This window comes from Rhinoraja longicauda, chromosome 5, assembly GCF_053455715.1.
Source record: "Rhinoraja longicauda isolate Sanriku21f chromosome 5, sRhiLon1.1, whole genome shotgun sequence".
Classification (NCBI taxonomy): Eukaryota; Metazoa; Chordata; class Chondrichthyes; order Rajiformes; family Arhynchobatidae; genus Rhinoraja; species Rhinoraja longicauda.
In genome coordinates this window covers 13,332,470-13,476,648 of record NC_135957.1, presented here as the reverse complement: position 1 = coordinate 13,476,648, position 144,179 = coordinate 13,332,470, and the positions used below count along the sequence as shown (strand labels likewise).

At 42.7% G+C, this 144,179-nt stretch overlaps 4 protein-coding genes across 11 annotated transcripts in view; 2 read left to right on the top strand and 2 right to left on the bottom strand.

The window, feature by feature from the left end:
• The window catches only part of LOC144593874 (chorion-specific transcription factor GCMa-like), a 23,329-nt gene extending 1,316 nt beyond the window's left edge, over nucleotides 1-22,013 (top strand). Inside the window, exons 2-5 of the mRNA XM_078399998.1 lie at nucleotides 4,820-5,072; nucleotides 11,918-12,030; nucleotides 17,118-17,240; nucleotides 21,426-22,013. Coding sequence (XP_078256124.1) covers nucleotides 4,820-5,072; nucleotides 11,918-12,030; nucleotides 17,118-17,240; nucleotides 21,426-22,013 — 1,077 coding nt within the window. The remainder of the gene's footprint in view (nucleotides 1-4,819; nucleotides 5,073-11,917; nucleotides 12,031-17,117; nucleotides 17,241-21,425) is intronic.
• Nucleotides 22,014-23,196: 1,183 nt separating this feature from the next.
• fbxo9 (F-box protein 9) lies at nucleotides 23,197-86,576 on the bottom strand. Of its 4 annotated transcripts, none has more exons than XM_078398917.1 (13): nucleotides 86,360-86,576; nucleotides 74,878-74,955; nucleotides 68,105-68,263; nucleotides 66,299-66,356; nucleotides 59,106-59,205; nucleotides 54,797-54,927; nucleotides 45,750-45,864; nucleotides 41,987-42,105; nucleotides 39,117-39,207; nucleotides 34,388-34,483; nucleotides 31,991-32,087; nucleotides 31,127-31,284; nucleotides 23,197-27,537 (listed from the first exon to the last, which is right to left on the bottom strand). In XM_078398917.1, the coding sequence occupies exons 1-13, from the start codon at nucleotides 86,360-86,362 to the stop codon at nucleotides 27,429-27,431; spliced, it is 1,314 nt and encodes a 437-aa protein (XP_078255043.1). In that variant the 5' UTR covers nucleotides 86,363-86,576; the 3' UTR covers nucleotides 23,197-27,428. The 4 variants fall into 4 exon arrangements, with proteins under 4 accessions (XP_078255043.1, XP_078255044.1, XP_078255041.1 ...); XM_078398918.1 differs by having other exon boundaries at nucleotides 68,105-68,260; XM_078398915.1 differs by having other exon boundaries at nucleotides 23,198-27,537; nucleotides 74,878-74,958.
• bbip1 (BBSome interacting protein 1) lies at nucleotides 27,634-29,254 on the bottom strand. The gene has a single exon (XM_078399997.1). The coding sequence runs from the start codon at nucleotides 28,052-28,054 to the stop codon at nucleotides 27,929-27,931; it is 126 nt and encodes a 41-aa protein (XP_078256123.1). The 5' UTR covers nucleotides 28,055-29,254; the 3' UTR covers nucleotides 27,634-27,928.
• A 417-nt stretch (nucleotides 86,577-86,993) lies between the features above and the next one.
• LOC144593407 (serine/threonine-protein kinase ICK-like) lies at nucleotides 86,994-129,258 on the top strand. 5 transcript variants are annotated; one of them, XM_078398912.1, is made up of 14 exons: nucleotides 86,994-87,099; nucleotides 101,237-101,511; nucleotides 104,793-104,847; nucleotides 105,935-106,056; nucleotides 113,110-113,189; nucleotides 114,244-114,376; nucleotides 116,611-116,782; nucleotides 117,361-117,528; nucleotides 119,486-119,788; nucleotides 121,774-121,961; nucleotides 122,046-122,188; nucleotides 122,934-123,071; nucleotides 125,399-125,512; nucleotides 127,412-129,258. In XM_078398912.1, the coding sequence occupies exons 2-14, from the start codon at nucleotides 101,411-101,413 to the stop codon at nucleotides 127,552-127,554; spliced, it is 1,860 nt and encodes a 619-aa protein (XP_078255038.1). In that variant the 5' UTR covers nucleotides 86,994-87,099; nucleotides 101,237-101,410; the 3' UTR covers nucleotides 127,555-129,258. The 5 variants fall into 5 exon arrangements, with proteins under 5 accessions (XP_078255038.1, XP_078255037.1, XP_078255040.1 ...); XM_078398911.1 differs by lacking the exon at nucleotides 86,994-87,099 and adding an exon at nucleotides 88,989-89,035; XM_078398914.1 differs by lacking the exon at nucleotides 86,994-87,099 and adding an exon at nucleotides 89,007-89,216 and having other exon boundaries at nucleotides 119,486-119,779.
• The last annotated feature ends 14,921 nt before the right edge of the window (nucleotides 129,259-144,179 follow it).

Sequence of the window (144,179 nt, the reverse complement as noted above, 5' to 3'; positions counted from 1 at the left end):
CCAACCCCAATACAATACTTGTATTGTAATACAACCAAATTACACAGATTCACAACTCTCTGACTGAAAAGGTTTTTCCTCATCTCAGTGATAGCTTTAGAAAGACACAAAAAGCTGGAGTAAGTCAGCGGGTCAGGCAGCATCTCTGTAGAAAAGGAATAAGTGGTGTTTCGGGTCGAGACCCTTCTTCAGACCGTGAGTCAGGGGAGAGGGAAATGAGGGGGCTGCATTTAGTGACGGATTTCGTCAGATAAACTGTTTGCAACTTATGTCATCATCTGCACGTATTTGAGACATTTGTTCAATGAGAATCTCGCTTTATGGTCTTGCCGCGTTTTCCCGCTGGACCGAGCGACGGCGAGAGAAAAATGCATTTGTATCAAATGCACAGTCTGTTTGATTTCACGAGTCAGAAGTGTATAACTGTCAAATGGATCGGGAGCCGGAACAAATAAATCCTGCAGGCAAATTAACGCAATCGCACAACAAATACAATAATTTATCAGACACTCCTACGGCCACGGCCTTAGTGAAGCAGAGTGGCAATGAACTCGCTTCCAAAAGCTGCAATCCACTCAGGGTTAGTTTGGTTTTCGTTCCATTTTAGTTTAGAGACACAGTGCGGAAACAGGCCCTTCACACTAGCACTGTCCTACACACACTTGGTGACAAGTTTACATTTATGTCAAGCACATTAATCTACATACCTGTACGTCTTTGGAGTGTGGAAGGAAACCGAGGATGTCGGAGAAAACCCATGCAGGCAGGTCACAGGTACAACTCAAACTCCGTACAGACAGTACCTGTAGTCAGGATCAAACCCGGGTCTCTGGCGCTGCAAGGCAGCAACTCTACCGCTGATGCCCGGTCTTTTAGTTTATGTTTCGTTTTACTGTAGTTTAGTTTAGGTTTATATTTAGGTTCAGGTTTAGTTTTATTGTAGTTTAGGTTCATATTTAGGTTCAGGTTTAGTTTTATTGTAGTTTAGTTTCGTTAAGTTTACTTTAGTTTGGTAAGGAACTGCAGATACTGGTTTACACCAAAGATAGACACTGAGGAAGGGTTTCGACCCGAAACGTCGCCCATTCCTTCTCTCCAAAGACGCTGCCTGGCCCGCTGAGTTACTTCAGCTCTTGTGTCTAACGTTTAGTTTAGTTTCGTCTAGTTTAGAGATACTGCATAGAAACAAGCCCCTCGGCCCACCGAGTCCACGCCGCACATCTCTGGGGCGTGGGAGGAATCCAGCACCCAGAGAAAGCCCACGCTGGAAAGCCTGGGTCTGGCTTGTTTTACACAGCGGCTGCGGCACAGAGTTAACCCGCACAGATGACAGCCGAGGATGTGGTTGTGTGTCCGGCACTTTGGGCGGTAGGAATGAATAGCGAGGTATTCCACACCTGCCCGCACTGCAGGGCCATGCCAAGTGCAGCGGGCATCACTTGTTGGTGACACGCCTCAGGTAACATAGAAACATAGAAAATAGGTGCAGGAGGAGGCCATTCGGCCCTTCGAGCCAGCACCGCCATTCAATGTGATCATGGCTGATCATTCTCAATCATTACCCCGTTCCTGCCTTCTCCCCGTACCCCCAGACTCCGCTATCCTTAAGAGCTCTATCCAGCTCTCTCTTGAATGCATTCAGAGAATTGGCCTCCACTGCCTTCTGAGGCAGTGAATTCCACAGATTCACAATTCTCTGACTGAAAAAGTTTTTCCTCATCTCTGTTCTAAATGGCCTACCCCTTATTCTTAAACTGTGGCCCCTGGTTCTGGACTCCCCCAACATCGGGAACATGTTTCCTGCCTCTCGCGTGTCCAATTCCTTAATAATTTTATACGTTTCTATAAGATCCTCTCTCATCCTACTAAATTCCAGTGAATACAAGCCCAGTCGTTCCATTCTTTCATCACATGACAGTCCTGCCATCCTGGGAATTAACCTCGTGAACCTACGCTGCGTTCCCTCAACAGGAAGAATGTCCTTCCACAAATTAGACCGTTCAATCCGGCTGGAAAACAGCACCTATCCATATTCTGCAGGGATTCTGCCTGGCCCCTTGAGTTACGCCAGCGCTTCATATATCTTCTTTGCAATGTAAATCAGCACCTGTGGATAGTGAAAGGCCTGGATAGAGTGGAGAGGATGTTTCCACTAGTGGGAGAGTCTAGGACCAGAGGGCACAGACTCAGGATCAAAGGGCATACCTTTAGGAAGGAGATGAGAGCAATTTGTTTAGTTAGTGGGTGGTGAATCTGTGCAATTTTTTTGTCAGTAGATATTTTTAAGGCAGATTCATGATTAGTACGGGTGACATGGGTTATGGGAAGAAGGCAGGAGAATGGGGTTGTGAAAGATAGATCAGCCATGATTGAATGACGGAATAGACTCGATGGGCAGAATGGCTTAATTCTGCTGCTAGAACTAATGCTCATCTGCAGTTCGCTGTTCCTATGTCCAGAGGGTCGTTAGTTGCAATGCTCCCAGGTTGTGCAAGATCATGTTCAGAAACATCAATTTTAGTTTTCATGTCTGTACTATTGATGAGGAACAGGCACTGGTGATGTTTGGAATAGTGATACACCACCTATCCATGTTCTCCTGAGAGGCTGCCTGGCCCACTGAGTCACTCCAGCGCTTTGTGTTGTTTTTTAGAATGAATGTAAATAGCAGGGTGTGAAGGACCCGTTTCTCTGATGTATTTCTCTATACCTGTCTGACTCTGAAGACGCACTATTTCCCCAAAACATTTCCATTGATAGCTTGGTCCTAAAGAACAATAAAGGCAAACATAATAATACTGATTAGCTCTATCAGTTCCCTTTGATAAAGGCACTGCTGTGAACCACAGCATTTGTTCTCAAAGAAGGAAAGAGAACTGGGATACAAAATGGACACAAATCTCGTTGATAAGATATGAAGATAAAAGCCCAGTGTCTGTAATCATCAGATTAATTTTGTTTTGCAATGTAAAATAAAGTTATAGAGAGATAACTTCAATAAGGTGTTTAATAACATTAATGTGAAATCAAAAATATTTCCTCAAAATAAATATAATGACATTAAACACCTTATCAAAGCACCCTTTCTATAACTTTACAATAAGATTAGCATTCCTCATCCTTCTAATATAATAGCAAAAACAACACAACTTTGAGCCAGACATGTGGATTGGTAAATTAATTGGCCGGTGTGAATTGCCGCTGGTGTGTGGGCGAGGGGACAGTTGGCGGGATTGGCACCTGTATAGGATTAGTGTAGATACAGGAACTGCAGATGCTGGTTTACAAAAAAAGGACACAGAGCGCTGGTGTAACTCAGCGGGTCAGGCAGCATCTCTGGAGAACATGGATAGATGATGTTTCGAATCGTAATACATCACCTATCCATGTTCTCCAGAGACGCTGTCTGGCCCGCTGAGTTACTCCAGCGCTTTGTGTCTTTTTTTTTTAGAATTAGTGTAAATGGGTCGGCGTGAAGGACCTGTTTCCCCGATGTATATCTCTGCAACTCTGCCTCCAAGACACATTATTTCCCCTAAACATTTTCCATTGATAGCTTAACCGTAAAGAACAATAAAGGCAAATTATAATAATACTGATTAGCTCTATCAGTTCCCTTTCATAAGGACACTGCAATGAGCGGTTCTCAAATAAGGCAAGAGAACTGGGATACAAATGAACACGTATCTCATTGATAAGATATGAAGATAAAACCCCAGTGTCTGAAAACATAAGATTGATTTTGTATTGCAATGTGTAGTGAATACTTTAGAAAAGTATTTCCTCAAAACAAAATGTAATGATATTAAACACCTTAATGATCTTTGCCATATAACATTTTGTATCTTTTGACATATTATATTGTTAATAAGGTTCTTCAGCGTGAGATTATATAGTTTTTCCAGTCATGAGTTAATACACAGCGCCAGAGACATAGGTTCGATCCTGACCTCGAGTGCTGTCTGTGTGGAGTTTGTACGTTCTCCATGTGACTGCATAGGATTATTTCTAGTGCTCCAGTTTCCTCCCACATCCCAAAGACAATTGAGGGTTGCACAGAGGCACAGTGGTAGAGTTGCTGCCTCACAGCGCCAGAGACCCGGGTTCGATCTGACTACGGGTGCTGTCTGTACGGAGTTGGTATGTTCCCCCTGTGACCGCGTGGGTTTTCTCTGGGTGCTCCGGTTTCCTCCCACATTCCAAAGACGTACAGCTTTGTAGGTTAATTGGCTTCGGTAAAATTGTAAATTGTCCCTGGTGTGTGGAGTATAGTGTGCGGGGATCACTGCTCGGCATTGACTCAGTAGGGCCGAAGGGCCTCTTTGTGCACTGTAAACTAATCTAAACTAAAATAAATCATACTAAACTAAAATAAATGAGTGGATTTTTAGGTTAATTGGTCTCAGCAAATTGTCCCTCGTGTGTAGGGAGTGGACGAGAAAGTGGGATAACATAGAACCAATGTGAATGGGTGATTGATGGTCGACGTGGTGGACCGAAGGGCCTGTTTCCGTGCCGGATCGCTAAACTGAACATTATTAAAGTCAACATTAACAAAAGTGAATCCATCTGGTTGATTTTGGCAAAATGAACAACATTATTATGACAAATTCTTCAAAGGAAGTTGCTTCAAGCAGCTTGAATCACTCCAGATGGGCACACAGTGTTGGAGTAACTCAGCGGGCCAGGCAGCATCACTGGAGAACATGGATAGGTGACATGGCGAGTCGAGACCCTTCTTCAGACTCCAGACCGTGGGTGAAATTTCAAAGGTCGTTATTGTCTTTAAAAAAATGTATTTGTTAATTCCTCTTGGCAGGATGTGCTTCAATTGGATAGTTTCCAGGAATGGACGGATTCCTACGTGAAATTCGTTTACTGTGCGGATGATAAGAACGCGCAGAGGCATCAGAGTGGATGGGCGATGAGGAACACCAACAACCACAACTGCCACATCCTGAAGAAATCCTGCCTCGGAGTCATGGTTTGCATCAACGACTGCTCGCTGCCTGACGGCAAAAAGATTTATCAGAGACCCGCCATATGTGACAAGGCACGGCAGAAGCAGCAAAGTGAGTAAACATCCCATCTTCGCATCCAGGCACAAGGAACTGCAGGTGCTGGTTCACACGAAAACAAGATGCAAAGTGGGTGGAGTAACTCGCGGGTCAGGCAGCATCTCTGGAGAACACCGAGCAGTGAAAGGCCTGGATAGAGTGGAGAGGACATTTTCACTACTCTGAGAGAGGCTAGGACCAGAGGCCACAGCCTCAGAATAAAATAAAGTGCCTTTAGAAAGGAGACGAGGAGGAATTTGTTTAGCAGAGGCTGGTGAATGTGTGGATTCCATTGCCACAGACGGCGGTGGTGGTCAAATCATTGGGTATTTTTAAGGTGGCGATTGACAATTTTTTGATTAGTAAGGGTTATGTGGAGAAGGCAGGAGAATGGGGTGAAGAGGGAAAGATAGATCAGCCATGATTGAATGGCGGAGCAGAATCGATTACATTCCTTTGACATGAACTTATGAACATGAAAAGGTGACATTTCCTGACTTGAAACATCATCTATCCTTGTTCTCGAGAAATGCAACCTGACCCGCTGAGTTACTCCAACACTTTTGGGTGTGTCTTTTAAACATCTTGTCATCCGTTTCCTTATCCATGTACGGGAAAATATCCATTGAGAAAGTGGCGATAAACGTGTAATTCTGCAATTCACTCATTTCAAATCAGAGTCATAGATAGTCATACAATGTGGAAACAGGCCCCAACTTACCCACGCCAACCAACATGACCAATCTACACTAGTCCCACCTGCCTGCGTTTGGCCTATATCCCTAAACCTGTTCTATCCATGTATCGTTCTAATTGCTTCTTAAACATCCTTGCCTCAACTACCTTCTCCGGCAGCTCGATCCATACACCCACCACCCTTTGTGTGAAAAAGTTACCCCTCAGATTCCTATTTAAAAAAATTACTTTTACATTTTTTTTAATTATCTGCGAATTAAATTTATAAAATTGAGTTCTATCTATGTTTGGTGTATCAAAATATACCAGAGATACTAGAGTGGTGAGAACTTTCTATGGGAAGAAATAGGTGAGATTAATTATTTTAGTTTAGATACACAGCGCGGAAACAGGCCATTCGGCCCACCGGCACTCCCCATACACCAACATTAAACTTTAAAAACCTGAAGGCTTTTGTAAATTTTAGGATGGATGGGAGTTGATTTTGTATAAAATGTCAGGAGTGCCATAACCAAACAACATTGTGTTTAGTTTTGCGTTCCCTGTTGCGGAAAGAACATTTAACAGTCGTCGTGTACAGCAATGACTTCATCAGACGTCACCAGGAACTTGCCGTTTTAATTATTTGTGAATTCAAAAAAAATTGTTTTGTTGAATATTGAATGAATGTTTGATCTGAAGTCAAAGAAATTGTCCCATGATTATGAAAGGGAAATTAAATATATTTCTTTTGAGAATTAGATTTAATGGAAACAAGTTAGAGCGAGTTTAATGTGGAAACAAGGAACTTCAGGTGCTGGTTTACAAAAAAATGACACAAAGTGGTGGAGCAATTCAGCTGGTCAGGCAATTGCTTATTTTGATTTAGTTTACTGTATTATTGTCACAGGTGCATTTGAAAAAGCTTTTCTGTCGCGTGCTAACCAGTCAGTGAAAAGACTATCGAATCGAGCCGTCCACAGTGTGCAGATACAGGATAAAGGGAATAACGACTAGTGCAAGGTGAAGTCTAGTAAAGCCCGATTAAAAGTCCACCTCTGGAGAACATGGATTTGTGACGTTTTTCGACCAGAAACGGCACCGACCCACGTTCTCCAGAGATACTACCCGAACCGCTGAGTTACTCCAGCACTTGTGCGTGCTTTAAAAAAACATCTTATGGTGGAGCAACTCAGCTGGTCAAGCGTCATCTTAATTCAGTTTAGTTTAGTTTATTATTGTCACGTGTACTGAGCTATAGTGAAAAGCATTTCTACTGCATGCTAATCAGTCAGCGAAAAGACCATACATGAATGCAATCGAGCCGTCCAAGGATGAGAGGAGATCTTATCGAAACGTATAAGATTATTAAGGGGTTGGACACATTAGAGGCAGGAAACATGTTCCCAATGTTGGGGGAGTCCAGAACAAGGGGCCACAGTTTAAGAATAAGAGGTAGGCCATTTAGAACTGAGATGAGGAAGAACTTTTTCAGTCAGAGAGTTGTGAATCTGTGGAATTCTCTGCCTCAGAAGGCAGTGGAGGCCAATTCTCTGAATGCATTCAAGAGAGAGCTAGATAGAGCTCTTAAGGATAGTGGAGTCAGGGGATATGGGGAGAAGGCAGGAACGGGGTACTGATTGAGAATGATCAGCCATGAATGGCGGTGCTGCTCGAAGGGCCGAATGGCCACCTCCTGCATCTATTGTCTATTGTCTATTGTCTATTGTACAGATACAGGATCAAGGGAATAACGTTCAGTGCAAGATCAAGTCCAGTAAAGTCCAATTAAAAGTCCACCTCTGGAGAACATGGATTTGTGACGTTGCTAGATCAGAAACATCACCTATCCATGTTCTCCAGAGATGCTTCACGACCCGCTGAGTTACTCCAGTACTTTGTATGCTTTAAAAAAAACATGTTATCATCAATTTTCTTATCCATGTTTGGGGCAACATCCATTGAGAATGCTGCTAATATTGTGTTTCTATGCTTCATTAATTCAGCAGTGACTTCATCAGATGTTACCAGGATTGGAAAACTGCTATTTTAATTGTGAATTCAGAAATTTTATAAATTTGTGGAACATGAATGAATATCACCTTTTAAAAAAGAATGGTTGATCTGGAAGGCAAGGAAATTGTCCCAGGGTCATGAAGGAAAATGCAATTGCTTTCTTATCAGGACGGCACGGTGGCGCTGCGGTAGAGTTGATGCCGTTGATGCCTTACAGCGCTTGCAGCGTCGGTGACGTGGGTTCGATCCCAACTCCGGGTGCTGTCTGTACGGATTTTGTACGTTCTCCCCGAGACCTGCATGGGTTTTCTCCGAGATCTTTGGTTTCCTCCCATACTCCAAAGACATACAGGCTTGGAGGTTAATTGGCTTGGTCTAAGTGTAAATTGTCCCTAGTGTGTGTATCACTGTTCAGTGCGGTCTCGGTGGGCTGAAGGACCTGTTTCTACGCCGTATCTCTAGAGTAATCTAAACTAAAGAAGTAAAGGAGATTTAATGCAAACAAGCTATAGTAGATAGAAGGTGTGATACAAAAGGATTGATGAGTTGTGAATTGTGAAGCTGGAAGAAGGAATCTTCTTCACATATCAGCTTATAAAGAGTGTAAAATGTTATATGGACCAGGAACGGAACAATTAAATTCTTCACATACTCCAAAGGCATACATGCTTGGAGGTTAATTGGCTTGGTCTAAGTGTAAATTGTAAGTGCAAAGTGGTCTAAGAAAATAACTGCAGATGCTGGTACAAATCGAAGGTATTTATTCACAAAATGCTGGAGTAACTCAGCAGGTCAGGCAGCATCTCGGGAGAGAAGGAATGGGTGACGTTTTGGGTCTGAAGAAGGGTCTCGACCTGAAACGTCACCCATTCCTGCTCTCCCGAGATGCTGCCTGACCTGCTGAGTTACTCCAGCATTTTGTATGTATATATGTATATATATATATATATATATATATATATATATATATATATATATATGTGTGTGTGTACTATGTTTACCATATTCCATTGTGCTGCTCCAAGTAAGAATTTCATTGTTCTGTTTAGGACATATGACAATCAAACACTCTTGACTTGATCTTCAGCAAGTGGAGGGATATGGATCACATGCAAAGGAGATTAGTTTAACTTGGCATTATGTTTGGCACAGATATTTTGGGCTGAGGAGCCTGTTCCTGAGCTGTGCTGTTCTATGTTCTATGTTATCATCTCAGGCCTCAATGGTTAAAGCCTTACTTGAGAAATTACCTTTGGTTCGAGACACTCCTGCCAGGGGAAATGTCATCCCTGCATGTTCCCTTACGTAAGAACATAATGTAGATGTTCGTAGGTTCTAGGAGCAGACTTCGTTCACCAGCCATGATTGATTGGCGGAGTAGACTTGATGGGCTGAATGGCCTACTTCTGCTCCAATAACTTATGAAGTGGGGGACATGGGTGAAACCACCACAATGTGCACTGCAAACTGGATGCAAAGGGACTAAAATTCCTGTGTCCAGCGAGAGACTGGGTCTCTAACAGTGGATGTGTTGGTAAGAACTGCAAATGCTGGTTTAAATCGAAGATAGATACAAATTACTGGAGTAACTCAACGGGACAGGCTGTATCTCTGGAGAGAAGGAGTGGGCGACTTTTTGGGTAAAGACCCTTCTTCAGTCTGAAGAAGGGGCTCGACCCAAAACGTCGCCCATTCCTTCTCTCCAGAGATGCTGCCTGTCCTGCTGAGTTACTCCAGCATTTTGTGTCTATCTCTTACAGTGGAGGCAGTTTCTGTTGCCTTGACCAATAATCCATGGTCAGCATTGTTGATACAATTGTACTCTATTGTAACGCAAGGACGACACAGTGGCGCAGTGGTAGAGTTGCTGTGCAAGAGACTTGAGTTTGATCCTGACTATGGGAGCTGTCTGTACGGAGTTTGTACGTTCTCCCTGTGCTGCCTGGGTTTCCTCTGGGTGCTCTGGTTCCCTCCCACACCTCTGACATATAAGTTGGTTGGTTAATTGGTCTCTGTAAATTAATCGGTACGTAGAAGAATCTGGGGTGCGATGATGAGAATGTAGGGAGATAAAAAACATGTAGGATTAGTGAAAAGGTGGTTGATGGCTGGCGTGGACCCAATGGCCGAAGGGCCTGTTTCCATGCTGTTTGACTCTATGGTTCACATAGAAGTCACTTCCAAAGAAACTTGCACTTTGTTTTTTTGTAAACCTGTCAGTTTTGTTTTACTTTTGTACACCTACACCACTAAAGAGAGAACAATACGAGTTGAACACTGCCACAGTCAAGGATGAATGAAAATTTGAATATTAAACTTATGTGCAAAACGCATTTGCCTTGATAAAAAATGCTCAACATTTAATTGTATTACTTTAGCAAAAGGAGAGCTGATGGAGATAGGGTCAACATGGAATACATTTGAGTTTGAATTTAGTTTATTGACTAAGGTACAGTGTAAAGCATTCCTTGCATGCTAACCAGTCAGCAGAAGGACAAAACACGATTACAATCGAGCCATTCACAGTGTACAGATACAGAATAAAGGGAATAACGTGAGTAACGTTTAGTGCAAGATAAAGCCGGTAAAGTCCGATCACAGATAGTCTGAGGGTCTCCGATGAGGAAATAGTTCAGGATCACTCTCTAGTTGTCGGTGCGATTGTTCAGTTTACCTGCTAACAGCTGGGAAGAAATTGTCCCTGAATCTGGAGGTGTGCGTTTTCACACTTCTATACCTTTTTCCCGATGGGAGAGGGGCGAAGAGGGAGTGGCCAGGGTGCGACTCATTCCTGATTATGCTGCTGGTCTTGCTGAGGCAGCGTGAGGTGTAGATGGAGTCAATGGTAGGGAGGTTGGTTTGTGTGATGGTCTGGGCTGTGTACACAATTCTCTGCAATTTCTTGCGTTCTCCAGCATTTTGTGTCTATCTTCTATATAGAAATGTAGAAACATAGAAAGTAGGTGCAGGAGGAGGCCATTCGGCCCTTCGAGCCAGCACCGGCATTCATTGTGATCACATCTGATCATCCACAATCAATAACCCGTGCCTCCCTTCTCCCCATATCCCTTGGTTCCACTAGCCCCTCGAGCTCTACCTAACTCTCTCTTAAATCCATCCTGTGATTTGGTCTCCACTGCCTTCTGTGGCAAAGAATTCCACAAATTCACAACTCTCTGGGTGAAAAAGTTCCTTCTCACCTCAGTTTTAAATGGTCTCCCCTTTATTCTAAGACTGTGGCCCCTGGTTCTGGACTCCCCCAACATTGGGAATATTTTAGTAATATACAAGAACAGGGTGGCCGTTGGGCCCAAAGCTCTCCTGCATTGGTCTAGCATGCTCCCCTCCCCCACAAAATGCTGGAGTAACTCAGCGGGACAGGCAGCATCTCTGGAGAGAAGGAATGGGTGACGTTTCGGGTCTTGACAAATTATTATTTGCATCATTCCCACTCTCTGATTAACATCCTGTAACCTGGTCTCGACCGGAAATGTCACCCATTCAATTTCAAATTATTTTTTTCCAATTAAAAATACTTTATTGGCATGATAAGATACATAATTATGTTGCCAAAGTATAGAACATAACATACATATTTAAAATGCATGAATATAAAGACAAGTATACAATGCATGGGTCGATATGCCCCTGTGTATATATATATATATATATATATATATATATATATATATATTCACGCAATACATTTATAGCCTTTTATTGATTGCTACTCGTTCTTGCAGTTGTAAACAGTACAACAAGGTAGCACGTTTAGTAGGTCGATATTAATTTCCTCAGTCAATTTATGTATGAGTGTATGTGTACACGTTGGTCATTCACTGTCTCTCAGGTTGTGGCATGCTGTTACATATTGTGCGCCAAGATGTGCCGTATTTCCTTCGCCAAGAATTATCCTTAGTTCATTCCATTCCTTCTCTCCAAAGATGCTGCCTGTCCCACTGAGTTACTCCAGCTTTTTGTGTCTATCTTTGACTATTTAAACCAGCATCTGTAGTTCCTTCTTGCATATATATATATATATATATATAAATAATTCCTCATTTGAACTGGAATACAATATCTCAGCATATATGTAACTTTGTCCATGGGTAAGGCAAGAAAGTAAACTGAAGTCGACAAGTCCTTGAGAAGTGTTCTTGTCGTTACAGAGAAGTGCTGTCCACACTGCGGGGCTGCCTTGAACCTGTTGCCATGCCGAGGGCACGGGGGATACCCTGTCACCAACTTCTGGAGACACGAAGAAAAATGCATCTTTTTTCAGGTTGGTGTCACCCTCTTTACTAAAACACATATGTCAAATACACTTAATCGTGGATAAAAGTATTGTTCACTGCCTCCCCCTCCCCTCCAATATTCCTCTGAAATGTTCATCTTTAAACACTCTCTATATAAATTTTCTCCCTGGATTTCTCTAGTTAAAACCATGATTGACTGCGACTCTTGCATTTATGTTCCCAAGGGCTTAGCAGTATGGAATTATGCTTCATCCTCGAGAGGTCTTTCTGCTCTTGAGAACTGCAGTTTTAAAAAAAAACCTGCACCTCACCTGACATGACAAATTATTATTGGCATAATTCCCGCTCGTTGCTTAACATCCTGTGACCTGGTATGTGCAGGTAGGACACAAAATGCCAGAGTAACTCAGCGGGACATGCAGCATGTGTAGGAGACCCATGTGTAGGAAGGAGCTGCAGATGCTGGTTTATACTGAAGATAAACACAAAGTGCTGGAGTAACTCAGCAGGTCAGGCAGCATCTCTGAGGGAAAAGGATGGGTGATGTTTGAGGTCGAGACCCTTCATCAGACCCAACCTACACATCGGTTACCACAAGCATCCACACACTTACTGGAGGGATGCTTGGTCTGTTAACATTTTTGAGAAAACCAGACGACTGATGCAAATTGAGGCACTGAAAAGACCGAGTGGCTTTGTTTATTTGAATGTATTTGAAGGATTTTGAGAAATGTTTTTCATTGCAAAACATGCTACAACAAATGAAAAACACCAATGATCCAATGATACTTTATTGCCACATGTATTTAGGTGAGGTGAAACACTTTGTTTTGCATACAACCCGGTAAAATCATTTAACAGACCTCACCTGGTCCACAACTGTCGCCATGTTTTGGGGCCGACAAAGTTACAGCAGTTCGGTGAATAGTTCCATCTACTGCCTGCAGCCCGCACGTGGCCACACCTCAACCTCCCCTTCATTCTCGGCCGCCCTCCTCACTCGGCCCGACAACTACACCACAGTCCCAAGCCACCATCTACTTTCAATGGAGACCCTCATACGACCTTTGATTGGACTTTACTGGACTTTACTGGACTTTATCCAGCACTAAACGTTTATCCTGTATCTGTACACCATGGGCAGCTCGATTGCAATCACGTACAGTCTTTCCGCTGACTGGAGAGCACACAACAAAAAGGCTTTAATAGACAATAGGTGCAGGAGGAGGCCATTCGGCCCTTCGAGCCAGCACCGCCATTTAATGTCATCATGGCTGATCGTTCACAATCAGTACCCCGTTCCTGCCTTCTCCCCATACCCCCTGACTCCGCTATCTTTAAGAGTTCTATCTAGCTCTCTCTTGAAAGCATCCAGAGAATTGGTCTCAACTGCCTTCTGAGGCAAGAATTCCACAGATTTACAACTCTCTGAGTGAAAAAGTTTTTCCTCATCTCCGTTCTAAATGGCCTACCCCTTATTCTTAAAGCTTTTCACTGTACTTCGCTACACGTGACATTAAATTAAGTTCACCAAATTATAATCCCATAAACGAAAGAAAAAAAAATCTTTTGTGGACATTGGACTGGCAGCTGATAGAGACGTTGCCTCAAAGCACCAGTCAACCTGATTCAAACATGACCTGTGGTGCTGTCATGAGGAGTTGCACGTTGTCCCTGTGAACGTGTGGGTTTCCTACGGGTGATTTGATTTCTTTCTACATCCCAAAGTAGTGCAACTTTCTCCTGGTGTGTAGGTGAGTTGTAAGATATTACGGCAGCACATGTAAATAGAAAACAAGCACAGGTTTTCAGTACACGCTGTTGCCTGTGTGGTTCTTCTTTATTTTACAAAAGTAAGCTGTGCATACTCGCACGTATTCACGAGACTGATAAGATAATGAATATATCAAATGTCGCAAATCACACCATTCTGGTACTCAGTTTGGTTTAGTTTAGAGATACAGCATGGAAACAGGCCCTTCAGCCCACTGAGTCCGCACCAACCAGCGACCCCCACACATTAACGCTATACTACACACACTAGGGACAATCTACACTTATACCAAGCCAATTAACCTACAAACTTGTACGTCTTTGGAGTGTGGGAGGAAACCGAAGATCTTGGAGAAAAACCTACGCAGGTCACGGGGAGAACGTACAATAACCCACACAGACAGCACCAGTAGTTGGGATTGAACCCGGGTCTCCGGCGCTGCAAGCGCTGTGAGGCAGCAACTCTACCGCTGCACCACTGTGCCGCCCTTAAAGTTACATTTACCATTATATGTACAATCGTATACAATCAGTAATAATGGAGAAAATCAACAGAAACTTCTAAAATATGCAGTTGATGAAAATGGATGAAGAATAGGTTACAGAGAAACGTGGTGGGAACTCTATAAGCTTCACACACTGGGTTAGCTGGAATGGGCTCTTTCACCATATGAAACTACAATGCGGAGCATTTTGAGTTCTTTTACAAAGTTAGGATAATATGTAAATACCTTAAGTTTAGCTTGGTTTAGTTTAGTTTACTGATAACAGTGCGGAAACAGGCCCTTCAGCCCACCAAGTCCATGCCGACAAACGGTCCCCGTGAACTAACGCTGCCCTACACACATTAGGCCAATGTACAATTTTACCCAGCCAATTAACCTACAAACCTGTACGTGTTTGGAGTGTTGGAGGAAACCGGAGCACCCAGAGAAAACCCACACAGGTCACGGGGAGAACGTACAAACCCCGTACAGACAGCACCCATGGTCAGGTTCGAACCCTGGTCTCTGGCGCTGTAAGGCAGCAGCGCTACCACTGCACCACCGTGCCACACTTGTTCTTGCTACGCCACTAATTTCAGAAAACTGCATTGGAGAAAGGCATCAGAACACACTATGCAAGGAGCAGGCAATTGGCGACAATTTCCGAATTTCCATGTTGAACTGCATATTTTAGAAGTTTCTGTTGATTTTCTCCATTATTACTGAGACCATTGATAACTGATTATTTCCCATTGTAAATTCCAGTCATTTAGTTGAGGACCTGCATGCATAAGAGTCCTTCGTGTCATTTCTACGGTTGTGGTTTAAGTTCTTTAAAGATGTCAGTGTGCCTTGCGGAAACTAATAGATGCAAATCATTTTAGCACTAAAAAAATTGCACATTCTTTAGTTGAACATAGTGTGTCATAGAGTGATACAGTGTGGAAACAGGACTTTTGGCCTAACTTGCTCACACTGACCAACATGTTCCACCTACACTAGTCCCATCTGCCTGTGTTTGGCCCAACATCCCTCTAAACCTGTCCTATCCACGTACCTCTGCTTCTTAAACATTGCAATAGTCCCTGCCTCAATTACATCTTCAGGCAACTTGTTCCATACACCCACCACCCTTTATGTGAAAAAGTTACCCCTCAGACTCCTATTAAATCTGTCACCCCTCACCTATGTCGTCCGGTTCGCCATTCCCCCACTCTGGGCAAGATTTACTAACGTCTACCCGATCTATTCCTCTCATGATTTTATGCACCTCGACAAGATCACCCTTCATCCTCCTGCTTCCCAAGTAATAGAGTCCCAGCCCGCTCAACCTCTCTGTATAGCCCAGACCCTTGAGTCCTGGAAACATCCTCGTAAATCTTCTCTGTACCCTTTCCAGCTTGACAACATCCTTCCTATAACATGGTGCCCAGAACTGAATAAAATACTCCAAATAGAGCCTCACCAACATCTCATATAACTGCAACATGAAGTTCAACTCAATATTCTGACTGATGAAGGCCAATGTGTCAAAAGCCTATTTGACTACTCCATCTACCTGTGATGCCAACTTCAAGGAACTATGTAGTTGAACAAAGTGTGTTCTTGTACGTCAGTGAAGGGTCTTCCACTGTTTCTTGCATATGAGTAAAGGAACTTTGGATTTCTTTCTGGTACATCAGTGACTAGTCCAGTTTAGAGATACAGCACAGAAATAGGCCATTATTGCAACAATCTCGATTCCCCCCCAAAAGAAAACATTCTTGGCCTGGGAGAGGGATTTGGTGGTTTTATTCAGCCCTGAGATGGTGAGCCTCCAGATGAATGTTACATCTGCAAATTCTTTGACATTTAAAACTAGGAACACCATCCAGACTACAGCAGGTAGTTCAAACGTGACCCCGTCGTCCATTTCTGTGACGTATTCAAGAGAGTCAAGATTCAAGAGTGTTTTATTGTCGTCCCAGATAGAACAATAAAATTCTTACTTGCAGCAGCACAACAGAATATGTAAACATTGTACTCTGTAAACAATATAATAAACGAGAAAAAAAATCAGTGTATATATACACACACACACATTTTATATATATAAAATATATATAATTTACATATACACATACATACCTAAACACACACATACATACATACATACATACATGTAGGTTAATTGGCTGGGTAAATGTAAAAATTGTCCCTAGTTGGTGTAGGATAGTGTTAATGTGCGGGGATCGCTGGGCGGCACGGACTTGGAGGGCCGAAAAGGCCTGTTTCCGGCTGTATATATATATATATGATATGATACACATACATACTTATACACACACATACACCATACATACTTATACACACATACATACACCATACATACTTACACACATACATATACATCATACATACTTACACATACATACAAATACATACAAATACATACTTATACACACACGCACACACACATACATACTTATACACACACACATATACAATAATAGTGCAAAAAAATGTCTCCAAGTCTATGTAATTCAGAGTTTATTAGGAGGTTGTAGTGTTTCATAGCCTGATGGCTGTCGGGAAGCTGTTCCTGAACCTGGACATTACAGTTTTCAGGCTCCTGTAGCTTCTTCCCAATGGCAGTGGTGAAATGAAAGTGTGGCCAGGGTGGTGTGGGTCTCTGATGATGTTGGCTGCCTTTTTGAGGCAGTGACTCCTGCAAATCCCTTCGATGATGGGGAGGTCAGTACCCATGATGGACTGGGCAATGATCACCACTTCTTCCAGTCTTCTTCGCCCCTGGGCGTTCGAGTTGCTGAATCAGGCCGTGATGCACGTGCACTACATTTTGTTTTACTGGGCAGGCTAAAGGTGTGCATGATCATCCGAGACCAGAGACAAAGACAGAAGCTGAAGCAAGGAGGTCCATCAACAAAAAGAGACCATACACGGAAAATGGATGTTATAAAGACAAAAGGGAACTGCAGGTAAGTGTGCATTAATGGTGACTGCTTGGGAAAGGTGAAATGGATATGTGCAGACATAAGCAACCAGATCCACATAGACATTTTAGGGAAAAAATGATCAAGTCAGGCTTGGTTGAGGCAATGATTTCAAGTTTCTTTGAAGGAACAAACCTCTTGGCCTTCATATTCCACGTGTCCAAAAGCTTAAAGACCAAAGCATTTATTGTGTTGTGGAAAGTTAGTCCAATCTCATTGATCTGTACAGCAAATGCTAGTGCACAAAATAATTTAAAACTTTGGAGAATTTAATTTTTTGAAATATTCAGCATGCAATTACAATCTGTGGGCATTAAATCTTTTTCAGGCTCTGGACTTTCAGAAAGCATTTGATAAGGTCTCACACAGGGCAAAATTAGAGCACATAGTATTGGGGATAGGATATTGATATAGATAGAAATTTGGCTGACAGGAAACAAAGAGTAGGAATTAACGGGTTCCTTTCAGAAAGGCAGGTAGTGACTAGTGGGGTGCTGCAAGGCTCGGTGCTGGGATCGCAGCTGTTTACAATATATATTAATGATTTAGATGAAGGAATTAAAAAGCAAATTTGCAGAAGACACAAAGCTGGGTGGCAGTGTGAACTGTGAAGAAGATGCTATGAGGATGCAGGGTGACTTAGGTAGGTTGGGTGAATGGACAGATACATGGTAGATGCAGTATAATGTGGATAAATGTGAGGTTATTCACTTTGGTGGCAAGAACAAGGAGGCAGATTATTATCTGAATGGTGTCAAGTTAGGAAAAGGGGAAGTGCATCAAGGCCTGGGTGTCCTTGTACATTAGTCACTGAAAGTAAGCGTGCAGGTACAGCAGGCAGTGAAGAAAGCTAATGGCATGTTGGACTTCATAACGAGAGGATTTGAGTATAGGAGCAAAGAGGTCCTTCTGCAGTTGTATAGGGCCTTGGTGAGACCACTGCAGTTTTGGTCTCCTAATTTGTGGAAAGACATTCTTGCCATTGAGGGACTGCAGCGTAGGTTCACGAGGTTAATTCCCGGGATGGCGGGACTGTCATATGATGAAAGAATGGAACGACTGGGCTTGTATTCACTGGAATTTAGAAGGATGAGAGGGTATCTTATAGAAACATATAAAATTATTAAGGGATTGGACACTCCAGATGCGGGAAACATGTTCCCAATGTTGGGGGAGTCCAGAACCAGGGGCTACAGTTTAGGAATAAGGGGTAGGCCATTTAGAACAGATGCGGAAACACTTTTTCACCCAGAGAGTTGTGAATTTGTGGAATTCTCTGCCTCAGAAGGCAGTGGAGGCCGATTCACTGGATGCATTCAAAAGAAAGTTAGATAGAGCTCTGAGGGTTAGCAGAATCAAGGGATATGGGGAGAAGGCAGGAATGGGGTACTGATTGTGGATGATCAGCCATGATCACATTGAATGGCGCTGCTGGCTCGATGGGCCTGCTCCTGCACCTATTATCTATGCATCCATGCCAAACACTAATTATAACTTCCTGGCAATGTGTTCTGTAAATGGCTGCCATAATTCCCTTTCAACAAGTAATAGCCTAGGGCGGCACAGCGGTAGATTTGCTGCCCTACAGCGCCGGAGACCCAGGTTCGATCCTTTCTACAGGTGCTGTCTGTACGGAGTTTGTACATTCTCCCTGCGAGCGCAAGGGTTTTCTCCGGGTGCTCCGGTTTCCTCCCACACTCCAAAGACGTACAGGTTTGTAGGTTAATTGGCTTCTGTAAATTATCCCTTGTTTGTGCGTGTTGGATTGTGTAATGGGCCTGTCCCACTTAGGCAATTTTTTAGGTGACTGTCATAGTCCTAGCAGGTCGCCGAAAACTCCCCCTGTGACAATGTCTAAGGCAAGCTACAACAACCTACCACCTAGTCGACGTCAAGCTACTGACAACCGGCGACCCAATCGTCACGAGTAGGACGTCCACCTACGATAACCTATGACCACACAGGCGACAACGTACAACAACCGAAGTCAACCTATGTCCACCTGTGACAAGCTACGACCCTGTCCGCGACAAATGAAGACAATTCACGTCATTTTGGCCTCCGGTTTTGACGCCGGTACCTGTCGCTAGTTGACGTAGGTAGTCGCCAATGGAATTCACCGAAGTCAGCACTGGCGACAACCTACGTCACCTGGCAACAACCTATGACAGCATCTACATCAGGAGACGTCAAGCTACACTCATTGGCGTCAAACCCATTGTCGCTGAAAATCTTTCAACATTCTAAAAATCCAGTGGCGACCAGAAAGACACTACGACACTTTGGAGACAACTCACGACCATACAGGCGACACCCCGACGACCGTGTGGCGGCAGCCTAGTCGCCTGTAGTTGCCTAAAAAATTGCCTAAGTTGGACAGGGGTTTTAGTGTACAGGGATCCGCACTGTATCTCTAATCTAAACATTGAATGACATGCCAAATCTCTTTAAAATCTTGGAAAGTAGAAGTGTTTACACGCTTTCTTCAGGTCATCTGAGATATTAACACCCGAGTATTTTAATTTTCAAACACTCTCCACCCCTGAAAACTGTCTTGTGAACTCCTGACTTCATCTTCTGAAGTCAACAATTACTTGGTTTTGTTAACAATTGATTTAGTCAGAGGGTGGCGAATCTGTGGAATTCATTGCCACAGACGGCTGAGGAAGCCATCAATGGCTATTTTTAAGGTGGAGACTGATAGATTCTTGATTTGTAAGGGTGTCAGGGGTTATGGGGAGAAGGCAGGAGAATGTTTTTTAAGAGGGAAAGATAGACCAGCCACAGAGTACACTTGATGTACCAAATGGCCTAATTCTGCTCCTAGAACTTATGAACTTACAACGAATGAGACCAGTCAACCATGTGCTCCATCACTTTCCTGTATGCTGCCTCATCACCACACATGATATGGCTAACAACCAGGGAGTTGTGGGCAAATTTGTGGATGGCATTGGAACTATTTCCTCACAGTCATGGATGTAGGGAGTGGAGCAGGGCGGCTAAGCAAGCGACATTGAGGTGAACCTGATGGTCCATGACATGTTGATCCCCTTCCACACTGAGATCTGCCGATGAGGAATGTCACGGATCCAGTTGCAGAGGTGGGTACAGAGGTCCAGGTCAGGGGTTGGTGAGCATGTGCGTGGAATGTTGAGCTGTAGTCGATGAACAGCTACACGACCTGTGTATGTTCCAATTATACAGATGGGCTGGAGCACAGTGGAGAGCTAGTAACATGGCAACCGCTGTTGACCTGTTGAAACGGATCCCGATTATAGGAGCAGAATTAGGCCATTTCAGCCCATCGAGTCTACTCTGCCATTCAATCATGGCTGATCTAGCTTTCCCTCTCAACCCCATTCTCCTCCCTTCACCCCATAATCCCTGACATCCTTACTAATCAAGAATATGTCAACCTCCACCTTAAAAATATCCATTGACTTGGCATCCACAGCCGTCTGTGGCAATGAATTCCACAGATTCACCACCTAAGAGATTCCTCCTCATCTCCATTCTAAAGTTATGTCCTTTTATTCTATGGCCTCTGGTCCTAGACTCTCCCACTAGTGGAAACATCCTCTCCACATTCACTCTATCCAGCTCTTTCAATATTCAGTAAGTTTCAACGAGGTCTCCCCCTCATCCTTCTAAACTCTAACGAGTACAGGCCCAGTGACTTTAAACGCTCATCATATGTTAACCCAATAATTCATGGGATCATTCTCATAAATCTCCTCTGGACCGTCTCCAAGCCAGCACATCCTTCCTCAGATATGGGACCCCAAAACTGCTCACAATACTCCAAATATGGTCTGACCATCGTCTTATAGAGCCTCAGCATGACATTCCTGTTTTTGTATTCTAGTCCTCCCAAAATAAATGCTAGCATTGCATTCGCCTTCCTTACTGCCGATTCGACTTGCAAATTAACTTTTTGGGGAATCGTGCACCAGCACTTCCAAGTCCCTTTACACCACTGACTTCTGAATTCTCTCGCCATGTAGAAAATAGTCTCCACCTTTTATTTCCAAGGTCACTTCTGGTTCCAGGAGTTGAGTTGCGCCTTGGAGTTCTTTTACGTGAAAGGTAGCTTTTAAGTTGAAGTTGTCATTAAGATAAATTGCGTAGCAAATTATTAATTGTTACTTTTGTTTCTTTTCCCCCAAGTCATTAACAGGCATAACTGATTGTGAAGGAGCTCAGGCAACATTTACCTCCAACAACAGAAGCATTTTCTCCAGTCTCTATGTCAATGGAAACCTGGAAGATTGTTTTGCACTGGAGAACGTTCCCGGCAATCAGTGCCTGTCGTACACCAATGGCCATGACTTTGGAAAGTCGACCTACCTTTACGATCCTTGTGAAATGGATATTAGCAGATTTTACAGCAGGTGTGCACAATTTAGTGGGGGGTGTCAATATCCTGGGAACCACAGTAGCCCCGGAACAAACTGCAGTACAAATTTTGAGTGCGGAGAGTATCCCAACTGGAATAAAATTCCTTCAGGGAAGACTGCTTACAGCAATTCTTTTATCAGATACTCTCAGGGTCCGTCAGAGACTGGCAATGAAGCTGTTAGCCCCAAAAACCTACGCGATCCAGCGCAGCACGTACAATCTGCAGTAAGCAACGTGAACAAAATGGTCTACCAAACCTCAAAGCCCAATCTAGATGAATACGGAGATTATGTATATGACGCGATGTTCCTGCAAAATCAGAACGCCTACATACCTGCGACCATGTACCCTGTGTAGGGGTCTACCACCAAAAAGATTAACCGGACTAGGAAGCCTGGAAGAAAGGTGCCAATATCGCTCAACAACAAACTGCAACTCAAAGAGTTGATCCTTCACTCAAACATGAAAGAAGTGAAACTGAGAATTATTTAACTTTCCAGCCGTATGTTATTAAACACCTCTCCATCTTAAAATACAACTCATTTAAAGGAACTGCAATCAAATATGGGATTGACTTTTAGAAATTTTACACTAAATATTGGGTGACATTTTCAGCTTTATATAAAAGACCAAACAGGAACTTGACAGCTAAGGCAGTATATTTGAAGTATATCAACAAGGACCAACGTTCTGCAGGATGTTGTGATAAGCATTATTTTTGACAAATGATATCTGATCAAAGTTTTTTGAAATTTGGTACAGCAACAACAATATATCATGAGTTCTCCAGTGTAAATAAATGGCAGCAATATAGAGTCATAGAGTGATACTGTGTGCAAACTGGCCCTTTGGCCCAACTTGCCAACATGTCCCAGCTACACTAGTCCGCCTGCCTGCGTTTGACCATATCCCTCCAAACCTATCCTATTCATGTACCTATCGAACTGTTTCTTAAATGTTGAGATAGTCAACATTGTCTTAAATGTTGAGATACTCAACTACCTCCTCTGGCAACTCGTTCCATCCATCCACTACCCTTTGTGTGAAAAATATTCGCAATAGCTGAATGTAAAAGGGTCACACTTACTTAGGGTGCGATGAATTCATAAATTACATACCATTATAGACGTTGCCCTCGAATTAAACCTATTCCAACACTTTGTTTCACACGGAAAGCCTTGGCATGTTACATATTTAAAACCTCAGAGAGTCAAGAGTACATTTTCTATCCCTACTTTTCCCGCTTTCAGTATTATGCTCATGTGATAGGAGCAGCATTAGGCCATTTGGCCCATCAAGTCGACTCCGGCTTTCAATCATGGCTGATCTATTTTTCCCTCCTAACCCCATTCCCCTGCCTTCTCCCCATAACCCCTGATACCCTTACTTATCAAGAATCTACAGTGCCCTCCATAATGTTTGGGACAAAGACCCATCATTTATTTATTTGCCTCTGTACTCCACAATTTGAGATTTGTAATAGAAAAAAAATCACATGCGGTTAAAGTGCACGTTGTCAGACTTTAATAAAGGCCATTTTTATACATTTTGGTTTCACCATGTAGAAATTACAGCTGTGTTTATACATGGTCCCCCCAATTCAGAGCACCCTAATGTTTGGGACACATGGCTTCACAGGCGTTTGTAATTGCTCAGGTGTGTTTAATTGTCTCCTTAATGCAGGTATAAGAGAACTCTCAGCACCTAGTCTTTCCTCCAGTCTTTCCATCACCTTTGGAAACTTTTATTGCTGTTTATCAACATGAGGACCAAAGCTGTGCCAATAAAAGCCATTATGAGACTGAGAAACAAGAATAAAACTGTTAAGGGCCTGTCCCACTTATGCGGTTTTTTAGGCGACTAGGCTGTCACCATCTGGTCGCTGGGGTGTTGCCTGTTATGGTCGTGAGTCGTCTCCAAAGAGTCGTAGTGCCTTTCTGGTCGCCGCTGGATTTTCAGAATGTTGAAAAAATTTAGGCGACAATGGGTTTGACGCCAATGAGTGTAGCTCGAGTCTCCTGAAGTAGGTGCAGTCGTAGGTTGTTGCCAGGTGACGTAGGTTGTCGCCGGTGCTGACTTCGGTGAATTCCATTGGTGACTACCTACGTCAACCTACTTCAACCGGCGACAGGTACCGGCTGTCAAAACCGGAGGCCAAAATGACGTGAATTGTCTTCAGTTGTCGCCGACAGGGTCGTAGCTTGTCATAGCTTGTCGCGGGTGGACGTTGGTTGACTTCGGTTGTCGCCTGTGTGGTCATAGGTTGTCGTAGGTGGACGTTCTACTCGCGACGATTGGGTCGCCGGTTGTCGGTAGCTTGCCGTAGCTTGACATCGACTAGGTGGTAGGTTGTTGTAGCTTGTCGTAGACATTGTCGTGGGGGGTCCAGTCGCTGCTACGACCATGACAGTCACCTACATAATCGCCTAAGTGGGACAGGCCCTTTTGAGACATCAGCTAAACCTTAGGCTTACCAAAATCAGCTGTTGGAACATCATTAAGAAGAAAGAGAGCAATGGTGAGCTTACTAATCGCAAAGGAACTGGCAGGCCAAGAAAGACCTCCACAGCTGATGACAGAAGAATTTTCTCTATAATAAAGAAAAATCCTCAAACACCTGTTCGACAGATCAGAAACACTCTTCAGGAGTCAGGTGTGGATTTGTCAATGACCACTGTCCGCAGAAGAATTCATGAACAGAAATACAGAGGCTACAATGCAAGATACAAACCACTGGTTAGCAGCACAAATAGGATTGACCAGGTTACAGTTTGCCAAGAAGTACTTAACAGAGTTACCACAGTTCTGGAAAGAAGGTCTTGTGGACAGATGAGGTGAAGATTAACTTATATCAGAGTGATGGCAAGAGCAAAGTATAGAGGAGAGAATGAACTGCCCTAGATCCAAAGCATACCACTTGATCTGTGAAACACAGTGGTGGGGGTATTAATGGCCTGGGCATGTATGGCTGCTAAAGGTACAGGCTCACTTATCTTCATTAATGATTCAACTGCTGATGGTAGTAGCATAATGAATTCTGAAGTGTTTAGACATATCCTATCTGCTCAAGTTCAAACAAATGCCTCATAACTCATTGGCTGGCGGTTCATTCTACAGCAAGTCAATGATCTCAAACATACTGCTAAAGCAACAAAATAGTTTTTTCAAAGCTAAAAAATGGTCAATTCTTGAGTGGCCAAGTCAATCACCCGATCTGAACTCAATTGAGCAAAAATGAAGAGAAAACTGAAGGGTACTAGCCCCCAAAACAAGCATAAGCTAAAGATGGCTGTAATACAGGCCTGGCAGAGCATCACCAGAGAAGACACCCAGCAACTGGTGATGTCCATGAATCGCAGACTTCAAGCAGTCATTGCATGGAAAGGATGTGCAACAAAATATTAAACATGACTACTTTCATTTACATGACATTGCTGTGTCCCAAACATTATGGTGCCCTAAAATGGGGGGACGATGTATAAACACTGCTGTGATTTTTACATGGTGAAACTGAAATGTATAAAAATGGCCTTTATTAAAATCTGACAATGTGCACTTTAACCATATGTGGTTTTTTTCTATTACAAATCTCAAATTGTGGAGTACAGAGGCATATAAATAAATGATGGGTCTTTGTCCCAAACATTACGGAGGGCACTGTATCTATCTCTGCCTTAAAAATATCCATTGACTTGGTCTCCACCGTCCTCTGTGGCAGAATTCCAGATTCACCACCCATGACTAAAGAAATTCCTCATCTCCTTCTAAAGGAATGTTCTAAAATTCTGAGGCGATGACCTTTGGCCCTAGACTCTCCCACCAGTGGAACATCCTCCCTATATTCACAATATCTACGCTTTCACAATTCGGGAAGTTTCAGAGGTCCCCCCTCATCCTTCTAAACTCCAGCGAGTACAGGCCTTGCCTTGCCTGTACTCCAATCTAATAATAATGAATCCAATCTTGTGTTGGAAATATCTCAGAGAATGTCTGAAAGCAAGGTCTTTGGGTAATTCTTCACTCTGATCAAAAGTGCTCTAGTAGTCAGTCAAAGAGATACAGCAGCAAGGAAGCAGGCATCTCGGCCCAGAGTCCATGCCAACCATCAACTAACCATTTACACTCGACCTTGTTGAAGTTAATTCCACATGCCTGTCAATGTCCCTTAGATGCTACCACTCAGTGCAACTTACAGTAACCTTAGAAACCTACTGACCCTCAGTCTTTTGGGATGTGGGTAAAACTGGAGCCATCGTCCAGTGGTAGTAGTGACTCTCACAGCTGTGCCATCCACTTATCCTTAGATTTGCCTCAAGACGTGTTTGAAATCAGAACCGCCTTCGAATGCCAGACACTGCACAAATGTACCACTCAACTAAAACTTTCCACCCACACAGATATAGGGCAGCTTCTGGAAAACAAAAAGTTTGCTTTCGTGCCTTTACTTGATTGTAAGCACGTCATTGTGAGGTTTTATTATATTACTTACATTTGGAAAATTATAATGTATTATATCAAAATGTTATTAAATGTCACACAATTGTGTTTTCTTGAGGTTAGTGATTCCATTAAAAAACTCTACACGGCAAATGTTATACATTCTGACTTACAGCCGAACACCACGGTACGGTGACACAGCGATAGAGTTGCTGCCTTACAGCGCCAGAGACCTGGGTTCCATCCTGACTACGGGTGCTGTCTGCACGGAGTTTGTACTTTCTCCCCGTGACCTGTGTGAATTTTCTCCGGGAGCACTGGAAAATTGTCCCTAGTGTGTGCGGGATAGTGTTAGTGTGTAGGGATTGCTGGGCGGCGTGGACTCCATGCGCTGAAGGGCATGTTTTCGCATTGTATCTCTAAACTAAACTAATTAAAACAAAGCTTTAAAGATACATCCTAAAGTCCGAGATGAATTAAATTTTAGTAAGGACTATAGTCGAGTTGCTTTGATATTTAGCTAGTGCAATGTGCCAATTTGCCACCACTTATTCTAAATTAATAAAGATAGCTTGCTTGTTTTTACTCAAAATGGTAGGAGAAATGACTGGGACGAGAAAGGTCTTTGATTATGCTGGCTGTTTTCCCCACATGACGTATTAGTTAATATGTGGGCATTTAGCAAATGAAAGAATTTCGATGTTGAATTTGAACAAAACCAGCCTGAGGTTTAGTTTAAGACTTTGCCATATATTTAAAATGTCATGGACTGAGAAACAGAGGTTGAAAACACAAAAAAGATACAGTAAAACGATTTGGAAGAAAACATTTAGTTATCTCAATATCCAAACATAATTTCAATTTAAGTACATTATAAAAAAACTCTAAATCCATTAAAGCTTTGAAGTAAGAAGTCACAATAACATGAATTATTCAACCTGTAATAAAAATGAGACATTTCACTGAAGAATACATTCTGGCAACACAGTGTAAAAATTCTGCCAATATTGATATATGGGCAATAAAATTAAAACATTGTCACCAATGAGAACAGCATCAAAGTTTATTCTCTAATATTTATGCAGCCCAAGCCTAATTACAGATTTCTGAATGATATCATTCATATCAATGACATAGTGCATTTAAACTTTGATAGAGATTTCAGATCCAATTTTCTTGCAATATTCCTAGCACCTTTTTATAAAAAGTACTCACACGGCAATGTCCTATTAAAGCTCAGATTGCAATTCCTGAAGTAGAGTTAATATCATTCTACTCATGCAAAAGGAACTTTACAATGAATATATAAATTTAAACCAACAAGATTAGGTCAAGTTAAAGAGGTGTTTCAGCAAATGCTGTGAAGCTCTTCACACGAGCGAAGAACAAGGGTGTGTACATTTTATCGATATCAAACGTGGAAACGGCAGTCTCTCCCGTTGACCTAAAAAAGAAATGTATAAATTAGACACATTCTGCAAACCTTGCAGTAGAAGTAGAATTCCCTAATAATTTTCAATATCAATGTTTCCTCCCCCCCACCACTACAATCAGTTTCAATAAGGGTCTCGACCCGAAATCCATGTTCTCCACAGATGCTGCCTGACCCACTGAGTTTCTCCAGAACTTTCTGTCTTCTTTTATAAACCAGCAGCTGCAGTTCCCTGTTTCTACATACATTATTTACAACTTGAAGATTGGATGTTTAAATATCAGTAACTATATATATATATATATATGTTTTTTTTAAAGAAACATTACAATTTTATTACAGGTTTATTAGGAATGCCATTGTGGATGGTTTTACAGATATAACAGAGGTGTGTGAAGTCATCCTACTGCTGTTGTCTTTGTGCTAGCTCCTGTTGCCGTCTGGTCGCCTCTGCTTCCATTTGCATTTTCTCCATCTTCTCCGATGTTACTGATTTAAGTGGCAGCAGTTTTGGTTTGCAGAGTACCATAGTTGGGGTATCCTCGAAGGAGAGTTGACCTTGTTTCGGAAGGACTTCTCAAAATATGGACTTTACTTCAGGCATTGTTAATCCCGTTCACAATTAGCAATGTTTAATTTCCCGGAGCTGCCAAAGCGGCGCTGGCGTCTCCAACCGCCCCGTGCGCGGAGAGTGGCCGCACTGCCCCTGGATTTCTTTTGAAACTATTAGTTTAATTTAGTTTTAGTTTAGAGATACAGTGAGGAAACAGTCCCTTTGGCCCACCGGGTCCACACCAACCAGCGATTCCCGTTCACTAGCTTTATCCTACACACACTCGGGCCAATTTACAATTTTACCAAAGCCAATTAACGTACAAACTTGTCTGTCTTCGGAGTGTGACAGCACCCGTAGTCAGGATTGAACCCAGGTCTCTGGTGGTGTAAGGCAGCAACTCTACTGCTGCACCACCGTGCCGCACATTCCAATAGGAATTCTTCCACGATTATCTGCAGTCGAGAAAGGTAACCAACCTATTACAGGAAATTCTACCACCCTTTGCTGCCTGAACAGTTTTTCAGTGAACTAGCTCAGTACTTAAATCATCTGAAACTTTGAGTGAATACATTTTTTCTCAGAATAAAATGAATAAATTGAAAGCAAACAGCAAATAATGTAACAGGCACATTGCATAATTGAAGAATGGCCTGTTAGACGGTTTACTTTAAGAAAGGAAATCACTATGTTAATTATAAACAAAAGAGAGCAAAATAACAACATTATGCAAAGGCACTTCACGTCATTAAATTACCTCAAAACATATCAGAGGCATTCCAAAGATTAAGATATTGTCAGTTTAAATGTAGGAATAAGGAAGACACCAGCACTTTAGGATATGTTATCAGAGTGTAATTAGCACTAAAAGCTAAAGGCAAAGTTCCACCCAGCCCAGTTGACTTTCACGGGTATGTGGCAACAAGTCAAGTCAAGCAAAATAATAAAAACAGGAAGTGCTGGAAACAGCAGGCTCGACGACATACGTGGAAAGAGAAACAAAGATCACTGTTTGAGTATGAAGACTCCTTCCGTGAGAATAGCGAAAGGGAGAAATCTGCAGATGGGACTGAGAAGGGATGTGGACAAAGGGAGTACCGGTAACAATTTTTACCAGAGGATACGCTGCTTAACTTAGTTTAGTTGATAGATGCAGCAAGGAAACAGGCCCTTTGGCTCACCGAGTCCACGGCTAGTGTGTAGCACTATCCTACACACTAGGGACAATTTATAATTTTACCGATGCTAATTAACCTACAACCCTTTATGTCTTTAGAGCGTGGGAGGAAACCAAAGCACCCTGAGAAAACCAACGCGATCACAAAGAGAACGTATAAACTCTGCACAGACAGCTCCCGTAGTCAGGATCAAAGCCAGGTCTCCGGCGCTGTAAGGCAGCAACTCTACCGCTGCGCCACCGCGTGGTGCATGCTGACAAAGTTATCGGATGAGATGTGAATGAGGACAGTCTGAGAGATAGAAAGAGAGCGGGAGAAAACTGCAAAGAGAGCAAGAGAAAAAACAAGACGAGAGAAAAAATAGAGGAGGGGAGAGAGGAGTGGGATGGGGGAGGGTAATGCTGGGGGGGGGGAGGTGGAGGGGAAGAACAATCACACAAAGGAAGCTATAACATAAAATGAATATAAAAGCTCTGGAATGCAGAGCTGTAAGTGCTCAGTGTGCGCAGCGGAGAGAGCCAAACTGGACCAATGTTACAGATGAATGACCTAGAGCAGAAATGGCCACTTCTGATAGTGGAAGTGAGTTGGCTGAAGTTGGTGAATTGGGCAATGAGTGCAGAAGCATGCAATGTGCCCAGACCGAAGGCATTGTTCATCAAGCTTGCATTAGGCCCAGTTATATCAGTGCCAGGAAACCACAGACAAGTTCACAGTGAGAGTGGGATGGAGAGGCAAGAGTCAAGAGTGTTTTATTGTCATATGTCCCGAAATGGAACAATGAATTTCTTACTCGCAACAGCACAACATTTGGGTGGCATGTTGGCGCAGGGGCAGAGCTGCTACCTCACTGCACCAGAGACCCAGGTTCGATCCTGACTAAGGGTGCTGTCTGTACGGAGTTTGTACGTTCTTCCTGTGACTTGCATGGATTTTCTCTGGGTGCTCCGGTTTCCTCCCACACTCCAAAAACATGCAGGTTTGTAGGTTAATTGGCTTGGTATAATTGTAAAATTGTCCCTGGTGTGTGTAGGATAGTGCATCGCTGGTTGGCGTGGACTCGGTGGGCCAAAGGGCCTGTTTTATTCCCCCAGCTGTATTTCCAAACCAAACTAGAGCACAACAGTTAGAATATTAAAATTAAAATGGCTGGTGATCGGACGTTCACGGTACTCTTGGTATCACCGTCCCACCAGTGGTATATGGGTGATGGAGGATTGGCTTTGAGAATTATGAACACTGATTACAGACCCATGCAGGCAAGTAAAACTCAGGCAAGGAGGCCTCCTTCAGATCCCAACCTACTGTACTCTAACTACAGAATTAATGCTCCTCCATGTAGAACCACAAGTAGCAAGGAGATGGAACGCACTCTGGCCTCCGCACTTGAAGGTCCATCACCAAGCATGGCTGGTGGTTCTGCTCAACAAGGCCAGCAGCATAATTAAGAACCAGTCTCACCCCGATCACTCCCTCTTCCCCCAACAGGCAAGGGGTACAGAAGTGTGAAAACGCACACTTCCAGATTCAGGAACAGTTTCTTCCCTGATGTTATCAGGCAACTGAACCATCCTATCACCAACTAGAGAGCGGTCCTGAGCTACTATCTATCGAAAGGAGACCCTCGGACAACCTTTCATCCTATCCTACTGCGGGATAACATGGGATAACTGCGTGAATGGGTGATCGTTGGTCGGCGTGGATTCGGTGGGCCGAAGGGCCTGTTTCCATGCTGTATCTCAAAACTAAACAAGAAGTGCTGGTATATTCAAACGATGTGGAACTCTCACCCCCAGTGTCGGAGAGATAAATACATCCTCCTGAAGGAAGATTACAAAATGCCATCACAAGAGCACTTGCTGATACTCACTTATAGATAACCAGACATGAGTGATGAAGCCAGACCAGTTTGTTAAATCGCTGTCGACCACTGGAAGCAAGTTGTAACCCAATATGAAAATTATGCTCAATCTCGGCAGAAGCAGCAGCTCGACGGTAATATCGGTACTTCTGATATTCTGGCACCTTCTGTTTTAAAAGTAAATCATGATTTAAAAAAATGAACACTTCTTCCCAATACGAACATTAATTCCGAATTATATCTGCTGCTCGTCATTCTTGACTGCACATTTATATAGCAACTAGAATAAGTAGCTACTTTTTAAAATTATAATTTTACATAACTACAGTAAAGGAATACATAACGAAAAAAAAAAAATTGCACATGCTGGATTTCGGAAATAAGACCGGAAAATGCTGGGGAGACTCAGTAGATCAGGCAGCATCTGCAGAAAGAGAAACAATTAACGTTTCAAGTCCGGGACCCTATTAGGGCTGTTCCTAATTTCCACGCATGCTGCCTGACCTGCTGAATGTCTCCAGCATTTTCTGTTTTTAATAACACTAACATTTCGTATCTCTTCCTAGTCATAGAGCGAGGTAGCAGGCCTTTCGGCCCAACTTGTCCAAACCGACTCGTACACACTCATCCCACCTGCCTGCATTTGGCCTACATCCCTCCAAACCTGCCCTATCCATGTACCTGTCTAAATGTTTCTTAAACGTTGCAATAGTACCTGCCTAAACTACCTCCTCCAGTAGCCTTTTCCATTCACCCACGTGTGAAAAAAAGTTACCCCTCAGGTTCCTATTAAATCTCTGCCCCCTCACCATAAACCTATGCAGCAACTCTACCGCCATGGTGTCACCCCTAAACTTGTCATGTAACACCTACCTCCTCTTTCTTCTTCTTTGCCAGAACAACAAATACTTTGGTTTGATTATCAGTTTCCTGGGACAGACGGAAGTGACCAAAGAGGATAGCATCGATTCTATGAGACATAAAGAAGTCTTGAGCAATTCAGCCATAACGTTCCATAACATTAATGTAACAAACTATTTCAGGACAAATTAAAATAATATGATTAGGCTTTAAATGTACTTGCTTTATTTTAATGTAGAAACAAGGAACTGTAGATGATGGTTCACAAAAGAAGATATAAACTGCCGGAGTAACTCAGTGGATCAGGAGGCATCTCTGGAGAACATGGATGGGTGGCTTTTTGGGTCAGCACCCTTCTTGATTAGTACAGGTGTCAGTGGTCATGGGGAGAAGGCAGGAGAATGGGGTAGAAAGGGAAAGATGGATCACCCATGATTGAATGGCGGAATGGACTTGATGGGCCGAATGGCCTAAATCTGCTCCTAGAACTTGTGAACTTCCTGACCCGAAAAGTCACCCATCCATGTTCTCCAGAGATGCTGCCTGACCCACTGAGTTACTCTTGCACTTTGTGCCTTTTTAAAGTAATACATCTAATTTCCAATTTTTATTTTATGAGACGCCCACAATTTGGTTTCATCTTCTCAAAGTAACATGCAAGATTATCAAACCGCAAAATCAATCACAAAATAGCACGCAGTGTACACAATATAAATACACAATAAGTTATTATTTAAACTCTGGTGTTCACTCAAAATCCCATAGAATATTGGAACATTGAAGATAAACATAAAGAGCTGGAGCTGTATTTCTGGAGAGAAGAATGGGTGAGCCTTCATCAGACCTGGTCCACTGAGAACAGTGTCCTCAGGCCCGTTAAACACTGAAGTTGTCTTTTTGGGACAAGTTGTGACAACTGTTCAGAGGTATTCATGATTGTGAACCAGTTAATCTTCTTTGTGCAAGGACAACAATTTTCACATCCTTGGTCTTTTCACACAACTGATGCTTAAATCTATTTTGCACCCTCTTCAAGGTCTTTCCATTACACTTCATGAAGGATGTGTAGGATTGGTTGCAATACTCCAGCTGGAAGCCAAAATGCAATTTCAAAAATATTTAACTTTTTTATTTTGTACTCTGGACGTCTATAGAGTCATAGAGTCATACAGTGTGGAAACAGGCCTCTTGGTGCACCTTGCCCATACCGACCAACATGTACGTTCTACACTAGTCCCACCTCTCTGCGTTTGACCTATATCCATCCAAACCTACCCTATCCATGTACCTATCTAAATGTTTCTTAAATGTTGCGATAGCACACGCCTCAACCACCTCTTCTAGCAGTTCATTCTATATATCCACCACCCTTCATGCAAAAAATGTTCCCGTTAAATCTATCCCCCCTCACCTTAAACCTGTGTCCTCTGGTTCTCAATTCCCCTACTCTGGGCAAGAGACTCTGGGCATTTACCCGATCTATTCCTCTCATGATTTTGCACACTTCAGTAAGATCACCCCTCATCCTCCTGCGCTCCAAGGACTAAAGCCCTAGCCTACTCAACCTTTCCCTGGAACTCCTGTCAACATCCTGGTTCTCTGAACCCTTTCAAATTTGATATCTTTCCTATAAAATGGTGACTAAACACAAACGCTGAACACAATGCCATAAAAGTGGCTTCACCAATGTCTTATATAACTGTAACAAGATCTCCCAACTTCTATACTCTTGAAGGCCAATGTGCCGAAAGCCTTTTTGACCACCTTATTCACCTGTGACACCACTTTCAAGGAACTATGTACATGCAATCAGAGATCCCTTTGCTCCACAATACTCCCCAGAGCCATACCATCCACTGTGTCGGTCCTGCCATGTCAGACTTCCGAACATGCAACACCTCACATTTCCCTCTATAAAGTCAAGATCTGTGTGCTTTTCTTTGTAAAACACTCCATCAGTTAATTGTCACATTTGAACCATTAACAGGCAACTGCACGAAGATTGATTGTCATGCTTTTTGAGAAGTTCTTCATAGAACTGACAATCCAAATCAAAGACACAAAGTGCTGGAGTAACTCGGCGGGTCAGGTGGCATCTTTGAAGAACCTGGATAGGTGACGTTTCAGGTCGGGACCCTTCTTCAGATTGATTGTCTGCAAATCATCACTGAGGCAGGGTCCCGACCCAAAGAGATAATAACTGACCCGCCGAGTTACTCCAGCACTTTCCGTCTTTTCTTGTAAACCAACACCTGCAGTTTGTTGTTTCTACAACCAACAATCCAAAATGAACAGTACTTCTCCTGGATTACAGGCTGCAAACACTAGCATTCCTTTGTCATGCACGGCATGGATAATTTCTGAATTATTTAATATCTTGCAATCATAATATTATCTTGCGATCCTTACCTTGGAGTCCTGCAGCATAAGCGGGGGACAATGGACTGAGGATCTTCTGGTGTGGTCAGCATTATTGCCTGACCACCTGGGAAGAATCGCACATACCTGGTTATATAAGAGTTTTATACAATGATCAATAATTGTAAATCATGTATTCAAAAGAGGCTTTACACTGTAAATTGAAGTGACAGCATTCCTAAATGGAAATATTTGATTTGAAATTACAATTTGAGAGTTTGATGGCACTGGGCCTGCACTAGCTGGAGTTTAGCAAGATTGGGGGAGGGGGGGACCTCATTGAAGGGCATAGCCTCAGAATAAAAGGACACACCTTTAGAAAGGACATAAGGAGGAATTTCTTTAGTCAGAGGGTAGGTGCATCTGTGGAATTCATTGCCACAGAAGGCTGTGGAGGCCAAGTCAATGGATATTTTTATGTTGGAGTTTGACAGGGGCTTTGGGGAGAAGGCAGGAGAATGGGGCTGAGAGGGAAAGATAGATCAGCCATGAAAAGCACAGTAAACTTGATGGGCGGAATTCCCATCAATGGCTAAATGGTCTAATTCTGCTCCTATAACTTATGAACACGGACAATTTCCATTTTGAATGTTTATTTGGTTGCTAAATATTTTCTTGCTGATTGTGGAATGACTCAAACATTAATTGTGACACGAGGTATCCTTTACGCAAACCTTACTGGGAATCAAACTCAATAAAACAAAACAAGATTCAGCAAAATGCCAACATATTTCTTTGGTTAAGTGTTGAAAGAAATGATCACAAACACACTGAAATATAAACTAAGAATTCATGCATACAAAATGTACTTACTCATAGAATCACACACCAAAAAATGATTGCTGAACTAGAACAAAGCAGGGTTGCAGAGTGACTCAGCAGGTGGTGCCACTATGATAGATTCAGCTACCCAACTTGTCTGTGCTGTCCGTGGGGAGTTTGTACATTCTTCCTGTGACCTTATAGATTGCTCCCGGATGCACAAGTTTCCTCTCACACCCAAAGATGTTCCGATTAGTGGATTAATTGGCTGCTGTAAATTAACCGTGGCATGGCTCTGGGGGAGCTAATGGGCATGATGTGAGTGAGAATAGATTGCATGGAAATAAGTGAAGAAATGAGATTGATTTTTCCACAAGTGTGAGAGCCTCAGAATAAAAGGTGTACCTTTAGAAAGGTGATGAGGAGGAATTTCTTTAGTCAGAGGGTAGGCGAACCTGTGGAATTCATTGCCACTGACGGCTGTGGAGGCCAAGTCATTGAATATTTTTAGGGTGCAGATTGAAAGATTCTTGATCAGTACAGGTGTCTGGGGTTATGGGGAGAAGGCAGGTGAATGGAGTTGAGAGGGAAAGATAGATCAGTCAGGATTGAATGGTGGAGGAGAATTGATGGGCCAAATGGCCTAAGGTCATGTGATAAGAGCAGAATTAGGCCATTCAGCCCATCAAGTCTACTCCGCCATCTATTCATGGCTGATCTATCTCTCCCACTTAACTCCATTGTCATGCCTTCTCCCCATAACCCCTGACACCCGTACTAATTGTGCTCTATAATTTATGAACTGATGAGCTGGCAAAAGCTCAAAGGGCCACGACCTTGAGCTTACATCATGAGAATGTCAGAGTAAAACTGGCTGTGCCTGCTTGAAATCTGTTTGTCTACATTTCTTTCCTTTCTCAAAGCTCCAACCAATTTGCTTAATGTTCAGTTGTAAATTGACAACATTGTGGTCAATCAAAACTGAATCTTACCCAGTATCCATTCAATGTCAAATTGTGGGCTAAAAATGTATTTGAAGTATTTAACAATTCAACTGTTACTAAATCCAATGAAGTGACTTTCAGTGGTTTGATATTGCAATTCTTCAGCTTGCACATTGAAAGGATAAAATAATCAATGGTACATTAGCATCAAAACTGAATTAAACATGGACCCATACATTCTGATTGCCTCAATGATCTTTTCTTATCAGCTCGTTATTAACTGGAGACCAGTGCAGACATCTGATTACCCTTTTTTAAATTTAATTCGGTTAAATTCAATCTATTTAATTGCATTTAAAGATGTCAATGTGATTAAATGTTTTCAATATTTTTAAATAAAATTGCCTCAGCATCAAAGACATTCACTTATCCACCTGCACATAACTCATTACCCTCAATCTAGCCCCTAGATAGAGCTCGAGGGGCTAGTGGAATCAAGGGATATGGGGAGAAGGCAGACACGGGTTATTGATTGTGGATGATCAGCCATGATCACATTGAATGGGCTGGCTCAAAGGGCCAAACGGCCTCCCCCTGCACCTATTTTCGATGTTTCTATGTTTCAATTCCCTGCATATCCACGTTAGTACCCAAAGTCCCTTAAATGCTACTATTGTATCTGCCTCTGCCACCACCACCACCAGTGTGTTGCAGGCCCCCACCACCCTCTGTGTAAAAACCTGTCCTGCACATCTCCTTTACACTTTGCCCCTCTCACCTTAAAGCCATACCACCTAATATTTGATATTTTCATCCTGGGAAAAAGTTCTGACAGCCTACCCTATCTATGCCTCTCATAAGTGGTTGAAAATTACGATGGTTTTTAAATACAGTAAGTCATAGAGTCAGAGTCATACAGCGTGGAAACACCCCTTCGGCTCAACTTGCCCACACTGACCAACAGGTCCCATCTGCACCAGTCTCACCTGTATTTGGCCCATATCCCTCTAAACCTGTCCTATCCATGTACCTGTCTAATTGTTTCTAAAACATTGCAATAGTCCCTGCCTCAACTACCTCCTCTGACAGCTTGTTCCATACACCCACCACCCTTTGTGTGAAAAAATTACCCCTCAGATTGCTATTAAATCTTTTCCCCTTCACCTTAAACCTATGTCCTCTGGTTCTCGATTACCCAACACTGGGCAAGTGACCGTGCGTTTACCCGATCTATTTTACTCATGATTTTATACACCCCTATAAGATCCCCCCTCATCCTCCTGCACTCCAAGGATTAGAGTCCCAGCTCATGCCCTAGTCCTGGCAACATCCTCGTAAATGGTCTTTGCACCCTTTTGAGGTTGACATCTTTCCGACAATATGGTGCCCAGCACTGAACACAATACTCTAAATGTGGCCTTACCAATGTCATAGATAACTGCAACATGACCTTCCAACTCCTATGCCCATTACTCTGACTGATGAAGGCCAATGTGTTGAAAGCCTTTTTGACCACCCTATCTATATGTGATGCCACTTTCAAGGAACTGCGTACCTGCAAGTAAATAACCAAATACTATTCCCAACTGCAGCAAAGTTGATGACATAGTTGAGAAATCACTTTTATTATTTATATTAGGACTGAGGATTTTTTTTCCATGCACAATTATCTTCCGTGCAAAATCTGTTAAAGTGATGAAAGCTAATTCAACAGCAATTTTCAAAAAAGACCTGCATAAATGCCAAAAAAAATGTAGACCCAAGTGAAAAGAGATCTTTTGAAGAGACTGCACAAGCTAGATAGACCAAACAGCATCTTTCTGTACAATGCACATCTATCAACAAGGTTTATAATGGTTAAAAATGAAACAAGAGCCTCTTTTAAAAAAAAGCCAAACAGTACACAGACAATCACATCAGACACACAATCAGGTTAACAAGTAATGCTTTTCCCCCCAAATCGAAGGGAGAAATGGCAGCTGAAGCAGGAGTAAACTCAACGACCTGCATTAGTGTGCACCGAGATAAATGATGCTGCTTATAAAGTCGGTCCAATCCAATGGAGTTTACTGCATTTACACAGTTCTTTTTTGAAATTTGCTGTTGAAGTAGCTTTCATCACCATAACAGATTTGGCATTCGAGATAATTGTGCACGATAGGTTAATTGTTTTGGTATAATTGTAAATTGTCCCTGGTACATATAGGATAGCGTTAGTGTACAGGAATCACTGGCTGGCGCGTACTTGGTGGGCTGATGGGCCTATTTCCGCGTTGTATCTCTAAACTAAACTAGCTGATTCTACTGAGTCATTTGGTGACCGAGTCTTTATCTAGATCAAGTGTAATCTGTTCTAAGAAAATAACTGCAGATGCTGGTATAAATCGAAGGTATTTATTCACAAAATGCTGGAGCTACTCAGCAGGTCAGACAGCATCTCAGGAGACGCTGAGATGCTGACATGTTCTCCTGGTGATCGCGTGGGTTTTCCTCCCACATTCCAATGGTGCCGCCTGACCTGCTGAGTTACTCCAGCATTTTGTGAATAAGTGTAATCTGTTGGTACATAACCTTCATTGGACGGTCTGAGGGGCAGTAGGAATATCATTATTTATTATTTGAAGGATTTAAAAAGAATGCCTGGAATATCTAAAAGCACAAATCTATTTTAGAATTTACCTTAGAGATACAGCATGGAAACAGGCCCTTCGGCCCACTGAGTCCTCCCCGACCAGTGATCACTCTGTACACTAGCAATATCCTTCACACTAGCGACAATTTACAGAAGCCAATTAACCTAAAAATTGAGTGTGGGAGGATACCAGAGCACCTGGAGAAAACCCACGTGGTTCCATTTTCAATGGTAATTTAAGATTGAAATAAAAAAAGATTTAAATTACATCACTGCAGCAAGCAATAAATCCATGGTAAAAAAACACCTGCATATATATTATGTTATGTAAATACTATCCTCTTCAAATGTCCTGTTTTAGAATACAGAAAAGGTGATGTACCTGTAATATTCCACCTGATGCCAAGCCCTGTAAAAGCCATCCAGCGATTCCTCTCCTTGACGTACATAGGTCGTCTTACTTATATATACACCTAAACAAACATCAACACTGTTAGCAGGTACTCCAGAATTACAAAATACCTCTGACTAATATGTCCAAGAACAAGGGGCGGCAGGGTCGCACAGCTGTAGAGTTGCTGCCCCGCAGTGCCAGAGACCCTGGTTTGATCCAGACTACGAATGCTGCCTGTACATGTTCTCCTGGTGATCGTGTGGTTTTTTTTCCCAGGTGCTCTGTTTTCCTCCCACATTCCAAAGATGTGCAGGTTTGTAAGTTCATTGGCTTCAGTAAAAATGGTAAATGGTCCCTAGTGTGTAGGGAAGTGCGAGTGCAGGTGGGTGATGGCTGGTTGGCGCAGACTCGGTGGGCCGAAGGGCCTGTTTCCACGCTGTATCTCTAAAGTCTAAAACAATGTCCAAGAACAGTTAGAACTTGGTGAGGCATGGCAGCACTTGGCTATATGCCTCTCTGTGATCAACTGCCTAAGGACATTCACAATGTCTGTACCCAGCTGGGCAAGGACAGTTTCTGCTAACTCTTCAATCAGTCAAGGGCTTAATACATTCCAGGAAAATAAGCTGAAAAAGAGATATTTAAAACAAAACATAAAAATTCACTTTTGAACAGAATCTTCGGATAGTCGTGTTTCTTACAAATCAGCATTAACATTCCTGATTTTGTTGATGTTAGTAATGTGTCCGTGGATTGTTTGACCTGCATTTTTGTTAAACACTGGAACATTTGCGTTAAGATATGTAAAACCATTGTTGAACAGAAATGTCCGACTTTCACACCTGGAGCTTCCCCTTGTTATACAGGTCACCATCAGGCACTAACATTTCTAAACACTAAAAGGGGAGGCACGGTGGCGCAGCAGTAGAGTTGCTGCTTTACACTGCTTGCAGCGCTGGAGACCCGGGTTCGATCCCGACTACGGGGAGTTTGTACGTTCTCCCCGTGGGTTTTCTCTGAGATCTTCGGTTTCCTCCCACACTCCAAAGAGGTACAGGTTTGGTTAATTGGTTTGGTATAAATGTAAATTGTCCCTAGTGTGTGTAGGATAGTGTTAATGCGCGGGGACCGCTGGTCGGTGCGGACTCGATGGGCCGAAGGGCCTGCTTCTGCACTGCATCTCTAAACTAAACTTGGAAAAGGTTAATGGTATTTCACTTTATATTACAAATTTATTGTTTTGCAACACATTTGTCTTTTCCCCCCTTCATCCATTTTGGTCTTTCTTCACCACACAATAGGTTCTCAAATGTTCCAAGGTTTTGCCAATATCATTAGTTTATGAGGTTATGATAACACTAGATTGTCTCATTCCAAGATTGGAAAAGTGTTTGAGTTTCACTTGGAGAAAGAGGCAGCTTGTGGATTATAACATGCTGACTTATTGTAGATGGATGGAGTATTCTGAACATTTTGTAGTGGCTGTCACAATGAGCCACAATGCTTGTGTGAAAATGTATGTAATGTGGACATACATTAATAAATTATTTATTGCCATGACTGCTCATGCACTATGCGACAGACAGATCATATTTAGTCATGTAAAATCATCCAAATAAATGGGTTTGACAAAGACCTGTCGGATTGGGCAATTTTCCATAGCCCATCAAAGGAAAACAAAAAATAATTTCTAGATTTTTATTATTTCCAATTCTAAAATATGTTGATGCTCCTTAATGCTTGGGTCTTGATGAAAAGTTAAATATTTATTGCAGAAATGGTAATGTTGCCCTGCTGCACAAATACATTGCTACAAAACTTTCCACATGCTATTCCTTTGGAGCACAGGAGGATGAGGGGTGATCCTATAAAGGCATATAGGTTATGAGAGGAATAGATCGGGTAGATGCACAGAGTCTCTTGCCCAGAGTAGGTGAATCGAGGACCAGAGGACATAGGTTTAAGGTGAAGAGAAAAAGATTAAATAGGAATCTGGGGACCTTTTTCCACACAAAGGGTGGTGGGGGAATGGAACAAGCTGCCGGAAGAGGGAGTTGAGGCCGGGACTGTCCCAACATTTAAGAAAGAATTAGACAGGCACATGGATAGGACAGGTTTGGAGGCATATGGACCAAATACAGGCAGGTGGGACTAGTGTGGCTGGGACATTTTGGCTGGTGTAGGCAAGTTGGGGTGAAGGGCCTGTTTCCACACTGTATCACTTTATGACACGATGATAATTCCAGATGACAAGAAATCTAAAAATATATGGTTTCGTAAATTAGCTTTGACACCCTTCGCAGAAAATGTTATGTCACTACCATTAAAAAGTAAATATGCACTAAGGATAAATAATGAATTCTATGCAACTTAATCAATATGCAAAATTACTCTGGTCAAACAAATAATTTTGAGAAGATGTACCTCCAATGAAAGGTCTGTGGAGCTATAGGAATATAATTCTTTAAAAATTGAGGATTTCAGGTATTATTTATAGTTTTTAAAAATGCTTGGAATATCTAAAAGCACAAAGCTATTTTATACTTTACTTTTGAGATACAGCGTGGAAACAGGCCATTCGGCCCACTGAGTCCACGCCGACCAGTGATCACCCGTACATTAGCACTATCCTACACACTGGGAACAACTTACCGAAGTCTATTAACCTACAAACCTGTACCCTTAGAGTGTGGGAGAAAACCGGGTTTACAAATTGCTGAATGGAGTTCAAACTTGTTAAACATTGCAAACTTGGTGGAGAGGAGGATGGGTACCTGCATCAACTGAATCTAAGCCACCATTGCAAGGGAAGAATTTTTCTACCATCTACACGTAGTAATTTCCTATTACCAACTTACCATCGAATCGAACGCGAGGCCTTTCCAGAAACATCTGTCTCCAAGAACTGTACAACACCAAGTTGCTGTATGCTCTGCCCCAGACTTTCAGGCAAGCCAAACGCCATATTTCAGGATCTCTAGAAAAAAGAAGTCAAGAAAAATAAAATTGGGCAGGAACACAAACACTTCCATATTTAAAATAGCAACTGCAAAATACTCAACTACAAATAGGTAAACTGTGAATACCTATTATAAGAAGATAACTGCAGATGCTGGTACAAATCGAAGGTTTTTATTCACAAAATGCTGGAGTAACTCAGCAGGTCAGGCAGCATCTCGGGAGAGAAGGAATGGGTGACGTTTCGGGTCGAGACCCTTCTTCAGACTGATCTCAATAATGAATGTATCTGGAATGAATGTCGCCTAATGACAAACAAGCTTGATGTCATTTGGGACATATCATCCTGATGCCAAACACTCCTTTCACCACTGGCACTGCAGAGTACAACATATTTTCTCCATTCATTCAGGGGATGTGGGGTTTTGCAGGTTGAGCCAGCATTTAATTGTTCTTGAGGAGGAGGTGGTGAGCTGTTTTTGGTAATTGAATAAGGTTATCTACAAAGATCACCATCAACTAAAAAAAAATGCAACCACTTGCCAAAGTTTCAGGTTTAATACTCCTCAAACTGACAACTTCCAGCATCTTGTAGGATAGGGCCACACGAGAGGGAACGTCTTCACCTACACAGATCCCTCCAAATCACATACTGTCCTGATTTGGTAAAATATTGTTGTTCCTTCATTGCTGTTGGACTTAACTCTCAGAACTCCACAGCAACAGCAGTGGGATAACCTTCACTAGACTGAATGCAACAGTTTATGTAAGAGGGTCATCACTTTCTCGAGAGCAATTGAATAAATGGTCATCATTCAGCAACATTTGCACCCCATAAATCACCAAGGACATTCTAGTCAAGTTTATTCTGCTTTAGACCTGAGGTACAGTATGGAAACAGGCCCTTTGGCCCACCGAGTCTGTGCCGACCAGCGATCCCCGTACACTAGCACTATCCTACACTCTAGGAACAATTTACAAATTTACCAAAGCCATTTAACCTACAAACCTGTACATCTTTGGTGTGGGGAGGAAATTGGAACATCCGGAGAAAACTCACGCGGTCGCAGGGTGAATGTAGAAACACTGAACAGACAGCACCCTTAGTCAGGCTCGAACCCGGGTCTCTGGCACGGTAAGGCAGCAACTCTACAGCTGTGCCACTGTGCCACCCCAAGACCCCTTCTGAATCGCAGACAGAATTTGTTGTCCTGGTCTCTCCCATTGGGGAGCTTGCCTGGACTACCTCTTGCACCTTCCCTAGCTGCAGCCGAATCTTTCTTGGCAACTCATCCTCTGCAGACCTCTATGGTCTGCAGTGCCAGCATCTGAGCTGGTGTCCACAAGCGTTAGTTCATCTGACAAGATTGCATTCATTACTCAGCTGCCAGCTAGTCAGCTCGAACTCTGTGATTTCTGAAGAGAGGGGCACTAAGGTACGGTTACAATGAAGGCATGGGGGAGGGCAGTGAGGCGAACGCATTGCATGATTTTCAGCTGACGTGAATGGCAAAGTGGAATCTAAGCAGGAGAATTATGCGATATGCTCATACCTTACTCGGTTGCCAAATACACCAGAATAGCTGTTTCAACAAAGGTCAGGGATAGGCCACGTGAGGCAAGGCTGCATGCATGTCCCACCATTTCACAGCTGTTGATGAAATCTGGAGGGTGGCTAATGCTTTACGAAGGTGGGTGGTTAATAGTGAACTGTTATTTAAGAAGAGCAGCTAAGACAAGTCTGGGAATTGCAGGTCAGTGAATCCCAATGTTAGTGGTGGGTAAGTGGAAGGGGATTCTGAGGGACAGGATCTACTGGCATTTGGATAGGATGGGCATCTGGGGAATGGGCACGGACCGACTGGGGGTGGGAGATGGGCCGACTGGGGGTGGGGATGGGCACAGACCGACTGGGGGGTGGGGATGGGCACGGACCGACGGGGATGGGTTGGGCACGGACCCACTGGGGGTGGGGATGCGCACGGACCGACTGGGGAATGGGATGGGCACAGACCGACTGGGGGTGGGGATGGGCAAGGACCGACGGGGATAGGTTGGGCACGGACCCACTGGGGGTGGAGATGGGCACGGACCAACTGGGGGTGGGCGTAAGGCACAGACCCACTGGGGGATGGGGTGGGCACAGACCGACTGGGGGTGGGGATGGGCAAGGACCGACTGGGGAATGGGATGGGCACAGACCAACTGGGGGTGGGCTCCGAGCCGTTGGGAATAACCACTATAGCATTGCGGTTGGGAAATTGTTTCTCACAAATCTGATAGAATTTTTTGAGGTGGTCACTAAGAGGATTGACAAAGGCGAGGCAGTGAACGTTGTCTGTATGGACTTTAGCAAGGACTTTGACAACGGCCAGCATGGTAGCTTGTCTACAAGGTTATCTATCTATACACTAAAATCTCATTTGTTTGTTTGTTTGTTCCTGAACTACAGCCAAAACGGTACGCGATAGCATGACAATTTTAGGCCATCTTTCTCACCGTCGTCCCTTTGGTGCTAATGGAAGAAGTTCATTGAAATCGGTGCTATATTTTTAAAGTTATTCACATTTTAAAGTTTAAATCTATATCCTAGGGAGGGAGGATAAGGGGGTTGAGGGGGATGGAGTAGGGGGAGGGGAGGGGTGAAGGGGGGTAGGAGAGGGTGGTGCACCAATGCGGAGAGGTTTGGGCCCAACGGGTCCACTTGGTCTAGTAATCTCATAGAATCCAAGTGAGGAAGAAGTCAAAGGCATGGTGGCTCAGCAGTAGTTGCTACCTTCCAGCGTCAGAGATCTCCCTGTGACCGTGTGGATTTCCCCCGGGTGCTCTTCTGGTTTTCTCCCACACTTCAAAGACGTACAGGTTTGTACGTTGTGTACACTGGACTTGATATAATTTCTCCTTGCAGTTTCCTCCCACTTCCTTATGTCTGAATGAGCTTTTTGATTTCTGCGGGTACAGGACCTTTCCCTTTCTCTCCCAACCACCAAGACAAATGGTGCTGAAAGTCAGGGTGGTCGATCTTGTTCATGTTCTGCCATGGACTGAACTAAGTTCCTCACGTCATGAAATAATCTTGACCAACCATTTTAGTCAAAAGAGCCTTCCCTTTAATAAGGTTCAGACTAGCTAAAAGCGCTGCTAGTTAGTTTGAATTAATGCTACCCACTCGCAAAATCTGGGCTCCAAAGCGATATGCTTATGACAATTACCAGCATGCTAGGCACTGGGTGGACTCTTGAAACCAGGAAACGAGGATGCAACATGAATTTAGGGCACATCTTACAGCAGACCAGCAGATGCAGGTTAATCATGCCGCATCTCAACATTCGCTTTTTAGTCCCCAAAACCTTTTCACCGCTTTTCTAACCAAATCGATCAACAACAAACCTTCACATACTAAGAAACAAGGAACTGCAGGCGCTGGTTTACACACAAGGACACCAAGTGCTGGAGTAACTCAGCGGGTCAGGCAGCATCTCTGGAGAACATGGATAGGTGACGTTTCCGGTAGGCACCCTTCTCCAGACGGATTCGGAATGAGTATGAAGGGAACCGACTCGAAACGTCACCTATCCATGTTCTCCAGAGACGCTGCCTGACATGCCGAGTTACTCCAGCACTTTGAAACCTTCATATACATTGCTCATCCATAAACAGTACCTTGCACAAACGTAGAATGCTCTGCAGACCATGGATAATTGCTCCAATGATCGTAGGTCCAAGTCACTCGACACAACCCATCGAAATATATACACAAGGATTTCAAAAGGGATATCTGCAAAACAAAGAAGCATTAAAACTAACAAGTGACAAACTCAATGTGATGACTGGTTACCCTTTTGCTACAGCAGAATTATCTTACAAACTACGGGCGTGCATGCGTGATCCAAATGCTGACTTAAGAAAGGACTGAACAGCTAGATGTCACTCCAGAGCAGAAAGTCTTGACTCAGCCGATAAGGTCACATCTCTGGACATAGATAGGTGGCGATTCAGGGCAAGACCTTTCTTCAGATCCATGGATCAATTATCTCTGGACCTACGTCCTCCAGTGATGCTGCCTGACCCACTGAATTCCTCCAGCACTTTGTGTTCTACACACGATTTCAGCATTCTCAGCATTTCAGCGTTCTCTCTTGTCTCTTTAGACGTTATTCCATATGGTCATCGCAAGATTTGATCTTCATTCCGAGGCTGCTTTACTTTCCCATGACAATTATTTTGTTTTGTAAGAAAGCTTGTTCCTATTTTATCAAGATTTAATTAACAATTTGTTAGGCAAATAAGGCAAATGCTGAATCCTGAGGATTACTGAAATGAATGAGCAGGAGCTGCTCCCAGGTTCCTGGGCCTAGAGTGGGGAACATGTCTTAGGCTTGTACTCCCAATCTAACCATGGAAGCTCACCCTAGGTACTTCAGTTTATTGATAACAATACGTGTACCCAATGTGTCATCTTGGATTTTTTGCCCAAATCTCCCACTTATTTTAGGTGTGGCTACAGATATGTTACCTAACACAACATCTGCCCCAATCTCCTGTGCAACACCAACCATGCAAAATCCTATCTACCCCTCCTGACTTTACAATGGACCCCTGTTCCCCAGCGTGCCTGAACCCAGTTATCTCATCTCTTTCACAAAGTGGGAGTGCAAATTAGAGATCTTGGAGAGGACCATGCCTTCCGTCAAGTCAAGAGTGTTTTATTGTCAATACATGTCCCAAATAGAACAAGGACATTCTTATTTGCACCAGCACAATTTCAGGGTTATTTTGCTGAAAATGATTTTTTTTTTAAAAGCCTGCCAAGCAGAATACATTTAATTGCCATCCAAATGATCGGAGTATCTGTCATAGAGTCATACAGCGTGGAAACACGCTCTTTGACCCAACTTGCCCACACCGACCAACATGCCCCATCTACACCAGTCCCATTTGCCCACATTTGCCCCATATCCCTCTAAAAACTATCCTATCCATGCACCTATCTAAATGCTCCTTAAACGTCGCAATAGTACTTGCCTCAACTACTTCCTCTGGCAGCTCGTTCCATGCACCAACCAAAAAGCTACCCCTCTGGTTTCTATTAAATCTTTATCCATTCACTTTAAATCAATGCCCTCTGGTTTACTGTCCTCTGGTATACCCACACACACACACACATATATATATATATATATATACACCTACACACACACACACATATATACCCACAAACATAAATACCCACACACATATAAACCCTCACACATATAAACCCATACACACACGTGTACACACACATATATAAATATATATATATACACCTACACACACACATATATACCCACAAACATATATACCCACACACATATAAACCCACACATATATACCCATACACACACATATATACCCACAAACATATATACCCACACACATAAACCCCACACACATATAAACCCACACACACACATATAAACCCACACACATATATACCCATACACACACACATGTGTACACACACACAGGCTCACAAGCTACTGAATTCTGCAGCAACACACACTGGTGTACATCGTTCACACTGCCCTGTTCACTGCCCCGTTTATGCACATTTTACAAGTACAGCTTGACTTTGAGGCACGAGTACTTATTTATTTGTAGTCAAATTGCAGACCATAATGATCATGTATATTGCCCATCCAAGAGATATTTCTTGATCTGCTTAAATTTTTGTCGCTGTGTTCTCACGCTGACATAGGTTGGAAATTGCAGGATCATGATCCAGTAACAGTGAAACTTGGTTAGGTCACTATACATGCCATAGAAACAGTGGCATTGCCACAGACTCAGCACAAAGAAACACGTGTTCCCAGTGGAATGATGACCAGCTATGAGTTAGGGCATGAAAAAAATTATTGTGCAGAATTTTAAAATAGCGTGTACTGTATATTAACTATGCATTCTTATGGCTAAACATATGGCGCAGAGGTAGAGTTGCTGCCTTACAGCGCCATGGGCCCAAGCTCAATCTGTCTGTACGGAGTTGTATGATCACATGGGTTTTTTCTGGGTGCTCCAGTTTCATCCCACATTCCAAAGACGTGCAGGTTTGTAGGTTAATTGGCTTCCGTAAAATGATAAATTGTCCCTAGTGTGTAGGATAGTGCTAGTGTACGGGGTGATCGCTGGTTGGCGTGAATCCGGTGGGCCGAAGAGCCTGTTTCCGTGCTGTATCTCTAAACTAAACTAAGAATATCAAGTTGTTAGGAAGGAGGTCCTTTCAGTCAATGAATGTTCATAATACATCATTTAAAAATAATCCAACTATGGTGAAAATTTGAAATCTGGGAAGCATAGATGAGGTAGTTAAAAATGAAACTGGTAGTAGATAGGACTAGGCAGCATTATTTGATGGGTGTAGAGGTCTAGTTTAAGGTATATTTCTGGAGTAGGGTGGGCACAGTGACAGAGTCCAGACTGGAAACTATGCCACTGTTCAATGCACCAACTCCGAGCATTATTGCAAGCTGGGAGACCAGATTGCCCCTGTTCATCCATAAATGCTTCCGTTACAGCAACAACTTTTAAGCATTTCTTGTGGGTACTGATGACCTGAGGACAAGGCAAGACACAAAGACGAGATGTATCTTTTTACTGGAACCGTGAGTCAAATCAAAAACCTGTGATAAAAGGTTCCAAAATAAATTTCCTATGGTTTCAACATGCTCTTGCAAAAGGTAGTAAGGGAACCACACAGCCGTTTCCAGTTAAATACCACTAATGATTGTTTGTTCATAGTGAAGGCTCTCAAAAATGTTATCTAGCCAAAACTATAGCAGAAGATGGCACCAGTTGTTATTCTATATAGCTAGTCACACCACACGCTTGATTGAACCTGTCAAGGTAATCTTGTCAAGGATCTAAATGTCGTCATGATATTCAGGTTAGTCTAGTTTTCTAAATAATTTCAAGTCCAATGTTGATAAAGTAAACAACGATGTTATCACATTAATCTGAGCAGTCGGTACTTCTAAATCTCCTATTACTGAAAATATCAGGTTCCTATCTGTAAAGTTATGTTTGAATTATGGCAAAAACTCTAAACAATAATGTCGCAATGCACTAAGGACAAAGAAGGTTAAGGCCAGTTTAAAAGGTCAATGTGAATTCTACAACAAATGTCAGTCTTTCTTTCTGCATTTTTAATATTTAATATTATTTACTAAAATCATTAATTACTGAGATATGAACAGAAGGAAGCTTTCCTTTGAAGTCATCTTTATTCTTCAACTGAAGTCATCCATCGCTCCTGTTGAAAACAACACAGTTCGCTGGGGAAAATCAAAGCAGAGGTCACCTGACTTCTTTACCTTCTCTTGAAGCTTGGGAGTAAAGAACAGTTTGCTTTTAACTCTTCCAAGATGCATGCAGGTTCACATTAGTTTAAAAGGAGGTAAGATTTAAAGGAAGCAAAGTTTAAAGGCGATGTGCAGTGCAAGTTTTTTCTTTAAACACTAAGGGCGGTGAGGGCCTGGATCTCACTGCCAGGGGTGGTGGATGAGGCAGATAAGATAGTGGCGTTTAAGAGACTTCTGGATAGGCACGTGGATATGCAGAGAATGGAGGGATACATTTAGGTGAGCAAGACAAGACTTGGCCTTTGCATCATGCTCGGCAGGTATACTATCGTGGGCCAAAAGGCTTGCTCTTGTGCTGTAGTTTTCCATGCTCTACAACAGGGATTGACAGGATTAAAATGAAATGCCTACTGACCAGTTGTGCGGTGAATGCAAAGTGGTAGCTCTATGGTGTAGGTATATTTTACTGGAAAAATACATGAAATTGCCTCTTGCCGGGAATCACCCACAGCCAGTAACAAGCACAAAGGATAAGGAAGGAGTGAGATTTGGAAGAGTTGGATTCTGTGCAGGGAAGAAGGAACTTTAGTAACCAAGATGAATCTACTGAAATTCAAAAGAACAGAAATATTTGTAGAAAGTACTGGTGCCTCCAGCACTTTGTGTCTTTTTCTTGTGAACGGGCTGAGTAGATACAGTGGAGAAACAGGCCCTTCGGCCAACTGAGTCCGCACCAACCAGCAGTCACACCATACACTAGCACTATCCTAGAAACTAGGGGCAATTTCCAATTTTACCAAAGCCAATTAACCTACAAACTGTATGTCTTTGAAGTGTGGTAAGAAACCGGAGCACCCGGAGAAAACCCACGTGGTCGCAGGATGAACGTACAAACTCCGTACAGACGGCACCCATAGTCTTAATTTCAAGTGAATCACAACTAATTTCCATCCTGCACTCAAATTCACTTGGACCATCTCCGACATCTCCCTACCGTTTCTAGATCTCACCGTCTCCATCACAGGAGACAGACTACTGACCGACATCTATGACAAACCCACTGACTCCCATAGCTAACTAGACTACATTTCTTCTCACCCTGCTTCCTGTAAAGACTCTATCCCCTACCAATTCCTCCGTCTACGCCACATCTGCACCCAGGATGAGGTTTTTCATACCAGGTTATAGGAGATGTCCTCATTCTTTAGGAAACGGGGGTTCCCTTCTTCAATTATAGATGAGGCTCTCACTAGGGTCTCCTCGATATTCTGCAGATCCGCTCTTGCTCCCCCTCCCCTTATTCATAACAAGGACAGAGCCCTCCCCCCCGTCCTCACCTTCCACCCCATCTGCCGTCGCATACAACATATAACCCTCCAACACTTTTGCCACCTCCAAACGGATCCTACTACTGGCTACATCTTCCCATCTCCACCCCTTTCTGCTTTCCGCAGAGACCATTCCCTCCACAACTCCCTGGTTAACGAATCCCTTCCCACCCAAACCACCACCTCCCCAGGTACTTTCCCCTGCAACCGCAAGAGATGCAACACCTGTCCCTTTACCTCCCCCCTTGACTCCATCCAAGGACCCCGACAGACTTTCCAGGTGAGGCAAAGGTTCACTTGCACCTCCTCCAACCTCATCTACTGTATCCGCTGTTCCAGGTGTCAACTCCTGCACATCAGCGAGACCAAGTGCAGGTTCGGCTATCGTTTCGCTGAACACCTCCGTTCAGTCCACCTTAACTTACCTGGTCTCCCAGTTGCTCAGCACTTTAACTCCCCCTCCCATTCTCAATCTGACCTTTCTGTCCTGGGCCTCCTCCAATGTCAGAGTGAGGCCCAGTGCAAATTGGAGGAACAGAACCTCATTTTGCTTGGGTAAGGTTACACCTCAGCTGTATGAACATTGACTTCTCTAACTTCAAATAGCCCTTACTTTCCCTCTCTCTACATTCCCTACCCATCCCAGTTCTCGTACCAGTCTCACTGTCTCTGACTACATTCTATCTCTGTCCCGCCCACTCCCGACATCAGTCTGAAGAAGGGTCTCGTCCCGAAACGTCATCCATTCCTTCTCTCCAGAGATGTTGCTTGTCCCACTGAGTTACTCCAGCATTTTGTGTCTACCTTAGGTTTGTAGGATAATTGGCTTGGTAAAATTGTAAATAGCCCCTAATGAGGAGGAGATAAGACTTTGCCTTCCATCACAGTGAGGGTGTGCCTAGAGCAATCACTGTGATGGCTGTTTTGTGTAAAAAATTATATCTGTGTGTCTTGTGCTTTTTAATGTCTACTGCCGGACCCTGACGTGAGAGGACGCTGGCGTTGAGTATTCGCCGCTTTTCCGTCAGGATAGTTTGTCTGTTTGTTTCTATGTTAATTGTTTTTGTAAAGCGCTTTGAGCATGTGATAAGGCGCTATATAAAATAAATGGATTATTATTATTATTATTAATGTGTATAGGACAGTGTTAGTGTGTGGGGATCGCTGGTCGGCAGGGTCTCGGTGGGCCGAAGGGCCAGTTTCCCCGCTGTATCTCTAACACTGAAAAAAGGTTGAATTACCTTCTTAGGAAGAGATGGCTGAAGGTAGATTTAATCAGTGTGTAAAATTATGCAGAGTCTTGATATGGTGAATATGTTCATTTAAAAAGAGAAGCAAAAAAGCTAGGGTTATATATTTCTGATAATTTGTGGAACGATTAGAGTTAAGGAATATTTTTTCAGCCAAAGAATGATGGGGATCTGGAACTGACAAGATAAAAAACCCGCACCATATTTTTGGAGAACTACAATGATCATTTGATGTTAGATTATCATCATAAAGAAGAATATTCTCTTTCATGATTACCCCAGAGAGAGGTATGGTTCTCTATCTATGGTGCAGGGACGTCAGAATGAAAAATTACAGTTCGGCCTAAAGTGATAAGGAATTTAAGTGCCACTGGGTACTTCTTTATTGAAATAGTAAACTAGCAAGTAGACATTACGGCATTATTTGTACTTTCTTATTAATTAACTGGTTTGAAGTCTGCATCAATTGACATTTGAACTCAATTTTCTCCATACAGGAGAGCTATCTGCCGAGGTGCATAAAACAAAGCTGATCGTTTGAAAATTTACTGTAAACATTCGTTAAACAATATCAGGTAGCAGTACTTGCATTATCCTGTTGTAACATGTTGAAAAACTACTGAATGGGAGGGCAGGGAAAGGGATGTCAGTGAAACGCAGTTATCAATGAAATGTTACAGTAATACATAGTAATTGAAAATCTGTCTCATCGATTTGAGATGTTTCTAATTATACATTGTAAAATTAAACAATTACTCTTTATGGTTGAATAAATGTCTCTTTACAAATCATAATGCTTCATATGCCCTAACCCTAGAAAAGTTTAGTTTAGTTTTGAGATACAGAGCAAAAACAGGCCCTCTGGCTCACCGAGTCCATGCTATCCAGTGATCCCCATACACTAGCACTATCCTACACACTAGAGACAAATTACAATCTTTACTGAAGCCAATTCACTTACAAACCTGCACGTCTGTGGAGTGTGAGAGGAAATCTTAAGGCAGCAACTCTACCGCTGCGCCACAACCGCTCCAGGAGTATACAGGAGAAATAAGGAACTGCAGATGCTGGTTTACCAAAAAGACACACAGTGCTGGAATAACTCAGCGGGTCAGGCAGCATCTCTGGAAAACATGGACAGGTGATGTTTCGGGTTGGGACCCTTATTCAGACTAAAAAAAAAGGGTCTTGACTCGAATCATCACCTATCTACATTCTTCAGAAAAGTATATCGGACTGTATTGGAATACCAACTCCTACTGGACTGTCCCAATGAGCTGATACATATCACATACTGCTAAGAATAATTTTTCACAAGATCTTTAAAATTAGCAAACAAAAGATTTTCAGTCAACAGATCTGCCTGAATTTATGCACATCTTTCAATGGAATAAAAATCAATCCATTTTGGCGGTTAGAAAAAGCCATTCAATGAATTAATAACTCGTATCCACGTTGAAGTCCTTTAATATGCAACATTCCAACTTTAAATGTATTAGCCAAAAGACAATTTTATTATTTGATTTGTTAATATTCAGCATGTACAAAAGGCAAAAATGACAGTATGTAAACAAGCTACAGTTGACTTTTGCTGGAATTGCATAAAATGTTGGAATGACCCAGTAGAAGCATGTGGAGTGAATATTTCAGATTGATGACCTTTCATCAGAACACATTACAAAATTATTGATCTGAGATATTCACTTCTTTTCTCTCTGCTACATGAAAATGGTGAGTATTTCCAGCATTGTTCAGATCAGCTAAATTGAAAGCAGGTTATAAAATTGTTATGCTCTTTGAATCATATCTAGTGCCTTTTCTAGAGTACTCAAATCATTAGTGATAAAGTAGAACATTCTAGGTATACATTAATTTTAGTTTAGTCTAGAGGTACAGCATGGAAACAGGCCCTTCGGTACACTGAGTCTGTGTCGACCAGCGATCCCCGCACACTAACACTGTCCTACAGACAGGGACAACTTACGATTTTACCAATCCAATTATCCGACAAACCTGTATGTCTTTGGAGTGTGGGAGGAAACCGGAGAAAATCAATGCAGGTCACGGGGAGAATGTGCAAACCCCGTACAGACAAGCATCCACAGTCAGGATCGAACCCAGGTCTCTGGTACTGTAAGGCAACAACCTTACCACTGCGCCACCATCTCATCTATCTGGTGCCTTTTCTAGAGTACTCTTAAATCATTAGTGACAAAGTGGGACATTTTTGATAAAATATACATGAATATACTTCACATGAATGTTTAAATGTTGCTTCTTCCCAACTACTCATGTAGTGCCCCACAAATTAAATGACTTGTATACTCTCCGATTGGAAGTGAATTACGAGTAGTGGGAACTACACTCATCCCCCTGCAGGACCTATACATCAGGAGGTGCAGATCCAGAGCAAGCAAGATCATGAGGGACCCCTGCCACCCCAGTAACGGACTGTTCCAGATGCTACGATCAGGCAAACGCCTCCGCTGTCACGCTGTGAAAACGGAGAGGATGAGACGGAGTTTCTTCCCACAGGCCATCAGGACTGTCAACTTTTATAACTCCAGAGACTAAATTTTTGTCTACACTATAGTAACTTATTAACTTTATTTATATGCTGTAACTAATTCTTTTTTGTGCACAATCCGCAGGCATTGCCACTTTCATTTCACTGCACATCGTGTATGTGTATGTGACAAATAAATTTGACTTGACTTGAAGTATACACCAATTTTTCATAGGCAATTCACTCAAAGGAATCAGCTGCAGAAGGTGGCAAGAAGGTGGTGTACCTGATATGTGTGTCTGGTTCACTCCAAACTCGGGTTGACATCGTTTGTGCAGTGAGTCCTGTAAGCTGAGCTGCTGTTGAAAGTACGGCAATAGATCAGTTACTTCATTGGCCTTCCCCTTATCGTCCTTGCTGTAAAATATATTTTACTTTCAATTAGCATTTTAGCAAGATGTTGCTTTTAATCTGTAAACAATTGCATGAAATCTGTAAACAATTGCATGAAATCTGTAAACAATTGTATGAAAGGCTGGAGTAACTTGACAAATGCTGGATACACAAGTGCTGGAGTAACTTGACGGCTCAGGCAACATCTCTGGAGAAAAGGAAAAGGGATATTCGTACTGCTGGGTTGCAAACTCTTGGACCGAGCACAATGCAGATTCACCGAATGACACAGCGGCAATACTGCATAAATCTGGCATGTACTGCAGAAGAACACAAGTTTGAGGGTTTATTCAATCATGGTATATAAAACGATAAAGTAATCTGATTGGAAAAATGTAAATAAAATAATTCCAGTAGGAAGAGAATCAAAAAGCAGGCATAACCTTGCATAGACCCGTATAGGACACAAGTCAGCCCTCAATGGCTCACATGCCAAATTAAACTAATCTCCTCTTTCTGCTTGTGATCCACGTACCTCCATTCTCTGCATATTCATGTGCCTATCTAAAAGCCTCTAAAATGTCAATATTGTATTTGACTTGTTACCACCACTGCTGGCAGTGCACTCCAGGCTCCCACCACTCTGTGCAAAAAAATAAATTGCCCCACACATCTCCTTAAAATTTCAGCCCGCTCACCTTAAAGCTATGCCCTCTAATCTCTGACATTTTCACCTTGGAAAAAAGGTTCTGATTGCCTACCCTATCTGTGCCTGTCATAATTTTGTACATTTTTAATCACTTCTCCCCTCAGCCTTCGATGCTGCAGAGAAATTAATTCAAGTTTGTCCAACTCTCTTTACAGCTAATACTCTCTAATCCACTTTGGAAAACCCCTTTAGCAAGCTTCCCTTTACAGCCTTCTTATAAAGGGGTGACCAGAAATGCACACAATACTCCAAATTTAGCTAAGCGAAGATCTATGAAGGTGCAAAATAATACTTTAAAAAGTAGAAATGAGGAAAAAAGGGAGTGAAAACATCAGGCAAGGAGGAAGAGAAACAAATTAAATGCTCTGCTGTCACCTTATGGTAGGGTTGTGTACTGCACGTGTGAACATGCATTTCTCAGTTGGATATAGGACATCAACTGGCAATATAATATGGACTGAAGAAGGGGACTGAAGAAGGGTCTCGACCGAAACGTCACCCATTCCTTCTCTCCAGTATGGTTAACAGCACCATCTACTGGTGAGATTGTTTTAGACCATTGACACATTAATGGATACAAGCTAGGTTTACTTAATTTCATATTGTAAACCAGAGTGGCTGCTTCAGACACCATCAATAGACAATAGGTGCAGGAGGAGGCCATTCGGCCCTTCGAGCCAGCACCCCCATTCAATGTGATCATGGATGATCATTCTCAATCAGTACCCCGTTCCTGCCTTCTCCCCATACCCCCTGACTCCGCTATCCTTAAGAGCTCTAGCTAGCTCTCTCTTGAATGCATTCAGAGAATTGGCCTCCACTGCCTTCTGAGGCAGAGAATTCCACAGATTCACAACTCTCTGACTGAAAAAGCTTTTCCTCATCTCAGTTCTAAATGGTCTACCCCTTATTCTTAAACTGTGGCCCCTTGTTCTGGACTCCCCCAACATTGGGAACATGTTTCCTGCCTCTAACGTGTCCAACCCTTTAATAATCTTATACGTTTCGATAAGATCTCCTCTCATCCTTCTAAATTCCAGTGTATACAAGCCTAGTCGCTCCAGTCTTTCAACATATGATAGTCCCGCCATTCCGGGAATTAACCTAGTAAACCTACGCTGCACGCCCTCAATAGCAAGAATATCCTTCCTCAAATTTGGAGACCAAACCTGTACACAGTACTCCAGGTGCGGTCTCACTAGGGCCCTGTACGGTCTCACTAGGGCCCTGTACAACTGCAGAAGGACCTCTTTGCTCCTATACTCAACTCCTCTTGTTATGAAGGCCAACATTCCATTGGCTTTCTTCACTGCCTGCTGTACCTGCATGCTTCCTTTCAGTGACTGACGCACTAGGACACCCAGATCTCATTGTACGTACCCTGTTCCTAACTTGACACCATTCAGATAATACTCTGCCTTCCTAATCTTACCACCAAAGTGGATAACCTCACACTTATCCACATTAAACCGCATCTGCCATGCATCCGCCCACTCACACAACCTGTCCAAGTCACCCTGTAACCTCATAGCATCTTCCTCACAGTTCACACTACCACCCAGCTTTGTATCATCTGCAAACATGATGCCATGAAAGACGAGAAAATGTTATTGGAGATGATCGGAAAATACCACAATCTATTAACATACCCGTTTGTGTGTTAACGGCAGAAAAAGAGAGTTAAGGACAATGGTACGATTGATTATGATCTTTTTAGATGGGACGCAAGCTTGAAGGGCCATATGGCCGACTCTTGTTCCATGATCTTAAACATGCAGCTTTGTAATTTTCCACTCTCATCTAAGCAATGCTCTCTTGTGTGACACGTGAAAGTTCTCAGGAGTAATTGGTCAAAATTGGACCACCCATATTGAAGCAATGACCAAGAAAGCACACCAATTCCTCTACTCCCTCTACTCCCCAACAACTCTCACCAACTTCTACAGATGCGCCGTAGGAAGCATTTTATCGGGATGCATCACAGCATGGTTTGAGAACAGCTCCATCCAAGACCGCAAGAAATTGCAGCGAATTGTGGACGCAGCCAAGACCATCACACAAACCAACCTCCCTTCCATTGACTCCATTCACTCTGCCTCAGCAAGGCCACCAGCATAATCAAGGACGTGCAAAAGGTATAGCAGTGTGAAAATGCACACCTCCAGATTCAGGGACAGTTTCTACCCAGCTGTTATCAGTCAACTGAACCATCCTACCGCAACCACAGAGCAGTCCTGAACTACTATCTATCTCATTGGGGACCCTCAGACTATCTTTGATGGGACTTTAACCTTATATTAAACGTCATTCCCTTATCATGTATCTGTACACTGCGGATGGCTCGATTATAATTATGTATTTTCTTTCCGCTGACTGGTTAGTACGCAACAATAGCTTTTCACTGTACCTCAGTACATGGGACAATAAAGTAAACTACAAATTGCATTGGTCAGAAACTCGTAACATCACATATTCATTTAGTTTACTAGAAGAAATGAAAATCATATTCTCTCTTTCCTCCTGTATCACAACTGGCCATTTCTATTTGTCATTAGGTAGACACAAAATGCTGGAGAAACTCATCAGGTCAGGCAGCATCTCGGGAGAGAAGGAATGGGTGACGTTTTGGGAAGTCTGAAGAAGGGTCTCGATCCAAAACATTACCCATGAGTCTGAAGAAGGGTCTCGACCCAAAACGTCACCCATGAGTCCGAAGAAGGGTCTCAACCCAAAATGTCACCCATGAGTCTGAAGAAAGGTCTCAACCTGAAACGTCACCCATTCCTTCTCTTGCGAGATGCTGCCTGACCCGCTGAGTTACTCCAGCATTTTGTGTCTACCTTCGATTTGAACCAGCATCTGCAGTTTTTTTTTCTTACTCTGTCATTACTTTGGTCTAACTATTCTTATTCTGTTTGTATAGACTAAACTGCTGGGTCTCTCCATGAACCAACACATTATACAGAAACCCAACTTGTCTTCTCTCTTAGACACAAAATGCTGGAGTAACCCAGCTGTAGTAGCCTCAGAATTAAAGGATGCTCCTTTAGGAAGGTGTTGAGGAGGAATGTCTTTAGTCAGAGGGTGGTGAATCTGTGGAATTCTTTGCCACAGAAGGCTGTGGACGCCATCAATGGATATTTTAAAGGCAGAGATAGAGTCTTGATTAGTAAGGGTGTCAGGGGTTATGGGGAGAAGGCAGGAGAATGGGGTTAGGAGGGAGAGATAGATCCGCCATGACTAAATGGCGGAGTAGACTTGATGGGCCGAATGGCCAAATTCTTCTATCACTTATGACCTAACAGGTGACGTTCCGGGTTGAGAAAAAGGGTCTTGACTGAAACGTCACCTATTCCTTTTCTCCAGAGATGCTGCCTGACTGACTGAGTTACTCCAGCTTTTTGTGTCTATCTTCAGTGTAAACCAGCATCTGCACTTCCTTCCTATACACTACGCACTACGAAGAGAGAATGATCACTAAATATATACGTACTAAGCTTTGTAACTTCCATCACTTTCAGGCGAATGGGCATAGTTGATCTTGAATTCAATATCAGGTACCAGCTGCATGGCCCGCCGATAATATTTGATAGCTGAAATAAAATGGATAGAGTATAAGTGTCTAGACCACAAGCAGAGCATCTTGTTCCCACATTGACAGTGTGATTTATGCCATCATGTCATTCTTTACAACAAATATCACAACTGACAGAATGTTACTGAATAACATGTTCTACCTCTTGCCCAATATTGAGAGATACCAATGTGGGGCGTGTGATTATGAAACATCAATGAGTTGGATGTTTGAGCAGCCCAAAATTAAAATCACAGAAAGCTCTGCCACATTTAGGGGTGGCATAGCGGCTGCCTTTCAGCGCCAGAGACCCGGGTTCAATCCATGGGTGCTGTCTGTATGCGAGTTTGTATGTTCTCCCCTTGACCTACGTGGGTTTTCTCCGGGAGCTTTGGTTTCTTCCCACACTCCAAAAACGTTACAGGTTTGGTTTGGTAAAATTGACGCCATTGGCTTGGTAAAATTGTAAATTGTCCCTCGTGTGTGCAGGATAGTATTAATGTGCGGGGATCACTGGTCGGCACGGACTCGGTGGGCTATAGTGACAAACGCCACACAGACAACAACCGAGGTGAGGATCGAGCCTGGGTCTCTGGCGCTGTGAGGCAGTGGTTCTACCAGCTATGCCACTGTGCCAAGAATAATTGTTCAATCGAGCAAATTATGATAAATTGAGTTGCAGAAATGATAAAAGACCCAATTTAAATATCTTGCCGAGTTAATTACCAGGCCAATCATTCAAGGATGAAAGAGGGTAAGGAAACAATCATTTAGGGACCTTCTAATCACCATCTGGATTACCAAGTAATTAAGCTAGTGGTCCAATGTACCTCTGAAGGATTCCTGTTGGAAGGATGCTTGCTCACAGCTATTGAGTTGGATTGCAGCTACTTCAGTGACTGGGAAAAGAAAACTACACTCGACAAAATCCTCAATGTTTATGATGATGTTGCCAGGACTCGAGGGTCCAAGCTATATGGAGAGGTTGAGCAGGTTGGGACTCTATTTCTTGGAGTTCAGGAGGATGAGGGGTGCTCTTAAAGGTGTATAAAATCATGAGAGGAATAGATCGAGTAAACACACACTGTCTCTTGTCCAGATTAGGGGAATCGAGAACCAGAGGATATGGTTTAAGGAGAAAGAGAAAAGATTTAATAGGAAGCTGAGGGAGTAGCTTTTTCACACAAAGGGTGGCGGGTGTATGGACGAGCTGCCGGAGGAGGTAGTTGAGGCAGGTACTATCGCAAGGTTTAGGAAACAATTAGACATGGATATGGATAGGACAGGTTTAGAGGGATATGGGCCAAATGGAGGCAGGTGGAGCTATGTTTATTAAATAGTTGAAAAGAGAGACTGCAAAAAGTAATTTCAAAAATTGAGATAGACGAATTTTGCTCGATATAGGCACTGAGATGGAGAAACTGGTCAAAAGAGAGTGGACATATAATGGATTACAGAATACCGGTTTTGCTATCATCTAACAAAACTATGGAGGTGGGTTGAGTGCCTTTTGGGAAGTATATAAAATTATGAGAGGCATAGATAGGGTAGACAGTCAGAACTTTTTCCCCCAGGGTTGAAATGCCCAACACTAGAGAGCAGAGCTACAAGGTGAGAGGGGAAAGTTTAATGGAGATGTGTGGGGCAAGTTTTTCTCTAAACAGAGGGTGGTGGGGGCCTGGAATGGACTGCCAGGGGTGGTGGTGGAGGAGATACGATAGTGCTGTTTAAGAGGCTTTTGGATAGGCACGTGGAAGTGTAAGGAATAGAGGGAAATGGATCATGTACAGGCAGATGAGATCGGTTCAGCCAGGCATCATGTTCGGCTCAAAACCTGTGCGCCAAAGGATCCATTCCTATGCTGTACTATCAGGTATCCAGTGCTGGCTCCAGGTCCATGTATCGCAAAGTCAACCTTCATTGCCTCTATTTAAATAATACATCATTAATAAATCCCAAGCCATAGTTACATTTGCAATTCACCTACATCAACAACTGTCATTAACTGAGAAATGGCTACTATTAATTACTAATTATTTATTTTACACACATTTCTAAAGGTGGGGGTTTGGAATAAATTACAGAAAGTCGCCAATGTCACTTCAGTATTTAAGAAGGGCAAGCGAGATTAACTGAAAAACCAAAAGCCTATTGGTCTAACATCTGTTGTGGGCAAGAAAGCAGAATCTATTAATAGAAATGGAATGACTGAACACTTGCAAAGAATATGAACTAATCTCAGAGAACCAGAAAGAATTTTAAAAGGATAAGTTGCTTGAATCCTGTTGTTTTTGAAGCAATTAACTTGCAAGGTTTGGGAGTGTTTTTTACGGATTGCAGAAAACGGCATGGGGCGGCACAGTGGCGCAGCGGTAGAGTTGCTGCCTCAGTGCCAAGACCCGGATTCAATCCTGACAACGGGTACTGCCTGTACGGAGTTTGTACGTTCTCCCCATGACCTGAGTGGGTTTTCTCTGGATGCCCTGGTTTCCTCCCACACACCAAAGATGTGGTTAATTGGCTTTGGCAAATTGTAAATTGTCCCGTGTGTAGGATAGTGCTCATTTATGGGGTGATCAATGGTCAGCATGGACTCAGTGGGTTGAAGTGACTGTTTTCGCGTTGTCTCCCTAAAGTCTAAATTTGCAGGATAGACAACAGGTGCAGGAGTAGGCCATTTGGCCCTTCGAGCCAGCACCGCCATTCAATGTGATCATGGCTGATCATTTACAATCTGCCCACGTTCCTGCCTTGTCCTGATACCCCCTGACTCCGCTATCCTTAAGAGCTCCATCTAGCACTCTCTTGAATGCATCCAGAGAATTGGCTTCCACTGCCTTCTGAGGCAGAGAATTCCACAGATTTATAACTCACTGACTGAAAAAGTTTTTCCTCATCTCCGTTCTAAATGGCCTACCCCTTATTCTTAAACTGTGGCCCCTGGTTCTAGACTCCCCCAACATTGGAAACATGTTTCCTGCCTCTAACCTGTCCTCTTCCTGCCTCTTTCCTGTCAAATCCCTTAATAATCTTATATGTTTCAATAAGATCCCCTCTCATCCTTCTAAATTCCAGTGTATACAAGCCTAGTCGCTCCAGTCTTTCAACATACGAATGTCCCGCCATTCCGGGAATTAACCTAGTGAACCTACGCTGCACGCCCTCAATAGCAAGAATGTCCTTCCTCAAATTTGGAGACCAAAACTGCACACAGTACTCCAGGTGTGATCTCCCTAGGGCCCTGTACAACTGCAGAAGGACCTCTTTGCTCCTATACTCAACTCCTCTTATCATAAAGGCCAACATGCCACTAGCTTTCTTCACTGCCTGCTGTACCTGCATGCTAACTTTAAGTGACTGATGCACTAGGACACCCAGATCTCTTTGCACTTCCCTATTTCCTAACTTGACACCATTCAGATAATAATCTGCCTTCCTGTTCTTACCATCAAAGTGGATAACCTCACATTTATCCACATTAAACGGCATCTGCCATGTATCTGCCCACTCACACAACCTGTCCAAGTCACCTGCATCCTCATCGCATCCTCCTCACAGTTCACACTGCCACCCAGCTTTGTGTCATCCGCAAATTTGCTAATGTTACTTTTAATCCCTTCATCTAAGTCATTAATGTATATTGTGAATAGCTGCGGTCCCAGCACCGAGCCTTGCGGTACCCCACAAGTCACTGCCTGCCATTCTGAAAGGGACCCGTCAACACCTATTCTTTGTTTCCTGTCTGCCAACCAATTTTCTATCCATGTCAGCACCCTACCCCCAATACCATGTGCTCTAATCTTGCCCACTAATCTCCTACGTGGGACCTTATCAAGGGCTTTCTGAAAGTCCAGGTATACTACATCCACTGGCTCTCCCTTGTCCATTTTCCGAGTTACATCCTCAAAAACTTCCAGAAAATTAGTCAAGCATGATTTCCCCTTCGTAAATCCATGCTGACTCGGAACCATCGTGTTACTGCTATCCAAATGCTCCACAATTTCTTCTTTTATAATTGATTTCAGTATCTTCCCCACCACCGATGTCAGGCTAACTGGTCTTATAATTTCCTGTTTTCTCTCTCCCTCCTTTCTTAAAAAGTGGGATAACATTAGCAATCCACAGGAACTGATCCTGAATCTATAGAACATTGGAAAATGATCACCAAAGCATCCACGATTTCTAGAGCCACTTCCTTAAGTACGCTGGGATGCAGACCATCAGGCCCTGGGGATTTATTCGCCTTCAGTCCCATCAGTCCATCCAACACCATTTCCTGCCTAATGTGAATTTCCTTCAGTTCCTCTGTCACCCAAGGACCTCTGTCCACTCGTACATATGGGAGATTGTTGGTGTCTTCCTTAGTGAAGACAGATCCAAAGTACCTGTTCAACTCATCTGCCATTTCCTTGTTCCCCACAATATATTCACCTGCTTCTGTCTTCAAGGGACCCACATTTGTCTTCACCATTTTTTTCCTCTTCACGTACCTAAAGAAGCTTTTACTATCCTCCTTTATATTCTTGGCTAGCTTACCTTTGTACCTCATCTTTTCTCCCCGTATTGCCTTTTTAGTTATCTTCTGTTGCTCTTTAAAAGAGTCCCAATCCTCTGGCTTCCCGCTCATCTTTGCTATGTTATACTTCTTCTCCTTAATTTTTATACTGTCCTTGACTTCCCTTGTCAGCCACGGTCGCCTCTTCCTCCCCTTAGAATCTTTCTTCCTCTTTGGAATGAACTACATGTGCTACTTTGATGTGCTACATCAAAGAATCTGTAGAGCAGCCTCAGTTTTTCAACTATAATTATGAACAATATAAACAGACAAATGTTTGTCCGTTTTCTAATCAGCAGTATTGTTCTTCTTATGGAATCCACATCACAAGATTAGATATTGTTTAGCCAGAGCTGAACACACTTCTCGACATCTTCATTGTAGGCAGCGAGATCGGCAGCTGTGCATTGGTTTTCCAGTAGAGGGCATTGCAGCGGGTGTTCCATTGTTTGTGGTTCAATACCACATTCGCACGTGACATCACTGGAGTTATATCCCCACTTGTTTAGAGACACCTTGGCTCTGCCAACACCAGTTCTCAATCGATTGAGGCATTTCCATCTGGCCCAACTTATGTCTGCACCAGGAGGGAGTTGCTCACTGGCCATTAGTCTCATGGTAGTAGAGGGAGGTAGAGTGGATATTCTATCATCCCATATGGAGACTCATGCTTCACTTGTTGTAATGCCTTCCTCAAGTGGAGTCACATAGTTAAGAAAACTTTTCCTCGACTTTGGTCAATATTAAGCAGTATTGTTAATAGAGCAGTTTACGGACAGATACCTTGATAGATTAGGTGAGTCAGTCACAGGTGCTGAAGGTCCTAATGTTAATCAGATATATCTGAGGACACTGTGGGATGCTATATAGGAAATTGCAGGAGCCCTGGCTTGATTGGTTGGCAAGATGGGCTGAGGAATGGTTGATGGGATTTAATACAGAGAATTGCGAGGTGTTGCATTTTGGGAAGTCTAACCAGGGCAGGATCTACACAGTGATTGGCAGGGTTCTGATGAGTGTTGTAGAGCAGAGAGATCTAGGAGTGCAGATACATAGTTCCTTGAAAGTTGCATCACGAGTAGATTGGGTGGTCAAGAACACTTTTGGCACATTGGCCTTCATCAGTCAGAGTAAAGAGTATAGAAGTTGGGAGGTCATGTTACAGTTGTACATGACATTGGTGAAGCCACTTTAGAGTAATGCGTTCAGTTTTGATCACGCTGTTATAGGAAAGATGTTAAGCTGGAAAGGGTGCAGAGAAGATTTACGAGGATGTTGCCAGGATTCGAGAGCCTGAGCTATAGAGAAAGGTTGAGCTGGCTGGGACTTTATTCCTTGGAGTGCAGGGGGTGAGGGATGATCTTAGAGATGTATAAGATCATGAGAGAATTAGATAGGATAAATACATGGAGTCCTTTACCCCGAGTAGGGGCGTCATGAATCAGAGCACATCAACTTAAGATGAGGTAGGAAAGATTTAATAGCAACCCAATGGGTAACATTTTTCACACAAAGGGCGGTGGGTGTGTGAAATGAGCTGCCAGAGAAGATAGTTGAGGCAGGTACTATCACAATGTTTAAAAAACATTTGGACGGGTACATGGATAGGATAGGTTTGGAGGGATATGGGCCAAATGCAGGCAGCTGGGACTAATGTCAATCGGGCAAATTGGTCGGCGTGGGCAAGTTGGGCTGAAGGAACCCGTTTCCATGCTATGAACATATGACCTGGAGGAAATGGAGTTCAATTTAGAAAATGTGAAGTCAGTGTTGAGAAATATTTTCTAAATGCCAAAGAAACTAGAAAATGTGGATAAGCAGAGAGATTTTGTGAACCAAGTATAGAAATGACTAAAAGCCAGTTAGGAAAGTAGAAAGCTGGCCTTTGTTTCAGGGCTGGAACGTGCATTGGAATTACGTTAAGTTCTGGTCGGACTTTTTATGGAGTATTTAGCTTGGCTCTGGGCCCAAGTCTTAGGAGAAAGCAACAGCTTTGGAAGGGGCGCAGTACAGAACCACCAGTGAAAAGTGGTTAAACTATGGCAACAGGTAGTGTCAGACTTTATTTCTCTGAGTTTAGACAAAGATGAATCAATTCAATTTCAAGGCAAGAGTACATTTCCAAGGTGAACAGGTAATGGAATACAAATTATTCATGCTGTAAGACTCTATAAATCTTCCATGAACTAACTGAATATTGGAACTGACTCCCTGGCCTGTTCCAAGTTAAATGTTTCATACTCAGGGAGTGAGACCATCGCTTCGATGTCAGATCAAGGCAAGCTTGTATCATGAGACCATTTCCTTAAGGAAATGAATGGAAATTGCCCGAATATGGAAGAAAAAAAATTGCAACTGAAGATGTTGAGCTCATTAGTTGGGCTCAATTGAAACCTCAATGAAACACTGTTTGCACGAGCATGCTGAAATCGTTGCTTTTTTCTACAGTCCCAATAAAGATTACGATATCTTTTAAAAATAGTTGCAAACTTTCTGACATGAACGCCATTGGTAACTTTAAGACTGGAACCACTTCCTAAAACACTCAGTCACGTACCTTCATAAACTGCTCCATTCTGTTCTTGCTCCACAGCTTTCAGGAACAATTCTTTGGCCTGAAAAAAAAATAGGCAAACTCTTACAAGTACAAAAAACATTAAAGTATAGGCTTTAAGGTAAGAAGTTACAGCAGAATACAAATTATAGCTACTCTATTTGTCTGCGATGTGAGGCCTAATGACAATTGCCATCAAATTTCCACATCCAGCCAAACTGTTATTTCTCAAACGGCAGATGTTGTGAAAAAGTCATTGCAAATAACTCTTTACAGTAATACTGAAAGCTGACTCAATCGGGACAGCGGAAAGAAAACACGCTCTGTAGCATTTAATAAATGATCATTTTTAAGGTGAGAGGGATAATATTTAATGGAGATGTGCAGGGCAAGTATTATCTTTACACAAAGAGTGTTGGGTCTGGAACACATTGCCAAAGGTGGCGGTGGAGGAAGATACAATGGTGGGGTTTTAGATAGGCACGTGGAAGTGCAAAGGATAGAGGGATATGGATCATATACATGCACATGAGATCAGTTAAAACTTGGCATCATGTTGGACACAAACATTGTGGGCCGATGTTCCTGTGCTGTTCTCTGTAAAAGTTCTCTGCCTTTTGGTCTGACCTCCTAAAAACACTAAAAATAATCATTCTTGTGGCTGTGAACGCCATCGGCTTCTCCTGTTCTTGATTATTCATTAACTCCAGAGTTTGGTGGGAACATTTTCTAACCCACCTATTATTTGATCACTCAGACCTCATCACTTGTTTGGAGATTCTTTTCGTCAGAATACTAAGAGTTTGTACACGCTCATCTCCCGAAGTCAACAATACGCATCGCTCTGTAACCTGCTTTGCTTCTGCAAATCTGATTTTATTAATAAGCATCTTTTATTCAGGTACTGGCCTTCTCCATTTTACAATTACCTTTACTATACCCTTCTTAAAAAGCCCAGCCATAATTAAGTATCACCTTCAATTAATCCCTTTTTATTATATCATCATATCTATACAGCCGGAAACAGGCCTTTTCGGCCCTCCAAGTCCGTGCCGCCCAGTGATCCCCGTACATTAACACTATCCTACACCCACTAGGGACAATTTTTTACATTTACCCAGCCAATTAACCTACATACCTATACGTCTTTGGAGTGTGGGAGGAAACCGAAGATCTCGGAGAAAACCCACGCAGGTCACGGGGAGAACGTAGAAACTCCTTACAGTGCAGCACCCGTAGTCAGGATCGAACCTGAGTCTCCGGCGCTGCATTCGCTGTAAAGCAGCAACTCTACCGCTGCGCTACCGTGCTTCCTTTTTAGTTTAGTTTGGTTTCGGCCCACTGACTCCGTGCCAACCAGCAAACCCCACACACTAACACTATTCTACATACCAGGGACAATTTACAATTATACCAAGCCAGTATGTCTTTGGATTGTGCAAGGAAACCAGAGCTCCCGGAGAAAACCCACACAGGTTACGGGGAGAACGTACAAACTCCACACAGACAGCACCCGTAGTCAGGATCGAACCCGGGTCTCTGGTGCTGTAAGGCACTGCTGTGCTACCTTCTCAAAAAGTCCCTGTTTAAGTATCATCTGCAATTGCTCCCTTTTGTATCCCCTTTATTTCCCCCCTGAGTATATTGTGATCCAGGGGGTGCATATCCTCTCTGCACATTTCTTCCAGAGATTAAGGTACATAGATTAATCATTATGCACAACGCTTATCGTTCTTATGATGACAACTAAGCTTTCCAGACTTAAAGCAATTAGCTACAATATATTCCTCAATTCATTGCAAATGTTACCTTTTCTTCACGAGCAAGTTCCTGTTTCCCTTTGGTACCCGAAGATTTGAAAGAAAGCCCCTGGCCGAAGATTTTGCAATGTTCCATTTCCGATCTGTTAGGGCTTCCATTTGGATTCAGCTCAGACATCCATTGTGCTCGAAACACATTAAGTTCCTCCTCAAAAAAAAAGAGCAAATATTTCAAATCAATTCACCAAGATTTAAAATAAATTCTGTTTAATTTAGTTTTAGAGTTAGTTATCTAGCCCCAGCTATGCCTGCCTCTGTAGGGTACGGCGAACATTCCCTGTTCCAGGCGTACACTGGCCCCATCCCCGAACTCTACCTCTGCTACATTTACGACTGCATTGGTGCTACCTCTTGTACCCATGCAGAACTCACTGACCATAAATTTCACCACTAATTTCCATCCTGCTCTTAAATATACTTGGACCATCTCCGACATCTCCCAACCGTTTCTGGATCTCACCATCTCCATCACAGGAGATAGACTAGTGACCAACATCCACTACAAACCCACTGACTCCCACAGCTATCTTGACTACACTTCTTCCACCCTGTTTCCTGTAAAAACTCTATCCCCCTACTCCCAATTCCTCAGTCTATGCCGCATCTGCGCCCAGGATGAGGTGTTACATACTGGGGCATCAGAGATGTCCTCATTCTTTAGGAAACGGGGCTTCTCCTCTTCCATTATAGATGAGGTTCCCACTAGGGTCTCCTTCATATCCCGCAGTTCCGCTCTTGCTCCTCCTCTCCCCATTCGTAACAAGGATAGAGTCTCCCTTGCCCTCACCTTCCACCCCATCAGCCGTCGTATACAACAAATTATCCTCCAACATTTCCACCACCTCCAACAGGATCCCACTACTGGCCACATTTTCCCATCTCCACCCCTTTCCGCAGAGACCGTTCCATCCGTAACTCCCAGGTCCACTCGTCCTTTCCCACCCAAACCACCCACTCCCCAGGTACTTTCCCCAGCAACCCTAGGAGATGCAACACCTGTCCCTTTACCTCCCCCCTCGACTCCATCCAAGGACCCAAACAGTCTTTCCAGGTGAGGCAGAGGTTCACCTGCACCGCCTCCAACCTCATCTATTGTATCCGCTGTTCCAGATGTCAACTTCTCTACATCGGCGAGACCAAGCGCAGGCTCGGCGATCGTTCCGCTCAACACCTATGCTCAGTCTGCCTTAACCAACCTGATGTCCCGGTGGCACAGCACTTCAACTCCCCCTCGTATTCCCAATCTGACCTTTCTGTCATGGGCCTCCTCCATTGTCATAGTGAGGCCCAGCGCATATTGGAGGAACGGCATCTCATATTTCGCTTGGGCAGTTTTACATCCCAGCAGTATGAACATTGACTTCTCTAACTTCAGATAGTTCCGCTGTCCCTCTTTCCCCTCCCCCTTCCCAGTTCTCCCACTAGTCTTCCTGTCTCCCACCACATCCTATCTTTGTCCCGCCCCCTCCCCTGACATCAGTCTGAAGAAGGGTCTCTACCCAAAACGTCACCCATTCCTTCTCTCCCGAGATGCTCCCTGACCCGCTGAGTTACTCCAGCATTTTGTGTCTACCTTCGATTTAAACTAGCATCTGCAGTTTTTTTCCTACACACCCATAGACAGGATCGAACCCGGTTCGCTTGTGCTGTAAGGCAGCAACTGTACTGCTGCACCACCATGCCGCCCTTAATAATTCACTGTAAACAATTAAATAATGCGAATTACATCCTGATAATTGTCTGCTCACTCATCCTATATAACATTGAATCCCCTAACACGGTCTGTATGTTGCCCACGTTTGTAAGTCTGGATTTTGTTCAAAGCTATTACTTGCTTACACTCTTTGTCAAACACCATTATACAGTGCTTACAATGTGCATATTTTAAAGAACCACTTGCAGGACGAGGTCCTGTGAGGAATCAGCACCTTGTACGATGTTTTGTCCTGTATGGAGTTTGTAATATTCTCCCCATGAGTGGGGTTTTTTTCCGGGTTCTCCGGTTTCCTCCTCCACTCCAAAGACATACAGGTTTGTAGGTTTAATTGGCTACAGTAAAATTGTAAATTGTCCCTAGTGTGTAGGATAGTGTTAGTGTGCAGAGAATGCAGGTCAGCGTGGACTTGGTGGGCCAAAGGGCCTGTTTCCACGCTGTATCTCCACGCAGTCAGGATGCGCAGGTGAGACAGAACAAACTCCAGTGAGGAAAGGGCAAAAAGCTTTGACAGCAAAGGCAAAGTGCCTACTTCTTCATTTCTCAAAACTGTAATTTCCTCAAAACTTCCGCTCCCTGGTGTACTTTCATGGTTCAGAACAAAAAATAACCCCAACAAACTTGCAATTATAATATACATTAATTCAATAAAATGCTCCAAAACACTTCAAGGAAACAAACCAAAATTCCATGAAGGCGCATTAGATAAGTTGGGGCTGATGGTTGACAGCAGAGTCAAGCAGATGATGTTATGGATTGTTGCAGAGGAGAGAAGATGAAGGGGTGTGGGGACTCCTCCACACCTTGACTTTCTGAATATTCTGCCAATAACATAAGTGCAATTAACTTAAAAGTGTGTTACCATAAGCAACTTTAATTCCCCCGGCTGATGAGCAGGATTAAATTTCATTTTTTTCGCTGATTAAGAGGACAAAAAACTCAGCATGTGAGCAAGAAACATAATTAAGCAGATGAAAAAGGGAGTAGACTTGCTCACACCATCCCACTGGAGTCTGAAGAAAGGTCCCGACCCAAAATGTCACCTGTCCATGTCCTCCAAGGATGCTGCCTGACTCGCCGAGTTACTTTGTTTTTTTTATCCTCCACATCGATTTTGTTTTCAATGACATTTCTTTGATACTCTGAACACCTACACTATTGATTGATGTGGTAGCAACAATGCATTTTGCTAAACCTTCAGATTGCAAGTATTTGGACATCAGAGCACCTATTCTCAGCCACAATTGGCCCCTCAACGCCAATCTCAACAAGAACCTGGACCCACTACAATTGTCTACTGCCACCAACTGGTCAAAAGAGAATGCAATCTTGCTGGATCTCCACTTTGCACTGGACAACTTGGACAATAAGAACACATGGGTCAGGATGCCGTTCACACACTACAGCTCAGCGTTCAACACCAATATCCCCTCCAAACTGGTTACCAAGCTCATGGAACAGGGTCTCTGCGCATCTCTCTGCAACTGGATCCTCGACTTCCTCATCAACAGAACATAATCAGTACGAATTGGCAGCAACACCTCCTCCTCAATACCTATCAGCACAGGGGAACCTCAAGGCTGCATAGAGTGAGTAGCGTCCTCTGCTGTACTCATGATTGCGTGGCCGGACACAGTTCCAACTCCACCTTCAAATTCGCCGACGACACTACTGTTGTTGGATGAAGTACAGATGACGCCGAGTCACCGAGTATAGGAGGGAGATCAATCATCTGATTGAATGGTGCCAGAACAATAAACTTTAGAAGAGGAAAGCCGCAGAGCCACAAACCTGTCTTCATTGGCGGGACAGTGATGGAGAGAGTCAAAAACTTCCTGGACATGCATCTCTGAAGATTTGTCCTGGATCCAGCACATTGATGCAATCATGAAGAAAACCCATCAATGCCTCTACTTCCTTAGAAGGCCGAGGAGATTTGGTATATCGACAAATAATTTCTTGAACTTTTGCAGGCGTGTAATAGAGAACATATTGACTGTTTGCCTGGTTCGCAACTCGAATGCCCAGGAATGAAGAAGATTGCACACAGTGGTGAACACTGCCCAGTCCATCACGGGTACTGACCTCCTCACCATCGAAGGGATCTACAGGAGTAGTCACCACAAAATGGCAGCCAGCATCATCAGAGAACCACATCATCCTGGCCATGATTTCATTTCACTCCTGCCATCGGGAAGAAGGTACAGGAGCCTGAAAACTGTAACGTCCATGTTCAGGAGCAGCTTCTTCTCAACAACCATGAAGCTATTAAACACTACAAATTCCAACTAAGCTCCAAACTACATAGTTTGGGGGCATTGTTTTTGTCTTTGCCTTATTATTGTTAGTTTTTACTCAGATATATTGAACTTATTTTTTGTTGTTTATTATAGTGTTTACAGGGTACTATGTCTACATATCTGTTGTGCTGTTGCAAGTAAGAATTTCATTGTTTCTTTTTGGGACATATGATAATAAACCACTCTTGATTTTTATCCAACACAATACTGGTACTGTCTCCTTTTACACTTTAATTCTGGCAGAATCCATAGTGAAGACCAATGCAAAGTATTCAGTTGGTACCTTAATGATACTCTCAGTAGTTCCTTAACCACCCTCATACTCCCTACTTGTTTACATCGAACCTTTAGGGTATGCGAGTTGCAAATCCTCTTCAAGTCCCTTTTATCATCTTCACTGCGGGTTTACAGGTTAATTGGCCTCTGTAAATTGCCCCAGTGTGCAGGGAGTGGATGAGACAGAATAACATGGAACTAGCGTGAACGGTGATAGATGGTTGGCTTGGACTTGGTGGGCTAAAGGGTCTGTTTCCATGTTTTGTTCCCTAAACTAAACCAAAGTAGAAAAACAGTATTTTTATTAGGTGCGATCATTGTGAAGTCAGAGGCAACATGAAACACAAGCATCTTTTGTTAACTACTCGTCAATATGCAAAGAATAATTTGTTTTTGAAATATTACGGTATGTCAAAGCAATTAACACCGTGTTTAAGCTAAAATAACAAATTTGGAGTAATTTGATGCAATTATGGCTCAGTGGTATTACTCTTAATTCCTAGTCAGAAGACCACCCTATTCTTTATACTTCAGCACCAAGCCTAGCAATACACCCAGTCAGTTGTGAATGATTGCTACATCCTGCAAATGCAACAGCGCAATTTTAAATGGGAAGCCCGTTTGCTCTTATAGCAATTCCCCAAAAAAAAGCACTTTCCATTTAACTGCTAGTTTCTTTTAGAAACATAGAAAATAGGTGCAGGAGGAGGCCATTTGGCCCTTTGAGCCAGCACCACCATTCATTGTGATCATGGCTGATCATCTAGTCAGTAACCTGTGCTTGCCTTCTCCCCATATCCCTTGATTCCACTAGCCCCTAGAGCTCAGCTCTATCTAACTTTCTTTTAAATGCATCCAGTGAATTGGCCTCCACTGAATTCTATGGCAGAGAATTCCACAAATTCACAACTCTCTGGTTGAAAAAGTTTATTCTCACCTGTTTTAAATGGCCTCCCCATTATTTTTAGACTGTGTCCCCTGGTTCTGGACTCCCCCAACATTGGGAACATTTTTCCTGCATCCAGATTGTCTAGTGCTTTTATAATTCTCTATAAGATCCCCTCTCGTCCTTCTAAACTCCAGTGAACAAGCCCAGTCTTTCTAATCTTTCCTCATATGAGTCCCTCCATCCCAGGGATTAACCTTGTGAACCTACGCTGCACTGCCTCAATAGCAAGGACATCCTTCGTCCAATTAGGAGACCAAAACTGCACACAATACTCCAGATGTGGTCTCACCAGGGCTCTATACAACTGTAGAAGGACCTCTTTGCTCCTATACTCAAATCCTCTCGTTATGAAGGCTAACATGCCATTAGCTTTCTTCATTGCCTACTGTACATGCACTCTTACTTTCAGTGACTGGTGTGCTAATCTGACACCATTGAGATAATTATCTGCCTCCTTGTTTTTGCCGCCAGAATGGATAACCTCACATTTATCTACATTATACTGCATCTGCCATGCATCTGCCCACTCACTCAACCTGTCCAAGTCACCCTGCAACCTCCTCACATCCTCTTCGCAGTTCACACTGCCACCGAGCTTTGTGTCATCCGCAACTTGCTAGTGTTACTTCTAATTCCATCATCCAAATTATTAATACATATTTTAAATAGTTGCGGCCACAACTATTTGTTCCTTTATATCCAAGTAAAGATGAATCCCAATCCTAATAAGTCTTACTTGATCTAAGTTAATCTAAGGTGAAATGTCATTAAAAGATGAGGGCATTACAATGACAATAGCAGACAATTCCATTCTTGGTCAGCATTCTTGTTAGCAGAAAAAAAAGCAACATAAAGTGCTGGGGTAACTCAGCAGGTCAGGCAACATCTCGAAAAGATATGGGTTTCATGTTGGATCCTTCTTCAGACCCGAAATGTCATCTATCTATGTCTTCCAGAGATCCTGCTGAGTTACTCCACCACTTTGCTTTTTTAATTGCAAACCAGCATTTACAGTTTCTGGTGTCAACCCTTCTTAGCCAATTGACCACTTGATGTGATTAATGATGACTATCAATTGCTCCAGTAGCCAAACATATTGAGTGGGATACGATAGAACTTTATTTCTCCCAGGAGGAAATACGTGGGCTTAATTGAAGTGTTTACATTTGTTCAATTGTGAATTAAATACTGCAGGTTTTTTGTGTGTCTCTTTCTGTGGGTTTGCCATTCCAATTAACCTTAAATTCAAAAAATGATTTAACGTTATTCCATAGATTTGCTAAATACTCATGCACTTTATAATTCTGGCAGAAGTCAACAGTCTACAATTACAAATCTGTAAACAAATTAATTTAATTTAAAATCGTTGAAAACATCAGCGATGCATTGGTGCTGGTTTCCGACGGGCACGGTGACAGACGCACCACACATCTCTGTCCTCCATGCATCTGGCAAGCTCCTCTTTTGTCTCTACATATGCGTCTTCCATCAACGTAAACAAATAATAAGATGAAGGTTACTACCTGAAGGTTTGCTTCTTCAGGTCTATCATTTTCATCAACATCAATGACACCAGTGTAATCATCTTTTTCACTGTCTACCTGCTGATTGAAGAAACATTTTTTTAGGTACATGTAGCAAATCAACTAGTCAGTAAAACATATTCAATTCTATGATTTACCAAAGGAATCTTATTTTTCTAATAGTGTTCACAATACATTTGCCAATAAATATTTTTGAACACTTGACATTTAGCAATACCCCAAAGAATATCCCAAAGAATAGTATTATGCAGTATCACCATGAACACATACTAATATTATACACATTAATTATGTACAAGCCACATCGAGTCAGAATAAGCAAGGATTTCTCATATGATAATAAATGCATATTTAGCATGAAAAAGAATGAATTTAACTTGTAAATACCTCAACATAAAAAAATACATTGACATATACTGATCATTTACTCAAAAATAAATACATTATTATTCATAGAGTGTCATAGTCATACAGCGTTGAAACAAGCCCATCGGCCCAACTTGCCCACACGGACAAACATGTCCCACCTGCCTGCGTTTGGACCATGTCCCTCTAAACTTGTCCTATCCATTCCTTATGACCTATTTAATTGAAATGGAAAGACTGACTCAGTAAAATCTTCAAATGTTACTTTCTTGAAATGAGTCCCTTAGCTTATGCGTTGTTTGTTGACAAATAGCGAACTGACATGACAACTGAGTGAACTGTCTAATTCATGAGAGATGAATGTATGGGCATGATACTTGCACTAACTGGCCCTCACATGTTGAGTAACTGTTGAACTATCAGCAAGAAGATGAAACAAATTGTAACCTCAGAAATTATTGGCGAAGTAGGACAAATTCAATAGGTTGACAAAAAGTAAAAAAATAGAACTTCAGTTTATGTCAGCCATTGTGCACAGTGGTGGTATAGATTTTTGTCATAGTCAAATTATAAAGACCCTTCAGCCCAAATTATCAATGCTGACCATGGTGCCTTCCTGAGTTAGCCCCATTTGCCTGCATTTGGCCCATATCCCTCGAAACCTATCCTATGTATATGCCTAAACGTGCTTTATACTTAGTAATTGTACCTGTCTCTACCATTTTCTGTGGCAGCTCGTTCCATTTATCTGTTGCTCACTTGTTCTGTTATTCTACTTCAAATTTGTTTTCCACTCCTTCAGATTGCACTAAAATCAAGCACAATTCTAATGTTTGACCACTCTCATTGTTGTATTTTTCAGTATCGTATGTCTGTTTATTTTGTGAGTTTCATGTGAGCAAGAAATTTCATTGCACCCTGGTGTATATGAAAGTATACCAATCTAAATCTGAAATACCTTAGTTTGCATGCACACTGTTCCATTATACATAAACATGCTTGATACAACATGTAAACCATTAGACTTTTTAATCTGAACTGAATGTTCCGTACTTTGCAAGCATTGCCAGCCTTTCCAAAGATGATTTGAAACTAGTGATGTGAGGCACAGCCAAACAAATAACTTCATACACTTCACCTCCAATTTCCATCCTGCCCTTAAATATACCTGGACTATCTCTGACATCTCCCTCCTGTTTCTGGACCTCACCATCTCCATCACAGGAGACAGACTAGTGACGGACATTTACTACAAGCCCACCGACTCGCACAGCTATCTGGACTACACTTCTTCCCACCCGGTCCCCTGCAAAAAGTCTATCCCCTACTCCCAATTCCTCCGTCTACGCCGCATCTGCGCCTGGGATGAGGTGTTTCAGACTAGGGCTTCCGAGATGTCCTCGTTCTTCAGAAAACGGGGCTTCCCCTCCTCCATCATAGATGAGGCTCTCACTAGGGTCTCTTCTACATCCCGCAGCTCCGCTCTTGCTCCCCTTCTCCCCACTCGCAACAAGGACGGGATCCCCCTCGTTCTCACCTTCCACCCCACCAGCCAGCGGATCCAACATATCATCCACCAACATTTCCTTCACCTACAACGGGACCCCACCACTGGCCATATCTTCCCATCCCCTCCCCTCTCTGCGTTCCGCAGAGACCGTTCCCTCCGTAACTCCCTGGTCCACTCGTCCCTTCCTACCCAAACCACCCCAACCCCGGGCACTTTCCCTTGCAACCGCACGAGATGCAACACCTGTCCCTTTACCTCCCCCCTCAACTCCATCAAAGGACCCAAACAGTCTTTCCAGGTGAGACAGAGGTTCACCTGCACCTCCTCCAACCTCATCTATTGCATCCGCTGCTCTAGATGTCAACTTATTTATATCGGCGAAACCAAGCGCAGGCTCGGCGATCGCTTCGCTGAACACCTGCGCTCGGTCCGCATTAACAAAACTGATCTCCCGGTGGCCCAGCACTTTAACTCCCCTTCCCATTCCCAGTCTGACCTCTCTGTCATGGGCCTCCTCCAGTGCCATAGTGAGGCCCGCCGGAAATTGGAGGAGCAGCACCTCATATTTCGCCTGGGCAGTTTGCAGCCCGGTGGTATGAACGTCGACTTCTCCAACTTCAGATAGCTCCTCTGTCCCTCCCTTCCCCTCCTCCTTCCCAGATCTCCCTCTATCTTCCTGTCTCCACCTATATCCTTCCTTTGTCCCACCCCCGACATCAGTCTGAAGAAGGGTCTCGACCCAAAACGTCACCCACTCCTTCTCTCCCGAGATGCTGCCTGACCTGCTGAGTTACTCCAGCTTTTTGTGAATAAATCGATTTGTACCAGCATCTGCAGTTATTTTCTTAAATAACTTTATATATTATTACACATAGGAAACAAAGTACCAGCCAAAGTAGATTCCACAACTTTAATATGATCTTGCTTCCCTCCTCGAAATGAGAAAAAAAAAAGATAAAATGTTTCCTTGACAAACTTAGGTGGACCTATCATTTAAACTTTGGATAATCTATAAAAATGATGTCCTGTATAATTGCTTTCCAATTCGCTGTTTATATTTATGAATTTTAATTTTGAAATCTGGTCAGGTAATAGTGTGTGTGTTGTGACTTCACCAGCAAGATGGACACGATACTAAGCTATTCCCAGATTTGTAAATTAAATCATTCTCCGCCTCTTTTGGAAGGGTATTGAATTAAAAGAATCATCCCCCCACCATTTCTAAAAATTTGAAACCCCTAATGATTGATCCTCACTTCAAAAATATGAAATAAAGGGTGAGGTATTGTATGAAACTTGCCCGCTTAACTTTAATAAACATCAGTGGCTCTTTGAAAATCACATTGAAAACACAAAATTCCTGCCATAAAAACGACAGATTGATTGAAAGATACAGCATGGAAACAAGCCCATCGGCCTTCCAAGTTCACGGCAACCATTGCTCACCCGTTCACACAGGTGAACTCTATTGCAACCACCAGGGGCAATTTCCAGAGGCAAATCATTGCACATTTGGGTATTAATGAGAGAGAATTCAAAGCACAATGGTAAGGACAAAGAGGGCAGCTAGCTTTTTGAACATTCCATTTTTACTAACTTTGGTAAATAAGCTCTACTGAGAATACTTTATTGACACTCAAATTCTGCCTCATTTGTTCTGGAAAAAAGTTTGAGCTATATCATTACAATTGCAATTTGGGTGAGAGTAAGATGTAAAGTTAATAAAGGGGCAGCCATTTTGTGCCGTTAAAAGTACAACAGGTAAAGAAAAGCTGGCATTTATCAAAAGACTAGCTACCTCTGAATGTGATCAAGTGCTTTAAAATCATTGAAGTTAAGTAAAACAGTTGATTGTAAAATGGAAAGCATATAAGCAGTTTCTTTTGATTTAAGCACCATTTAAAAACACACATCCATAACAGTTCGGGCATAAAACCACTAATTCCCTCGAAGAGAGACACAAAATGCTGGAGTAGCTCAGTGGGTCAGGAAGCATCTCTGGAGAGAAGAAATGGGTGATGTTTCAGGTCGAGACCCTTCCTCAGACCTTAATTTCCTCCCTCCTCTTTCTCCTTGCTAACATTTCCTTATTGATTTTATAAACAATATAGACAATACTCTTTGGAAAAACCTACAAGCCTTTTCAGAAGGTGTATTCCGGATGACAATAACTAGGCGCATTAAAAACCTTCTCATCTTTCAAGTTTCCTTTCTTTCTGGCTATGACCCACTTATAAAGGATAAAGTTTCTCAAGCTTTTCAAACGAACGAGTCGAGGAGCCCTGGAGTGACAGTGATGGCATGGAATTCAGGGAGGTTTTCCCCCCGAAATAAACTCTATTCAGAATTAAAAAAACAAGAACAGTGCAAAACTCTTCCTACATTCTCAGCATCTATACATCAATTAGTGTTATTTCAGTAGTGTTCACAAACTATCCTTATACCAAGTGCCTTGCCACTCATGTAGTTCCCTGGGGTGATATCCCTTGCCATGTTTTGGGGGTGTCTCCACCAGACCCTGCCTCCCAATGTCCTGTCTGTGGAAGGAACGTAGACTGTGATCCTCCCCCACACAGCCTTGGCTGCACCCAGCTTCAGCAAGTCCTTCAGCTCGTACTCCTGCAGTCTGGAATGGGCCAGTCGACAACACTCCCTGATACTGGAAAACCACGAGAAGGGTAGGGGATTGAAGTGAAAGGGTTTGGGAGAGGGAGGGCGAATGGTTCAATTATAAAACAAACCAATTTGATTCAATGTTACTTTAATGCTAATTATTCGAGTGGTGAATGTAGGTGTGGTCTCTAGAGAAAATAATTATTTCTGAAGTAAAGCGTAACAAAAAAGTGTGGCATTGCTGCTTTGTAATTGAGCCATTCCCCCTCCTCCTCCCAAACCATTTGCCTTCATTCCCCCACTCTTCTCGTGCCTTTCTCACACCCTGCCATCACTGCCACACCAGTCCTTCATTTGAAAGGCTTGACAAACTTTATACTGCCAATAAAACCCATTAAACCTGCACTTACCTTTCTCTACACTAAAGAAAGAAATTCTAGCTTCCCTGACCACGCAACTGAAATCCCTTATTCCTGGTATTGCTCCAGTAATTTGCCTCTGCTTTCTCTCCAGGGCTTTGGCACCCTTCATACCCTTGTGAAGGGCTAACCTCTGAAGTGAGGCTTAACAGAGGTAGAGAAAATTAAAAACCCTGCAGTTCTCAACAGCTTTACAAGTGTGTGCAAACAGAACCTCAAATCACTTTAATCTTACATCCCTTCTAAAATTAATTGCAATATTTAAGAAACATTTGGACAGGTACATTGATAGAATAGGTTTAGAGGGATATGGGCCAAACGCAGTCAGGTGGGACCAAGTTGGGCGGAAGAGCTTGTTTCCACACCAAATTACACTAATTCATTCATATATTTTACATTCATAGATTATATTGCCTCTCCTCAAAAGAGAAAATACATTAGTTCACTCATATTAAATCTCACTAAGTTTATAACGACACAGAAAATGGCCATTATGCTCATCAATTCCATGTCACCTCAGGGAAGCAATTCCACTAATCCCCATTCCCTTCTCCTTATTTCCTCTAATCTTGCTATTCCTTGCACATGCCTCACTTATCCAAACCTCTTCCAATTCTGCCTGCACTAAACCTACACCATGGTGTAGTTTTACGGTAGACAATAAACCTACCTGCACAACTCTCGGATGTGGAAGAAATGGGAGCATGCAACAGAAACCCACACATTCACATGCAAACTCCCCATTAACAGACACAAAGTGCTGAACTAAAGCAGCAGGTCAGGCTGCATCTCTGGAGATGCTGCTCGACCCACTGTTACTTAAGCACTTGTGTGTCTTTTTTTTGTAAACACAGTTCCTTGTGTTTCTATATCAACAGAACCCGAAGTCAGGACCAGACCTAGTTGGTTGAAGTTACAAGGCAGCTGTGTAACTATTGTTATGCACCACAGTGCTATGACTGACGACTGTATCAACCATCTACTAAATCAGTCTAAAGAAGGGTCTCGACCCAAAACGTCACCCATTCCTTCTCTCCCGAGATGCTGCCTGACCCGATGAGTTACTTCAGCATTTTGTGTCTACCTTCGATTTAAACCAGCATCTGCAGTTTTTTTCCTACACATCTACTAAATGCACTGAAGTAATGTGCCTAGGCTAATCCAACAGCACCTCCTAAACCCACATGTTTGCCACTAAGGAAGGCAAGCACTTCACGGGCATGGACTCACCATGACCTACAAGCCTTCCTTAAAGTTGCACACCATCCTGACCTGGAAATATATCACCACTATCAGTGTCTAAATAAGGCACAAGACACTGTAGTTACTGGGAGTGTAAAAGCACTATTTTTCTTCACCATCTAAACGTTGGAACTCTATGCCAAACAGCATTATAAGGAAGTTGCCACCACAAAAATAGCACTCACTGTTTGTATCACACTGCCTGACCCTTGTGGTTAGCATTTGCATGGAAACTGATAATTTACTGTGATATTCAAATATTCTGTGTGCATAGATTGCTTCGATAAATTTCACACTGACTTTAACAGTCAGACTGCAAATTCTATTGATATTCAGTTCTCAGGATGACCGAATGGAGGTAACGGCTGTAACGGGCCTTTGTGGCCAGCTATATCTGGGGCTGACAGAATTACTATGCTCTGGCTAAACAGAAATCACTTGAGATACAAAGTTCACCTCATGAAAAAGGATGATCATCATAAAAATTAGGATCATGGTGGAAGTGGGACTGAAGAAATCATTGGAGATAAAGACTAACAAGTCTCGAGGTCCTGATGGACTTCCTTCTAGGAATCTGAAAAAAAAGCAGCTACTGAGATGGTTTTATCTCCCCAAATTCCTTCCATTCTGGAAACATTTCATTAGATCGGTAAAGAGCAAATGTGACCACAAAAGTAGGAGACAGATTGCAGGGAACAACAGGCCAGTTGGCTTCACATCTGTCATAGAAAGTGTTAGAAGTTGGTATTAAGTCGTCACAGCTGGGCACCTAATAAAATTCAAAGTCGTTGGGAGAGTTTTTAATAATAAGAAATTTTGACTGACCAGTTTATTGCAGTGTTTAAAGTACTCTGTGAATAAAGGGAGCTGATGGATGTACTATACAGTAAAATTTGGTTAATTTGACATTTGAGATTTGGCAGATACCAGATTACTAGATGCTAATCAAGATGTCCAGATGTAATTAACATTAGATATTAATTTCAGCACAATCCCAATGTACATTTAAGACATTAACCAGCAGTATCATAAACCTACCAGGGAACCCAATGCATGGTAGAAAATGCTCCAGTGAATTCCAAGGGAACACTGCAAACAACAAACATCAGACACCGAGCTACATGCTGAACCATCGGGATAACAAAATAATAGAATAATGGATTATTGGAAATAGACAAAATGCTGGAGTAACTCAGCGGGACAGGCAGCATCCCTGGAGAAAAGGAATGAGTGATATTTCGGGTCAAGACTCTTCATACTGAGAGTCAAGGGAAACTAGAGATATGGAAGGGTAAGGTGTGAAAACAACAGATCAAAGCAGACAATGTTCAAAGAATGGCTCGTTGCTGGCTATGGGGAAGGTGACCACGAGGCATTCAAACAGTTAAATTAATCAGGAGGACAGTGAAACTAGTTGGAGAACTACGGTGGGGGAGGGACGGAGAGAGAGGGAAAGCAAGGGTTACTTGAAGTTGGAGAAATCAATATTCATACCACTGGGTTGTAAGCTGCAAGCGAAATATGAGGTGCTGTTCCTCCAATTTGCGTTTGACCTCATTCTGACAGTGGAGGAAGCCCAGGACAGAAAGGTCAGTGTGAGAATGGGAAGAGGAGTTAAAGTGTTTCACATCTGGGAGATCACTTGGGCCTAGGCGGAACGAGCAAAGGTCTTCTGCGAAATGATGGGTTTCACTGCACTTAGATTTCTATGAAGTATCAATGGTCCAAATAGACAAGAAAGGTCCAACTTCCACAGGGAAACAGTATATTAAATTAATTGATCAGCCGTGGTACATGAATGCAATTTTATTTAATTGATGTGCTTGGCAATCAAGCTAGTAAGACACATTGCAGATAAAGTGTTGCAAGTTTGTGCAGTTTCACTGAAATCACAGCGATTGATTTCATGGACCTTGGATTCATGGAGTCATGGAAACTGCTCCTTCTGCCGGACTTGTCCATGCCAACCAAGATGCCCATCTAAGTTGGTCACATTTTCTCACGTTTGACCCATATATGTTTCTAAATCTTTGCTATCCATGTACCTGTCCAAATGTATTATAAATTTTGCTATTGAATTTATTATTGACTGCCTTTAGCATTTTAAAAAAACATGTTGGTTTGCTTTGCATGTCTATCCTAACTTATGGTGGATCTTGTCACAAGGATCAAGATCTTTCCAGACCCACACTGGTGCATACGTCCCATGACATGGAACCCCCCTCATTTTCACTTAATTTCTGCTGCTCACCTTCACTTCCCTAAACAGCTTATCCTTACACCAGAGTCATAGTGATACAGTGTGGAAACTGGCCCTCCAGCCCAACTCGCCAACGATGTCCCAGCTACACTAGTGCCACTTGCCTGCGCTTGGTCCCTATCCCTCCAAACCTGTCCTATCCATGTACCTGTTTCTGAAACAATGGCATAGTCCCAGCCTCAACTACCTTCTCTGGCAGCTTGTTCCATACACCCACCACCCTTTGTGTGAAAAAGTCACCCCTCGGATTCCTATTAAATCTTTTCCTCTTCACCTTGAACCTATGTCCTCTGGTCCTCGATTCCCCTACTCTGGGCAAAAGACATCTATCCGATCTATTCCTCTCATGATTTTGTATACCTCTATAAGATCTCCCTCATCCTCCTGCGCTCCATGGAATAGAGACCTTACTCAACCTCTCCCTATAGCTCAAGCTTGACAATGTCTTTCCTACAATATGGTGCCCAGAACTGAACACAATATTCTAAATGCGGTCTCACCAACGTCTTATACAACTGCAACATGACCTCCCAACTTCTATAAGCAATACTCTGACTAGTGCCAAAAGCCTTTTTGACCACCTTAACTACCTGCAACTCGACCTTCAAGGAACATGCACCTGTACTCCTAGATCCCTCTGCTCTACAACACTACCCAGAGGCCTACCATTTACTGTGTAGGTCCTGCCCTTGTTCGACGTCCCAAAATGCAACACCTCACACTTCTCTGTATTAAATTCCATCAACCATTCCTCCGCCAATTTACACTTTGCTCAGATATTAATCTTTTAAACTAGAATCCTTTCCAACTCTCATACTTTTCAAAGTTTCTGGGGTACACAACAGATAGTAAATCACATTGCAAATTGTTTTTAATTGTTTTGCAAATCATTTTGAATTTTTAGACTTTCATGAGGTAAGGAATCAGCAATTCTGTTGTGGTAAATACAATTATCACAGACACACGCAGAATTGCAGCAAGCAAGCTAGTATGTTTCGCAATGATCAGCACGCAGGTTAATCATAAACAGCACCCATAAAGGAGGCATGTTATTGACACGTCACCTACACACATATTTCACAACGCCACCAAACATCAACTGAAGTGGGCATAAATCCAACTTCCAAAACTCAAGTCTGACTGATGCTATGCTGCATGTAATTTGAGACAACGCAGATTAAGTGAACATATAAACACACATACATAAACGCCACACACAGCCACACCCCCACACACATACCTACAGACAACCATACCAAACATTGGTTGAAGTGGATTAGAAACACTGTTTCCAAAACTCAGGTCACGACTGCCGTTCTCCTACATGCTTTTGCAACTTGACAAGATACATGGATCGTGTAGATGTGTACACACTCACAATACAAGTAAATACATTTTCCACAGATGAACACACAGTCAGGCTACCACTTTCCCAAAAGCTTTTGTAACTTTGCATAGCGTACGGATCGTGTAGACATACAAATAACCCACCGCCACACACCAACCACAGCAACAAACACATGCACGCAATGCCTGATCAGCCGAGTTACTTCAGCATTTTGTGTCTCGCAAACAGTAGCTAAAGTGGGACAAAAAACAGTTTCTAAAACTCATGTCAAGACTGCCAGGCTCCTAGATTTTCATATCTTGAAAAAAGTAGATGGATCGTATAGAAATACAAACACACACATCCAAATGCATGTACACATAACCACACCTTACACACAAAAAAATTCACACACAGGTCAACACTGCCGCCCTCTTAGGGAATCTCCTCACGGTATGGCTTTGCTCCACTGCCACATGTTTTTTTGTAACTTAGCAAAGTGCATGGATCGTGTAAATATGTCAACATACATACCCTCGTGTATAAACCCATGCACACCACATATAAACATATGCGCACCTCCACATATAAACACACACGCACCAATAAACACACAGTATATAAACACACCATACAGTGCCCTCCATAATGTTTGGGACAAAGACCCATTGTTTATTTATTTGCCTCTGTACTCCACAATTCGAGATTTGTAATAGAAAAAAAATCACATGTGGTTAAAGTGCACATTGTCAGATTTTAATAAAGGCCATTTTTATACATTTTGGTTTCACCACGTAGAAATGACAGCTGTATTTATACATAGTCCTCCCATTTCAGAGCACTAGAATGTTTGGGACACATAGCTTCATAGGTGTTTGTAATTGCTTAGGTGCATTTAAATGCCTCCTTAATGCAGGTATAAGAGCGCTCTCAGCACTTTAACCACATGTGATTTTTTCCATTACAAATCTCAAATTGTGGAGTCAAGAGGCAATTAAATGATGCGTCTTTGTCCCAAACATTAAGGAGGGCACTGTATATACTCATACACACCATATATACATATGCACACCATATATAAGCAACATGTCTAAACACACACACACCATGTATACACACCTTGTACACACATGTACCCCATATACACTCGGGTATATACACACACACCATGTATATACACACACACCATGTATATACACACACACCATGTATGCACATTGTACCACATATATACACATACTAGGTATAACCACGCACACACCATGCAAACACACCATATATACACACACTATATATACACACACACACACATGTACATGTACCCCATGTGTACACACATGACACCATACATTCCATATACACACCAGATATACACACATATACACCAGATATAAACATACATCCCATATAAACACATAGACCATAGGTAAACACACATATTTCTAAATACATAGACACCCATATATAAACACACCGTACACAAACGCCTGCATCAATATATAAATACACGCACACCATATATAAATACATACACGCTGATATGTAAATACGCAAACACCTATATGTATATCTATCTATCTAAGCACAACCAGTTGCAGTGGGCCAGTAACCTTGCCTCCCAACGCTGCTGAAATGTCAACCCTGTGTCAATGCACCTTGCCGTTTAAAGGCAGCACCGGCCGAGCGGACAGTGACATTTAGAGGGGCCGAGGCCGTGGCCTTACCATGCCGCCTAGCAGCGCGGAGTCGCCAGGCCAGGCCGGGCCACACGATACCGGATTACTGCAGTTCTCGGTCGGAGAAGCGAACGACGCAATCCAGAAAGTTGCGGGCTCTCCACACGGCCGCCATTGTCGATCGCTGAGGGAGAGAGGAGAAGGCACGAGACGGGGCCGGAGCACTGAGTCAGCGCTCGGCGCTTCCACCTCCACCTCCACCACCAGCCGCCGCCCCCACCCCACTGCGCACGCGCCGCCTCCACCCTCCCCCTGGTCCGGCACGGCCCCCATCCCACTGCTCACGCGCCGCCTCCACCCTCCCCCTGGTCCGGCACGGCCCCCATCCCACTGCGCACGCGCCGCCTCCACCCTCCCCCTGGTCCGGCACGGCCCCCACTGCGCACGCGCCGCCTCCACCCCCTGGTCCGGCACGGCCCCCACTGCGCACGCGCCACCTTCATCCTCCCCCTGGTCCGGCACGGCCCCCACCCCACTGCGCACGCGCTTGCCGACCCCCTCCACAGCCGGCAGCGTGGCCATCAAGGGCCATCAAGGGCTCAACGCAAAAAAGGGCTCCCAGATAATCGACGTGTGGGAAGGAACTGCAGATGCTGGTTTACACCGTGGACAGAAACAACATTCTGGAGTGACACAACGGGACAGGCAGCATCTCTGGAGAGAAAGGATGGGTGACGTTCCGGGTCGAGACCCTTCAGACTCCTAGAGAGGAGGAGAGCTTCTTTAAAGTAGGCACAAAATGCTGGAGTAAATCAGCGGGACAGGCAGCATCTCTGCCGGATAGAATGAATGATGGGCATCTCTGGATCTTCTATCCAGAGATGCTGCCTGTTCCGCTGAGTTACGCCCAGACAGTCAAGTTGAGTTTAGGCACAAAATGCTGGAGTAAACATATAAAATTCTTAAGGGGTTGGAGAGGCTAGATGCGGGAAGATTGTTCCCGATGTTGGGGGAGTCCAGAACCAGGGGTCACAGCTTAAGGATAAGGGGGAAGTCTTTTAGGACCGAGATGAGAAAACATTTCTTCACACAGAGAGTGGTGAGTCTGTGGAATTCTCTGCCACAGAAGGTAGTTGAGGCCAGTTCATTGGCTATATTTAAGAGGGAGTTAGATGTGGCCCTTTTTGCTAAAGGGATCAGGGGGTATGGAGAGAAGGCAGGTACAGGCTACTGAGCTGGATGATCAGCCATGATCATATTGAATGGCGGTGCAGGCTCGAAGGGCCGAATGGCCTACTCCTGCACCTATTTTCTATGTTTCTACGTTTCTATGTAACTCAGTGGGACAGGCAGCATCTCTGGAGAAAAGCACGTTTTGGCATGAATCAAAACTAAGAATGTGTGAAGAATTTTTGCATAGCTTTTGTTTTAAATATAGTGTTTGTTCTGAATAAAGTTTATTTTGGGGGGAAAAAACAACTGATGGGCTGGTGTGGGGAGGAGACGATTCCCCACCTCTTCACCGAATGTGGATTTGCGAAGAGGATTTAGAGAAGGATGCAAGAGTCCTTGGCATATTTAATCCCCAAAACCTCCATACATAGAACTATCTGTTAAAGAGTGAGAGAGAGAACTCTGATTTACAGACTGTTCCTAGGGCACGGACAACAGATGGATTGACTTCAGGAAGTGTAGCAGTACACCTGCCCCAGTTTGCATTGACGATGCTGAAGTAGAGATGATTGAAAACTTCAAATTCTTATGAGTCAATATCACCAACAACTTCTCCTGGACCACCCATATTGAAGCAATGACCAAGAAAGTACACCAACACCTCTACCTCCTTAGAAGGCTTAGGAGGTTTGGCATGTCCCCTACAACGCTCACCAACTTTTACAGGTGCACCATAGATAGCATTTTATCACAATGTATCACAGCTTAGTTTGGGAACAGTTCCATCCAAGACCGCAAGAAATTGCAGCGAGTTGTGCACGCAGCCCATCCTCCCTTCTATAGACTCCAATAATACCTCCCACTGCCTCGGTAAAGCCAGCAGCATAATCAAGGACTAGTCGTACCCTGGCCACTCCCTGTTCTCTCCTCTCCCATCAGACAAAAGGTATAGAAGCGTGAAAATGCACACCTCGAGATTCTTGGACTGTTTCTTCCCAGCTGTTATCAGGCAACTGAAACATCCTACCACAACCAGGGAGCAGTGCTGAACTATTAACTATCTCTTTGATGACCATCGGACTATCCTTGACCAGACTTTGCCGACTGTACTTTGCACTAAACATTATTCCTTTATCATATATCTTGTATACTGTGGTTGGCTCGATTGTAACCATGTATTGTAATTCTTTCTGCTGACTGGTTAGCATGCAGCAAAAGCTTTTCACTGTACCTCGGAGCATGTGAGAATAAATTGAACAGAACAGTTCCTGAACTGTTGGAATTACACAGTGGCTGAGTGACAAGGGGCGGCACGATCACGTGACTATCGGGCCGAGTGGGCGGGACAGGCGGGAGGGGGGCGGGACTACCAGACCGAGGGACGTGATGGGCGGGGCTACTGGCCCACGTGATCAGAGGGTCGGGGCGGGGCTGTTGTTTGAGTGACAGGCGGGGGCGGGGCTCCGAGCTCCTCCCCGCGGTGAGGACAACATTGCCGCCGCCGCTCACTGCTGCCGCCGTCGCCGCCATGTTGGCTTGCAGCGAGGTGAGGTGAGGGCAGAGGGCACCGGCCCGTCACTCCGCTCCTATTACCGCCCTCGGAAAGGAGATTTATTTCAAAGAAAGAGAGAGAGAGAGAGAGAGAGAAAAAAACCCATTTCTTCTGCGTCTTCCCCATCTCCTGGGAGCCGGTGGTGCGACCGACGACGGAGCGAGGGGATTCCAGACAGTGGTGAGCAGAGCGGGTGGAGAAAGCCGGTGGTCCGGGCCTGCGGGAGGAGGAGGAGGAGGAGGTTTCTCTCTGGTGGCGGTGGGGTACGGAGAGGAGGGGTGAAGGGAGAGGAAAGGAGGGAGCTAGTGCCGGGTGAAGTTTTGGGAACAAACTAACTTCAGGGCGTCCCCGAGTGTTTACAGCAGAAGTGTGGGAGGTTTGGCAGCCACCGTCCCGCGGGGAGAGTCGGTGAAATGATTCATTCCTGGAGGTTTATTAAGAGTTGAATGTTCACCCTTTGTGAATTAGCCAGCTGTTCGTCTCCTTCCTCTTCGTTTTTTTCATTCACCTGATCTACATTTGTTTACAGTGAGTGCTGCGTTTACAAACCTGTTCTGTATATTGCCTGCCTCTGCAAATTCACTTATGACAAACACTCTTGATTAGAAGATGGGTGGGTGGGTCAACACATCCACTCAAGCCAACACATCCATCAAACACAAATGCTGGAGTAACTCAACGGGTCAGGCATTATCTCTGGATCTGGCAGTTTCTTCCAATACATCCATCAAACAGTTCTGTTGAAGGGTCTCGACCCGAAATGTCACCTATTCCTGTTCTGGTTCTGGTAGATTACTGCACAAACAACTCATAAGTGGTTATCTCGCGCAGGTCGGAGTGAGTAGAGTAGTGATTCAATTTTGAAGTGGGCCTTTTTGACCAAGTTGAGATCTAGTTGCTCAATCTCCTTTTTAAATCACTGAACATCGTGTGTTGGGTGGTAACATAATCCATTCCCTTATCGTCCTTGGGTAAAGGGAATATTGGTAGTAAAGTTTGTTGAAATTTAGCGAGTTGATGATGTAGGGACTGGTATTTTGTCTTGTTTCATTGCGGTTGGTGCTCTGGGATGATGGAAGATTTGAAGGCGTGATTTTGTGAATCTCCTTGTAAATTGCAATAAGTCTTAGCCTGATTCTGCGGAGCTCTAGGGTATCCCATCCGAGAGAAGTCAGCATATTATTCATGCTTGATTTGCGCTTGTAGTCATTACATAAAGCGAGCTGCTCGGTGTTGTACTTTCTTCAGGGTGATGTTGTTGTTGTTGAAAGGATCCCATACAGCTCCACAATACTCCAATTTGGGCCTGACCAAGGACTTGTAGGCGTTCTCTTAGACGGATGTACTACATGCCTGAAAATTTCTTTTAAGAAGGCCGAGAGTTCTATTTGCTTTGTTAGACACTTTACTAATATGCATTGCCCAACTTAAATCTTTGCTTTAATTCGACTCCTAGATATGGGTGATGGTCGACAGCAAGCAATGTATGGCTACCCATGTTGTATACCCAGAGATGCCCGTCCCGCTGATTTACTCCAGCATTTTGTGTCTTAAATTATGTTTAAACCAGCATCTGCAGTTCCTTCCTGCACAAGCAGTTCTTTTTGTGTTCTCTTCTGCGCTGTCTTGCATACTTGCCATCTTGTTCCAGCGCTTGTATTCAGAATTAACGTTAAGCCTCTTTGCTCGCCTCGACCTATTTTCCTCTTGTTATTTCCTCCAGAGATCGTTCATTCTCAGGCTCTCTGTTGATTTACTTTGTTATCAATCACCCACCGTCTTCCTGCCTTTCAAACTACACACCTGCCGATGTCAATGTACTTTATTCCTCTGTTGTGACAAATAAAGTATTTGTCTTATCATAATGTAGTTTTGAATAGTTGGATCCTTTGAGTCTTGTTTATTTGAGTCTTAATTTTATTTGCCCACGACTTGAGTAAATTTTGTGATGGAAATGTTGAGGGAAAACGTTCCCACATATTTAAATTTTGTATCTAATACATTTTTCATTAGTTGAGCAGCATGAAAACAGCCCTTCGGCCTGACTCATCTATGCTGACCAAGATGCGCTGTTAACCTAATCTTATTTGCCCGCATTTGGTTTGGATCCCTCCAAACTTTTTTTAACAATGTACCTGTCTGTCTAAATGTCTTAAATGCCATTATAGTACCTGCCTCAACTACCTCCTCTGGCAGTTAGTTTCATTTGCCATGGTGAAAAATGTTGCCCCTGGCTTCCCATTAAATGTTGCCCATCTCACTTTGTGTAGATACATACATTTTTAAAATTATATTTTAAAGCAATTATCACCTAACATAGAAAAATAGGTGCAGGAGTGGGCCACTCAGCCCTTCAAGCCAGCGGCGCCATTCAATATGATCATGGCTGATCATCCAAAATCAGTGCCCCGTTCCCGCTTTCTCCCCATATCCCTTGAAACATGTACAGTCCATTTGAGCCAGATATCATAGTTCAAATTTAATTCATTTTTGTTACCAGACACATAGAAAAATTAATTATACTTCCTAATAAATGCAGTTGTTTAGTTATGACAACTTAAAGGCAAGACTAATCTATTTTGCTTGCTTGCCATCTGGCCCATTTGGTATCTGTAAATGCTATCGCAGTTTTATGTAAAAGTAAACATCAATATTTCCAACAAACTGGTTACCTAGCAGCCAGTTGTTTGACCTTTCTTTCACTTTGGCACTATTTTTCCATTACCAAACCTGTAAAACATTTTACCATGAAAACTAGCACTTAATTTGTTCAAATAAACCACTTGTTAAAACAATTTTGATGTCTGCAGTGAAATGTGAAATGTATTAATTTTAGAGTCATAGATATTTTATATAATCCGGTACATATTTTGGAAAACAATGGTTTAAGTAAAATTTTACTTATGTTCTACTTAAACAGAACCTGATTTTGCATGTTTTATGTGTTGGTATCTCATACAAAGTTGTGTAAGCTAATGTACTTCATTATTGCATCATATCCTTGTGTGATGCTGAGACCGACACCAATGACAACTGCACTGGAATTGGACAAGTCAATGCTCTTAGATTCTTTCAAGCTCGGGAGAGCTTCATATACATATGCAAAGTACCATTTAGATGGATGCTAAAATCTTTGTGCCAACTACAGTGTATTATTGGTTTCCCTGCATTTAATTACTCTTGCACTGGAATCACATTCAATCTCATTTTGTTTACTAATGGTAGGTTTTGGCAAGTAGGGTAAGTATTTTTATGTATAAGTCCTGGCATCGGGGATCATTGCTTTGCCAAGGCCAGTGGGTGACGGTGTTTGGGGAAAGATCCATCTCTAACTGCAAATAATGTTATTGGGGTTTCTTCCGAGGCATGTCTAAGAGACACTTATTACCTGTCAGGCTTCTTCCTGCTTCCAGCTTCCGCCCCCCACCCACCCATCTCTGTCGCTGTTGCAACCCCCCCTCCCCCAATGTCACCTGTCCATGTTCCCCTGAGATGCTGCTTGACCCGCTGAGTTATTCCAGCACCTTTGTGTCTGTCATTTGTAAACCAGCATCAGCAGTTCCTTGTTTCTACTTAAATATTCTAGTTCGGAAGAGAAACCAGAAAAACATTAACATGAGTTGAATAGATAAGTTTAGAGAAGTTTACTTCTCTAAACTTTAAAGAAGTAAATTTAAAAATACTTCTAAAATTAAAGATAAGTTTAGAAGTACAGACACTAAATACATCAGCAAGGAATTATCTTCATTTTAATCATAAAGTAGCAGGAAGCCTGAGAATTGGCAATTGTGATAAAATAGTGGCTAAACATAAAACATTCAATTTGCCCTAGTTATTGCCTTCAAGACAAGTACTAATGACGTCCAATGCAAGCAGTGATTAATTATCCAAGTAGTATTAATGGCCGTGACATGAAGATCCTAAACATGCTTAAAGGTTTCAAGTCTCGAGTAATAGATGCATGTAGCTTAGTGAACAATGGATGTATTTGTGTTGGAGAACGCAGATTGTAGGAGACATTTCATTTTCTGCGCTGAATGTGAAAATAAGCTACAGTTCTCGGGATCAGTGGAATCTTGGATGTATGCTGAGAAAGGTGTGCAATTATTTCGGCAAGGTAACTGATGTTTTGAAGTAAGGCTGAGAGCCGTTGTTTGTTCTTGTATTGTTATTTTGCAGTCAAATCCAGGAGTTTGACAAAGGTTCCAATGGAGCCTTGTAAATCATAGAATATCTTGGAGTATTTGCTGTGCGAAATCAGGGACATGGAATAAAAAAATAAAGCAGCAAATCATGAAAAGATCAGATTTACAAGGAACAGGCTCAATATCAAACAAGACTTTGAAAACTTGTAACTTAAATTATGGTACCATTTGGAAAAATACTAATTAGTATTATACACTTCAACATTAACTGTTTTATAAGGGATAGAAACAAAGAACTGCAGGTGCTGGTTAATGCATGAGGAGACTGGATGCTGAAATAACTCAGTGGTTCAGGCAGCATCTCTGGAGAACATGGATCGGTGATGTTTCTGGTTGACACCCTTCTTCAGACTTGGTTGGGGAAGAGAGGAGGGGAAGGACAAAGCCCAGCAGGTATCAGACCCGAAATGTCACTGATCCATGTACTCCAGAGATACTGCCTGACCTGCTGAGTAATTCCAGCAATTTGTGTCCTATGTATTTGAAAGGGTAGTACACTCTCGCGAGTGGTGAACATTGACGCTGAGGTCAACAACAGGATTGCCAAGGCCAGCACTGCCTTTGGGCGACTCCGTGAGAATGTTTGGGAGCGGAGAGGACTCAGCCTTACCACCAAGCTGAAGGTCTACCGTGCAGTGGTACTCACCACTCTTCTCTATGCCAGTGAGACCTGGACTGTCTACAGCAGACATGCCAAACAGCTCAACCACTTTCACTTGAGCTGCCTACGCAGACTCCTTCACATCAGGTGGCAGGACAAAATTCCCGACAGAGGTCTTGGAACGGGCCGGAATCCCCAGCGTCCACACTCTGCTACGGAAAGCCCAAGCCAAATGGGCAGGCCATGTTGTCAGAATGCCCGAGAGTCGACTGCCAAAACAGCTTCTGTATGGAGAACTGTGTCAGGGCAAGCGCTCAGTAGGAGGACAGAAGAAACGGTTTAAGGACTGCCTCAAAGTGTCCCTCAAAGACTTGAACATCAACCTCAGCACTTGGGAGTCTCTTGCTCTGGACCGTCCAACCTGACGTAGCAAGCTCACCATAGGAGCCCGTGCAGCAGAGAACAGAAGCACTGCAGAGGCCCAGAGGAAACGCACCGCGCGCAAGGCCCGGGCTACCTCCACTTCCACTGCAGCACCCATCCACTTGTGTCCTACGTGTAGGCGTGCCTTCCGGGCCCGGATTGGCCTCATCAGTCACTTCCGGACCCACAGTCACCAATCCTCCAACTGAAAGTGAAGTCATGGTCATCTTCGAACCCGAAGGACAAACAAGAACAACAACATTTGAAAGGGGTTAAGCTTGATTAATTAACAATTATAAACAGCTGCTCACATGATTTTTAATAGGAAAGGTCCTGTCTGATAAACTTTTCATTTTATTTGAGTAATTGATATCCAAAGTAGAACATTGAACGATTGACACATTGGTTCAAAGTGGCGTTGCATGCAGCCCAATAAACAAGTAGTTCAGATTCTCTTTTAATATTGACGGCAGAATATTGAGGTGATAATAAAGGGTGGCATGTTGGCACAGCGGTAGAGTTGCTGCCTTGCATGCCAGAGATTTGGGTTCGGGTTCCATCCTGACGACAGGTGCTGTCTGTATGGAGTTTGTACGTTCTCCCTGTGACCTGCGTAGGTTTTCTCCGTGTGCTCCGGTTTAGCTCCCACACTCCAAAGACATACACGTTTGTAGACCAATTGGCTTAGATAAAATTGTAAATTGTCCCTAGTGTGTGTAGGATAGTGTTAGTGTGACTCGGATAGTCGCTGGTCAGCATGGACTTGGTGGGCCGAAGGGCCTGTTTCCGCACTGCATTTCCAAACTAAACTTGACAATATTTTGTCCTTTAATGGTGCATTGCCATCTCGCGTCCCAGATCTGAGGGAAGAAGGCAAGCAATAATACTTTACCTTAATCAGATTAAAGGATTGTAATCTAATCATTAAAGACTGAATAAATAAAATGAAAAACTATTCATTTGTTGCCAAATCAATTGCAGAAAGATCAGCGAAGGGTTGGATAGGAAAAAAGAGACCAAGTTTATAGAAGTCGTTATTAAATCCCTAACAATTAATTTCTGAAAGAGTACATCTTCAGATTTGTGGTACAGTTGATAATTTTTTATGGTAGTTGTTAGCTGCCAGTAATTAAGACCTATTTGAAACTATTTGAGAACTATGGTAAACCTACTGTGAAAGTGAAGAAACTTAATGAATTCACAAGAGTGCTGATGCTGGGAGTAAACTGGTCGAGGAACTCAGTAGGTCTATCTGCTTCTGGAAGGAATGGACAGACACCATTTCTGATCAGGAATCTTCTTCAGACAGGCTTAATGCTGTCACTTAACGCCAGCATTTGAAAAGGGAGTTGCCCTTTCTGTGAATGTAATGGAGTGTTGCATCTCCAGATGTTACTTTGTCATTAGTGCATTTGAGTTCCAATGCTGTATGCCTCAGAAGGCAGTGGAGGCCAATTCTCTGAATGCATTCAAGAGAGAGCTAGATAGAGCTCTTAAGGATAGTGGAGTCAGGGGGTATGGGGAGAAGGCAGGAAGGGCCGAGTGGCCTACTCCTGCACCTATTGTCTATTGCCAAGTTATTTCCAACAGCAGTTTTGAGGAATTGAATGGAGACACGGGACTGCGGATGCTGGAATCTGGATCAAAAGCAAACTGCTGGGAGATTTCAGCAGGCCCTGAAGCATTTGAGGAGTACGGTATTGTTGACATTTGAGTCGAAACCCTGCATTAGGACTTGGAGACAGATGCTGCTCCACCCGGCTGAGTTCCTCCAGCAATTAGTTTCGTGCTTGAAATTAAATATTTGTTGGCATTCGGTTTAAAAGTTATAGAACGATACAGCTGGCGACTAAAGTTTGGCTTGTGAACATGATGTTGGAAAATGTAAATAATAAAATCTGATGCCGAGGTGGGGAAATTTTTGGAGAGAAAATGAGTTAAAGTTTAGGCTGTCAATCAAGGAATTATTGAGCAACGTCTTCAAATGGTGCAACAGATGAAGCATATAAGTACAGGGAATGCTGTGATTGAGCATAAGAATCTGCTCAGGTGAAGCAGATGATGCTAAGGCAGGCAAGGCTATGTTTATACAATTTAAAAAAATAGACCCACAAGGTCAGTCCCATCATGGGTGCCAAATACCTAAAAGATACCTCATGTTTTTTGACTGATCTTGTGAAGAAACTTAATGGATTCATTAAGTGCTGATGCTGGAAGTAAACTGCTCGTGGAACTCAGTATGTCTGTCTGTGGAGGGAATGGACAGACCATTTCTGATCGGGATTCTTCTTCAGACAGAATGCTGTCACTTAACACTAGCATTTGAAAAGGGAGTTGTCCTTTCTGTGAATGTAATGGAGTGTTGCGTCTCCAGATGTTACTTTGTCATTAGTGCATTTGAGTTCCAATACATGCGCTTGACCAGACTTGGCACTCAAATCTCATGTAATTAATCTTTAGTTGGTGCTGTCTCGATGTAATCAAGGAGAAAACCTACGAAGTTCTTATAGTTGGAGCGATGATCATGGTTTTGGGAAATTACAGCACTTCCTAAGAATTTGGAAGGGGATGTTGAATTTTGGACAGTAGTTCACTGCAGCCTGGAAATTAAAAATGCACTTTTGAGACAGCATTGATGACTCTTTCAAATGGACTGGGACAGAACGTAAATCCATTTGTAATGATGTTTAACATAGTGGCTTTGAAGTGAAACTGGTGGTCTCTCATTTTGTGATAGTTAAAATGGTAATGTGGCGCGTCGGTAGAGGCCCGAAATAAAGGCAAGGAGCCAGGTATTTTGGGGGCGTTATGGTTTTAATACTCGGTTATCAGACGGGTCGAGTCTGCCGGAATGGCTTCGCGCCCAAAACATTGTCCTTATATCTGTAGTACCGGACCGCCCCCCTGGACTGGTCCATTCCAGTGCCGAGGGGTCGGTAGTGGTATGGCCCGACCCTTGGGAGCCGCCACAGGACCCCCCCCCCCCAGAACCGGAGGCACAAAGCGCACCGGTGGTCGCACAACCCGACCGGACCGCGTACGGTAATCGGTCGACAGAGGGGCCGGCGGAGGCACAGGTGGTGGGTCCCGGAAGGGTGGGCGACCTCGTGGCCGAGGCTGGGCAACCCGCACCGGTTGGTCAATGTCTAAGTGGGCCGGCTTCAGGCGGTCAATTGACACGGCCTCCGGCCGGCCCCCCATGTCCAAGATCAAGGTTGTCTGTCCGTGCTCCAGCACCCGGTACGGGCCCTCATACGGCCTCTGGAGTGGCGTCCGGTGGGCGTCACGGCGCAGGAACACTGTGCCCACCTCCGGCAGCTCTTTCAGCAGCTCAGCGAGCACGGGTTGGCTATAAACCTCGCCAAGTGCCGCTTTGGCGTGGCCACAATCGACTTTCTCAGCCATCGTGTGTCCTCGCAAGGCGCGGTTCCCCTGTCGGACAAAGTAGACGCCATCCGCCGGTTTAGAATTTCTTCATTTTTTTTTCACTTTACAGACAAAGGCAGCACTTGCATGGAATTTTACTTAAGAGAATCAACATACCATTTCCTACCCCTTTGAGTCCATTGTTGCTAAGTTTTGAATTTTTGATTGGAATTGTCGAGACTAATAAGCTGGTCAAAGTGTATTAAAGGGTAGGCAGAAATGTGAGGTGGTGAAGTTGTTACGGGAGTTTTACAACAGAACCAGAGTTAGTATTCTCACCTTCCTGGTCACTCTGTATAATTTTCTTTTGTTATGTTTCAAAAGTTGTCGTAATCACATGCTCTTTTTGTAAGTAATGTATTTTTTTCATTATTAATGAGGCTAATGGTTAACGAATCTGCTTTCATATATGATTCAATGGCCTATTATTGTTATTCCTTTTAATGCACAAGGTCCGACCTCTTTACCAATTGAGTGGATGTGATTTTAAAGCTAAATGTACTGTTATATTTCATCAACAATGCAGCCTCTTTATTAAGAGCAAGTAATTTAAACTGCGGTGATTTAATCATACTTGAAGAAATCTTCGTGGCAAGTTAATGAAACTTGAATTATTATTCCCTATTTTTTGTTTTAGTTCTTAAACCATGATCAGATGAGGGTCCTTTAAAATAATTCTTAGATTTAAAGAGAAAATCAAACTCTTTCCCGTGGGAAAATCTAGAATAAGACGGGGAGTAGTGTGTGTAATACTTTTTAAAACGAGCGAAGTCATGTAGGAATTAAATTGGTGAGATCCTTTCTATAAAGATTATGAGCGATTTAGAGCCTATGTTCCTCATTTTCTTACCACGGAACATTATTAATTCTTGGTGTACAACATGTCTAAAGAAGGGTCTTGACCTGAAACGTCACCCATTCCTTCTCTGCGGATAGAGTGGGCATTGACAAATTTCAGTATGGGAGCTGCTGTGTGGATTAAAAACGTATCTGATTTCTCAAAGAATAAAGCAGAACTGCAACAATCATTGAAAAATTAAAAGTGAATTTGAAGTGCTCAAGCCATTGTATTTTGGAAGCAGGCAATGATTGTTTTGCAATTTGAATCCATAATTAGCACTATTCAACCAGGATCGCCATCATTTAATGTGTATGAAGGAACTGCAGATGCTGATTTTTACCGAGGGTAGACACAAATTGCTGGAGTATCTCAGTGGGTCAGGCAGCATCTCCGGAGAAAAAGGATGGGTGACTTTTCGGGTTGGAACCCTTCTCAGACTGCAGATTGTTGTAATTGAAATTGAATCGAGCTTCCGATATGGTTTTTTATTTATTCGTGTCATCACAAAACTGTTTGCCAATAGCGAGCAAATTTTAGTGCCATGTCGTTGGCCTCTGCAAGATCCTTTACAGTGCATGTGTCATGCAGCATGTCACAGCCCAGGAGATGTTCCATAATCTGGAGGCCACGTCTGCACTTGCAGTCGGCCGCATCTTCAGTATATCCCCACTTCAGCATGTTTGATTTGTTCCTCCCCATGCCTGTCCGCAGTCTGTTGAGACTGCGCCAGGTTATCCACGGTTGGTCGGAACCTGGTGAGAGTTTCTCAGAGGGATCGATTGCCATGTGAGTGTCTTCCAATATGGTGTTTGGTACCATTTGATGTTAGTTTGTGTAATATTTTCTCTTGCCAGAGGAAAGATGTGATCGTGCTGGAGAGGTTGTAAAGTTGATTCACTCAGATGAGTATAGAAGTTGGGGGGTCATGTTACAGTTGTATAGACGTTGATGAAGCCACATTTAGAGTATTGTGTTCAGTTCTGAGCACCATGTTATAGGAAAGATAATAAGTTGGAAACGGTGCAGAGAAGATTTACAAGGATGTTGCCATGACTCACAGGTCTGAGCTATAGGGAGAGGTTGAGCAGGCTGGGATGCTATTAACTGGAGTACAGGAGGATGAGGAGTGATTTTGTAGAGATGTACAAAATCATGAGGGGAATAGATCGGGTAGACACAGTCTCTTGCCTAGACTAGGGGAATCGAGAACTAGAGGGCATAGGTTTAAGGTGAAGGGGGAAAGATTTTATAGAAATCCAAGGGGTAACTTTTTCATGCAAAGGGTGGTGGGTGTATGGAACGAGCTGCCGGAGGATGTAGTTTAGACAGGGATTATTGCAACGTTTAAGATACATTTAGACAGGTACATGGATAGGACATGTTTAGAGGGATATGGGCCAAATGTAGCCAAGTGGGACGAGTGTAAATGGGACATGTTGGACTGTATGGGCAAGTTGGGGGCCTATTTTCTCACTGTGTGGCTCTATCACTGTTGCCCAAGATGAAGTGTTTCAATTATGAAGAGTCTGGAGAGGCAAGGTCCATTTTCCCTGGAGTGGAAGAGGTCGCAGGCAGACATGATTGAGATTTCATGTTATGAAGGGTATCAATTTTGTTGGACTGTTGGATTTTTTTGCTCTTATCATCGATGAATAAAAGTAAACAACATAGGTTTAGAATAGGGGGCAGGAGGTTGGTGGGATCTGAGGCGGGGGAGGGGCCTTCGACAGCGGCGAATACCTACAGTACACTGCTGGGAAGAGTGGTTGGAGCAAAGTCACTGACAGCATTGAAGAGATGTCTAGACAAGCACTTGAGGCACCTCTGCATTGAAGGCAACAGGCCAAGAGCTGGAAGATGGGATTAATACTGACAGATACCCACTTGTAAACATGGACTAAGTTGCCTGTGTCCATGCTGAATTATTCTGTGACTCTTATAATATCATAGAATTTTGTATAGTGAATAAAGTTTTGCATATATTCATTCTCACTGTCAAATATCAGACACTTAATGTGTAATTGCTGAAATGAAATTGTATGTAGTGGCTGTTTTGGCCACTGAAGGTTGCAACAAATGCCAGTGAGGGAAGTGACTGGTTCAATGTGATGTTGACCAGAGCTTTTGACTTTCTAAATATAGTGGCAAAGACACAAAGAATGCTTGAATATGCAAGCAGTTAATGTTGCATCTGAAGAACATGGGCAGCATGGTGGTGCAGCGTAGAGTTGCCGTCTTGCAGCTCCAGAAACCGGACTCGATCCTGACTATGGGTGCTGTGTGTGCAATGTATGCATGTTTTCCCTGAGACGGCGTGGCTTTTCTCTGTGATCTCTGGTTTCTTCCCACGCTCAAGGCATGTAGGTTTGTAGGTTAATTGGCCTGTAAATTGTAAATTATCCCCAGCGTGTAGGATAGTGCTAGTGTATGGGATGATCGTTGGTCAGCGTGGACTCGGTAGGGCTGAAGGGACTGTTTCCACGCTGTATCTCTAAAGTTGAAACATTGCATCTGAAGAAGCACTATCTTTCATCTTTATTTTTCATCTTCAAACAACTACATCACTTTTATCTGTTTTTTTCCAAATAACGTCATTGGATGTAACTTAATAACCTGTCTTTCTACAGAGGAATTTTCTGAATGCCAATGGAATTTCTTTGTTTAAATCTCTACTTTTCATTTGTTTTTTAAAATCCATGTGCAGGTGATACTATCTCCAAAATATGCCTGTCGTAACTGGTCTAGACCTCGATGCGAATGGCTACATCAATTGTTGCTGCAGTAACAGAAGATTCTGGGTGAACAGTTGCTTGCCTCTGCGGAAGGAACCTTGGGTATATTTCAGTGTCAGCTGCAAGTATTTAGTTTGCGCATTGGCATGAATCGTTACACTACTATGAAACAACTTGGCGATGGAACATATGGCTCTGTTCTCATGGGAAGATGTGTTGATTCGGGAGAACTGGTGGCCATTAAAAAGTAAGTGATGAATCTATGCCCTTACTGTTTTCAAACTTCAATTTTCCTTCAATACTGATATGTTCTAATAAAGATGTGCATTCCATGCAAAGTGGTTCACATTTTGAGTGTAAAGCTGAATATGATTCCAGAGCAGAATGAGACCCTTACTTCAAAGTTAGGTTGTAACTTTATTTGCACTATCAATACTATAGTTTTCATCAAAACTGCTTTGGACCTCTGCTCATAAGTTCATAAGTCATGGGAGCTGAATTAGGCCATTTGGACCATTGAGTCTATTCCACCATTCAATCATCTCTTTCTTTTCCCCCTCAGCTCCATTCTGCTGCCTTCTCCCCATAACCCATGGCACCCATACTAATCAAAAATCTATCAGCCTTAAAAATACCTAATGACTTGGCCTTCATAGCCATCCGTGGCAGTGGAATCACCCAGGATCACTGTAACATTGCTTTCCTTTAAGCCGGTTATATCTCCTGATGTAATTTGTATCCTGGCTACTGTACCGAGGCCTGTAAATAACTCCCATCAGGGTCTTTTTACCCTTGCAGTTTCTTAACGCTACCCGCAAGGATTCTACATCTTCTGATCCTATGACACCTCTTGCTAAGAACTGAATTTCATTCCTTACTGGCAGAGCTACCCCACCCCCTCTGCCCATCTGTCTGTCTTTTTGATAGGATTTGTAACCTTGGATACTCAGCTCCCAGATCTGATCCTCTAGCCCTTATCTTGTGACACATCACTTTACCAGCCTCTGATGCCCACAAAGTTGTACCTACCAATTTCTAACTGCACTACAAATTCATCCACTTGTGTATACTGAGTGCATTCAAATATAACTCCTTTAGTTTGGTATTCACCACCCCTCTACTCACTGGTTCCAATTTTGCCTGACCTTAGACTATTATACCTTTCTTAAGCTTTCTGTCCAATAACTTCTGCATTCTCCCTCCCTTTAACTTCACCCATACATTTTCAATTTGTTAACTATTATTTTGTTAATTGTTATTATCTGTTAAACTAAACCCACTATTTAGTTTAAAACCCTGCAACAAAGATTATAGGGAACATTATTCCTTTTCCTTTCCATTGGGTGTCACCTTTGCCTCACGACCACAACGAATTTAAAAAAAACTAGTGAAAAGGGCAATGGCTTGTGAATAGCAGTTGGGTGTAGAACATGGAGCTGAACATTTTCTATCTCTCCATAAATACGAGCGGCACGGTGACAGCAGCGGTAGAGTTGCTGCCATACAGCGCCAGAGACCCGAGCTCGATCCTTACCACGGGTGCTGTCTGTACAGAATTTGTACACCCCTTGACCGCGTGGGTTTTCTCCGGGAGCCCTGGTCTGTGGATCAATAGTCGGTCAAGGAGAATGTGCAAACTCCGCACAGACACCACCAAAGTCGGGACCGAACTTGGGTCTCTGGCGCTGTAAGGCTTATTCTTGCATCCAACCCAAAGTATTGGTGGAAGCATTTCTTGTATTCTACCAAAGTGGCTTACTTAATTCTGATCGTGATACGACAAATGAACGTTGCAACTTTTGGTACACAACTTGCGTTTTAAAAAAAACACGTGGGTGTATTTAGTTTAGAAATCACCATATGCCACATGCCCTAATCTTTCGTGGAAATGAAAAATAATGTATTGCAGCATTTGGTATATGCTAGCCATACAGTTTCTCGGGAATCTGCCACACCCATTCTTGTGTTAAAGGTTTTATCATGCAAATAAGTTTTGTGATCATAATATTTAAATGCCTTAATACCTTTTAGGGGTGGCATGGTGGCGCAGTGGTAGGGTTGCTGCCTTACAAAGCCACAGACCCAGGTTCGATCCTGACCTTGGATGCTGTCTGTACGGAGTTTGTACATTCTCCTCGTGACCTGCATGGGTTTTCTCCGGGTGCTCCGTTTTCCTCCCACACTCCAAAGGCGTAGAGGTTTTTGTAGGATAATTGGCTTCGGTAAAATTGTAAATTGTCTCCAGTGTATATCGCATAGTGTTGGTGTGCAGGGTTTGCTGGTTGGCGCGGACTCGGTGGGCCGGAGGGCCTGTTTCTACCCTGTATCTCTAAACTAAACTAACCCTACAGTGAAGAAAGCCAATGGAATGTTGGCCTTCGTAACAAGAGGAGTTGAGTATAGGAGCAAAGAGGTCCTTCTACAGTTGTACCGGGCCCTGGTGAGACCGCACCTGGAGTACTGTGTGCAGTTTTGGTCTCCAAATTTGAGGAAGGATATTCTTGCTATGGAGGGCGTGCAGCGTAGGTTCACTAGATTAATTCCCGGAATGGCGGGACTGTCGTATGTTGAAAGGCTGGAGCGATTGGGCTTGTATACACTGGAATTTAGAAGGATGAGGGGGGATCTTATTGAAACATATAAGATAATTAGGGGATTGGACACATTAGAGGCAGATAACATGTTCCCTATGTTGGGGGAGTCCAGAACAAGGGGCCACAGTTTGAGAATAAGGGGTAGGCCATTTAGAACGGAGATGAGGAAGAACTTTTTCAGTCAGAGGGTGGTGAAGGTGTGGAATTCTCTGCCTCAGAAGGCAGTGGAGGCCAGTTCGTTGGATGCTTTCAAGAGAGAGCTGGATAGAGCTCTTAAGGATAGCGGAGTGAGGGGGTATGGGGAGAAGGCAGGAACGGGGTACTGATTGATAGTGATCAGCCATGATCGCATTGAATGGTGGTGCTGGCTCGAAGGGCTGAATGGCCTACTCCTGCACCTATTGTCTATTGTCTATTGTTTTAAGTGGTGATTAATTACTGTGCATTCAAGTCCTTGTTATTTTTTGTCCTGATGTTACCTGCAGTATAGGAAAAGTTGTTATCTTTATTTGTTTGTATATTACGCAAGTTTATGATATATAATGCATTATTTTTGTCAAACTTTGTCTCTGTTAACATTGAACGTGCTTCTGTTGACTCAAGGGTCACAAGTCCCACCTCTGTAGGCGTGATGTGAATTGTACTACTTGTCCAGACTTGTGGGTTGTATTCACACCACGACAGTTTCCCCAAGAGTGTGCATGTGTTATGTGTAACAAGTTAAACCTAGTTGTTATCATCTTTTTTAAAATGTTCTATGCTTATATTTAACGTGTCCCTTTTGGATTGGTGGGAGGAAACTATTTTATTGTCTATAATAAACCAAGACCATACTTGTAGGTAATTTGAAGTAAACAGATGTGTTTCCTTTTTCCTAAATAAAACAATACAACACCTTTTTGACTTCCGTTCAATTTGTGCTTTTCTTCAATAGAATGAAGAGGAAGTTCTATTCTTGGGATGAGTGTATGAATCTCAGAGAAGTCAAGGTGGGTTTTAATTTTGTGCCATGCTTTTATTATTTTGGAATAAATTGTTCTTTATCATGGAACTCAAAAGGCTTTCATAAAGATGCCTTGCACTGAGATGGGAAAATAATCATTTTATATTTCAGTGCGTTATCCTACTATGAACATTAAGATGAGAGTTTTGTGACCCCTGTGTCGTCATAGTGGCGCAGCTGATAGAGATACTGCCTCACCGCACCAGCGACCCGGGTTCACTCCTGACTGCGGGTGCTGTTTGTGCGGAGTTTGCAAATTCTCCCTGTGACCGTGTGGGTTTCTCTGGGTGCTCCGGGTTCCTTCTACATTTCAAATGCGTGTGTGTAGGTCAATTGGCTTCTGTGAATTGTCCTTGGTGTGTTGGATCCGAAAGTGGGATAATATGGTGGGTGATTGATGGTCCGTATTGGCCGGAGACCCTGTTTCCTCGCTATAACTCTAACTAAAACTAAAAAAACTTTATCCTTTGAAGATTTGTCTATTCCCTCCCCTTCGATAGGTTTTAAATAACAAAATACATTTGGGGGATACCAGGAGTTTAATTTTGGGTAGATTGTAGATCAGCTGCAACCTCGTTGAATGGTGGAACGTGGGTGATCCATTAAGTTCTGTTATATTCAGTTGTTCCTGTTTTGCAATTCTTTGTTCATTCTAATTTTCATGCTGTCATATATTCATCCTGTCAATTCTCTTAGGAGTGATTGAATGCAATTACATGTTCTGAAAATGGATTCCTGATACAACGAGAATACATACTCCCCACTATGTTTCAATGTCACAGTCATGACACTTCAAACAAAATAAGTTTGGCTCAGATTGGAGATCAATTAAAATTGGGTCTCCAAATTATATGTCATTAATACCCACGAGTCAATCATCAAGTGGAGTCTGCAAGATTATTTTAATAGGGCTTTACCATTTAACTTGGTAGAGCTTCATTCCTAGCCATGCCAGATTGTTAATCTACTATTTGTTTCCCTTTACTGCCATACCATTTCCTCAGTAAGATGCTTTATTAAGTTATATAGAAATTGAACTTTTCTGTAATACAAATCTTATTGCTTCATTCCAGTCACTGAAGAAATTAAACCATGCAAATGTAATCAAGCTGAAAGAAGTTGTAAGAGAAAATGATCACCTCTATTTCGTGTTTGAATATATGAAGGAAAATCTTTATCAACTGATGAGGGACAGGTAATACAGGGCTTAATCTTCTTATGTTTAGTCACGTGCATCTGAAATGAGCTTGTAAATCTGCTAACGGGCTGTATGTAATTGAACATGCTGGGTGTAGTGAATGATAATATTTTCACTGAAGAACGGTACTGAAAAAGCTGAATGGTAATTCCAATAATATTTTAACTGGTCAAATAGATTTTGCAGTGCATTCCTTGCTTCCATTATAATATGTGTATCAAGGTGTAGAAGTCAAATTTACTTCTATTTTTAAATGAAGTACAGTTTCATTCTTGATTCTTCTTTAACTCCATTAGTAAGCATTTTTAGGAAAAATAAATCCTCAATCTGGACTTAAGCATTTAGTTTATTTATACATGTCAAGCGTTATATTTATTTGTACATGTCATTCAGCGTTATAAAAGCTCAGAATTATTCGCTCAAGGTCTTTCAGCATATTGACCTTCATCAGTCAGAGTATGGAGTGTAGAAGTTGGGAAGTCATGTTACAGTTGTACAAGATATTGGTGAGGCCACATTTAGAGCATTGCGTTCAGGTTTGGTCACCATGTTATAGGAAGGATGTTGTCAAGCTTGAAATTGTTCAGAGAAGATTTACTTGTATGTTGCCAGGACTCTACGGACTGAGCTGTAGGAAGAAGATGAACAGGCTCAGGCTTTATTCTTTAGTGCACTGGAGGGTGATCTTATCAAGGTATACAAAATCATGAGGGGAATAAATCGGGTAAACTCAATCTTTTGCCCAAAGCACTGGAACTGAGAACCAGAGGACATAGGTTTAGTGGGAGGGGGGAAATTTAATGGGAACCTAAGAGGTACTTTTTTTTGCACAAATGGTGGTGGGTGTATGGAACGAGCTGCCGAAGGAATTGTTGAGGCAGTGTACTATTGGTTTAGAGGGATATGATCTAAAAGCGGGGACGAGTGTAGATGGGGCATGTTGGTTGGTGTGGGCAAGTTGAGCTCAAGGCCTGTTTCCATGCTATGTGACTATTCTATTGACTTCTGTCGGTGTTAATTGTGATTAACAACCAAGAATGTTTATCTGTAGTTCCTTCTGTCTTGCTGGACAAAACAGCCCAAGTTTAAAATTTGATGTGATTAGCAAATTTAAGCTATAGTTGTATGCATTTGCAGATAGTTTAGTTGCATACTCAATTAACCTTTCATCAGGTTTATCAAAACATAACTGACCCAGATAACTGTTTGGATAAACTTGGAATTCCACCGCTTCGTGTGGGGCTGTTTGCAATTCATTTTTGGCACTTGTACTTGTGTAGCACATGGGTTTTGTCCATTGATTGTCCTCCTCCTGAATAAAGTTAGGAGGGGGGTGGGGTGGTGGATGGAAAGTTTGCAACCTTGGCCACCTTGTTCACATCAGTGAGGACAGAGGTTAATAACTGGAGCTCATAGATTTAAGTTAACGGTTGGGAGTGTTGGAGCATAGTTAGAGAAAAAAATCTTGCCTGAGGTATAGTGGGGATCTGGAACTCTGCCTGGGAGGCTGATGGAAGCAGAATCAAACATCATATTTTAAAGGTACCTACAGTATCTGTAACTTTGAGTGTGCCAAAGGCGACAATCCCAAGTGCTCTGAAACCATGTATGAACCAAGAACTCCACGCTCTGAAGTCTAAATGTGTGATGATCAAGTCAGGTGATTCTAACCTGACCAAAGCTATATATGACCTTTGCAAAACCAATAAGAATGCCGTGAAAAGTCCAGACCCAGCTGGTCCCAGAATAACCACCGAGACACGGCAACGGCATGGCAATGTGATGTCGGGCAGTATTGATAGCGACAATGCATCCCTCCCCTAACTAGCTTAGAGCATTCCATGCTCTCTTTGAACAGAAGGTTAGTGGAATGAAGACACCTACCCCAACAGTCATTGGAGCATCAGTACCCGTGGTCGAAGTTGCAGCCATTGGATCAGTCCTCATTGGACTGAACCTGTGGCAAGCAACTGGCCCGGCCCTTAACCTCTCCTTTGTCCATTCTGAGGTTTCCACACATTTGACAGCCATAATCATCCCAGTGCTTAAACAAAATGTCAGACTACCATCCAGTGGCTCTAAGTTGAGCATCATGATGTGCTTTGAGAAGCTAGTCATGGCACAAGCAGCCCTGATCCACTGCGATTTGCCAAATGCTGCAACAGGCCCACAGCAGATGTAATTTCCCTGGCCCGATACTCATCCCTGAAACATCTGGATAACAAGGTTCGCTACATCAGTCTCTTATTTATTGACTATGGGTCTGCATTCAGCACCAAATTCCAACCATAGTCATGGCCAATTTTCTGGACCGCAGATTCAGCATCCCTCTCTGCAACTGGATTCTCAACTTCCTGATCCATAGACTATCATAAAGGATAGGTGTTATAACATCCTCCATGATAACTCTGAACACTGATAAAAGGAGCATAGTGTATAAATTCCACTCTTACTCCATTTACAAGTTTGCAGATGATACCAGCTCCGTGGGCTGGAACTCTAGCAATGGCAAAACAAAGTATAGGAAGGAGACAGAGAGAACGTAGTGACATGGTGTTAAGATAACCTTTCCCTCAATGTGGGTAGAGTTGCCACCTTACAGTGGCAGAGACCCAGGTTTGATCCTGACTATGGGTGATGCCTGTACGGAGTTTGCACGTTCTCCCTGTGACCTGTGTGATTTTCCCTGGGAGCTCCGGTTTCCTCCCACACTTCAAAGACGTACAGGTTTGTGGGCTAATTTGACTTTGGTAAAAATTCTAAATTGTTCCCAATGTGTAGGATAGTGTTAGTGTGCTGGGATCGCTGGTCGGCTCTAACTCAGTGGGCTGATGGGCCTGTGTCTGCACTGTATCTCTAAGCTACAACTGAGCAATGTCAGCAAAGGAGCGAGTAGGGGATTGATATATGCTTTATGCTGACTTTTTATTTTGTTTCTCTGTCGGGGCTTTTACAATTTGTCTTCATATCTGATTTTTAACTGTCACTTCCTCATCAATTTCTAGACCGACCTGTTCCAATGTATAAAATGTTACTAATGTGATAATCTCAACGCTGAATCACGCTGTCTGTCATCGACCACAGTTCAACTATTTTTCCCCATGGGGCTTCCATCCTACAATTCCGAATATTCCATTTTCATTTGGCAATTATGAATAGTATCTAAACACTTATAAATCTACTGGCATACACAATTATTTGCAAATAGTTTTATCATTATTTGAATTACAACATATTCAGACAATTCTCAGCTGACTAATCTTTACATTTTTACCTTTACTAATTCATTGTTTCAATCTACCTAAAACGATGAGGTCTACACACATAGTTTGCTTTGTTAGCTTTTAATACCAATTTTGAATTTGGCAAAAGTACTCGAATATTTTTTATCAATTGCTCGTGTATCTCCTGAAGCTCTTTTACAATATGGTTAATAATTAATAACCTGTTCTGATGTGATGTAAAGATTACAGAACAATGCAGTATTAATTACTAATCTCGTTTTTTTTTAAATGGCAAAATGACACTGAACTTTCTAGTTATGATCCATTCTTTGGTTTACAATGTAACTTGGATCTTAATATTCCTAAATTGCTATTCCTAAATCATGCTATTTCAGCAGAAAGCTTGGTGGCTAGGCTTTTGAAACAATTTCTACAGTCCATTTAAAAAAAATCTTTATTTCAGTTCCTTTAATGCATGATTACAAGCAAATCACTATAAAATGCCATGATGTACATCGAGCTGAGTGTGTTCTGAATGCTATGATCACTGGAAAGAGTATTTGCAAGTAATTGCATGTATAACAAGGAAAGTTTTATAAACAATACCACTTAATTATTATAATTTGTGCAGTGACATTGATCATTATGTTAAATATGTTTAAAATTGCTTTGCTGTAAACAAACTGATTTTTTGCATGCCACCGTAATTATTTGGTAATATGGGTCACAAAATACAAGGTTGTTATTTCACCCATTGCCTGTGTTCATGCTCTAATAAAATAGTCAAATTAATATCACACTATAATTTTTCTTTTTTTGCCAAAAATACTTTTTCAAGTATTTATCTCATTCAGTTATGAGTATCACTGAATCTGTTTTGAAGACTTTTTAAAACCAGATTGTAGCAACGTCGCGTGTAACATTTTCTTATTGTCAGTTTCTTTGCCAATTGCCATTATTCTAACATTTCTAGTTATTGTTTGGAGAAACCATTTTTACTACCAGCAAAATCCTATGTTTTCAATGAACATATTTAATCATTGAAATTTCTCCTTAAAAGGAGAACTTTTTAATCTATGTATATAACTGAAATAATAAGTTCTGGGAGAAGAATTTGGCCTATCAAGTCTATCTTTCCCTCAACCTCATTCTCTTGCCTTCTCCCCATAATCCCTGACACCTGTACTAATCAAGAATCTTAACAATCTCCACCTTAAAAATATCCTTTCTCATCCTCGCAACTTTATAACTGTAACCGTCTTCCCTAAGTGTGAATTGGGAACTCTTATTTTTAAAACAATGCCTTAAAAAGTCAAGACCTTGCATCACTTAAAAAGTGAAGGATCTCAAATGCTGTTTTATCAGCCTTTTTGTCTTTTTCTACCACCTTCCAAGGGTTTCTGGGGCAGTCAGATCACCTGTCCATATTCTTAACTCCAGCATACACCCCACTCAGGAAGAAAACTCCAGTCACCATAAAGACTGTTAAGACATGGCCTGAAGGAGCTTCCTCGCAGCTGCAGGATTGCTTCGAAAGGACCAACTGGGATATTTTTGAGGATCAGGACTTGGAGGAGTATACATCAACTGTACTCTGCTACATCCAAAACTGTGTTGACAATGTCACCGTCGACAAACGTATCCGGTTGTATCCCAATCAGAAGCCCTGGATGACAAAGGATGTCAGGTCACTCCTCAAGGACCGTAACACCGCCTTCAGGTCTAGTGATAGAGCTCTATACAGTGCTGCTAGAACCAACCTGAAGAGAGGCATCAAAAATGCCAAAGCGTCCTACAAGAGGAAAATTGAGGACCACTTTGCCAACAATGACCCACGGCGGGTATGGCAAGGCATCCAGCACATCACCAACTACAAGACCAGCAACTGCCGACAGCGACGCCTCGCTGGCAGAGGAACTTAACTGTTTCTTTGCTCGTTTCGAGGTGAAAGCTGCAGTGGCAGACTTAACACCCTCTCCAGCACCTGACAGCAACACCTTCACTGTGCAGGAGTATGATGTTAAGCGCGTGCTCAGAGCAGTGAATCCCAGGAAAGCTGCAGGCCCCGATGGTGTGACGGGCAGAGTGCTGAGGGAATGTGCAGACCAATTATCTGAGGTCTTCACAAAAATCTTCAACCTGTCCCTTTTAAAATCCACCATCCCTCCCTGCCTGAAGTCCGCCACAATCATCCCACTGCCGAAAAAGTCTGTCATCAGCGGCCTTAACGACTACCATCCGGTAGCACTCACACCGGTCATCACAAAGTGCTTCGAGAGACTGGTCCTGCAGCACATGAAGCCAGCCTCCCACCCACCTTCGACCCATACCAGTTTGCCTACAGAGCAAATAGGTCTACAGGGGATGCCATCGACACTGCTCTTCACACTGCACTGACCCACCTTGAACACCAGGGGAGCTATGTGAGGATGCTCTTCCTCGACTTCAGCTCTGCCTTTAACACGGTCATCCCGAGCAGACTGGTCACCAAACTTTCTGACCTTGGATTTTCCCAAACCATCTGCCAATGGATCAAGGACTTCCTGACCAACCGCCCCCAGACCGTCAAAATAGGCCCTCACCTCTCCTCCACCATTACACTGAGCACCGGCTCACCACAGGGCTGTGTGTTGAGCCCCATCCTTTACTCCCTCTACACTCACGACTGCGCCCCCACCCATCCCACCAGCACCATCATCAAGTTCGCGGATGACACGACTGGTTGGACTCATCTCAGGAGGAGATGAGACAGCCTACAGGGATGAAATCCAAAGGCTGGCAGCATGGTGTTCAGTGAACAATCTTGTCCTGAACTCCTCCAAAACAAAGGAACTTATAATAGACTTCAGGAAAACCAGTGCAGAATACGACCCACTCTACATCAATGGGGTCTGTGTGGAAAGGGTACCCGCTTTCAGGTTCCTGGGTACGCACATCGCAGAGGATCTTACCTGGTGTACCAACACCATCACCACAGTGAAGAAGGCACAGCAGAGACTCCACTTCCTGAGGATCCTCAGGAAGACCAACCTGCAGGAGAAGCTCATGATGTCCTTCTATCGCTGCTCCATCGAGAGTGTGCTGGCATACTGTATAACCACATGGTATGCCAGCTGCTCAGAAAAGGACAGGAAGGCCCTTCAGAGGGTCATCACGACGGCCCAGAAGATCATCGGCTGCTCACTGCCCTCCCTGGAGCACCTGTTCAGCCTACGCTGCCTCAGTAGAGCAGGCAAAATAATAAAAGATCCATCCCACCCCGGCCACCTTCTGTTTGTTCATCTGCCCTCTGGTCGACGTTTCAGGTCGATCAAATCCCGAACAAACAGACTTAAGAACAGTTTTTACCCCAGGGCCATACGAGAACTGAACACTACCTTCTGCACTAGGCAACACTGTTAAAACTTTTGTACTTAATATAATTGTATTTATTTGTTTTTGCATTTATTGCATATATGTTTTTACGCACCCAGGATTGGCTATTTTTAAATTTCGTTGTACTCGTTGCAATGACAATAAATGAATATTATTATTATTATTATTATTATTATTTCTATACAATTAGCTCAGGTTCTTAAGCGTGTGATTTAAAAGTGCATCATTTAGTGCTCGTCTGTAATTTTTTTTTCCTGGATCTTGTTGCTGTCTTGAATTCTTCAACAGTTTAGTTTTGCCATTAACAAACCTGTGCCTTGTCAAGGTTATTTGGATAACACAATTGTTCAATATTAGTAGGCATGGTTAATGTTTATAGGACAACACTTAAGTGCAACAGAATAATATCATCTTTTATTTGTTGAAGCTTACACTAGATTCTTAATTTCAGAAACCGCCTGTTTCCCGAATCATCCATAAGAAACATCATGTATCAGATACTTCAAGGTTTGGCTTTTATCCACAAACACGGTAGGTATTCAAAATTACCTGAGGAAAATAATGATCAAGAAATGTAAGAATACTTTTCAAACTTCGACCCATACCAGTTTGCCTACAGAGCAAATAGGTCTACAGGGGATGCCATCGACACTGCTCTTCACACTGCACTGACCCACCTTGAACACCAGGGGAGCTATGTGAGGATGCTCTTCCTCGACTTCAGCTCTGCCTTTAACACGGTCATCCCGAGCAGACTGGTCACCAAACTTTCTGACCTTGGATTTTCCCAAACCATCTGAAAACTAAAATGAATATTTTAATGAGTAAAAAAAAATGGGACCATTTTGTCCTTTGCTGAAATCCAATTTGTGTGATCTGGTTGTCAGTATGGCGAAGCGGAAAGAGCTTGCATATTGATTTTTGTTATTTGGTTATGTGTTTGATTTTTGGATCTGTTTATTAATATAATTCCTTCAATCCACACTTGGAGGTTTCAATATAAGTTGTTATTTATGCAGAAACAAGGTATTGCAGATTTTTAAAAAAAAGTACAGTGTTGGAGTAACTCAGCAGATCAGGCAACATCCCAGAGAGCATGGGTAGGTGACCCTTCGGGTTGGGACTCTTTTTAAGTCTGACCTATCCATGTTCTCCGGGGATGCTGCCTACACTTATTGGAGGGTTTGTTCCCACTCACAGGGAAGTATGTTTAAATTTACAAAATATTGCCCTTGTATTTGTAGCTTCATGTTTGTCGTTCAAAAATATTAAATAGAAATTTATACAAAACACAGAATAAATTTTTATGTGGTTAATTTAGATTTAGATTCATTTAATCTAATATGGTTAATTAAATTTGAATAACTTGCCGAAATTAAAATTCTATTCACTTTTTGTCTTGCTGAAAACGATTATCAGATCATGCATCATGTTCCCATGCGCTGTTGAATGTTAAGCAGATAGTTGCAACTGTATGAAAAGTAGAGTGATTGTGACATTGATTATTATGATAAAGGAAGAAGCTGTATTGTTGCAGGATATTATTTTATTTATTGCTTTTTTGATTTGCACATTTCTCATCCAGGATTCTTTCATCGTGACATGAAACCAGAGAACCTCCTTTGTATGGGGCCCGAACTTATAAAAATAGCTGATTTTGGCCTGGCTCGTGAAATTCGATCTCGCCCCCCATACACTGATTATGTATCTACAAGATGGTAAGAATGATTTGTTATTTGCTCAGTTAATACAAGAACGCCTTTCGTTTCAGCTTGTTGTTTACAGCATGAGGGTGGCTTTAAATAGCCCGATAGCACGCCAAAGACGGCTGTGAATTATGCACCATGTGGACAATAAATATTAGAATTTTACATCTGGACGTGACATCCTGTCATCTGGCACACTACTTGTAATTGTACTATTTTTAAACTGAGGGAGTTAGTGTCTGACATGTGAGTTGATTCTTGCCGGAACGAGTAAAAGCTTAATTCTCAGGGTTGCATTTACTTCATCTATTTGATTTATTCGAAAATATTGTATCATATTAAAACGTAAAAGCTTATAAAAACGCTAAACATGAAAACTTGTACAGTCAAAAATGGAGGGGAATAGTCTAACAAATACTGGAATATTGCTTTTGGAAACCTAGTTTATGAAAAGTAGATAGAATAATTCTAATCACACTTTGATACCTCCCCTTCCCAGCTCCCTGGCCTATTACTCCCTGTGAACAGATCATATTGTTCTGAAGATATTATTTTGGGGTCACAAGGAACTGCAGATGCTTGAATCTTGAGCAAAACACAAATGCTGGAACTCGGCAGGTCAAGCAGCATCTGTGGAGGGAATGGATAGGTGACAGTTCGGGTCAAACTCTCCTTCAGACTCCTTTGTTATATTCTCTCATCATTTGTTTTACTTTACTTCTCCAGAGTCTGAAGAAGGGTCCCGACCCAAAACATCACCTATCCATTCCTTCCATTGATGCTGCCAGACCTTGTTGAGTTATTCCAGCACTTTCCATTTTGTATTTTAGCGGGTTCAAGGAGCATAAGAAAATAAATAGGAGCAAGCCATTTTGTCTCTTAAGTCACCTCTATCTTTCAATAAATCATAGTTGTTCTGATTTTTGACCGTTGCTACTCCCTAACCCTCAACTCTTGGGTGTCACATTAGCACAGCGGTAGATTTCCAGCCCTACTGCGCCAGAGACCTGGTGTGATCTTGACTACGGGTGCTGTCTGTATGGAATTTGTACGTTCTCCTCATGACCTCCATGGGTTTTCTCCTGAATCTCTGGTCTCCCCCACTGCAAAGACGTACAGGATTGTAGGTTAATTGGTTTTGGTAAAAATTGTAAAATTGTCCCTAGTGTGTGTAGGTTAGCTCTATGTATGGGGTTGGCTGCTCGGCGCTGACTCGGTGGGCCGAAGGGCCTGTTTTGCGCTGTATCTCTAAACTAATGCCTCTACATCAGACCAGAAATCTCTCTGTCCTCCATAAATTTAATAATTTGGCCTCCACAGCCAATAATGAAAAGATTCATGGCCCTTGTGGAAAAGAAATACCACCTTGTTTTCCCTTTAAGGTTGAAGATCCTCGCGGGTAAATCCAAGTTAGAAGGATTAACTATTTTCCCCCAAAAATCCATAATTTAAAGAACTCAGTGGGTTAGGCAGCATCTCTGGAGAATGTGGATAGGTTATGTTTTGGGTCAGTCTGAAGAAGGGTGGCATGGTGGCAAAGCAGTAGAGTTGCTGCCTTAAGTGCCAGAGACCCTGTTTCGATCCTGACCACGGGTTCTGTCTGTGGGGAGTTTGTACGTTCTCCCTGTGACCTGCCTGGGTTTTCTCTGGGATCTCCGGTTTCCTCCCACATTCCAAAGACATTTAGGGTTGTAAGTTAATTGGCTTGGTAAAATTGTAAATTGTCCCTGGTCCGAAGGATTGTATTGTAAATTGTCCCAAGGATGGTGTTAGTGTGGGAATCACTGGTCGGTGCGATCTTGGTGGGCCAAAGGGCCTGTTTCCATGCTGTATTTCTAAACTAAACTAAAAGGATCCCAACCCGAAATCTCACCTATCCCAAGTTCTCCAGAGGTGCTGCCTGGCCTGCTGAGCTGCTGCAGCACTTTGTGTTCTTTTCTTCACACGTTGTGTTGCCTGATATGTAAATAAACAGATCATGAATAATTATCAGTCTGAAGAAGGGTCTCGACCCGAAACGTCACCCATTCCTTCTCTCCAGAGATGCTGCCTGTCCCGCTGAGTTACACCAGCATTTTGTGTCTAACCTCATGGATAATTAACTTGGTTAACCAGTAGATGGAGCTCCTCCACTGCATTCGGGACGAAGCCAGACAGTTAGTTAGTTTGGCTTTCTTTTAAGAAGCAACTTTTGTTATTTATTCCAATATATTTCATCTTTCACAAAGCTCTACTGTTTGTTACAGGTATAGAGCCCCTGAAGTTCTCCTTCGATCAACAATTTATAGTTCTCCTATTGACATGTGGGCTGTTGGTTGTATAATGTCAGAGCTCTACACATTAAGACCCCTTTTCCCTGGGTCAAGCGAAATAGATGAGATTTTCAAAATTTGCCAAGTTTTAGGAACACCCAAAAAGGTATGGAAAATCAAAATGATGGGAGGTATTTATTTTTGCGAGACTAACGGTGCATTGATACACAGCATTGCTATTGATATGGAGATAAAGATATAAGAATATCATTGGATTTCCGAAGCCTCAATTAATTGGGAGTTTGGGTAACAAGGGAAGAGTTGTAACTTTGTACAGTGGCATAATTTATATGTAAAAGCCCCTTAAAGTTCTGTAAATAAGATGTGCATCTTTTTGACCCTTTGTAAAGTAGCATATTTTTTAATTAAAAGGGCAAGTACAGTGGCACAGTGAAAGAGTTGCTGTCTCAGTGTCAGAGACTCTGGTTCAATCCTGACTACGGGTGCTGTTCTTGCAGAGTTTGTACATTCTCCCTGGGTCTATTTGCGTTTTCTCCGGGTATTCCGGTCTCCTCCCATGTTCCACTGACGTGCGGGTTTGTAGGTTAATTGACTTCAGTAAATTGTCTCTAGTGTGTTGAATAATGTTAGTACACAGGGTGGTCGCTGTTCGGTGTGGACTCGATGGGTTGAAGGGCCTGTTTCTGTATGTCTAAAGTCTAAACTTTATACTTGACATTTTAGAACAATTGGTCCGAAGGCTATCAGCTTGCAGCAGCCATGAACTTCCGCTGGCCACAGTGTGTACCAAATAACCTCAAGACTCTGATTCCCAATGCAAGTGGTGAAGCTATTCAACTCATGAGAGACATGCTGCAGTGGGATCCCAAGAAACGTCCAACCCCAATCCAAGTACGTTTTATAACTAACTAGAATGGATTGTACCGTTTGTTGCTATAAAAGTGGCAGAATACACAATTAAGTGGAATTAGAGCCACCTACAATGGTCAGCTTATGATCTTTGAAAGGGTTATCTAATTTATTTAATCTGCAATTTAAGAGGGAGAAGGTCATGTCGGTATTGCAGCTGGGCAAAGCGGACTACAGAGGCACGAGGGAGGCCAAATGGTCACATTCTACTCCTTTTCCTTATGACCTAATCTAGTTTAATAAAATTAGAAATTTTTGTTATGCTTCTTGGGTATGAATGTCATACGTGAGTGGGAGAGTCTCGGACCAGAGGGGTTTGATAGGCAGATGGTTGGACAAAGGCCGGAGATGAAAAGACAAAAGGTGTAAGATAAGGGTAGAAGGGGTGCGAATTATGAAACCGGAGCAAGGAATATAGATGGTAGGGGTGTAATGGGTAGAAGTCCAGATGGGGCCAAGAGAAGGGGGAGGGGAAAAGGAAAGAAGGAAGGATTATTTGCAGGTCAGTTACCTATAATTGGGGAATTCGATGTTCATACCATGAGATTGTAAGCCAACCTCCTCGTTAATCCTCTGTACTCTTTCATAGATACATAGAGAAAAAGTGCAGCAGTAGGCCATTTGGCCCTTTGAGCTAGAACCGCCATTCATTGTGATCATGGCTGGTCATCCACAATCAGTACCCAGTTCCTGCCCATACCCCTTAATTCCGCTAACCATAAAAGCTCCATCTAAAGCTCTTTTGAATGCATCCAGTAAATTGGCCTCCACTGCCTTCTGTGGCAGAGAATTCCACAAATTCACAACTCTGTGTGAAAAGGTTTTTCCTCATCTCAGTTCTAAATGGCCTACCCCTTATTCTTAAACTGTGGCCCCTGGTTCTGGACTCCCCCAACATCGGGAACATGTTTCTGCATCTAGCGTGTCCAATCCCTTAATAATTTTATATGTTTCTATAAGATTCCCTCTTATAAGGGGAGGGAATACAGGAGTTACTTGAGATTGGAGAAATCAGTATTAATACCGCTTATTATTTCCGTCACCTACAACGGGACCCCACCACTGGCCATATCTTCCCATCCCCTCCCCTCTCTGCGTTCCGCAGAGACTGTTCCCTCCGTAACTCCCTGGTCCACTCGTCCCTTCCTACCCAAACCACCCCAACCCCGGGCACTTTCCCCTGCAACCGCATGAGATGCAACACCTGTCCCTTTACCTCCCCCCTCAACTCCATCCAAGGACCCAAACAGTCTTTCCAGGTGAGACAAAGGTTCACCTGCACCTCCTCCAACCTCATCTATTGCATCCGCTGCTCTAGATGTCAACTTATTTACATCGGCGAAACCAAGCGCAGACTCGGCGATCGCTTCGCTGAACACCTGCGCTCGGTCCGCATTAACCAAACTGATCTCCCGGTGGCCGAGCACTTCAACTCCCCCTCCCATTCCCAGTCTGACCTTTCTGTCATGGGCCTCCTCCAGTGCCATAGTGAGGCCCACCGGAAATTGGAGGAACAGCACCTCATATTTCGCCTGGGCAGTTTGCAGCCCAGTGGTATGAACATCGACTTCTCCAACTTTAGATAGTTCCTCTGTCCCTCCCTTCCCCTCCTCCTTCCCAGATCTCCCTCTATCTTCCTGTCTCCACCTATATCCTTCTTTTGTCCCGCCCCCCTGACATCAGTCTGAAGAATGGTCTCGACCCGAAACGTCACCCATTCCTTCTCCCGAGATGCTACCTGACCTGCTGAGTTACTCCAGCATTTTGTGAATAAATCGATTTGTACTGGCATCTGCAGTTATTTTCTTAATACCGCTGGGTTGTAAGGTGCCCAAGCAAAATATGTGGTTTCACCAGAGGTGCTGTCTGACCCGCTGAGTTACTCAAGCATTTTGTGTCTATCTCCATATCAGAATGACCTGTTTCTCATTTTGTATAGGCACTACGATATCCTTATTTTCATGTTGGTCAAGCTTTGGGAACTCCTCAGCAAGTGCAAGAGCAAGGAAACCAGCAAAGAGAAATGCAGTGTAAACATCCAGTTAATCAGTTAAAGCCTGTACCTCCACCTCAACCCCAATCCACGCTTGAGCCTCATCTATCCTCAAGGCCACTACAACAAATTACACCCTCTCAGAATCAAACCGATTCGGCAACAGGCTCACATGAAAGAGGAAGCAGCAGTGAACAAGAAAAACAACATCAAAATATCCTGCCTTCAATAAATGTCAAAGTGTGTAAAGTAAGAGTTCTTGCATTTAATATTGAGTATTGACAGTGACAGTTTTGGTTAGTGTCATACATTTATCTGTGTTGCTACAAGGTGCTAAATGTAGAGTTGGGTTGAATTTGTCTTAACATCGTGGCTGTGTCAATGCATAAAGTTTAATATATTTTGCAGTATTCTCATTAAGTAGCACTCTCTGAGTCATGGGATTGTGAAATTGCCCCTTGCCTTATTATTGCCTTTTAGTTTGATATATTCTGTGATGGGCCTTTATAAAATAAATGCTCATGATATATCATGGATGGTTAATAAGGAATTGGCTGGGTGAACTTTGAGCACATTTTCTAGTTTAATTTGTAATTAAATTTTTTAGTTTAATTTGTAATTAAACTAGAAATTAAACAAATGTAATTACAAATGAATAGAATCAATAATGTTTACCTTTTTGTTTGGGGCACAATTTTCTGGAAACGGTTTAACATTTCAAATAGCTCTGATTGCTGCTTGTGTTGCAGAACTAGGATGCTGGATTTGCGTTGTCCAGTTTATAACTTCCTTTTAACAACTGAACAATATTTTGACCTATTGCTCTGCTGTTAAGTCCAGGGTTATTTGCCAAGTTGTTGAACGGTGAAGGGGCTAGATACACTTCTTATCTGTAGAAACGAGGAACTGCAGATGCTGGTTTACAAACAAGGACACCGTGCTGGAGTAACTTAGTGGGTCAGGCACCATCTCTGGACAACATGGATAGATGATGTTTCGGGTTGGAATCCTCCTTTAGATACTGAAGAAGGCTTTCAACCTGAAATGTCATCTTTCTATGTTCTCCAGAAATGCTGCCTGAACCACTGATTTATTCCAACATTTTGTGTTTACACTTCATGGTTGCTTTTTGCACCATCTGGTATATATAGTGTGACTCTCTTCATGTGAGTGGTGCTTCTGACCTTCATTTTCAATGTTTATGGTTTTTATTTTTTCCAACATTTTCATTAAATTATTGGAATTTATGTGCTTTTAAATTTACAAGTTCATAATTTTAATTTAAAACTTGCATTGAATATTCCCAAATGCTTCTGGTCACAGACATTAAGCAGGCGTGGTGTCAGGAGATTATGTTCTCCCTGTGTGTAGGGTTTTAATTCTCGCCACCCTTGACCTACACATCACTTATTGGACCATACCGTACCATTTTATTGTAGCAAATTCAACATTCAATTTATGCATGGCAGGTCACACTTTATAGTAATCATATGCAGATTTAATAAATCCGATTTAGAAATTTTGAATATAGATGAAGTTGGATCTACAGTTGTTGAAACATAGTCCAGTTAATACTAATATCTGCTTGGACCATGTGATTTTTATAGTTAATATAATACTAGAATGTTTGGCTATAGTTCCAGGCGTAATGGCTTTATTTTGTGTACATCTTCATCAATGCAACATTCAATCAGAACTGCAATGTAACTTTGGCCTAGATTTTTGTACTTTTGTCTCCTGGATGGTGCCAAGGTCCAAAACCATCAGCCGTTGTACAACCTGTCTAGTTTAGTTTAGTTTGGAGATACAGCGTGGAAACAGGCTCTTAGACCCACCAAGTCCGCGCCGACCAGCGATCCCCGCACACGAACACCGTCTTACACACACTGGGGACAATTTACAATTTTACCAAGCCAATTAGTCTACAAACTGTACGTCTTTGGAGTGTGGGTGGAAACCGGAGCACCTGGAGAAAACCCACGCATGTCACTGGGAGAACATGCAAACTCTGTACAGACAGCACCTGTAGTCGGGATCGAACCCGGGTCTCTGGCGTTGTAAGATAGCAACTTACTGCTGCGCCACTGTGCCATCAGTTACATATTGTGGTAGTATTTACTTAAAAGAATACCAATGAAACACTCCAAATATTCAGTTGTGCTTTTGAATTTGTTTCAATGCTCTTTTAATGCATCTTGACGTGTTAATGTTATATTTTGTGTTTGTAATCATAGAAAGCAATCAAGATGGAGGATAATATTTGTAATAGCATCAAGCCAAAAGGCAGTGCTCGACGATGGAGCCATACTATTTTGAAAGACTTTAACAACTGGAATGATTCTGGAGATTTGACATTTGGTCCTTCAACTAAAAATGCAAATTTAAATGATAAAAAAAGACAAAGTCAAGAATCACAGTTTAAGTAAGTAGACTGCCATTCTGTGCCATTCAGTGCATTTTTTCTCTTTGAAGTTATAAATTATTTGATGAGCCTTATTCTTTGCAGAATGGAAAGTCTTTTAGACTTGACTTCTTCAAATAGTAAATCGAGCAGTAAAAATAAGCCAACAGATAATATGACTACAGATACTACGTCCAGAGCTTCTTCAGCCAAATATCACTACCTGAAACAATCAAGATATCTGCCAGGTTTGTAATAAATGAAATCTATTTAAAAAAAATTACATTAGGGGGAAATGGTTAATTAACTAGAGAGCGTATATAATGTATCTTTGAAATTGAACTAATTTGCTTAGATTTAATGAACAGCTGTTACTTTAGTTATATGAGCTAAAAGAGAAAGTATATTTGTCTTTCTTGTGCTATCTCCAGTTGCTCTGGTTAAATTTAATATAACTACCCTAATCAAAATGTAACTACCCTTAAATACGTGCCCTACATTGTTTAAGCTTAAGGCCCAAGCTTGATATTATCTTGTCATTTTTTTCTTTTTAATCTCCTATTAAGCTGTTCCACGTCACAAGTCTTAGTTACTAATGTTAAGAAAAGATTAGATTGTCATGTTTGATACACATGAATTAGAAAAAAATCCAGACTTGTTACTGGGGGTTGGAATTAATTGAGAAGATAATTCACTATAACGATGTTAAGCATCATCCAATGCACACAGCATGAACAGCTTTTTTAATGTACCATACAGAGAGGTTAATAGTTTTTTGGTTTCAGGGATGTGTAGAGAGTAGATGAAATGGTTATTGACTATAATCTGTTATGTGACAGATGGACTGTGTATGCATTGAGCGCTGTAATTATTGCATATCCTCTATATATATAGTTCATTAACAGAGATCAAGATGCATGTTTTTTCAGGGTCATTAAAGCAAATATTGAAACTGACAGGTAATTGAAAGTAGATTACTTTTTCATTTTGCAGGAATTAATGCCAAGAAAACCCCATTAGCCAATCTAGGAAAAGATTTCAATGTTCACAATCTCTGGGCCAACTCTAACCTTTCCAGTAAACCGTTGGGAGTAGTTGGAGGAGCTCTCCCCCTCAACTGTACCAATGCGGGTGAGATGACACATGTCTTATTGTCTTCTTGTTTCGTAGGTATCTTTATTTCTGTTTCCCGATTTTACTTCTGCTGAGGCTCTTCAATCTTCGCAAGACTGTAGGAGATAGGATCAGAATTGGGCCATTTGGCCCATCAAATCTGCTCTGCCATTCGATTATGGCTGATTTATTATTCCCACTCAACCTTATTCTCCTGCCTACTCTCTGTAACCTTTGACACCCTTAGTTCTCAGGAGCATGCATTGGAATGAGATTGTCTCCCATGTTTTATTATCCAAATAACAATACCATCTATGGAAACCATGAATGTATAAACTGTCAAGAGTATTGTGAGCAGTTTTGGGCCCCATATCTGAGGAAGAATGTGCTGGCATTGCACAGGGTCCAGAGGAGGTTTATGAGAACGATCCCAGGAGTGATTGGGTTAACATATGATAAGCATTTGAAAGGCAGGGCCTGTACTTGCTGGAGTTTAGAAGGATGATGGGGGACATCATTGAAACTTACCAAATAGTGAAAGGCCTGGATAGAGTGGATGGTGAGAGGATGTTTCCACTAGTGGGAGAGTCAAGGACCAGTGGCCATAACCTCAGGCTAAAAGGACATACCTTTGCGAAGGAGATGAGAAAGAATTCCTTTAGTCACAGGATAGTGAATCTGGAATTCATTGACACAGGCGGCTGTGGAGTTCAAGTCAATGGATATTTTTAAGGCGCAGTTTGACAGATTCTTGAGTAAGGGTGTCGGGGGTTATGGGGAGGAGAATGGAGTTGAGAGGAAAAGATGGATCAGCCACGATTGAATAGTGGAGTAGACGATGGGCTGAATGGCCTTATTCTGTTCCTAGAACTTATGAACATCACAAGGGACTCGAGTGTTAGTAATTCATGTAACAAAGTGTCCAAATGATTATAAGCAAATATACTAAATCATCTGTGTCGTGTACTTTCTGGTTCTTTGGATTGGTAAAGACCCCAAGAAAATGAGCAGGCCAAATTCAGCGGTGTCCTACTATGATGCAAGTCAGTCGTACAGCATGGAAACAGGCCCCATGGCCAAAACCTGCCCACACTGACCAACATGTCCCATCTACACTAGACCCACCTTCCTGTATATGGCCCATATCCCTCTAAACCTGTCCTATCCATCTACCTGTTTAATTGTTTCTTAAACGTTGTGATAGTCCCTGCCTTAACAACCTCCTCTGGCAGCTCCTTCCATGCACCCACCACCCTTTGTGCGAACAAAATTCTGCAGTCATTCTTGGAAATGAATGTATGCTGAGTGTTTGGGGCAGTGGGAAATGGTCTTGAGAGTTTCCAGAGACTTCCTGAGAGAGAGGATGAAGCTTGACATATCAAAAATGTGCAGGGGACTTGTTGATAACTTGGGAGTCCATGGAATTAAAATAGCCCTTGTTTGTCAATGAGCCAATTGGGCATTTATAACAGCAGTGGATGAACATGTTTACGACTTGGTCTTATTGGAGTCTATTTTGTATTTGTTTCTCTTTTTATCCTTACGAAGATAACTACACATAAAGGTATTCTTATAAACTTGGCAAATACTGCACTACTTGGCAAAGTAATATACAGTGAGGGAAGTTGCTGGCTTTAGTATGGTGAAATGGACAAGCATAATAGTGCAAATAAGTGTGATATACCTCTAAACCTGTCCTATCCATGTACCTGATGTATTTTGATGCGACTAAAATGGAAAAGCACTACATCACAAAAGAGAGATGACCTTGGTGTCCATGTACATAAATCTTCATCTGAAGCTATTCCTGCTGAGCGCAGGGCAAGATGATAAAGTGTGCTTTTCTTTTTTTTTTAAACATAGATTACATATTTTTAACTGAAGGGAAAGGACATAAAATAAAAGTCATGCTGGGTCTTTGTAAATTTCTAGTTTGGCTTCAGCTTTTGTCAGGGAAGAGATAAAGCCCACAAAAGAGAACTTGCCTGAAAATGGGGGACTTCAATTAGGAGGAGAGGTTGGGAAGAATATGGATTGACCCGCTGAGTTACTCCAGCACTTAGTCCATGCAAGAATATGGATTGTTCTACTTGGAACGGAATAGGGTAAATGGTGAACCAAGAGGATTTTAAGATGGTGGTTTTGATAAAATTAAGCCTCCTTGGAGAAAAAAACGTTTTACTGCTGATAACCAGATTGCGCAGCTTTTAAAATTACAACGTGGGGAAATTAGAGCAATTTTTGTTTCTCGCTGAGTTGTCTGTAAAGGTCATGGCATTTGTAATTTTGTAAGGGAATTTAATTTTTATTTTTTGATGAGCAGCACCGCTTATTTTCTTTTTCAGTTTATGCCACTGGCACTGATGCCCCTGGAGGATACTCATCGACATTTCGTAAGAAAGAAGTTGGATCTGCTGGCCAAAGAGTGCAGCTGGCACCAGTTGTGGAAACAGATTCCAGTAAATATCAAAGACATGCTAAATTAGAACATGTATTCTTTCGGTTAATCGTGGGATATTTGTAATCCATTTTCCTTTCCCTTGTTTCTTTTAAGAAGTGATATCATAGATGTGAACACTTCCCAGTAGTTCATATGACTGTTCACATTCCTTTAAACACTTTTTAGACATGAGAGATACAGCGTGGAGACAGGCCCTTCGGCACAACGAGTCCGTGCTGACCAGCGATCACCACTATCCTACACACTAGGGACAATTTACTTTTTTTTTACCAAAGCCAATTAACCTACAAATCGGAACCTTTGGAGTGTGGGAGAAAACCTACACCTGTAGGCAGCAACTCTACCGCTGCACTGCTGTGCTCTCCAGCTTGACTCTAATACATCAGGATCAAACCCAATTCCTCTTTTTTAAAGAAACAATAAAAGGCAAGTTCTAGTGATACTTAAAATAGACACCAAGTGCTGAAGTAACTCGGCAAGTCAAGCAGTATCTCTAGAGATAAAGGAAGGGTGGTGACGTTTTGGGTCGAACCCTTCTTCAGACTGAATGTAGAGGGTGGGGGGACTGGATGCAGGAAAAGGCCAGAACAAATCAGGGCCGGCAACAGATGGTCAAGATACTTATCAGGTCGGATGCCACTTTTAGAAGGATTGACATTTCAGATCAGTGACTCTTTATCCAAACTCATAGTAAAAATAAACGCTTTAAGTGGCGAGGAGGAGAGAGGTTGGGAGAACAAGGAAATGACTACCATAGGATAGAGGTGAAGGTTGTACAAGTGATGCAGTGCTGTTGGACCCAGAGTCATACAGTGGAAACGGGCCATTCAGCCCAACTTCCCACACTGACCATGCCTCATCTAACACTAGTCCCGCCTGCCTGCGTTTGGCCGATGTACAGTACCTGTAAACCTGTCCTATCCATGTACCTGTCTAAATATTTCTTAAATATTGTGATAGTACCTGCCTTAACAACTTCCTCGGGCAGCTTGTTCCATACACCCACCACCCTTTGTGTGAAAAACCTACTCGTCAGGTTCCTGTTAAATCATACCCCACTTACCTTAAACCTACATCCCCTGGTTCTCGATTCTCCTATTCTGGGTAAGAGACTCTGCGTCTACCTGATCTATTCCTCTCATGATTTTGTATACTGTTTAATAATAGATGAATGATGGCTATTAGAAAATAAGTCAAATCAAGTTTGTTATATACAACAGTCTTGGTGTTGAACCCCAAGTTGCAGTAGAATTATTCAAGCTTTGCAAGAGTATGGAAGCCTCTGTTGTTGGGATGTTTTCTTGTACTTTCCCCTCGTTCAAATGTTTTACCAACTCAGGGGCATTGCAGTTGTTTACACTTTGACTGGCAGGGAGTAGTGTTTTGCCACAAAAGGCTGTGGAGGCTAAGTCAATGGATATTTTTAAGGCAGAGATAGGTTGCTTCTTGTCAGGGATTATGGGGAGAAGCCAGGAGAATGGGGTGAGGAGGGAGCGATAGATCAGCCATGATTGAATGGCAGAGTATACTTGATGGGCCGAATGGCCTAATTCTGCTCCTATCATTTATGTCCTTAATAACCTAACTTGCAATAGAGAGATTTGTTTCATGTCCAAAATCTTAACGAGGGATATGACTCTATTGCTTAATTTCCTTAACAACATAGCAATGAAATATTAATTTCCAACAAATGTAAAGTGTTGTTTGAGCTAACTCTGACCCTACCAATAAGTTATAATTTTTTTGTTATTGCATAAATTTACTTTGAGAATTTTGGGCACTTAAAGTGACATTGCAGCAAAGGCAATTGATTTGCTTAAAAGGTGATGACTGGTACAAGGGGCATCTTTTGTAAGAAGGTTAACACCAAAGTAACAACAACCCATTCTTTTTGCAGATTATGCAGCTTGGAAATCTAGCCGATCACAGTTGGGATGTCAGCCATATAATTCTTCAAGCAAAACCATCAGTGGGATAATGCCACATCCACATCCAATTCACGGGCGCATTGACTGGTCTTCCAAATATGGAGGACATTGATAAAAAAAATAGATATATATAACAGACATATGCAAGTCAGTGATATTAGTTTTTACATAATATCTACTGAACATCAATTTTCTCAGTGAAAGAAATTGCCACATTTAAGGATGAATTTCAAACAATTATATTTGGGGATAGTTTGGTTTGTTTCCATTGTAGTTTGTTTTCCCCCACACCTAGAAAAATATTTTTGCAAGAGCTTTTTTTTGGAATATTTGCAGGTTAATAATTTAATGCTTTTTACTCTTTTCTACTTCTGTATATATTGTGTAATGTGTATATATAACAAGTTTCAGGGTTTGTTTATTAAAGTGTATTAAGTATTTTGTTAAAGGACAGGGTAATAGACACATGCAGGTATCTTTGCATATAAAAGTAGTATTTATAGGATACTCTTGACAACTCTAATAAGGAGGTGCACAAAAAGTGTGAGTCATTGAAATTTGCCTGTGGCAATTAAGGAGGCATTTTTAAGGGAAATTTTATTCTAAAGTTTGAAAAATCTTTTGAGTAGCAAACTTATTGAATAGGCTTCATTTTTAAAACATGGGGATTAAAAATATTTGCATTATTTTCCGTCTTTTAGCACACATCATTCTCTATCTTGGGAATATACAGTTCTGCCCTGGATGCCTCCTGATGTTAATGGCTAAAATAAATTGCACTGTGGTCTGCATATTTTCCTTTTTTTACCAGGGAGGATCCATTCCTTGAGCAACTAACTCTGCCACTTGGAAAATTCTAACCACAAACCTTTTCTATCCTGCCATTAAATGACACCAGCTCATTTGCACTCGTGCCCTCTGCCTTTGCTCTTCTCTGCCCCTTCTTCCCATGCCTGGCCCTTTCCTCAATTTTCAGTTGGCATTGGAAGTAACTTGTCAAGAATGGTTTTCATTAAAGTATTGGTTTTATGTCCTTGCAGCAGTAACGTTGCGCTGAGCACTTGGTCTACATTTCTATAGTTTATGCATCTGAAGAATCAAGCCACAGAAACTGCATCAATGCTCTTGTATTTGCTGTAAGGCATGAAATTTAGGAATTGGCTGCTCTTAAATTATCTAGTGCATTTTATTGCCATTTTCTTAAAACCTTCCAGAATGCGTTCTTGGTTGACTGACATCTCTGACTATCTTCACAACGGTATTGCTGCAAACCACATAATCATTTTTTATTCTCTCCCTATGTAATGTCCATCTCATGTCTGTCCATTGCTCAATTTATTGATCATTCCATAGTTCTGAAAAATATTCAGATATAAAGATGTGTCACTGTTCTTCCTCAACAATAAGCATTGAATGGTCTCCACATTATATACATGGAATGTTTTGAGACATTTTTTGCAGCTTTATGCCAGTAACTTCACTAAACCTTTCTGTGGTGTTTTGGGGTGGGATTGCACATTTTCGTTTGTCATTTTCATTCTACTACTTGGATGATAAAACAGCAAGATATTCTTATATTTGCACTGGTCTGTTCATACCCATTATAACTTGTAGCATCTCGTTAGCTATGCCTTAGTAATCAAATCAAAATGCATTGTAGCAATGCAGGAAATTGCATATATGTTAAATGAGCTTAGTATTCTCCATTTTATAGAGTTGTGGTTTAAGATTACTGATAAAAAAAATCTATAAATATACAATGCCGTTAATTTGAAAGATTCACTGTTGCAACTAATGTTTTTTTAGATCATCCCGAATGACACCATTAAAATTATTTGTTTAAAATATTATTCTTAATTCATAAGACCTCAGAATTAGCAGTGCATTAATGTCAAACGCTGGACGTTCATTCTTTGTATTCACCACTGCTGGTTAAGTTTCAGATAATGATGGGTGAACTCGGTATGAAAGTGGAAAACTCTGAATAGTCTACTGACACCTTGGTTCAATGGTGCTTTTATTGTCACATGTGCAAAGTGCAAACACACAGTGAAATTCTTTTCTTACAAACAATCCAGTAGAATATTGGCATACCTAAACACATCCACGATTAGCAAATTGTATGGAAATATTCTACTGATCATGCTGGAATGGGCGCAGAGCAGAGAAGATTCAAGCTGGAAAGAATGCCAAGAAGATTTACGAGGAGGTTGCCTGGTCTCGAGGGCCTTGACCAGGTCTTGAGCAGGCTAGGACTCTATTCCTTGGAGCGCAGGAGGATGAGGGGTGATCTCACAGCAGTGTACAAAATTGTGAGAGGAATAAATCTGGCAGACGTACAGTCTAAACCCCAGAGTAGGGGAATTGAGAACCAGAAGACATGTGTTTAATTTGGGGGGGTGGAAAGATTTAGTGGGAATGATTAAATTCGTAAGTGCCGGACCTTTGCAATGCAGTTTTCATCTATGGTGTGATCAATTTTCTGTGCATCCGTTTAGGTGAAATACCCTGGCAATAAGCGGGCATCTTGTTGATTAGTTAATAATCACGTTCACAAGTTAAAGGAGTAGAATTAGGCCATTTAGCCCATCATGTTCACTCCGTCATTCAATCATGGCTGATCTCTGCCTCTTAATCCCATTTTCCTGCATTCTCCCCATAACCCTCGAATTTGCCTATCTCTGCCTTAAAAATATCCACTGATTTGGCCTCCACGGCCCTTTGTGGTAAATAGTTCCACAGATTAACTACCCTCTGACTAAAGAAATTCCTCCTCACCTTTCTAAAAGAGCGCCCTTTAATTCTATGACTGGTCCAAGACTCTCCCACCAGTGGAAACATCCTTTCTTATTCTCCAAGTTTCAATGAGGTAAAGTCTATAATTTCCTCCTTGAAAATTGACATGGTAGGTTGAAGCCACTCCAGAGAACCTTGTATGGTTCTTATGACTCTTCATTGCAGTGTTGGGGTAAAGTTGCATTACAATGCTGCCTGGAGCCAAAGCCGAGGCTCACCTTTGGATGCAAGCTGGTCAAATAGATAAGCAGAGGCAATTGGAATCCACGGTTGGCTCAGTGGCATGACATAAGTGGGGTGCAGTGGTAGAGTTACTGCCTTCGACCACCGGAGGTCCAGGTTGGTACCGACTAGGGTGCTGTCTGTATGAAGTTTGTACGCTCTCCCTGTGGGTTTTCTCCCAGGCTCCAAAGACGCACAGGTTTGTAGGTTAATTGGCTTCAATAAATTGTAGATTGTCCCATGTGTAGGATAGTGCAACTGTGTATGGGGCGATTGCTGGTGTCTGTTTCCACACTGTCTCTAAAGTAATGGTTGGCTGGATGCTTACTCCCTTGGTTTTAGGCAGTAAATGATTTGAGGGCATGATAAAAGATGTTTGTGGATGATACAAAAATCAAAAGTGGTTGACAGGTGGAAAGCTTCAGATCCATCTTCCTATAAGGAAGGTTACGCAGGTTCAGTAGTAAAGTGGCATATAATGCATTTGGGGGAAAAGTAGAGCCAGATAAGAGAAAGCATGCCTGGGTTCGATTCTGACCACAGGTGCTGTCTATACGGAGTTTGCATGTTCTCCCTGTCACCGTGTGGATTTTCTCCAGGCTGCTACAGTTTCCTCCCACACTCCAAAGATGTACAGGTTTGTAGGTTAATTGGCTATTGTAAATTGCCCCTAGTGTGTAGGATAGTGCCAGTGTACTGGGTGATCGCTGGTCGGCACGGACATGGTGGGTAGAAGAGAATGTTTCCACGCTGTATCTCTGAAGTAGGTACTCTAAACATGTCAGGGATATTGGAGGAAACCAGAGCACCCAAAGGAAACCCAAGCAGTCACAGGGACAACCTGTAAACTGCATAAACCGTACCAGAGGTCTGGGTTGAACCCTGAATCCTGGTGTCACGAGGCAGCCTCTCTACCCATATTCAATCTTGCTGAAAGTTTGATTCCTTTTCTCATTCTGTTCTTTAGTAGGACAGATTTCCTAGTCCTAACTAGAATCAGGTTTAACTTCATTTAATGGCTTTGGTGGGATGAATTGTATTCAAATGGCTGCTAATACACCTGTGCACTATATTAAAACTCAGATCTTATTCTAGTCACCTTAATGGTGGGGATGGGTCGTGCAGGAGCAACCATCCTCTTTCCTGTTGATCAAAGCATTGAAAGATTGGAATGCATCATAGAAAGCATTTTATCGGGATTCATCACAGCATGGTTTGTGAAAAGTTCCATCCAAGATCACAAGGAATTGCAGAAAATTGGGGATGCAGCCCGTACTATCACACAGACCAACCTTACTTCCATTGACTCCATTCACACGGCTGCCTCGGCAAGGCCACCAGCATAATCAAGCACCAGGCTCTTCCTGACTGACCCCTCCTTCTTCTCCCCTCTCCAACCAGGCAAGAGGTACAGAAAGGAGAAAACGCATATTTGGGGACACTTTCTTCCCAGCTGTTATCAGACAACTGAACCATCCCATCAACAATTTGAGAGCAGTCCTGAACAATAAATCAGCAGCATGATGTGGCACAGGAGACGCAACGGTAGAGTTGTTGCCTCACAGCGCCAAAGACCTGGGTTTGATTCTGACCGTGCGGGTTGTCTGTACGGAGTTTGCGCGTTCTCCGGGATCTCTGGTTTCCTTCCACACCAAAGATGTGCAGGTTTGGAGGCTAGTTGGCTTGGTAAAATTGTAATTTGGCCCTTGTGTGTGTAGGTTAGTGTTAGTTTACGGGATTCGCTGGTAGGTGTGGACTCGGGCTGAAGGGTGTGTTTCCATACTAAACTGAACTAAACTCAGCTGCAGATGAAACCAATTTGTCCATCAAGTTGTCTAAAACGGCCCTAAGCAAACAAAAAACTCCGTTCTTAAACATCCCGCAGCATAGTGCAATTATCTTTGGCAACCCTGATTACCTTCCGGACCTCTTGTTACTGAATTCTGATTGCATATCTCTTTCAGTGGATGAGAAGCAGTGAACGATTTGCTTGTTGCCATTTGTTTCCACCTTGCAGTTTATCCTTGGCCAATTACTGATGCACCGAGTTTATATGTTCTAGGAACAGAATTAGGCCATTCGGTCCATCAAGTCCACTCTGCCATTCAATCATGCCTGATTTATCTTTCCCTCTCATCCCCATTCTCCTGCCTGGAATCCCTGACACCCATACTAATCACAAACCTGCCAATCTCCGCATTAAAAATATCCATTGGCTTGGCCTCATAGTCGTGTGGCAACGAATTCCACAGATTCACCACCCTCTGACTAAAGAAATTCCACCATCAGGAGAGTTTTTATTCTAAGGCTGTGCCCTCTGGTCCTTGCCTCTCCCACTAGTGGAGCCATCACATCCACTCTATCCAGGCCTTTCACTATTCGGTAAGTTTAATGTGATTTTCCCCTCATCCTTCGAAACTCCAGCAAGTACAGGTCCGGAGTCATCAAAAACTCATCATGCATTAATCCAATCATCCCCGGGATCAACTCAGTGGGGCAGGCAGCATCTCTTAAGGTAAGGAAGGGGTGACGTTTTAGGTCAAGAGCCTTCTTTAGACTGAGAGTCGGTGGACAGGCAAACTAGAGATATGGAAGGGTACAAAGAGAATGTGAAAAGGACAGGTCAAGGAAGACTATGATCAAGGAAATGTAGAATGGTTCATTGTTGGCTGAGGGGAAGGTAACGGAGATGTACAAACTGAAATTCAATCAGAAGGACAATAAAACTAGTCGGAGAACTAGGGTGGGGGAGACACAGAAAGAGGGAAAGCAAGGGTTACTTGAAGTTAGAGAAATCAATATTCAAACCGCTGGGTTGTAAACTGCCCCAACGATGCTGCCTGACCCAGCGATGCTGCCTGACCCGTTGAATTTCTCCAGCATTTTGTGTCTACGGTGTAAACCAGCAGCTGTGGTTTCTTCTTCCACAGCCCGGGATCATTGAATTTTGACCCCATCCACATCTATGGTTTTGTACTACATTTTGTATTAAGGGTAGCTGTGTCACTGATGGGACTCCTAATTAGCCCAACCATAAGCACCAGTCACAGGGTTTCAGGGAGTCCATGTCTTTACCATATTGCTGCACTTCTGGCAAGTCAGGAACCTCTTGGTCCTGAAACCTTAGAAGTGACTGATGATAAGTTGAAGTTGTCAATGAGTCAGAAAACAGGCCCTTCAGACCACCAAGTTTGGGCTGAACATCGCACACCCTTTTATAACTCTAGGAGCAAAATGGGAAGGCCACGTGGAGTTGGTGATCGAAGTAACGGGCGATTTATTAAAAGTGGTGCGCACTAGGAGACTTGTCAAAATTGACCTGCCAAGTGTGACATTGGTATGGTTTTTATTTTCTCCGATGACAAGATTACTCAAAACATAACAGTAAAATTAGGTCTTAATTACAGAAACCAGACTAACAATAAAATGAGGTCTTGCACAGAAACTTGACAAACAGTAAAATGAGGTCTTGCACAGAATGGAACTTAGAAAGACTTAATTAGGTGACAAACAGAATGAGATGATTTTTCCATAAGTCTAACTTTGTTGGCAGTAGATCCAGTTTTCTGTTACAACGATTGTTGCATGCTATAACATCAAAGAAGTTCCAGAAACCTGGGCGCCGACACTCCTGCATTGCCTTGCCTCTACTTTTAGGCTTTGTCCATGGTTCCCTTTCACCAAAGTAACACAATCCACATCCCTATTCACTCATTATTAACCCTCACTATGCCTTACCCTACAACAATTCCAATTAACTCCCTTCAATAAGTGAGTTTGGTATTATAACTGTGCATGCCCAGGTCATGGGTCATTCGGGATAACCATTTTCGCCAGCTGAGCTACTGCGTGTAGACGGACCTGCATATTCATTTCAATGAGATTTATAAATAAATTTACCCGTCAAAATATGTCAGCAGTAAGCCACAGCATACTGCAGGCTACACAAATCCACAATTGTATCTATTTAAATTATTGACTCAATACAACACCAGCCTTGAAAACGCAAGAATACCTGGAACAAACCTATCAATTATCAAATCCCTGGCATTAGCCTGAGTCACAGCCATTCAAATTTGATATTGATTTACACGAATTGCAAGTTGTGTGGTCAACCAATTTGAGACAGTCCTTCCATTCCTATCTAAACAACCTTCCTGGATTGAAGGAAACGAGGAGAATGTGCTGTGTTGGAAAGGTTGGAAAGTTCAGATTGGATTCGAACAGGCTGGTTAAACCTTTGAGGTGGGTTGGCTTAAATAAAGATGCTGTCGCTTTAACCTCTGCGGTTGGTTCCAGTCTGTCAGGGCACACAGTTGGGAGCCGGGTCCGGGTAACCGTGCGGTGATAATGATGAGAATTTGCAGCCATTTGAACCGCAGCCAAACTAGAGGCTTCACTCGGGAGTGGGTCGCAGCTCCCCAGCTGATGGGGCCTGTTCTCGCTCTCTTTGAAGGAGACGCCGCCCGCCCCAGCGGGTGTCAGTCAGACTTTGTCGACAGTTGGGGTGGGGGATCTGGGAGAGAGAGAGCTGGCGATGCCGCACAGACGGAACAGTTTAATAACCACCCATTCAAATCTGCCCTAACCGGCAACCTGGACTGGTCTGGTCGGACAGCCCTCTCGCTAGCTCTCTGCGTGCCCGATCCTAATGCAGATCCTCCACAAAACCTTTGGGCTCTGGGTAACGCCTGCACAAAGAGCCTCTGCTAACAAGGGCTGGTGAACTGTGCCGGTCAATGTGCACTGGGCGAGAGATGGGTGGGGGAAACGCACCGCAACCACCGCAAACTTGGAACAGCACAGACCCTCCACTCAATTTATCCAATACTAAAGGGCTGGCATTTCGCTGTTAAATGTCTTATATCGGATTTGCCAACCCTGTAGTCAGTTTTCGTCAGAGATGAATCTTTGCCTTAATGGTACATTCACACTGCCTGTAGGTAAAGCAACAGCCCACATCACACTGATACAGACGCTGCCTGCCTCAGATTAAATATATTCTTACGCATAAATGATGAATAAACATAAAATGTTTCAAACACGTAATTTTTTCTTATTCCAGTAGCAAACACATTAACGATTAAATGAAAATAATAAATTCTTTTAACTTTTTGAATATCTCATAATTGCAGATTAATGAACTGAACTAGAACTGGGACTGTGTAAGTAGTGTGTGAACAGCAGAACAAGAAAGGAAGCTATTGAGTTGATAGAATTCTAGATTAATTCCTTGGTAGAATAGTTAACAATTTATACACAGTTTATACAGCGCTGCGTTTGCTTTTTTTAAAATCCCGAATGACCTTTGACAAATCCCATGATTCCCTGCATTTATCGAGATACTGAACTCGATATTTCTAGCACTCACCTACAGTTGGGATAATTTACAGTGGCCAAAATTTACCTACCAATGCATGTATCTTTGAGAAGTGAGAAGAAATCCATTAGATGACAGGGAGAACTTGCCAACTCTCGGTTGTGTTAACTCTCGGGACTATATTCGCTGGAGCGCAGGAGGGTAAGGGGTGATCTTATTATAGAGGTGCATAAATTTATTGAGAGGAATAGATTGGGGAAAACAGGGCCTGTTTCCATGCTGTATGACTCTATGACTCCTAAGAGACAACACTGGGTCAGCCAAAACTGAAACCATTTGTTCCTGAAGAAGGGCCTCGACCCGAAACGTCACCCATTTCTTCTCTCCAGAGATGCTGCCTGTCTCGCTGAGTTACTCCAGCCTTTTGTGTCTACCTACCATTTGCTCCTGTTGATTCAATGTATTATCTATTTGTACATGAGTGTTAGTTCACTGTTTCCAGTAAAGTTTGGGGAGAGTTCCAATAAAGCTCCCCTAACTGCTCTCCTGAGCAGTCAAAATATTCTTCAACTTCCTCAAGTTAATGTATTTTTTCCAATGCAAGAAACCTTATCACAAGTTTGGTCATAAATTTGCATGCACTGTTGTATGTAAATATTGACTGATACTGCTTTGATAATTACAAAGCAGGTGAAATAAAAAGGTATTAAGAAGCCCGTGGTAATATAAACCTATTGTTGGATGTTAAAATTATTTGTATGCCCACAGTTTGACTTACGATATGTTTAATACTTAGGAAATTACCTCCACTTCAGGTGAACAAGTATAATAGGCTTTAAAATCCTTATAAGAAAATTTGCTCATAAATTTGCAAGTGTTGTTTACTGGGAGCAAGTTGTTTATAATATTGACTGATGCACTTTTGACAATTATAAAACAACTAAAATAAACCATAGGGCATGATATTGGAAAAAAAAGATACAGATAAATCACAGATACGAGCAAAAATATGGCCTTTTCTGGGGTAAAATAGGGTTAACAGATGCTGAGCGTTTGATGGCACTGGGCCTGTTCTCACTGGAGTTTAGAAGGATGAGGGGGGACCTCATTGAAACATAACCTAGTTAGAGTGGATGTGGAGAGGATGTTTCCACTAGTGGGAGTAACTAGAAACAGAGGCCATATCCTCAGAATAAAAGGACGTGCGTTTAGGAAGGAGATGAGGAGGAATTTCTTCAGCCAGAGGGTGGTGAATCTGTGGAATTCATTGCCACAGACTGCTGTGGAGGCCAAGTCATTGGGTATTTTTCAGGCAGAGATTGACAGATTCTAGACCAGTAGGGGTGTCAGGGGTTATGGGGAGAAGGCAGGAGCATGGGGTTGAGAGGGAAAGATAGATCAGCCATGATTGAATGGTGGTGTAGACTTAATGGGCCAAATGGTCAAATTCTGCACCTATCAGTTATGAACATAAAAATGAATGAAAGCTAAGGAGATGGGTGGGGGTGAAGGGGGGTGGGGGAGAGAAACATTCCCTTTGATAATAACGATCATTTTAGATTGAATTTCTATTCGTAGTTTTGTCCGTAATGCATCGGATTGTTCATTCAAATCCTAAAATCGTGTTTCAGGGATAATTAGAGCATCGTTAAAAATATAAATTTGCAATTCAGATGCCAAAACAACTTAAATTGCTAAATAAATAAATGTAAGGAGAAACACTCCTAGAAGCTTTAGTTTAGTTTAGATTAGTTTAGTTCAGATACAGCATGGAAACAGGCCCTTCGGCCCACCAAATCTGTGCCAAAGAGCAATCCCCGCACACTAACACTATCCTGCACACACTTGGGACAATTTACAATTTTTTGCAATGAACCTACAAACCTACGTTTTTGGAGTGTGGGAGGAAACCGGAGCACCTGGAGAAAACCCAGCAGGTCACAGGGGAAACGTTCAAACTCGAGTCGCGGGGCTTGGGTCGGCCCGCCGCAGACCTTTCACCGTCTGGCGCGGCCTGGAACATGGCAACTACAACAGCCTGGCCGCGGGAGAAGACGGCAGGGGAAGAGAAATGACATTCTGGCCTTCCATCACAGTGGGGGGGGACTGGAGGATACTCACTGTGATGGATGTTTCGTTTCTTTTTTCTTTTGTTTTGTGTTGGTTGTGGTTGTGTAATTGCTTATTTTATTGCTCTTATTGTTGGACTGTGGGTGACGAAATCTCGTACAAAAGACTTGTTTTTTGGATGACAAATAAAGGTAATCCTGAATTCTGATTCTGGTATAGACAGCACCCGTAGTCAGGATCGAACCCGAGGTCTGGCGCTATAAGGGAGTATCTCTACAACTGAGCCACCCTGCCGCCCATGCGCAGTACGGGGAATATAGGCTAATAATCCTAAGACTAAATCCTACTGTGAGCAGTATGTTGATAATGATCATTCTTGTCAGATCCAAAATGCTGCCACTTCACATAAACATGTTGTGTCACATTATGTACAGTGAGCCTTGACGGCATCAACCAAATGCAGGCTACAGGATGGGACTGTTTATTTGATGAAAAGCAAGCTTCTGTGTGACCTTGACTGCACATCGCGGGTGGCCAACAATTGAATTGGCTAAAGCCCTCATTAAATGATTTACTTTAATACATAAGCTATAATTGACATATGCTTCAAGAATATGGCAAGTTGTCAAAAAAAATGAAGAAGGAAAATAGTGTTTGGAGCTATAGTACACATCGTCAACACATCTTTTATTGTTTAGTTTAGTTTATAGGCACAGCGTGGAAACAGGCCCATCGGCCCACCGAGTCTGTGCCGACCAGCGATCTTACTATCCTTTAACACTATCCTACACACTAGAGACAATTTTACAGACGACAGTTAACCTACAAACCTGCATGTCTTTGGGATGTGTGAGGCAACCGGAGCACCCGGAGAAAAACCCACGCAAATGTAGGTCCCTTGCAGTCGGAAACAGGTGAATTGATCATAGGGAACAAGGAGATGGCAGACCAATTGAACAAATACTTTGGTTCTGTCTTCACTAAGGAAGACATAAACCGTCTGCCGGAAATAGCGGGGGACCGGGGGTCTAAAGAGATGGAGGAACTGAGGGAAATCCAGGTTAGTCGGGAAGTGGTGTTAGGTAAATTAAATGGATTAAAGGCAGATAAATCCCCAGGGCCAGATAGGCTGCATCCCAGAGTGCTTAAGGAAGTAGCCTCAGAAATAGTGGATGCATTAGTGATAATTTTTCAAAACTCTTTAGATTCTGGAGTAGTTCCTAAGGACTGGAGGGTAGCTAATGTAATCCCACTTTTTAAAAAGGGAGGGAGAGAGAAAACGGGGAATTATAGACCAGTTAGCCTAACATCGGTAGTGGGGAAAATGCTAGAGTCAGTTATTAAAGATGTGATAGCATTACATTTGGAAAGTGGAGAAATCATCGGACAAAGTCAGCATGGATTTACCAAAGGCAAATCATGTCTAACGAATCTTATAGAATTTTTCGAGGATGTAACTAGTAGAGTGGATAAGGGAGAACCAGTCGATGTGTTATATCTGGACTTTCAGAAGGCCTTCGACAAGGTCCCACATAGGAGATTGGTGTACAAACTTAAAGCACACGGTATTGAGGGTTCAGTGTTGAGGTGGATAGAAAATTGGTTGGCGGACAGGAAGCAAAGAGTAGGAATAAACGGGTCCTTTTCGGAATGCCAGGCAGTGACTAGTGGGGTACCGCAAGGCTCAGTGCTGGGACCCCAGTTATTTACAGTGTATATTAATGATTTGGACGAGGGAATTGAATGCAACATCTCTAAGTTTGCGGATGCCACGAAGCTGGGTGGCAGTGTTAGCTGCGAGGAGGATGCTAGGAGGCTGCAGAGTGACTTGGATAGATTAGGCGAGTGGGCAAATGCATGGCAGATGCAATATAATGTGGATAAATGTGAGGTTATCCACTTTGGCGGCAAGAACAGGAAAGCAGAGTATTACCTGAATGGTGACCGATTGGGAGAAGGGGAGATGCAACGTGACCTGGGTGTCATGGTGCACCAGTCATTGAAAGCAAGCATGCAGGTGCAGCAGGCAGTGAAGAAAGCAAATGGTATGTTGGCATTCATAGCAAGAGGATTTGAGTTTAGGAGCAGGGAGGTTCTGCTGCAGTTGGTGAGACCGCACCTGGAGTATTGTGTGCAGTTTTGGTCTCCTAACCTGAGGAAAGACGTTCTTGCCTTAGAGGGAGTACAGAGAAGGTTCACCAGATTGATCCCTGGGATGGCGGGACTTACATATGAGGAAAGACTAGATAGACTGGGCTTGTACTCGCTGGAATTTAGAAGACTGAGGGGGGATCTTATAGAAACATATAAAATTCTTAAGGGGTTGGAGAGGCTAGATGCGGGAAAATTGTTCCCGATGTTGGGGGAGTCCAGAACCAGGGGTCACAGCTTAAGGATAAGGGGGAAGTCTTTTAGGACCGAGATGAGAAAACATTTCTTCACACAGAGAGTGGTGAGTCTATGGAATTCTCTGCCACAGAAGGTAGTTGAGGCCAGTTCATTGGCTATATTTAAGAGGGAGTTAGATGTGGCCCTTTTTGCTAAAGGGATCAGGGGGTATGGAGAGAAGGCAGGTACAGGCTACTGAGCTGAATGATCAGCCATGATCATATTGAATGGCGGTGCAGGCTCGAATGGCCTACTCCTGCACCTATTTTCTATGTTTCTATGTTTCTATGATCACAGGGAGAACGTACAAACTCTGTACAGACAGCACCCGTAGTCAGGGTTGAACCCGGGTCTGTCTCTGTGAGGCAGCAACTCTACCGCTGCATCACTGTACCTGACCTACTGGGAGTTAAAGAAATTGGAGATTAAATTAGAATTTAGTCAGAATTGTGCAGCACTAGAACAGGCCTTTCATGCAACCATCTCCACGCTGCCCATTGAACCGATTTAATCCCATTTGTCCATGATAGATTAATCGCTTTCTATTTCTTGGCAATCGAAGTACTTTTAAAATACCATGAAAGTGTGTGCGTCCATTACTTCATCAGGCATTGCATTCCAGACTCCAACCACTCCATGTGATTAAAAATTCTCCTTTAAATTTCCTCTAAATCTCCCTAAACGTGTTCCCTCTTGTCTTTGACACTTCTGCCAGGCAAAAAGGATTTTACTGTCTACCCTTTCTACACCCCTCATAATGTTATATACTTATGTCAGGTCATCCCCTCAGTCTCCTCTGTTCCTGGGAAAACAGAACCATCTATCCGGTCTCCCTTCATAACCGTGATGCTCCAGTTCACGTAACATCCTTGTTTTTAATTAAATTTTAGATGTACAGCGTGGAAACAGGCCCTTTGGCCCACAGAGTCTGCACTGACCAGCGATCACCCATACACTAGTTCTATCCTACACACCAGGAGCAGTTTACAGAAACCAATTAACCTACAAACCTGTACGCCTTTGGAGTGTGGGAGGAGACCGGAGCACCCAGAGAAAATCCACACAGTCATGGGGAGAAGGTACAAACTCCGTACAGACAGCACCCATGGTCAGGATTGAACCTGGGTATCTGGCCCTGTAAGGCAGCAACTCCACCCCTGCACCACCGTGCTGCCCTTTTTGAACCCTCTTCAGTGCACTCACATCCTTCCTATTGTGTGGCAACCGGAACTGGGCACAAATCTAATGCAGGAATACATCCATAATCTTAAGAATACACTGATTATACCAACATAGCTATTATTGTAGCCATGCAACACCAATTATCCAAACTCAGTGATTAGATTCAGATTACTTTATTGCCATAAACTCCAGGATGCAATGAAACTCCTTATTCATGTGAAGCTCATAATGCACATAGTGATACAGCATGGAAACAGGCCCTCAACGACACCGCCCAACATGCCCCGTCTACATTGGTCCATAAATGCAGGAGTAACTCAGTGGGACTGGCAGCATCTCTGGATGGAAAACGTGGGTGACGTCTGAAGAAGGGTCTCGACTGGAAATGACACCCATTCCTTCTCTCCAGAGATGCTGCTTGCCCTGCTGAGTTACTCCAGAATTCTGTGTCTATCTTTGGTTCTGCAGTTCCTTCCTCCACTCGTCCCACCTGCCTGCGTTTGGCCCATATCCCTGTCCTATCCATGTACCTATCTGAATGTTTCTTAAACATTGTGATAGTACCTGCCTCAACTACCTCCTCCGGCAGCTTGTACCATATACCTAACATACTTTGTGTAAAAAGGTTGCCCCTCAGGTTTCTATTATCTATTCCCCCTCACCATAAACCTATGTACCCTGGTTCTCGATTCCCCTAGTCTGAGTTAAAGACTGTGCATTTACCCTATCTATTCCTCTCATAGTCATAGAGTCATACAGCGTTGAGTCCTGGCAACATCCTCGTAAATCTTTTCTGCACATGATATACAACAATAAATACAATGGCAAGTATAAAACAACAGACTGTAGTGCAATCTGAAATAGTGCAAGAAGACACCAAGTGTAATTAGAAATAAATGGCAGCTGATAATTCACCTTGAGTTAGAGTCTTCAATTAGTTCATTGTCACGTGTACAGTGAAAAGCTTGTGTTGCGTGCTAGCCAGTCAGTGGAAAGACATTACAACATTACAATCGATCCATCTGCAGTGTACAGACATATGATAAAGGGAACAACATGAATAACGCTTAGTCCAAAATAAAGTCCAGTAAAGTCCGATCAAGGATAGTCCGAGGGTCTTCAATGAGGTCAATGGGAGGTCAGGTCTGCTCTCTAGTTGTTGGTAGGATGCTTTAGTTGCCTGATAACAGCTGGGAAAAAAACTGTCCCTGAATCTGGAGGTATGCATTTTCACACCTATATCTTTTGCCTGATGGGAGAGGGGTGGAGAGGGAGTGGCCTTAGGTATGGAACCTCAGCAATGTCATTTATGCTGAGGTGGAATAGCCAAGGCAATGTAGGTGTAAGACCCCAATAGAAAAGTGATTGCCCTGGGAGCAGATGCAGAAGCAGGAGGGTTGTATTCTGAGGTTTAGCTGCACTAGATAATTATCATTAAATTAACTTTGTTGCTGAGTCCAGATTTAGAGCGGAGTGTGTCGGTTTTGCGAAGTGGAAGGGCGAGTAAATAAACTGAGAGTTTCTGCCTGAAATGGCCGTGAATTGCTCTCTGTGGAGTGCGTTCTTTCGCGTGCGCTTTTGAACGTGTTTTATAAACCAAATGAAATAATTGCTTAAATCCGGAAATGGGATACAATAGCCAAGTGGCATTTTTTTTTAAAGCAGGATTTTGCATACTGCAGGGAGGTAATATACAGCTTGCTCTGGAGGTCAATTGATGAATGTTAAAATAATTAGTTGCCCGATTTTATTTAGAAATTTGTATTTATAAAATCCATTTCAAGCAGGTATGTAGGTTAATTGGCTGGGTAAATGTAAAAATTGTCCCTAGTGGGTGTAGGATAGTGTTAATGTACGGGGATCACTGGGCGGCACGGACTTGGAGGGCCGAAAAGGCCTGTTTCCGGCTGTAGATATATGATATGATATGATATGATATGATAGAGTTCACTGTGACTCCAACTGTTAAGTTTATCTCAACATTCATTTATCTCTCATCTCCTGCAGCTTACGGCAGCGGGTGATTGGACTTTCTTTGTCCAAAACCATCTGAATTCAGGACGTGATTCATCAGATGTGTCTGGCAAACTATGCAGCAAATCATACCTAAGTCATCCCTGAGAGTGTTCCTGCATTTAGTAGTACTTAGGCTGGATAAAACAGCCAAAACATGCATGAGCTACAAAATGTTCCATCAGTTTGAGTCCAGTCTACAATGCCAAAGCTGGCTGCCTTTGCAATGTCAAAATCCCTGAGTTATAAAAGCTGTTACTCAGCTAAAGTTTGCTTTGTGCAGTAACTCACATTTCTACTTGCCCAGAGTAGAGGAATTGAGAACCAGACGACATAGGTTTAAGGTGAGGGGGGGTGGGGTAAGATTTAATAGGAACCTGAGGGGGAATGTTTTTCACACAAAGGATGGTAAGTGTATGGAATGAGCTGCCGGAGGAGGTAGTTGAGGCAGGGATTATTACAATGTGGAAGAAACATTTAGACAGGTACACGGATAGGACAGGTTTAGAGGGATATGGGCCAAGTGCAGGCAGGTGGGACTGGTGTAGATAGGACATGTTGGTTGGTGTGTACCTTTTAATCAACTTAGAAGTGCGATAAGCAGTAAGGATAGGAACAGATTTCAGGAGAAGGTATGTCTGTGGAATCAGGAAAAAGCAAATAATTTGTTAATGCCTAGCCCACAGCCAACAGTGGATCTTTTTTTGATCATTGTTACTTTTTGAATATCTTTCATTCATTTTTTT

What these genes read in the sequence shown, in the direction of transcription:
- bbip1 (XM_078399997.1), bottom strand. Translation starts at nt 28,054, where the DNA reads ATGGTACTCTGCAAACCAAAACTGCTGCCACTTAAATCAGTAACATCG.
- fbxo9 (XM_078398915.1), bottom strand. An exon ending in AACTTGCTCGTGAAGAAAAG is followed by an intron (nt 66,357 to 68,104) that starts GTAACATTTGCA and finishes TTTTTTTTTCAG; the next exon opens with GCCAAAGAATTGTTCCTGAA. An exon ending in TCATGTCTGGTTATCTATAA is followed by an intron (nt 27,538 to 31,126) that starts GTGAGTATCAGC and finishes TTTCTTTTTTAG; the next exon opens with GTCAACGGGAGAGACTGCCG.
- LOC144593407 (XM_078398912.1), top strand. Translation starts at nt 101,411, where the DNA reads ATGAATCGTTACACTACTATGAAACAACTTGGCGATGGAACATATGGC. An exon ending in GGCTTTTATCCACAAACACG is followed by an intron (nt 113,190 to 114,243) that starts GTAGGTATTCAA and finishes TTTCTCATCCAG; the next exon opens with GATTCTTTCATCGTGACATG. An exon ending in GATTATGTATCTACAAGATG is followed by an intron (nt 114,377 to 116,610) that starts GTAAGAATGATT and finishes TGTTTGTTACAG; the next exon opens with GTATAGAGCCCCTGAAGTTC.